General features: G+C 45.9%; 1 protein-coding gene, 2 long non-coding RNA genes and 1 pseudogene across 12 annotated transcripts; 2 read left to right on the forward strand and 2 right to left on the reverse strand.

The window, feature by feature from the left end:
- Positions 1 to 19,645: 19,645 nt before the first annotated feature.
- LOC140609676 (uncharacterized) lies at positions 19,646 to 28,113 on the forward strand. The gene is made up of 5 exons (XR_012011416.1): positions 19,646 to 19,953; positions 21,157 to 21,329; positions 25,143 to 25,196; positions 26,940 to 27,081; positions 27,279 to 28,113. It is a non-coding gene; the product is annotated as an uncharacterized lncRNA (long non-coding RNA).
- LOC140609670 (E3 ubiquitin-protein ligase RNF152-like) lies at positions 22,151 to 23,046 on the reverse strand (annotated as a pseudogene).
- Positions 28,114 to 28,333: 220 nt separating the features above from the next.
- Positions 28,334 to 119,043, reverse strand: SLC41A3 (solute carrier family 41 member 3). Of its 10 annotated transcripts, none has more exons than XM_072784825.1 (11): positions 118,951 to 119,043; positions 94,345 to 94,631; positions 73,412 to 73,519; positions 58,091 to 58,162; positions 49,449 to 49,593; positions 46,384 to 46,530; positions 44,809 to 44,953; positions 43,587 to 43,666; positions 41,437 to 41,571; positions 30,447 to 30,595; positions 28,334 to 29,228 (listed from the first exon to the last, which is right to left on the reverse strand). In XM_072784825.1, the coding sequence occupies exons 2-11, from the start codon at positions 94,597 to 94,599 to the stop codon at positions 29,019 to 29,021; spliced, it is 1,446 nt and encodes a 481-aa protein (XP_072640926.1). In that variant the 5' UTR covers positions 94,600 to 94,631; positions 118,951 to 119,043; the 3' UTR covers positions 28,334 to 29,018. The 10 variants fall into 10 exon arrangements, with proteins under 10 accessions (XP_072640926.1, XP_072640927.1, XP_072640928.1 ...); XM_072784826.1 differs by having other exon boundaries at positions 118,897 to 119,022; XM_072784827.1 differs by lacking the exon at positions 118,951 to 119,043 and adding an exon at positions 118,560 to 118,711.
- LOC140609678 (uncharacterized) lies at positions 101,855 to 120,188 on the forward strand. Its single transcript, XR_012011417.1, has 3 exons — positions 101,855 to 102,294; positions 108,887 to 109,100; positions 119,539 to 120,188. It is a non-coding gene; the product is annotated as an uncharacterized lncRNA (long non-coding RNA).
- The last annotated feature ends 15,120 nt before the right edge of the window (positions 120,189 to 135,308 follow it).

Here is a 135,308-nt window from a genome sequence, read left to right on the forward strand (position 1 = left end):
AAACTCATGCTTTGTGAGTTGACATTCTAAGAGCTTTGACAATTGCATCATGTCAAGTGTCCCCCCTCTGGCAACGCACAGAATCTTTACACCTACGTCCACAGTAGCATGACGCACAATAGCTACAGGCGGACACTCCTGGAAAGGCCATCAACTGAAGAATTGATAAATAAAATGGCATATACGTGAGTGCGTGTGTCTGTGTGTTGCACACACAGTGTGAGATAGTAATCAAACATTCATACAATTGAATTCACAACATGCTACAACATGAATCGACCTTGAGAAATAAGATATTTTGGAGCTGCCAGCTGAGAAAATCCTATATTTTATGATTCCCCTGAAAGAACTCCACACAGCAGGCAATTTCTAGAGAAAGAAAGGGGAGGTTACAAGGGTTAAAGGCAGCGGGGTGGGGGCGAGAGGGCGGAGTTAGTTCTTCAAGGGTACAGAGGTATTTTTCGACTTGGTGAGAGTTTTGTGTGTAAATGGTAGTAATGGACACAAAGAACTCTGAATGTCATTATTACCACCGAGCGTGTACTTACACACGATGAGAAGCATAGACATTAGGTCAGTTACATCCCCCAAAACACAAGGAGTAATCCTATAGACTAGATGATGAATAGAGAAGCTGCCTTTGTGAACGCATAGAAGCCAGAGTAGTCCTATATTATGTGGAGAAGTGGAAATTTACCCTGGGCAGGGTGCTTCCCATGACCCTGTCACTGCAACAAGGTATGCACTTAGTGTTTGCCCTTCTTCACGTTGACTATTTCACACTGATTATGTCTCCTTAGCTAAAAAAGACATAGATTCTGTTTCCCACTTCTTTGCTGCTCCTCTCCTTTGCCTTCCGTCATCCACTAAGTAGGTGGGCCCAGGAGCAGCTCAGTCCTTCCTTGTTCACCAGTGAGTAACAAGCGCTGTAGCCCTGTGTCCACCTCAAGCAAAGCTCCTTGAGTAATTCCTGAGCAACACCAGCAATGCGCTGACAGGTATCTGTGCCTTCCCTGTCTTGCAGAGGGCCCACTGGAGGTTTCTCCTGATGGCGGGGCAGAGGAAGGGGCCCCATATCTCCCCAAGGTAAGATCAGCTTTCTTTTCCTGATGTAGAAATCTCTCTGTCTCTCTCTCTGTCCCTGTCTCTGTCTCTATCTATCTCTCTCCTCTCTCTTCTCGGGTAGTTTTCAAATCAATGCAGATTGTAGGACATCACAATGTACACAAGCAATGCTATGTGCAATTCCCTGTTTGGGGCCATGTCGAGTGAAAGTCTATAATCACCTGACAGCTGAAACAAGAGGCAAGAGAAATGACAGCATCAGTTACAACATGTAGAGTAGAGAGCATTCTCATCCACAGAACCTTTTCTTCCTTGAAAAGGAATTTTGTACTTGCTGATCAGAATGGACTGGACAGGTCTGCCAGGCAATGGTCAAGCCTCTTCCCTTGGGTGTCCTCTTTAAATTGGGGGAGCCATCGACTCAAACACTATATATGATCTGGTTTCCTGGACTCATCTTCAAAGCAGTGTATAGAAGGATATGACCCTCCTAATGTCTTCTTTTCTCTCAATCACAGGTGGATGCAGGAGGAAAGGAGAGCTGTACGTATCCTAGACTCAGGGCATTTTCACACAGAATCTAGGTGATGAAGAAGGTGGGGCTGCCCTGGCTGCTTTGGAGAACCACCAGTTTCCGGGTTTCCACTGGGAGGGGGATAGGAGAATCACGAGAGCAACGGCCTCTCCTGGGAAGAACTAGAACCATGTTCTATAGACTCCAGAGGAAGTAGTTTTTTCAATGAGGTTTATGTGTATGAGGTTTGGAGGGAGTTATGCATGAGTCTCTGTAACATGACTGTGAGAGGTGTCTGTGTGTGCGTGTGGTTGTGTGTGTGCATATTCCTTCTGGAGCTCTTTCTCACTTAAACAACAAACTGCAAGTGTTGAAGTTGTAAAGAAGGAAAAAAAAAACCCTCCAAGGCACACTTTGCCTACATTGGCCCATTCCTCCTTCACAGCATTTGTGTCTGGAGGATTCTTCAAAATTACTTCACCTCACTAGATATAGAGCAGAGATGAATGGCCCAAGCCATTCCCTTCCTATGTGGAAAGGTCACCATGTGAACCAACGCCTATGTCCCAATGTTGGTGCCCTGGGCTACTGACCTGCCCTTATCTCTCAGCCCCTGGGTCATCAGAGAGCAAGGGAGTTCCAGCATCAGAGTCCATGACTGACAGTACCGGAGGCTACAGAGGTCCCACAGAGTGCCCAAAAGTCAAACGAGGCCTCAGTGGCCCCAGAAAGCAGGGGAGTTAGAGGGTACTTCACAGCTGCTTGGGCATAACATTGGTGTGTACTGCACCTAGAAGGCCCGCAGACTTCTGGTCAGCCCACAGATTCTCAGAGGGGAGAGGTCCCATGCAAGACAGTGCAGGAAACAGCAATCATTGCTGGAGTCCTTGATCAGACACGGCTGAAGCAGAGAAGCAGCAGACAGATATTTCAGTGTGTTTGATGACATTTTCATTAGGCATACAAGCGCTCAACTCCTGCAATCACACACCCAGGGGACAGTGGAAAAGAGGAACTCAACGGAAAACTTGGTCCTTAGCTTGGTGCTTAACACCCTTGTTTCAGTCTCCTGCACAGTCAGGCCAGAGACTGCAAGCACTCGCTGTGTGGTTCTTCTCGGCAATGACCCTCCCACTGGCTCCATGGCCCATGCCAGTATAATTACACCCAGACTCCATGGACCCCCACAGACACACACACACACACAGACACAGACACACACACACACACACACACACACACACACACACACACTGCATAGGAAAGGAAGACTGGAGGGAAAATTCCACTTGACAGATAATTACTACATTCTATTCCTGATACCAAAACTACATGTTACGGTAACTAACTTGAATATAAAGAAAAGGAAAATGGCTATTTTTAAATGTTAGGATGTCCATATTTCAAATCTTCTGTATGTGATTTTCTTTAGGATGATTGATCAGTGAACAACTACAATGGGATATTGGCCCAGGGTTGCTTTCAGCCTCCGAAAATGTTACAGAAGACATAATCAGTACAGTAGCAGACTGTGGGCATCCTGGGGGAAGAACTGGTTTGCAAAGAAGAGAGTGGCAATTTAGCTGAACCTCAAAGATACAGGAGGCATCAGGGACTCTGTCGTTACAACATAGCATATATGTTAGGGTATATGCTCTTTTAGACTGACTTCTTCCCACCGAATAGGATTCCTCTCACAAGGAAGTGAAAGGTCCCATTTCTCCTTTCTTTGCTCCTGCCCTCTCTGCCTCCCTTTGTCCACCAAGGAGGAGGGCCCCGCAGCAGCTCAATGCGTACTGATCACCACCCATGTGCGCACTCCCACAATGTAACCACATCCAGCAAAGCTCCCAGACTACTTTCTGAGCACCATCTCTGCGGCCCTAACAGTGCCTATGTATCCCCCTAGTTCCCACTGAGGACCTGATAGCCGATCTTCCTCCTGCCACCGAAGAGGAAGAAGCCCCAAAAGTCTCTGAGGTAAACTCTTTTGTCTAAGACAGACATTTTTTACTTTTTCAATAGAATGAAGCTGTGATTCTGAGCCAGGACATCTCAGATGATGTATCTAATTCTCTCAGTGTGGAGAGTTTCAAGGGAGAGTGTGTTACCAACTGATACCTGGTACAATAGGGTATTTGATGGATGACAAGATCACGGACAAACGGTATGGTAGGGAGCATTTTCCTCAGCAGAAATGTCCGTCCTTGAAAGTGAGTTATTGGTTTCCTGATCAAAATGGACCCACCAGATCTTGTATGAAATGCCTAAGCTTCTTCAATGTCCTCTGTGTGTTACTCTGGGGTCAAAGACTCCGCCACTGTTTCATTTACTTTCCAAAAGAGAGCAAAAGACCTGCGTAAATGCTGTATAGAGCGCTCCTACATTTTCTCTCTAATTGCAGGTGAATGCAGGCAGGAAGGAAAATGATCCTTTCTTTATCAAGATCCATTTTCCGTGTCAGAATATAAGGATGGAAGAAGGTGAGGACTTCTTGTATGCACAGCCACCTTAACACTAGGCTCAAGCTGAGTATGCATTTTGTGATGTATTGAGAGAAACAGTCCCCTAAGGAACATGTCCATGTTCTACACTTTCTGAGGTACTAGGTCTTTTAGGTGGTGTGGGTTGTGTGTGTGAGGGTTGGGGGTGGCTGTGTTTATCTCTGTGCTTTAACTTCCAATGCATGTGTGTGTGTGTGCATGTGTCTTTGTGGGTCTGTTTCCTCAGGACATATTTTCCAATAGCACAAGTCAAACTTCCCCCCCAAAAATGTCACCTTCACCACATTTACACTTCATATACCAGTGTTGCGTGCAATACCACATGCCTCCCTCTACACAGCGGTACCTTCAGTTTTGCTTAAAATTCTCTTTCCTCAGAAGGAGATCCTGCTGAGAGAATACCTCCAGCTCTTGCCTTCTATATGGAAACATAAAAGTAGCATTCCATACCCGCATCCCACTCCTGTGACTCTGGGCCTGGATCTGCAGTTGTCCCTCAGTTATGGGAGCATCAGTCATGTAACAAGTCCCTCATCCATTACATACCTGGAAATGCTTATCTATAAGGCCACACCGTGCCCCATATTTTAAGTGGCTTCAGTGGAAAAATAACCCAGGATACATAATATGCATTTAAGAACTCATTTTGGCATAGTCATTTGTGTGGAACACACACAGGAAGCACACATGCTCGTGGTCAGCCCACAGATCGTGAAAGGTATGGATGTAGGTTCCACCCTCCACCATGCAGGTCGACATCTGTCAGAGTTGGGGCAAATTCTCATGCATGATTGAAGCCTATGACAGCACCTCCCATTCCCTTCTCCCGACAGTGCTTGGCTATTAATCCTCTACTCTCTACTTCCATGACTGGACTACTAACATACTTTGTCGTCACCAAACACATGGTATTTGTGTTTCTGTGATTGGCTTATTACACTTACAATAATGCTCTCTAGCTTCGAGTCAGTAAGGATCTGAGAATCCACTAGAAAGATCCAGGAGATAGTTGATGACTGACCACACCCTCAATGAAAGTAGGAGGAGTGGCTGGTCCCCTACTAACAACAATATTGCTAACGCTGTTTTTCCCTAGATTTGTGTGTGGAGAACCTTGAGGATTGAAGGAATGAGATGGGAAAATCTCCAGGTAGGAAACAATGCTGAGTAAACCAAATGGGAGAGATTCCCTGGGAGGAGTTGTGTTGGAACTGCTCATTTGGAGACTGAACAAGTTGCATATGAATCAGGAAAGAAAATGAGTTATGTGTAGGAATCAGATTCGTCTACTTTATAACATAAATAGTAGTGACATAATAGTGACATAATAGTAGAAAACATGAGTTCAGTGTGCGGGGTTTGTGAACATCTGTTCTCACTTTCTAAAAAGTACCTTTCCCTACACTTTCCCCTCTTTGCCAAAATCAAATGTCCAATCTCGGTTCTGTCTCGTTGAGATCACTTTGGAATCATGCATGAAAGAGTTAGGATCTTTCTTCTCATTGACCTATGGGGCACATAATCTGCAGGGACACAGGAACTCGCTCCCAGATACATGAGCCTGGAGACCTGTAGGCTGTGCCAGGTGATGGGTAAGAAGTAAACTCTATTAACTGACAGGACATGTCACATCACCTTCATGTCTCTGTCCTCACCCTGGCTCCTCCATCAAGAGCACTCACACAGCTGGATTCGTTAAAGACTGTTTGCTGTGGGGCTCTGCACGTGCTCCATTCTACTTTGGGCCTTGCCACCCTCAACACATGCTGTCATTTCCTCAAGCTTCTCCAGAACATCCATCCTCATCCTCTCTTTCCAATGTCCAGGGTAAACACTGGCACATAGTAGCATGTGTTCATGTGGCCATACTCTTCACATCTCCAAGGACCTCACTTAAAGACTAAGGTGTATTGGACAAGTTACTGTCCCGTAGTTTTCTCTCATTCTCTCTAAATCTTCACAAGATAATGGGATGGAAGTGTAGGTTGGAGGACAGAGGTCAAGTTCCTCAATACATAGGAGAAAGACCCAGGATGGGAAGGACTTGAGGAAGGGATAGATCATCTGGAATTCAGGGCACCTTAACTCTGGAGAAGTGGGGTCTAGGATATCACTGCCTATTGCTTTGCACTTTCCTTTCCCCCATTCACCCTGAAATCATTGCTGTGCTGTCCACCTGAACAAGTCTGTGCATTCAAAGGTTCCAAGGAATGAAGAAGTATGGTGCCTCTAATGTATTTGCTCCTTCATCCTTTTTCACTTCCTCTCTTTGTCCCCATAGATCCTCTGTATACCGCTTATCCATTTTCTCTTTCTAGGACTCTGGCCCTGTAGATCCTGGTATCATCCAGGCACTGGAAGCCTTGCCTCATCAGGGTCTAGGAAATCTCTGCAGCCACTCTCATCCCCTTCCTTAGCACTGCCCAGCACCTGACCCTGGGCCTGCACCACTGATTCATGGTGAGTGATCTGTCCTGAATGGCCCAGCAGGGAGCCAGGCTGTGAGTCAAAAAGCCAGCCTTTGGCTTTTTGTCTGGCTCTGCCCTAGACTCCCTGCACACGGTCTAGTTCTACCCTAGGTGACTCTGGTCATACTTGAAATCTTCCCTTCCTTTCAGCTGTCAAACCTTCTCCATTACAGGACCCAGGAGAAAGAGCAGAGGATGCAGTTTCTCAGCAGGAACACAAAGCCGTGTAAATGCGCAGTGCCTGCCACGAAAAGGGTAAGGGAAAGAAGTACACGTGTTGCTCATCACTCCCTCAACTTTCTTGGTGGGTCTGCAGCTTGATCAGCCAAAATGCCTAGGTAGCTGCTCTTGCCTAGGTTCAAAAAATAAGAGGATGGCCGACATCTATGCAGGCCACTGGAGGATGCCCTGAGCACATCCCCCAGGGACCCAGTAGCTACTCCCAGCATGCAGCAGAGCATGAAGTGAAATGTCCGCCAGCAGGCAGGGCTCTGGGTGCCTGAAGGTCACCATGGGCAGGCCTGGAGGAGGTGCTGTGCATTCTTTGCTCTCTGAAGAGCGCCCTTGATTCTGTTCTTCATCTCCCTCTGCAGGACACAACCCTGCCTTTGTAACAGGCTCCAAGTCAGCAGAGAGCTTGCTCTGTTAATCACTAGTTGTGAAGAGGCATTTGGGGGTGGCACTGTGCTCCCCCTATTCGGGCATCTATTAAATGAGAGAAGGCACAGGGCATTCCAGTGCTCATGCAAGCACGACTGCTCACCTCTCGCAGATGTGCATCCCTCTGGCACATGGTAGGCCCTGGTATCAAGGTGGGGTAACGATGCAATCCCCATCTGGCTGGCAGCTTCCCATTTCCTTGGGTTTCTTGACCCTAATGGACCCTTCTGGGACATAGGGGCAAGCTTCATGGCAATAGTTTTCCACGTGACCTTGGAGCTTCCATAGATTCTGTCCCAGTTGGCAGACAAAGCCATCAGGGAAAGCAGAGCCCTGTGCTCCCACTCAGACATGTCTTGCAGCTCAGTGTGTATATTCTGCAAACTCATTCCCTATGTGCTACAGCAGCCTGGCGTACTGCTATGCCATGCACCACAGGCAGATGTGCCCAAGGTTCATCCAGAAAGAAACTCACTTGAGTGAGTTTGAGTGAGTTCACTTGAGTGCTCTCAGAGAGATTGGGCAAGTGACTGGCAAGCAACAGAAGCACCCTGCACCGACAGGGAGGCGGGCTCTTAGGGAAGGGCCCCGATGGCATCGCTAATATAGCCTTCATTCAGGCCCCAGGGGATGGATGCAGTTTCTCTTCCTTCGTGTCAGGCTTGGGTTCTGCAAAGAAACTTCCATCCCAAGAGTTCAGAAAACCAACCTAAGAGAAATCCTAGAACTCCTATAAAAGCTGTAGCAAACAAAGTGCCATAATCTTGTACAACAGCATGTCCTGTTTCTCACAGGTGCAGAGGAGGAACTTCTTGCCATCTCCCAGACCTCAGGGCTCCAGAGGCCCTCATCGTAATGGACTGATGGGCCTTTGGTCTCCCGCTGCAGCACTGCTGGTTTCCCGTTTCCCAGGGGTCTTCCCATGAGGCAGAAACACACCTGCAGGTACTGCTCAGGTGCACTTGACACTTGCAGGCCTCAGGAACTGAAGACTTTTGCACTTCCAACCAGCAGACAAGACTCAGGAGCCCTGGAGACAAGACAGAGGGATCCTCTGAGATTGCCACACCCTTTGAGTTGGGTTAAGAGTCAGTACTAATGAACTAGCAACTGAGGAGGAAGCAGAACCCCAGGTCTCACCCAGTGCATTTCGGGGAGTCTGGAGGCCGGTGAGTGTCACATCTCTAACTACAGCACTATACAGCCTTCCAGTTCTTTCCCCCTGCCTACTGCAAGGTCTGCTCCTCCTCCAGCTATCTCTCCAATCCCAGAAGGAATGCACAGTGTGAGAGGTGCAAGAAGATGCAGGACTACCACGGCTCCATGACCACCCTAGAGTCCAATTGAGGGGCAGCATCTGTGCATCCTCTGTTTCAGAGGGCACACAGCTCACCTGGCCTCCTCTCCTCTCTGTCAGAACCCCTTTCAGTCACCTGTTCACCATCACTGTCCCCAGCCCTGTCCATCTGGCTGACTGAGCCCTGCTCACTGCCACATGTCACTTTGGTCAGCCTGACCTACTGGGTCCTCAAAGCACTGCCCCTGGCCCCTCCACCTCACCAGGCAGGGAGTCTGCATGAGACTCCCAACTCCTGACCGGCCAGCTCCAGAAGCAGCTGCAGTCCCTGTCCCCCTCCATATAGGACTCCGGCCCATCCTGGATTACCCTCTACTGGGTTTAGTGGGCAGGCCCTCTGTAACACAAGGCCTCAGTTATAGCTGAAGCAGATGCCAGTTGTACCTCCCTGCTGCTCCCAGCACCTCTGAAATAGAGCCCCCACCTGGGATGTATAGATTTTCCTGTCTTCACTTGTCAGGGCTCCCTTCCCACTGGGGTCCTAGTGACCCTCCCCACCACAGCCTCCCCATCACTGCTGCTGCCATGTCCAGCCCCTCCTTGAGCATACCTGAAGGACTGTCGGTCCCCAGCCAGCCCCTCACCCTGAGGTTAACGCCATAGACACCACTCTGTGGAGATGCACTACTGCCCTTCAACTCACATCTCCTGGGCCCTGCCCTCTCAGAGCTCCTGACTTATAGCAGAGGGCCCAGGACAACTGTCTGCCAGTATGCCTTTACTGGTGGGTGTTACCAGGTGTCTACTCCTAGAGCCCTATCTCTGTGATGAACACAGCAAGAGCATCCTTGTAAAGAGGATGGCAATCTCAACTCAAGGATACATATGCTTGTGTAGAGGAAACAAGGTCAGAGGAATTTTAAAAATTTTAAATTTGATGTAGTTAACATATAATGTATTATTAGTTTCAGGGGCAGAATTCAGTGATCAATAGGTTGAATGGAAAGGCCAGTGCTCATCAAGTCACAATCCCTCTTTAATGCCCATCCCTCAATTACCCCATTCCCCACCTACTTCCTGTCCATCAACTTGTTTCCTAGAATTAAAAGTCTCCTATATTTGCTTTTGTCTCTGTTCTTTTTCATTCTGTCTTCCCTTCCCCTGTGTTCATATGGTTTTCTTCTTAAATGTCACATATAACACAGACCATATGGTAGTTGAGTTTTGCTAAGGGTATATTCTATGAGTTTAGTAGACTTCCAATGTGTCATCTGATATGTGTGGAGTGTAGACATCATTAATCCTGTCATTGCAACAAAAGAAATGCCGAAGAAGCTGAAAATCAACAAATCCTCCCAAAATCCATCAGAGAACTGAGATCTCAGGCCAAACTGTCCCCAGAAAAACTGGAGAGACAAGTGAACACAGAAAAATATCCACACATAGAGCCCTCCAGGCTTCTCTGTGGACCAGGGGACCCAACTCCAGCTCCCTCTGCTATTCTCTTACCTAATGGGAACAAAGTCTTGGAAGCACTTAAAGCCACTTCCCAGGGACACATGTTCGCTAAACCATGAGAGCTACTCATACCACTACACAAGGCTTCCCGTTCCAAACACATTTCTGCTGCATGAAAGGGCACCTGATAACTGGGTGATGGTCACTACAGAGGGTGCTTGATGGAAAGAACACTGGGTGTGATAATGTATTTTGGCAAATGGAATTTAAATAAAACATTCTCTTTTTTTCGTTCTATGAACTGGAATCATAGCAATTTGTTTTAACAGATGTCATAAAATCAGCATTACCATATATACAAAGGACAAGCCACCAGTTTGGCATACAAAAATGCCATATATTGAAATCGGGTTCATTGGAAAAATTCGGGACTTGCTAAGACACCATGTACAACAGAGAGAGCAAGCAAGAATGCTTTTTAGACATCCAGCTTTATAAACAGCAGCTTAATACCCCCCTTACAAAGTCAATTATTTGGCAACATTTGAACAATATTTTCTACACAGCCCAGCAGGTCATTTATCTGTAGGGCTATGTGGCCCTTTCAAAGAAAGGCTCCTAAAATAAAGCATCCACATAATTGTAAATGAAGCATGTTGAGGACTTGAGTTAGCCTGTAGAGCAGCATTAATCTAGCCATCGGACTGTAGTATTAGCTATCCAGAGGGCCGGGGAACCCACCAGTGGGGCTGGAAGAAATGGCAGGAACCCTGTTCAGCAGCTGCATGGCTTGTGTTGGGGAGGTTGCACCCACCCCAAGCTGAAACCAGCCTCCCCACCTGCAACTGTCAAGTGAGGCAAACAGGAATAAAGAGAATAGAAGAAATGACAACAACCAGGATGGAAAAACGAAATGTTCTGGAATGAGTCTTCCAATAGTATCGACCTACTCAGTCAGGAAACATCCACAGGCAGGGGCACTGCTCTCACCGCTAAGAGGGTGGTATTAGTTTGTAACCACTCAGCAACCAACTCTAGAGCGTCTAGTGTGCAGACAACGCCGGGGGCCCTCTTTGCATCCTCTCATCAGCTGAGCCCATTCCCTATGTCTTCAACGGAAACATCTGGAATGGAATTTTCCCCTTTGTAACTAGAAGACCACCCTTTCTCTATTTTGTCTACCTCCATCCTCGTCTCCTCTGGCAGTCACCAGATTGTTCTCTGTATCTATGAATCTGCTTCTGTTTTGTTTTTTAAATCCTACATGTACTGAAATCAATCATATGGTATTTATCTTTCTCTCAAGTATTACACTTAGCCTAATACCCTCTAGATACACCTATTTGTCACAACTGGCAAGGTTTCATTCTTTATAAATGTAATTTTCAAATGAATATATACAATATATATTTTACATCTTTTTATCCATTCAGCTATGATGGAAAACTGGATTGCCTCCATAATTGGCTGCTGTATTTATAGCTCCAATAATATTGAGTCTGCATATATCTTTTTGAATTAGTGCTTCTGTTTTTTTTTTATTTAAACTCAATTTGAGGGGATCCCTAGGTGGCTCAGAGGTTTAGCGCCTGCCTTTGGGCACAGGGTGCGATCCTGGAGTCCCGGGATCGAGTCCCGCGTTGGGCTCCCAGCATGGAGCCTGCTTCTCCCTCTGCCTATGTCTCTGCCTCTTTCTCTCTCTCTCTGTGTCTATCATGAATTAATAAATAAACAAAAATAAATAAAAATAAATTCCATTTGATTAATATATAATGTATTATTACTTTCAGAGGCAGGATTTAGTGATTCACCAGATGCACATAACACCCAGTGCTCATGACATCAAGTGCCCTCCTTAACGCCCATCACCCAGTTACCTCATCCACCCACCCATCTCCCCTCCAGTAATCCTCAGTTTGTTTCCTATAGAGTCTCTTACTGTTTGTCTCCCTCTCCATTTTCATCTGATTTTTTCTTCCCTTCCCCAATGTTCATGTGTTTTGTTTCTTAAATTCCACATATAAGTGGAAGAAAATAATTTGTCTTTCTCTGACTGACTTATTTCACTCATAATAATACCCTCCACTTTGATGCATGTAGTTACAAATGCCAAAATTTCATTTTCTGATGACTAATATTTATATATCTATAAATATAAATAATAATTTGTATATAATATGTATATCACATCTTTATCCTTTCATCTGTTGATGGACATCTAGGCTCTTTCCATATTTTTCCTGTTGTTGATAATGCTGCTATAACCCTTGGTGTGCATGTGCCCCTTCAAATTACTATGTTTATCCTTTGGATAAATACCTAGTACTGCGACCCATCAATTGCCCTGCTGGGGATTTACCCCAATGATACAGATGCAGTGAAACGCCAGGACACCTGCACCCCGATGTTTCTAGCAGCAATGTCCACAATAGCCAAACTGTGGAAGGAGCCTCGGTGTCCATCGAAAGATGAATGGATAAAGAAGATGTGGTTTATGTATACAATGGAATATTCCTCAGCCATTAGAGACGACAATTACCCACCATTTGCTTCAACATGGATGGAACTGGAGGGTATTATGCTGAGTGAAGTAAGTCAATCGGAGAAGGACAAACATATGTTCTCATTCATTTGGGGAATATAAATAATAATGAAAGGGAATAGAAGGGAAGGGAGAAGAAATAGGTAGGAAATATCTGAAAGGGAGACAGAACATAAAGACTCCTGACTCTGGCAAACGAACTAGGGGTGGCAAGTGATGCAGAGCATTTTCTCATGTGCATGTTGGCCATGTCTATGTCTTCCTCTGTGAGATTTCTCTTCATGTCTTTTGCCCATTTCATGATTGGATTGCTTGTTTCTCGGTGTTGAGTTTAATAAGTTCTTTATAGATCTTGGAAACTACCCCTTTATCTGATACGTCATTTGCAAATATCTTCTCCCATTCTGCAGGTTGTCTTTGAGTTTTGTTGACTGTATCCTTTGCTGTGCAAAAGCTTCTTATCTTGAAGAAGTCCTAATAGTTCATTTTTGCTTTTGTTTCTTTTGCCTTCATGTATGTATCTTGCAAGAAGTTGCTGTGGCCAAGTTCAAAATGGGTGTTGCCTGTGTTCTCCTCTAGGATTTTGATGGAATCTTGTCTCACATTTAGATCTTTCATCCAGTTTGAGTTTATCTTTGTGTATGGTGCAAGAGAGTGGTCTAGTTTCATTCTTCTGCATGTGGATGTCCAATTTTCCCAGCACCATTTACTGAAGAGACTGTCTTTCTTCCAGTGGATAGTCTTTCCTCCTTTGTCGAATATTAGTTGACCATAAAGTTGAGGGTCCACTTCTGGATTCTCTATTCTGTTCCATTGATCTATGTGTCTGTTTTTGTGCCAGTACCACACTGTCTTGATGACCACAGCTTTGTAGTACAACCTGAAATCTGGCATTGTGATGCCCCCAGCTATGGTTTTCTTTTTTAAAATTTCCCTGGGAATTCGGGGTCTTTTCTGATTCCACACAAATCTTAAAATAATTTGTTCTAACTCTCTGAAGAAAGTCCATGGTATTTTGATAGGGATTGCATTAAGCGTGTAAATTGCCCTGGGTAACATCGACATTTTCACAATATTAATTCTGCCAATCCATGAGCATGGAATATTTTTCCATCTCTTTGTGTCTTCCTCAATTTCTTTAAGAAGTGTCTATAGTTTTTAGGGTATAGATCCTTTACCTCTTTCGTTAGGTTCATTCCTAGGTATCTTATGCTTTTGGGTGCAATTGTAAATGGGATTGACTCCTTAATTTCTCTCTCTTCACATAGAAAAAAAATTTCTCTTTCTTCAGTCTCATTGTTAGTGTATAGAAATGCCACTGATTTCTGGGCATTGATTTTGTATCCTGCCACACTACCAAATTGCTGTATGAGTTCTAGCAATCTTGGGGTGGAGGCTTTTGGGTTTTCTAGGTACAGTATCATGTCATTGACGAAGAGAGAGTGTTTGACTTCTTCTTTGCCAATTTGAATGCCTTTAATGTCTTTTTGTTGTCTGATTGCTGAGGCTAGGACTTCCAGTACTATGTTGAATAGCAGTGGTGAGAGTGGACATCCCTGTCTTGTTCCTGATCTTAGGGGAAAGGCTCCCAGTGCTTCCCCATTGAGAATATTTGCTGTGGGCTTTTCGTAGATGGCTTTTAAGATGTAGAGGAATGTTTCCTCTATCCCTACACTCTGAAGAGTCTTGATCAGGAATGGATGCTGTATTTTGTCAAATGCTTTCTCTGCATCTAATGAGAGGATCCTATGGTTCTTGGTTTTTCTCTTGCTGATATGATGAATCACATTGATTGTTTTACAAGTGTTGAACCAGCCTTGTGTCCCGGGGATGAATCCTACTTGGTCATGGTGAGTAATTTTCTTAATGTACTGTTGGATCCTATTGGCTAGTATCTTGTTGAGAATTTTTGCATCCATGTTCATCAGGGATATTAGTCTGTAATTCTCCTTTTTGCTGGGGTCTTTGTCTGGTTTTGGAATTAAGGTGATGCTGGCCTCATAGAACGAATTTGGAAGTACTCCATCTCTTTCTGTTTTTCCAAACAGCTTTAGTAGAATAGGTATGGTTTCTTCTCTAAACGTTTGATAGAATTCCCCAGGGAAGCCATATGGCCCTGGACTTTTGTGTCTTGGGAGGTTTTTGATGACTGCTTCAATCTCCTCCCTGGTTTTTGGCCTGTTCAGGTTTTCTATGTCTTCCTGTTCCAGTTTTGGTAGTTTGTGGCTTTCCAGGAATGCGTCCATTTCTTCTAGATTGCCTAATTTATTGGCGTATAGGTGTTGATAATATGTTTTTAAAATCGTTTGTATTTCCTTGGTGTTGGTAGTGATCTCTCCTTTCTCATTCATGATTTTATTAATTTGAGTCTTCTCTCTCTTCTTTTTAATAAGGCTGGCTAATGGCTTATCTATCTTATTGACTCTTTCAAAGAACGAACTCCTGGTTTTGTTGATCTGTTCCATAGTTCTTCTGGTCTCAATGTCGTTGAGTTCTGCTCGAATCTTTATGAACTCTCTTCTTCTGCTGAATGTAGGATCTATTTGCTGTTTTTTCTCTAGCTCCTTTAGGTGTAAGGTTACCCTTTGTATTTGAGTTCTTTCCAGTTTTAGAATGGATGCTTGTATTGTGATGCATTTCTCCCTCAGGACTGCTTTTGCGGCAACGGTTATATCTTCATTCTCATTAGTTTCCATGAATCTTTTTAATTCTTCCTTAATTTCCTGGTTGACCCTTTCATCTTTTAGCAGTTTGGTCCTTAACCTCCACGTGTTTGAAGTCCTTCCAAACATCTTGTTGTGATTTAGTTCTAATTTCAAGGCATTATGGTCTGAGAATATGCAGGGGACGATCCCAATCTTTTGGTATCGGTTCAGACCCGATTTGTGACCCAGTATGTGGTCTATTCTGGAGAAAGTTCCATGTGCACTTGAGAAGAATGTGTATTCAGTTGAGTTTGGATGTAAAGTTCTGTAGATATCTGTGAAATCCATCTGGTCCACTGTATCATTTAAAGCTCTCCTTTCTTTGGAGATGTTGTGTTTAGAAGACCTATCGAGTATAGAAAGCGCTAGATTGAAGTCACCAAGTATAAGTGTATTATTATCTAAGTATGTCTTAATTTTGGTTATTAATTGATTGATATATTTGGCAGCTCCCACATTCGGGGCATATATACTGAGGATTGTTAAGTCCACTTGTTGGATAGATCCTTTATCCAGTCTGACACCCTGTGCCTTTTGATGGGGTCATTAAGCCCGTTCACCTTCAGAGTTACTATCAAAAGATATGAGTATAGTTTCATCATGATACCTATTCAGTCCTTGTTTTTGTGGATTGTTCCACTGAACTTCTTCTTAAAGGGGAATTTTAAGAGTCCCCCTTACTGTTTCTTGCAGAGCTGGTTTAGAGGTCACATATTCTTTCAGTTCCTGCCTGTCTTGGAAGCTCTGTATCTCTCCTTCCATTCTGAATGAGAGCCTTGCTGGATAAAGTATTCTTGGTTGCATGTTCTTCTCATTGAGGACCCCGAATATATCTTGCCAGCCCTTTCTGGCCTGCCAGGTCTCTGTGGGAGGTCTGCTCTTACCCCAATACTCCTCCCCACAAAAGTCAGGGATTTCTTGTCTCTTGCTGCTTTAAGGATCTTCTCTTTATGTTTGGAATTTGCAAGCTTAACTATTAAATGTCAAGTAGTTGAACGGTTTTTATTGATTTTAGGGGGGTATCTCTCTATTTCCTGGATCTGAATGCCTGTTTCCCTTCCCAGATTAGGAAAGTTTTCAGCTATGATTTGTTCAAATACATATTCTGGCCCTCTGTCCCTTTCGGCGTCCTTGGGAACCCCAATTAAATGTAGGTTTTTCTTCCTCAGGCTGTCGTTTATTTCCCTTAATTTATCCCCATAGTCTTTTAATTGTTTGTCTCTTTTTTCATCAGTTTCCCTCTTTGCCATCACCTTGTCTTCTATGTCACTCCCTCGTTCTTATACCTCGTTAACCCTCGTCATTAGGACTTCTAGTTTGGATTGCATCTCATTCAATTGATTTTTAATTTCTGCCTGATTGGATCTAAGTTCTGCAGTCATGAAGTCTCTTGAGTCCTTTATGCTTTTTTCTAGAGCCACCAGTAGCTATGTAAATAGTGCTTCTGAATTGGCTTTCTGACATTGAATTGTAATCCAGATGTAACTGTGTGGGAGAGAGGACTGTTCCTAATTCTTTTGAGGTGAGGTTTTCCTTCTAGTCATTTTGCTCAGTGCAGAGTGGCCCAAAACAAGTTGCATTGGGAAAAGGAGAAAAAGAGAGGAGAGAAAGAAGGAAAGAAAAGAAAAAAAGAAAAAAGAAAAAAGGAAGAAAATGAGAAAAAAAGAGAAGAAAAAAGAGTGGGGGAAGTGAACAGAAATAAAAAACAAAAAAACAAAAAACCCACGGGGAACAGAATTTTCTGATTCTGTATACTTTAAGTCCCTTGACTTCCCCTGGAACTTGTCCGTCTAGCTGGTCTTCTGGGGTGGTGCCTGTTGTGCTGATTTTCAGGTGTTAGCACTTGGGGGAGCTTCCCAGCCCCCTGCCTGGTGCAGGGCTCAGGGGGGGTTGTTTGCCCCGTGAGGCCCCAGGAGGAACAACCCCAGCGGCGGGGCCAGCTCTGGAGCCCTGGATCAGCTCCCTCAGTAACTCCCAAACTCTCTGTCTGCAGGGCCTGGAGGCTCCGGGGCGGGGCCACTGATCTGCTCAGCTTGGGCAGGAGCTTCCTCGCTGTCCTGGGCCCTCCCGGCCTCTGCCTGTCCCGGGGTGAGGCCGGATCCTGGGCTGTGTCCCCGCGCCCTGTGCTCCGGGGCCTGCGCTGTTGGATTCGCACTCCCTGCAGCGCAGCCCCCTCTGCGGAGCCGCCCCCGAGCCCCCCCGAGCTGCTCCCGCCCCGCAGCCCCCTCCACGGAGCCGCCCCCGAGCCCCCCGAGCTGCTCCCGCCCTGCAGCCCCCTCCGCGGAGCCGCCCCCGAGTCCCCCCGAGTCCCCCCGAGCTGCTCCCGCCCCGCAGCCCCCTCCGCGGAGCCGCCCCCGAGCCTCCCGAGCTGCTCCCGGGGCCACGCAGCCCCCTCCGCGGAGCCGCCGCCCGAGCCCCTCCGAGCTGCTCCGGGTCCCGCCGTGCGCGCTGCAGCCCTTAGGGAGCTCGGCGCACTGTCCCGGGGCGCAGGTGTCTGTTAGTGTCCCCGGAGCCCGAGGGCATCCCCGCCCTCCTGGGTCCTGCTCCACCTCCCTGCAGCCCCTTTCCGCCCGGGAAGGTTGGTGCAGCTCCTGCTTCTCCGGGACGGGGCTCTCCTGTCCTGGGGACACTCGCCCCAGCCTCAGCCCGGCTCCTCGTGGGGCCCCTCCCCCTTGGAGGCCTTTTGTTTCTTTATTTCTTTTTCCCCGTCTTCCTACCTTGATAGAAGCGCGAACTCTTCTCACCGTAGCATTCCAGCTGTTCTTCTCTTTAAATCTCAGGCAGAATTCGTAGATTTTCAGGATGGTTTGAAGGTTATCTAGGTAATTTGGTGGGGACAGGTGACTTGGGGACCCTACTCTTCCGCCATCTTGCCCCTCCTCCCCCAGGAATATATATATATGTATATATATATATTTTTTTAAAGACACATTTATTCAGCGTCATGATCAGACTATTACATTTAGCAATCAACAGCATGGGTGCAAAAAAAATCTACATTAAAACCCTTTGTTGGAATGCTTTGCACTTTCCACAGAACAGAACTAAAATTAGAACAGAAATTTAGAACAGAAACTAAAATAACCTGTTATACAATTAGTCACAAATATAGTCCTGGAGTTTTTTGCCAATACATGAGTATTGTCTAAAACATGTCTTCTTTGTAGCAGCTAGGCCCCGCCACCACTGTGCTTGGCTGAGTTCACAAATCTGTTGTAACCTGTAGCTTCCCTGTCACTTCTGCTAAGCTTTGTTTCCTGGCATTAATTAAAACCTTCTGCCACTGCCATAGGTGCTGCTGCTGCTGCTGCTGCTGCTGGAACCGCCATAGCCACCTTGGTTTCATGGTTTGGCAAAGTATTGGCCTCCACCATCATAGGGGCCAGAGCTTCTGCCTCCAAAACTTCCTCCTTTCATGGGTCCAAAATTTGAGGATTGATTGTTGTAATTGCCAAAATCGTTATAGCTTCCGCCACCTCCAAAGTTGCTTCCATCATTACCAAATCCATTATAGCCATCCCCACTGCCACCGTATCCACCACCATCTCGACCACTGAAGTTTCCTCCACAACCAAAGTTGTCATTCCCACCAAAACCACCTCCACGACCACCACCAACGTTTCCAGAACCACTTCGGCCTCTTTGGCTGGACGAAGCACTAGCCATCTCTTGCTTCGATAGGGCTTTCCTTACTTCACAGTTGTGGCCATTCACAGTATGGGATTTTTGAATGACAATCTTGTCTACAGAGTCGTGGTCGTCAAAGGTCACAAAAGCAAAACCTCTCTTTTTGCCACTGCCTTGGTCAGTCACTCAATCTCAATCACTTCAATTTTCCCATACTGTTCAAAATAATCTCTTAGATGATGTTCTTCAGTGTCTTATTTAATGCCACCAACAAAAATCCTTTTCACAGTTAAGTGGGCACCGGGTCTTTGAGAATCTTCTCGGGAGACAGCCCTCTTTGGTTCCACGACTCTTCCGGCCACCTCGAGCGGCCGGGCCTTCATGGCCCGTCCGCCTCCTCCACGGTGGCGTAGGTGAGAACCCAAAGCCTCTGGAGCACTTGGTGTTGGGCTCTCTCATTACCACACAGTCCATAAGCGTCCCCCATTGCTCAAAATGGGTCCTCAGACTCTCATCGGTTGTTTCGAAGCTCAGACCGCCGATGAAGAGCTTCCACAGCTGCTCGGGCTCTTTGGGAGACTCTGACTTAGACGTGACCACGGTGGGAGGGGAGACTTTAACGATGCTTACTCAGCGGCGTCCAGGGGCAGAAAGGAGTAATCTAACGGATGTATCTAGGAATATATATATATTTAAAGAAACAACCTACAGCAATAGCTGAGTCTGTAAAGAGTATTCATCACCCTCCAAAGGCTCACGGCCCGACAGAGATGTCAACAGGCATAAGAAGGAGCAAGAGAAACTATAATGCGGTTCTCATCTCCCTTTTGCTGCAGAATGTCAAGGGCCCACCTACCTCTGTGGGCCTCCACGGGCTCATGTACAGAATGAAGCCACCAGGGATTGCCTTCGGCTCTGACTCTCGGTGCTTTCAGTTGTGAATGTTTCACTCATGTGCAACTGTGAATTCCGGCGGAGTGTGTCACTGGACTTTTGTCGCAAAGGACAGATGAGTTGTTCGTGTTGTGAGGGAATGCCAGAAGTGGCCAGAGCAATGGGATGCCAGCTAACAGTGAAACAGCCAGTCTACAAAAATTCTATCTGCAGGCTCAGGTGTGACACGCACACACAAACACACGCGCACTTACACGTGTGCACAACAGCGCACCATAAGAGGCAATGTACAAGTAACTGGAGACAGAATCCATTTAAACAATATTTCTTATGTCAGTAAGACTCACACAGGAAATTCTGATCTTGCTATTACTGTTAGCTTAAATTGTAAAGTCAAGAATATCACAGAGCTGATTAATTTTGCACTGCTCAACTGCAGCTCTAGCATGGGATTGTCCTTCAGTTACGTGGACAATTTTACTCTACAGCTTGGCACTAAGAAACGCAGGGCTCTATGGCCACACACATCTGTCTGTAGCCAACCTATTTAACACACTGGACTCTAGGACATACTGCACTACAGGGCCAGTCATTTCATACTGTACATAAACAGATGCAGATATCATTCACAAAATTATCTCTGATATGGCCTGGCTGAAAATCCCAAGGGTAAAGTCTATTTGAAATGTAACATTCTTAATGCAACGTTTTGGTGGATTTTTTTTTCCTCCAAGAGGAATAGAAATGAGGTCAGACAACGCGTCACGGCAGCCTGGCCGATTTTGTGAAGTGGACGCTGACCCAATGGGATAGTAGGTTACGTAATAGAGGATAGTATTCAGTGAATATGACACCTAATTTATTAATACCAAATAAACCCTAGACTATTTGTTGTAGAATGCCCAATAGCTCACACAATGAAATGGCATTTTAACCTAATTTCTACTTTGAGCTTTCAAATACACTTGCTTCATGAATTCCATAAAAGAAATTAGAACTGTAAAAGTTCCCAGCTATTTCTGAATGCACACACATCCAGGCACAAGAATCTCTACCACTTATGCCAGCAGATCTTTCTTCACAACCATCTGTAGGCCACTACACATTTAAGAATATTTGAGAATTGAGGATGAACTGATCCACTTAAGTTGGGAATGTGAGTTGTTAGTTTACCTTGTCACTTTTCTCAGTAGAAACATTTTGAAGTACAAGAGATCTTCTCACTTATCCCAACAAGAGGAAACTAGAGTCCTAGACGGTTTAAGTCTCACAGCACGACATCTTTCACAAAGTAATCATGGACTGTCTATTAAAATGTCAGTCCGGGTTTGTCATGGGAGAACAACACTCATATCTACTAGGACACCTCCAAACCAGGAGAAAAGACAGAGTCTTCTGTTACTTTCCATTTGTGCCTCACAGATAACGGGACTTGAATACACGGAAGAGGAGCAAATGTTGGACGTGACGAGTGGGTGACACTTAACTGAGCGGGTACCGGTGCCCAAGAGGTGGCCACTGTGTCAGACCCTGGACCCATTTGGGCCCATGACGTCTTACTCCTGGGATTCTTCTGAAAAGATTCAAAACCTGAGGTAAGTCAAAGGACACATGCATGCATGCACACACAAATACACAATATTTACATTTAAAATTCTTATCTCATGAGATGGCTTGAGAACAATTGGCCTATAGGGTTCCTGTGGGATTAGGTATTTCTTGTTATTACTCAGTTTACTGCTCCCTCTTTGGGCTTTCAGTTTCATAAAAGGGTAGGAAGCTCTAATTACAAGGGAAGAAAAATGAAGGTACCTAACAAAACACAACACACCAGGAACACTTGTGCAAATGTTTTCTTCCAAAAAATGACCCTCCACTTCACTTACTTTAATTTGGGTGCCATTCAAAAGGTATAAAAAGCCTTAGCAACTAAAGGAGACTGGATTTCCATTAAAAAGGGGAAAGAAACCAGCACTGCATGTCCCTGCTGAATTTTTACCTGGATTCTCAGGACTAATTCTACTTGTATACAAAGCATCTTTGTTTTAAGCTACCACCTTTAGAGAAAATCACATCGTATGCATTTGCACGGTTTGACGTTTAAGTAGAAAACGTTTCTCTCGTAACATGATTTTGAACAATCAGAAATTACGGTGCATTTCCTAAATGCTTATGAGGATGCATGCAATCATCTTCGAAGCTGTTGCCACCAACACTCAGAATGATTTGCCTGGCACCCTGTGGAGACCTCTCCTCTGCCCTCCGGGATTGTCTTCCCTTAATCAAGGGGCAGCCCTGAGGCCAGCGCTGGCACCAAATGCTCAGCGTCGCCCCCCCACCTTCTCGCTGGGATCCCATTACCAACAGCTGCTCAAGTCCTAGTTGGCACCCACGAGAGACTTTGCCGCAGGCCCGCTCAGCCACAGGATACCACAGTGAAGCGCTTAGCAATGCAAGACGGGTTGTGCAGCGCGACGCCCAGGAGGAAGACCAGGACGCAGGCCACAGGATCACAGTGCACACCCGAGACCAGGTGGAGCTTTGCACCCCGCCGCCGCCGCCTCCTGGGGCGGTCCCCCCGACGCCCTTGCTGGGGCTGCTGTTCCCCAGGGATCGTCACCACCCTCCGTGACGGGCTTCTGCTGGCCCCGGGGCAGCAGGCGGCAGCCCACGTCTCTGGGCAGCAGCGCTCGCTCCTTGGAGATGGGCAAGGGCAGCATGTAGCACCCCTTCGCTGGGAAGTCTGATGAAGCCCGGGGTGTGCTGGGTCGCGTGCCGAATGGTGATGACCGCCAGGACCTCGGGGTCGTTGGGGAGCTGTGACACGGAGAAGCCCGGGGGCAGCTTGGTGATGCCCCAGCTCGTCCTCCTCTGCTGGAGGCCCACGGAGCAGCAGGTGTGTTTGCAGTGCAGCAGCTTGGGCCTTCGACTGGGGCTGGAGTCACTGAAGCAGATCTGACACGGCAGCGGACTCCCGGCGGGGGGTGTCCTTCGTGGCCCGGGGGCGGGGAGGCCCAGGCCCAGGCCCAGGCCCAGGCCCAGGCGGAGGAGCTTGCTGTCAGAGGCCGGCGCCCGCGGCCTCCTCCTTGTGGTCTTTCCTAGTGGCCAGGCGGCCCGGGAGCTCACAGGCCCAGGGCACACGCGGGTATGTTAGTTTGTCTCTCCTCGGCGGGCTCCGGCGCTCCCTGCAGAGGCGGCGGCGGCCTGGCCCGGTGGTCCCTGATGGAGGCTTGGCGGCGGCTCGGGAGGCGCCCCACCTGCCCGCCGCCCTGAGCGCTCCCGGTCGGAGCCCGCCGCCAGGAAATCAAGCATTCTTTTAAGATCTTCATCTGGGGATCCCTGGGTGGCGCAGAGGTGTGGCGCCTGCCTTTGGGCCAGGGCCTGGTCCCGGAGTCCCGGGATCCAGTCCCACGTCGGGCTCCTGGCATGGAGCCTACTTCTCCCTCTGCCTGTGTCTCTGCGTCTCTCTCTCTCTCTCTCTCTCTCTCTCTCTCTCTCCCTCTTTCTCTCATAAATATAGAAGTAAAAAAATCTTTAAGAAAAAAAGATCTTGATCTGTGAACTTGAGAGACCTGTCCCCTTGAGATGCCATCTATTTCCAGGAGTCACCTCCCTCGTCAATTTTAAGTTTAGATTTCTAGCTGAAGTGCAATTCCAAGAGTCTAAAGTCTCTTTTAACTGGGACATGTGGACCTAAAAGTCAAGTTCCTGAAGTTTGACTACTGTATGGGTAGTGAGGAGGACCGGGTATCGTCTCTACCAAGGGGGTTCAAGGCAGTCTTTCTTCTTAGACCTTCCAAATCAGAAGGATGGGAGAAAAGTGACTTTACTATGGAGAGTTGTAGGAATCCACTGAATCCACTTCAGTTTATATGTATATCACAAAACCTCAAAGACAGTACGTAGGACTAAAATCTGAAACAAGAGAAAAAGAAAAAAAGAAAAAAGAAGTGATGGCCACTGTAAGCAGAGAGGTGGACTTTCTGGGGAAGGATCAAATGGCAACTGTAGACATTAAAATCATGCTAACCACACAGGAATTTAGTGAGCTCCTGAGCATGGAGCATTCAGTGAGCTTGCAGGTAGCGCCCCAGGACTTTCACAAACTTAAATATAACCCAAAACAGACCAATGAGAACAGTCAGGAACTGTGGAGAATGAGAAAGGATATAACATCTGTGTAGGGAAATACTACAAGGAGAAGAAAACACGGGACATAGAATTAAAAGAAATAAATACTTGAAGTACTAATGACAGAAAACTTGTCTTTCATGTACCTGAACTACAAACCCATACGTCTCAGAAAAGTCCAAGCAGGATATCTATCATGGGACCAACACTTTGCATGTGATATAACTTTGTGAAACATGAAGATAAGAAGAAAATGTTGACAGAAACTTCCCTGGAGCAAAACGAGAGTCATCAAAATTTCATTGGTTTCTCTTCAGCCAGACAGAGAAGCCAACCCAGAGTTGGAGGGACAGATTTTAAGTATGGAAAGAAAAACGCTGTCCATCTGAAGTTCTGCATTCATCAAATGACCTCTCCAAATTGCCCAGTGTCCAGAACTTCCATGCTTTTTGTCCTTCTTTCTAATTATTGCTGGCACTTGAAGAGTTCTCTTCTCTCTCAGGCACTGGGGAAATTTCATAAAAATGACATTTTTTTCTTTTGGAGTTTGATTTGCCAACATATAGTATAACCCCCAGTACTCATCCCGTCAGGTACCCCCCACAGTGTGTGACACTCAGACACCCCATCCCCCCACCAACCTCCCCTTCCACTACCCCTTGTTCATTTCCCAGAGTTAGGAGTCTCTCGTGTTCTGTCTCCCTCACTGATATTTCCCCCTCATTTGCTCTCCCTTCCCCTTTATTCATTTTCAGTATTTTTATATTCCCCAAATGAATGCGACCATATAATGTTTGTCCTTCTCCCTCTGACTTACTTCACTCAGCATAATACCCTCCAGTTCCATCCACGTCAAAGCAAATGGTGGGGATTCATCACTTCTGATGGCTGAGTAATATTCCACTGTATACATAGACCACATCGTCTGTATCCATTCATTGCCGATGGACACCGAGGTTCCTTCCACTGTTTGGCTATTGTGGACATTGCTGCTATGAACATTGGGGTGCAGGTGTCCTGGCATATCCTCTACTCTCTACTTCCATGACTTGGACTATTTACATACCTTGTGGTCACACAAACACATGGTATTTGTGTTTCTGTGATTGGCTTATTACACTTACAATAATGCTCTCTAGCTTCGAGTCAGTAAGGGTCTGAGAATCCACTAGAAAGATCCAGGAGACAGTTGATGACTGAACACACCCTCAATGACAGTAGGAGGAGTGGTTGGGCCCCTCCCTAACAACAAGATTGCTAATGCCATGTTTCCCTAGATTTGGGTGTGGAGAACCTTGAGGACTGAAGGAATGAGATGGGAAAATCTCCAGGTAGGAAACAATGCTGAGTAAACCCAATGGGAGATTTTTCCTGGGGAAAGTTGGGTTAGAGCTGCACATTTGGAGACTGAGCAAGTTGCATAGGAAATCAGATAAGAAAATGAGGTATGTGTAGGAATCACATTTGTCCACTTTATAATTTCGTGACAAAATAGTAGAAAACAAGCCTTCAGTGTGCGGGGTTTGTGAACATCTGTTCTCACTTTCTAAAAAGTACCTTTCCCTACACTTTCCCCTCTTTGCCAAAATCAAATGTCCAATCTCGGTTCTGTCTGGTTGACATCACTTGGGAATCATGCATGTAAGAGTTAGGATCTTTCTTGTCATTGACCTCCAGGGCACATAATCTGTGGCGACACAAGAACTCGCTCCCAGATACCTGAGCCTGGAGACCTGTAGGCTGTGCCAGGTGGTGGGTGGGAAGTAAAGTCTGTAACTGACAGGACATGTCACATCATGTTCATGTCTCTGTCCTCACTTTGCCTCCTCCTCCAAGACCTCTCGTGCAGCTGGATTCATTAAAGACTATTTGCTGTGAGGCTCTGCACGTGCTCCATTCTAGTTTGGGCCTTGCCACCCTCCACACCTCACCTGAGTGTGATGTAGAAATGTATTTCCTTCTTAGTGCGACCTCTGCACACATGCTCTGGAAGTTCTCAGTGGATGGTAGGATTTCTTTTTGTTTGTTTGTTTGTTTTGTTAGTCTTTCTTTTAGTCTTTTTTTAATAATAAATTTATTTTTTATTGGTGTTCAATTTGCCAACATACAGAATAACACCCAGTGCTCATCCCGTCAAGTGCCCCCCTTAGTGCCCGTCACCCATTCACGCCCACCCCCTGCCCTCCTCCCCTTCCACCACCCCTAGTTCGTTTCCCAGAGTTAGGAGTCTTTATGTTCTGTCTCCCTTTCTGATATTTCCCACACATTTCTTCTCCCTTCCCTTCTATTCCCTTTCACTATTATTTATATTCCCCAAATGAATGAGAACATACACTGTTTGTCCTTCTCTGATTGACTCATTTCACTCAGCATAATACCCTCCAGTTCGGATGGTAGGATTTCTAGAGGGCTGTGTCAAGGGGCTGGTTGTTGGGGCTCCACCACAGACTTATTCTCATGGACCTGCTCACCTGCCACCTGACATTGATCAGGTCCAGGACAGAGACTCTGGGGAGCAATCCAGGGGTCTCTGCTCCCCTCCAATCCAGTAGCACAGCCACACAACCGTGGCCCTGCCTCCTATCAGGCCCCTGGTATCACCACACTCTGACATTTCCTCAAGCTTCTCCAGAACGTACATCCCCATCCTCTCTTTCCAACGTCTTGGGCAAACTCTGGTGCGTAGCATGTGTTCATGTGGCCCTACTGTTATGGATATTGGAATAGAACTGTAGGTACGAAGTCAGAGATCAACCTCCACAATACACAGGGGAAGAGACCCAGGCTGGGGAGGACCTAAGGAAGGGACAGATCATCTGGAATTCAGGATACCTCAACCCTGGAGAAGTGAGGTCTAGGATATCACCGCCAATAGTTCTGTACTTTACTTTCCCCCACCCACCCTGAAATCATTTCTGCGTTGTCGATTGGAAACGAGTCTGTGGATTCAGGGGGTTCCAAGGAATGAAAAAATATGGTGCCTGTAATGTATTTGCTCCTTCATCCTTTTTCACTTCCTCTCTTTGCTCTCCACAGGTTCCTCTTTACACCACTCATCCATTTTCTCTTTCTAGGACTCTGGCCCTGTAGATCCTGGTATCATCCAGGCACTGGAAGCCTTGCCTCATCAGGGTCTAGGAAATCTCTGCAGCCACTCTCACCCCCTTCCTTAGCACTGCCCAGCACCTGACCCTGGGCCTGCACCACTGATTCATGGTGAGTGATCTGTCCTGAATGGCCCAGCAGGGAGCCAGGCCTTAAGTCAAAAGCCAGCCAATCTGGCTCTGCCCTAGACTCCCTGCACACAGTCTAGTTCTACCCTACCCTGCACATGGTCTAGTTCTACCCTAGGTGACTCTGGTCATACTTGAAATCTTCCCTTCCTTTCAGCTGTCAAACCTTCTCCATTACAGGACCCAGGAGAAAGAGCAGAGGATGCAGTTTCTCAGCAGGAACACAAAGCCGTGTAAATGCGCAGTGCCTGCCACGAAAAGGGTAAGGGAAAGAAGTACACGTGTTGCTCATCACTCCCTCAACTTTCTTGGTGGGTCTGCAGCTTGATCAGCCAAAATGCCTAGGTAGCTGCTCTTGCCTAGGTTCAAAAAATAAGAGGATGGCCGACATCTATGCAGGCCACTGGAGGATGCCCTGAGCACATCCCCCAGGGACCCAGTAGCTACTCCCATCATGCAGCAGAGCATGAAGGGCTATGTCCGCCAGCAGCTGCTTCCCTTGGACGCAGGGCTCTGGGTGCCTGAAGGCCATCATGGGCAGGCCTGGACAAGGTGTTGTGCATTCTTTGCTTTCTGAAGGGCACCCTTGATGCTGTTCTTCATCTCCCTCTGCAGGACACAGCCCTGCCTTTGTAACAGGCTCCAAGTCAGCAGAGAGCTTGCTCTGTTAATCACTAGTTGTGAAGAGGCATTTGGGGGTGGTCCTGTGCTCCCCCTACCAGGCATCTGTTAAATGAGTGAAGACACAGGGCACTCCAGTGCTCCCACAAGCACGACTGCTCCCCTCTCCCAGATTTGCATTCCTCTGGCACATGGTAGGCCCTGGTATCAAGGTGGGAACATGATGGGATCCCCATTTTTGAGCAGAGGTTTTTCTTGGTTGAGTGTTCACTTGGTTTTACAGATATGTAACTGGTCAGTGTGTTGTTTACTTGGTGTTTTCATTGGGGGAAGTTGGGCTGGAGCTTCCTAGTCTCCCATTCTGCTGATATCACTCTCTCTCAGTTTTCTTTTAAATTTATTTTTTGTATTACCTTAGTTGTAGTAATCATTTCAGACTATTAACTCTAAGAAATGAACAAGGGGTAGTGGAAAGGGAGGTCGGCGGGGGGATGGGGTGACTGGTGACAGGCACGGAGGGAGGCACTTGACGGGATGAGCACTGGGGGTTATATGTTGGCAAGTCAAACTCCAGTAAAAAATATACAAAAAAAATAAAAGAGACAAAGGCCAAGTATAATATAATCTATGTTTTATTTTATACTTCCCTGATTGTTAAAATCTAAACAGAAGTTTTGCTTAAACATAAAAAGAAAAAGAGAAAACACATTGATAGGATTAAGTACTAGGAGCAGAAGGAGGGTGTGCAAGGAAGGCTGTCCTGGAAAGGGTTGCACATTTGCAGACACACCAGCAGAATGGCCCACAAAGCTTGGACCCAGTGAAGGCTGTGCTTAAGCCATAGGTCAGTCCTGAGGCTTGAGCATAGAAGGTGTCTCCTTCCTGCTCCTCCCCAATCCAAGCTGCATGGACACAGAACAGGGCCAGCATATCCCTTGAGTGCACTGGACAGGTCTCTTCCTTCAGCATCTTCAGGCCAGAGTCCCCTGCTCTCCACACATACATGTGCACTTATGTGCACTCACCAAGCACAGGGGTACACACTTATGTCCAGGAACATGCAGTCACATCGACACACAAACAAAGCTTCTGATTTCAGACCTCCCTCACCCTCACAGGCTCAGGTTCCAACTCCAGAGTCAAGATGTGCGTCAGTGTCATTAGCAGACTGACAAAGGGCCATTGCAGAGGCAGGATGTCAACCATCCTTCCTGAGGACCCAGCCAGGGAGAAACTGTATTCTGTACCCTTCTGGTGTGAAGGAAAATTCTACTGAGCAACTGGGGCTGCCTGAGTTCATTAGGGAGGTCCAGATGCCGCTTCTGAGATGCCATCCAGCTCTGCTTCACTCCTCAATAACCAGTTGATAAGAAAGCACAGAGTCAGGAGCCCAGTTCCTAGGAGGTCCCCCAGCCCTGTGAGATAGGGGATACAGTGGTTGTCTGGATCCAGGGCCTGGTGCCATGTCAGCCGAACCATCACTTCTGCCAGGTACAGCAGAATCGTCACCTGGCAAGCAAGACACACACAAAAAATGACAACTAAGTCAGAAAGCCAAGTGTCACTAAGAAACACTAGCAGATTTCAAAGGCAGAAACCAAGGTGACCATGTCAACTCCAGGGAGTTTCCTTCCTCCCACTTTTCTTGGGGTCAATGCCCAGCTCTGAGCTCATGCAGAGGCAGAAAGGCCACCTTCATCCATACTTGCCTAGCCTCCCTCTCTGTGGTCAGGCCCTGCTCGTGTCATCCTTAGGTGTTAGACCATCTCTGCCACACCAGCTCCTCTCACTGTCCTTGGAAACTCAAGACACAGACCTTACTGGGACTTTAATTTGGGTTTTCTGGAAGCCCTTGGATGAACAGCTTTGGACAGTAAGCCATTCCTGAAAGTGCTACTGGCTAGTCTGCACAGTCCTAGCATTTCATTTCAGGGCTCCTTGGTCCCCTGACCCAGGCTGACTCCAGCCCCTTCCCTGCTCAAGACAGTTTCTCACTGTACCCCAGCCTATCCTTCAGAGTCAGGGACATGCAGCCACTGCAAGTGTCCTAACTCAAGGAGATTTGAAAATGTCAGTCCCTGGTTCTAGCATTGCCCTCCTAGAATTGCCCATCAGTGCCCAGTTATCTCTGCGGACACCTTGGTCCCAGGAGAGACACTGGCCATCTAGTCTGGGCAGACAGCCTGCAGAGTACTACCCAGAGGCAGGCATCAGCTTGACCTCTTTCATCATGTCCTTATAACCATCCAACCCTGACTAAAGTCCACATATACCTTTTAGCAACACCCCAGCAGGGTCTCTGCCCACCCTATCTGTGATGGGTGATGTGCATGGCCCATTTCATCAGCTAGATCTCCTCAAACAACTTGCTTCATGACAACTGGCTGCAACTTCAGGATCATCCTCTGATCCTCTGGTAAGGTGTGTCCAGCATGCTATATGTAGTACTGAGTGTTCCTTGTCGGGAGTGTACCTTATGAAGTGTGCAGTATAGCATGTGTTGTATGTAATGTGCAGTGTGAAGTGTGCAATGCAGAATGTGGAGTGGCCTCTGTGTCTGGATCATGCCCTTGGGCTTGCATAAGTTGACTTCTTAGAAGATGGGGGCTGTACCCTGCCATGTCCAGGAACCCACCACCCGTACCCCTTCAGCATCTTTCCCAGGACAAGGAGATAAATCTAACTAACCACCGAATGCTGTTCTGATATTGCTATAGTTATCCTTACCTGGATTAGGCTTGCTAGCAGATAGAACACCACAAAGATCTTACTGTTTGGGACCAAATGGCCTTCCACCAAGTAGATGATGTAGAAGAAAATCAGATGGCCTGGAACCACCAGAAAGAGCAGGACTCGGGCTGATATGGAATTAATTTCTGGAAAAGACAAAACCAAGGATGTTGTATGACCTTTTGGACAGCAGAGGCCACCTTGGCATGTGACCGTCTCCCGGGAGGCATCCACATTCATTTATCTACTACATGAGTGTTTACTGAGCACCTACTACATGGCAAGCATGTTCTAGCAGATGGGGATACAATCCTGTCCCTTCCCTCATGGAACTGACATCTTAGGGAAGAAAAAACCCCCAAAAGTGAGTAGCAGAAACAAACAAGAAACATCATTTGAAATTGACCAGTTCTAAGGGGAAAATAAACCAGGGTAAGGTAGTAGAGAACAAAGTGTATATTAGTATGATGAATACTAGAGACTAGAAGCCCCCTAGAGAAGATGACATATAAGCTGACATATGAATCTGGAGGAGAGGACTCTGGGCAGAGGAAAGAGAACATGCAAGGGGCTTAAGGTGGAAGGGAGCTCTGGAATGTGGAAGAACAAAGGCTCAGCATGTGGAATTAGTAATCCATGGAAGGGTGGGACATTCATGGGGGGCCTCAGGCAGCCCCTTCCTCATGCTATACCTCTGGGATCTATTTGACACATTCTCTTTTGGCTTCAGCACTCAAAGAATTTGAGACTCTGCAAAAAGTATGACTTCTCTGCCCCAAACACTCACACTTTAAAAACTGTAACATGTGAATGCAACTGACTTCTCAAACAGAAATAGAGTTTCAATAAAAAGTCTCCACTTGTCTCTGAGTTAATATATTTCATCAAGCTAATAAGAAAGAGGAGGAATGATCATAAGGCTTAGAAGCTAAAAACACTACCATAAAATAATATGTAGAGAAAGGTGAGAATACTCAAGAGCTCCAAAACCTATTCATGATGAAAAAGTAGACAAGCTAAGAAGATTCTTTGGAAAAAAAGTAGAAGCAAAATAAATAACTGCTACTGGCAGCTGACACTAAAACTCAAGAAAATCTATAGAAACACTACGTAAATAAAAATTCAGTAAAAAAAAAAAATGCTGCTATTACTGGCTGCCCTCCACGACCCAGATCTATGTGTTGTAAGCTAACCCTCAATGTGATTATATTTGGAAATGATTAGGTTATAAGGGCACAACATTCATGAATGCCATTAGTGCTTATAATCTTTTAAGAGAGACCTCAAAAGGCTTCTTCACTCCTTCCACCATGTTAACAACACAACAAAAAGACAACTGTCTAAGAATCAGAAAGCAGGCCATCACCAGACAGAATTTGTTAGTGCCTTGACCTTGAACTTACACCCACCAAGCTATAAAAAATAAGTTTCTTGTGTTTATGATAGACCCATTCTATACCTCCATTATAGCAGCCTGAACTAAGGTACAGAAATAATAGAGAAAAAGAAATAGATTTTCTATATATAAATGACAAATTAGAAAATGTAATAGGAATTTCCACTTTAAGACAAGATGGCTAGATATATTTCTTCCTATTCCTCTCATTAAATACAATTAAAACTCTTGAACATTATATATAAATCAAACATAAGATTTAAAAAGGGGGAGGGGGATGGGGAAAGATGGCAGAAGAGTAGGGCTCAGAAGTCACCTGTCCCCACCAAATTACCTAGATAACCTTCAAATCATCCTGAAAATCTACGAATTCGGCCTGAGATTTAAAGAGAGACCAGCTGGAATGCTACAGTGAGAAGAGTTCAAAAGAAATAAAAACAAAAGGCCTCCCAGGGGGAGGGGCCCCGCGAGGAGCCGGGCTGAGGCCGGGGCGAGTGTCCCCAGGACAGGAGAGCCCCGTCCCGGAGAAGCAGGAGCTGCACCAACATTCCCGGGTGGAAAGGGGCTCGCAGGGAGTTGGAGCAGGACCCAGGAGGGCGGGGATGCCCTCGGGCTCCCGGGGACACTAACAGACACCTGCGCCCCGGGAGAGCCGCCACGCCCCGAGGCCGAGCTCCTTAAAGGGCTGCAGCGCGCGGCTGGACCCGGAGCATCTCGGAAGCGGCTCAGACAGAGGCAGAGGCTCCGCACAGAGGTGGCTGCGGGGCCAGGAGCGCGAATCCAACAGCGCAGGCCCAGGAGCACAGGGCGCCAGGGACACAGCCCAGGATCTGGTGCTCCCTCTGGGATAGGCAGAAGCCAGGAGGGCACAGGACAGCAGGGACACTACTGCCCCAAGCAGAGCAGATCAGCGGCCCCGCCCCCGGAGCATCCAGGCCCTGCAGAGGGAGAGCTCCATAGTTACTGCAGGAGCTGAATCCAGGGCTCCAGAGCGGCTGCCACCACTGTTGTCGTTCCTCCTGGGGCCTCACAGGAAAAACAACCCCCACTGAGCCTCACAGTGGCCTCACCGGATAAACAGGATAAACATCACTCACTGACGCCTGCACCAGGCAGGGGGATGAACATCTCCCCCAAGTGCTAACACCTGTAAATCTGCACAGCAGGCCCCGCCCCCAGAAGACCAGCTAGATGGACAGGGGAAAAACAATTATTGACCAAGCAATACTGGAAAGTTTCAGGGTAAGTCGAGGGATTTACAGTATACAAAATCAGAGGATACTCCCATTGTTTTTTTGTTTTGTTTTCTTTTTGTTTTATTTTTTAATTTGTTTGCTCCCCCCCCCTTTTTTCTCTTCCTTTTTTTTCTTTCCTTCTTTCTCTTCTCTCCTTTTCTCCTTTCCCCAACACAACTTGTTCATGGCCACTATGCACTGAGCAAAATGACTAGAAGGAAAACCTCACCTCAAAAGAAAGAATCAGAAACAGTCCTCTCTCCCCCAGAGTTACAAAACCTGGATCACAATTCAATGTCAGAAAGCCAATTCAGAAGCACTATTATACAGCTACTGGTGACTCTAGAAAAAAGCATAAAGGACTCAAGATAATTCATGACTGCAGAATTAAGATCTAATCAGGCAGAAATTAAAAATCAATTAAATGAGGTGCAATCCAAACTAGAGGTCCTAAGACGAGGGTTAACGAGGTGGAAGAACAAGTGAGTGACATAGAAGACAAGGTGATGGCAAAGAGGGAAACTGAGGAAAAAAGAGACAATTAAAACATCCTGAGGATAGATTAAGGGAAAAAAGTGACAGCCTAAGGAAGAAAAATCTACATTTAATTGGGGTTCCCGAGGGCGCAGAAAGGGCCAGAGGGCCAGAATATGTATTTGAACAAATCATAGCTGAAAACTTTCCTAATCTGGGAAGGGAAACAGGTATTCGGATCCAGGAAATAGAGAGATTCCCCCCCTAAAATCAATAAAAACTACTCAAAACCTCGACATTTAATAGTGAAGCTTGCAATTCCAAAGATAAAGAGAATATCCTTAAAGCAGCAAGAGACAAGAAATCCCTAACTTATATGGTGAGAAAGATCAGATTAAGAGCAGACCTCTCTACAGAGACCTGGCAGGCCCGAAAGGGAGAAAAACATGCAGCCAAGAATACTTTATCCAGCAAGGCTCTCATTTAGAATAGAAGGAGAGATAAAGAGCTTCCAAGACAGGCAGAAACTGAAAGAATATGTGACCACCAAGCCAGCTCTGCAAGAAATCTTAAGGGGGACTCTTAAAATTCCTCTTTAAGAAGAAGTCCAATGGAACAATCCACAAAAAAAGGGACTGAATAGGTATCATGATGACACTAAATTCATATCTTTCAAAAGTAACTCTGAACGTGAATGGGCTTAATGACCCCATCAAAAGGTGCAAGGTTTCAGACTGGATAAAAAAGCAGGACCCATCTATTTGCTGTCTACAAGAGACTCATTTTAGACATAAGGACACCTACAGCCTGAAAATAAAAGATTGGAGAAACATATACCATTCAAATAGCCCTCAAAAGAAAGCAGGGGTAGCCATCCTTATATCAGATAAATTAAACTTTATCCCGAAGACTGTAGTGAGAGATGAAGACGGACAATATATCATACTTCAAGGATCTATCCAACAAGAAGGCTTAACAATCATGAATATTTATGCCCCAAATGTGGGAGCTGCCAAGAATATCAATCAATTAATAACAAAAGTTAAGACATACTTAGAATATAATACACTTATACTTGGTGACTTTAATGTAGAGCTTTCTACACTCGATAGGTCTTCTAAGCACAACATCTCCAAAGAAACCAGAGCTTTAAATGAAACACTGGACCAGATGGATTTCACAGATATCTACACAACTTTACGTCCAAACGCAACTGAATACACATTCTTCTCAAGTGCACATGGAACTTTCTCCAGAATAGACCACATACAGGGACACAAATCTGGTCTGAACCAATATCAAAAGATTGGGATCGCCCCCTGCGTATTCTCAGACCATAATGCCTTGGAATTAGAACTAAATCACAACAAGATGTGTGGAAGGACTTCAAACACGTGGAGGTTAAGGACCATCCTGCAAAAAGATGAAAGGGCCAACCAGGAAATGAAGGAATTTTAAAGATTCATGGAAATTAATGAGAATGAAGATACAACCATTCAAAATCTTTGGGATACAGCAAAAGCAGTCCTGAGGGGAAAATACATCTCAATACAAGCATCCATCTGAAAACTGGAAAGAACTCAAATACAAAAGCTAAACTTACACCTAAAGGAGCAAGAGAAAAAACAGCAAATCGATCCTACACCCAGCAGAAGAGAGTTACTAAAGATTCAAGCAGAACTCAATGAAATCGAAACCAGAAGAACTGAGGAACAGATGAACAAAACCAGGAGTTGGTTCTTTGAAAGAATTAATAAGAGAGATAAACCATCAGCCAGCCTTATTAAAAAGAGGAGAGAGAAGACTCAAATTAATAAAATCATGAATGAGAAAGGGGAGATCATTACCAACACCAAGGAAATCAAAACGATTTTAAAAACATATTATGAACAGCTATACACCAATAAATTAGGCAATCTAGAAGAAATGGACGCATTCCTGGAAAGCCACAAACTACCAAAACTGGAACAGGAAGAAATAAAAAACCTGAACAGGCCAATAACTAGGGAGGAGATTGAAGCAGTCATCAAAAACGTCCCAAGACACAAAAGTCCAGGGGCAGATGGCTTCCCTGGGAAATTCTATAAAACGTTAAAGAAGAAACCATACCTATTCTACTAAAGCTGTTCAGAAAGATAGAAAGAGATGGAGTACTTCCAAACTGGTTCTATGAGGCCAGCATCACCTTAATTCCAAAACCAGACAAAGACCCCACCAAAAAGGAGAATTATAGACCAATATCCCTGATGAACATGGATGCAAAAATTCTCAACAAGATACTAGCCATTAGGATCCAACAATACATTAAGAAGATTATTCACCATGACCAAGTGGGATTTATCCCCAGGATGCAAGGCTGGTTCAACACTTGTAAAACAATCAATGTGATTCATCATATCAGCAAGAGAAAAACCAAGAACCATATGATCCTCTCATTAGATGCAGAGAAAGCATTTGACAAAATACAGCATCCATTCCTGATCAAGACTCTTCAGAGTGTAGGGATAGAGGGAACATTCCTCAACATCTTAAAAGCCATCTACAAAAAACCCACAGCAAATATCATTCTCAATGGGGAAGCACTGGGAGCCTTTCCCCTAAGATCAGGAACAAGACAGGGATGTCCACTCTCACCACTGCTATTCAACATAGTACTGGAAGTCCTAGCCTCAGCAATCAGACAACAAAAAGACATTAAAGGCATTCAAATTGGCAAGGAAGAAGTCAAACTCTCCCTCTTTGCCGATGACAACAGACAACAAAAATCATAATAGGCATTCAAATTGGCAAAGAAGTCAAACTCTCCCTCTTCCCCTATGACTTGATACACTACATAGAAAACTCAAAAGACTCCACCCCAAGATTGCTAGAACTCATACAGGAATTTGGTAGTGTGGCCGGATACAAAATCAATGCCCAGAAGTCAGTGACATTTCTTGTTTTTTTTTTTTTTTAAGTTTTTATTTTTTTTATCTTCTTTCAAATAATACATTTATTTTTTATTGGTGTTCAATTTGCCAACATACAGAATAACACCCAGTGCTCATCCGGTCAAGTGCCCACCTCAGTGCCCGCCACCCACTCACCACCATCCCCCGCCCTCCTCCCCTTCCACCACCCCTAGTTCGTTTCCCAGAGTTAGGAGTCTCTCATGTTCTGTCTCCCTTTCCGATTTTCCCACACATTTCTTCTCCCTTCTCCTCTTTTCCCTTTCACTATTATTTATATTCCCCAAATGAATGAGACCATATAATGTTTTGCCTTCTCTGATTGACTTACTTCACTCAACATAATACCCTCCAGTTCCACCCACGTCGAAAAAAATGTGGGTATTTGTCATTTCTAATGGCTGAGTAATATTCCATTGTATACATAAACCACATCTTCTTTATCCATTCATCATTCAATGGACACCGAGGCTCCTTCCACCATTTGGCTATTGTGGCCATTGCTGCTAGAAACATCGGGGTGCAGGTGTCCCAGCATTTCATTGCATCTGTATCTTTGGGGTAAATCCCCAGCAGTGTAATTGCTAGGTCGTAGGGCAGGTCTATTTTTAACTCTTTGTAGAACCTCCACACACTTTTCAAAGTGGCTGCACCAGTTCACATTCTCCGTGGCATTTGTATACATTAACAATGAGACTGAAGAAAGAGAAATTAAGGAGTCAATCCCATTTACAATGGCACCCAAAAGCATAAGATACCTAGGAATAAACCTAACCACAGAGGTAAAGGATCTATACCCTAAAAACTATGGAACCTTTTTGAAAGAAACTGAGGAAGACACAAAGAGATGGAAAAATATTCCATGCTCATGGATTGGAAGAATTAATATTGTGAAAATGTCAATGTTACCCAGGGCAATTTCCTGGTTAATGCAATACCTATCAAAATACTATGGACTGTTAGAGAATTAGAACAAATTATTTTAAGATTTGTGTGGAATCAGTAAAGACCCCGAAGAGCCAGGGGAATTTAAAAAAAAAAAAAACATAGCTGGGGGCATCACAATGCCAGATTTCAGGTTGTACTACAAAGCTGTGATCATCAAGACAGTGTGGTACTGGCACAAAAACAGACACACAGAACAATGGAACAGAATAGAGAATCCAGAAGTGGACCCTCAACTTTATGGTCAACTAATATTTGATAAAGGAGGAAAGACTATCCACTGGAAGAAAGACAGTCTCTTCAATAGATGGTGCTGGGAAAATTGGACATCCACATGCAGAAGAATGAATCTAGACTACTCTCTTTCACCATACACAAAGATAAACTCAAAATGGATGAAAGATCTAAATGTGAGACAAGATGCCACCAAAATGCTAGAGAGAACACAGGCAACACCCTATTTGAACTTGGCCACAGTAACTTCTTACAAGATACATCCATGAAGGCAAAAGAAACAAAAGCAAAAATGAACTATTGGGACTTCATCAAGATAAGAAGCTTTTGCACAGCAAAGGATACAGTCAACAAAACTCAAAGACAACCTACAGAATGGGAGAAGATATTTGCAAATGACGTATCAGATAAAGGGCTAGTTTCCAAGATCTATAAAGAACTTATTAAACTCAACACCAAAGAAACAAACAATCCAATCATGAAATGGGCAAAACACATGAAGAGAAATCTCACAGTGGAAGACATAGACATGGCCTACATGCACATGAGAAAATGCTCTGCACCACTTGACATCAGGGAAATACAAATCAAAACCACAATGAGATACCACCTCACACCAGTGAGAATGGGGAAAATTAACAAGGCAGGAAACCACAAATGTTGGAGAGGATGCGGAGAAAAGGGAACCCTCTTGCTCTGTTGGTGGGAATGTGAAATGGTGCAGCCACTCTGGAAAACTGTGTGGAGGTTCCTCAAAGAGTTAAAAATAGACCTGCCCTATGACCCAGCACTTGCACTGTTGGGAATTTACCCAAAAGATACAGATGCAGTGAAACGCCGGGATACCTGCACCCGATGTTTCTAGCAGCAATGTCCACAATAGCCAAACTGTGGAAGGAGCCTTGGTCCCTATCGAAAGATGAATGGATAAAGACGATGTGGTTTATGTATACAATGGAATATCATTCAGCCATTAGAAACGACAAATACCCACCATTTGCTTCGAGATGGATGGAACTGGAGGGTATTATGCTATGTGGAGTAAGTCAATCGGAGAAGGACAAACATTATATGGTCTCATTCATTTGGGAACTATAAATAGTAGTGAAAGGCAATTAAGGGGAAAGGAGAAAAAATAAGTGGGAAATATCAGTAAGGGAGAGAGAACATGGAAGACTCCTAACTCTGGGAAACAAACTACGGGTTGTTGAAGGCGAGGAGGGCAGGAGGTGGGGGTGACTGCGTGGCGGGCACTGAGGTGGGCACTTGACAGGATGAGCACTGGGTGTTATTCTGTATGTTGGCAAATTGAACACCAGTATAATATAAATTTATTATTAAAAAATAAAATAAAAAGTGGAGAGGAAAGATGATCTGACCAGAGGCCTAGGGACATGACCAACAACACAGAGAGGAGTTCTCTGAGTTGTTTTGGTGTTTGGAGGAAGTTTTGCTTCATATATCCCAGACCAGATGCTGGAGAAGTCAGCAACCCAGAAATTTCAATGGCCACAGACCAAAAAAAAAAAAAAAAAAAAAATCAATAAAAGCCTGCTTCGTCTAACCAAAGAGCCAAAAGAGGGACAGCCAAGCACAACACAAAACTTAGACAACAACTGCTCAATCCAGTCAAACATCACAGGAAAAATGACAGCCCCACTTCCATCAGCAAAGATCCAAGAGGGAGCCTTGACTTCTAGGTGGAATACGGCACTCATCATTTCCAGTTGAGGTGTGATAGAGAAGGCTTAGTGGAAAGTAAGTGGTACTCTGCTTGGTGGTAATGAGACCCCCACCCCATCTTGTATGTGAAGGCCATGTGGGCAGCAATAACAAGGCATCTCTCTCCTTTTCCGTCAGGGTGGTGTCAGACCACCAGCAATGAGGTGCTTCTCTTCCCTCAGTGTGTGAATGGAGATGGTATGGATGGTGGGGGTGGTAGAAATCTGGGATTCTACCCAAACCACTCCCCAGCAGTAAGGAAGCAATGGATTCCATTTCCTTCAGTGGTGCAGTGTCAGGAGAGGGAACTGAAAAAGACTTCGATGAGACCCAGAGTTTTGTAACCTATACCTTGAATGCCTGGGATTCACTCTGAAATCCCTTTTTATAAAAGAAATAAAATTTCAATGTGATGAGAAAGACAACCAACAGACACTAAGAATGAGATGGTGCAGATGGAATTATCTAAAAGCATTTTTAATGGATCCATTATAAAAGTGCTTCAACCAGCATTACAAATATACTTGAAACAAATGATGAAAATAGAAAGTTTTGGTAAAAAACAAAACAAAACAAAGTCTCCAGAAAGAAACAAGATTCAAGGAAGACCCATGTGGAAACTTTATAACTGAAAAAGTACAATAGCCAAAAAACCCAAAACAAATCAATGAAAGGATGAATAGCAGAGTTAGAGAGGGAAGAGGAAAGAATCTGTGAACTTCAAGAAAAAACATGGAAATTAGCCAGTCTGAACAAGAGAGAGTAAATTCGTTGGGGTAAAATCGAACAGAGCTTCAGGGGCTTGTGGGACTGTAACAAAAGATCCCCCATTCATGTCATCAGGATATCAGAGGAAAAGAAGAGAGTGGGGCTGAAAGCATATTTGAAAAAAAAAATCATGGCTCTAAATTTCCCAAATTTGCCAAAAGATAAATCCATGTATTCAAGGAGCTGAGTGAACTCCAAATATAGTAAACCCTAAGAAATCCACACCAATGTGCATCATAACTCAAAGAAGCAAGGAAAAGCCTTGAAATAAACAAAAGATAAATGTCACCCTGTGTATACAATAAAAACAATTTGAATGACAGCAATTTCTCATCAGAACCAGAGAAGTCAGAAGAAAGTGGTACATTTTTCAAGTGCTGAAAAGAACCATCAACCCTGAATTTTACATCCAGCAAAAATATCCTTCTAGGATGTGCCAGCAAACTTATCCTAAAAGAATGGCTAGTATTTGAAACAGAAAGGAAATGATAAAAGAAAATGCAATGGGAGAAAAGATCCAATTTTTAAAAGTAATCAAAAGAAAAAAGACCTGTGATGGTTTCCAGTGGTTCTCAGAATAGAATCCAGTCTCCCTTCCTCAAGCTTCACGGCCCTAAAATAATTAACTCCTCTTTCCCTCTCTGGTCTCAGCTTCCTCCATCCTCTCCCCTGCTCATTATGCTCAGGCCTCACTGGCCTTTCACTTCTTCAGACTTACCAAGCTCCTTCCTGCTTCTTCCTGCTTCCTTTGCTCATGCCGTTCCCCTGCCCCCACCCCCACCTCAAGCACTCCTGCATGCATCCCCCCCACCCTCCCCTCGCACCATCCCCTGCCCCCTATGGTCTTCAGAGAGGAACTTTCTAAACCCAAATCTCAGTATCTCCTGAAATTCCTTTCAATGCACCCTGTGCTTCTGTATTTTAAAAGATACCACAATTTGTAGTTAAAGGTCCCTTTTGTTGGTGTGTTTATCTGCTCTTCTGGACTATGCATATCCCTGTGGGCAAGAATCATGTTTCTCTGACTCATCACTGCACCTAGGACCTGCCAGACCTTCAGTAAATACTTGAATGAATCAGTAAGTCAACTACAGGCAGGGTGGAGAGTCAAGTCTCTGGGAGGAAGAGCTGCGTCCTTGAAGATGATCTGCGCTGAGGTCGGTACTGGTCTTAGGCATCTGTTATTACAGACCAGAGTCCAGTGACAGCAAATTTTACTTGTTTAAAGAAGTGGCTGTGTGGCCTCTGGAACACACCAGACCCACCTGAGGTACAGAACGTGGAGCATGGGTTAGGCCAAAACTGTTTCATCCAGAGGGGTAGGACACCAGGCGTGCTCCACATGTGCAGGTATGTGGAGATCCGGCTGGTCTGGATGGCCACCAGATTGCCACCAACACCTGGGAGGAGGAAAAGAATGTTGTTTCTCTTCCCTTATTTTAAGTCTATGTCCTCCAGAAAGCCTTCCTTGACTGATTCAGCACTGTATCTCTTCTTCATCCCTACCACTTGGTCACAGATCTTGTTTGGCCCCAAGCAAGGGTAAACTGGACTTTGTGAGTGAGGTATCAAGGTGATAACTGCATCTCCTTGACAGCTACCTCTTATGGTGAAGGAAGTATGACCAGCAAAGTAGGTTTTTAACATGTATATGTTGGGCAAAGGGATGAGTGTGAAGGGGGAGGGAGGATGGAGGACAGTGACGGGAAGGTCTATGGAAGGTATCTTGATATGCCACTCAAGGAACCAGATTACAGACTGGAACATCTGAGATCATGAAGGGATATTTTTTACCCTAAGGTGGGAAGGAGACAGAAAAGAAAGTGGGGGACAGCAGCAAGGAAGAGGAGAAAACGGATGCAACAGGTCTGGGGCTTATTGCTGAGGCCCCTGCTTCCACAGTGAGCAGACTGTGCCCACTCTGACAGGACCACGGGGCCCAGGTGACAGAAGCCATGCCAAGGAACCTCTTTAGGGCCAGGATTTGGGGCTGGCCGAGAATGGGTCCAACCCATAGCTATCTCTTTTAGAGGGTGGGCGGACTGCCCCCATTCTATTTCTTCAGCCCCCTGGGGAACAACCCCTCACTGGGCTAGATATGCCCCAGTGGGCTCCAGAGGGAGAAACCAACTGCCCTGGGTACAAAAAATGGTCTACAGGCAGAGCACAGTTGCAGATCTATCTGCTAGACCCTCATGATTTTTAAAAAAATAAAAAAACTTTTAAGAAGTAACTCACATTAATTGCTAGCTTCTCCTAACAAGTCAGGTCAGGCCACTCCAGACCTCCATTCTTGCCAAGCAGCTACTGGCTGGAGCTGAGCAGGCCCCACTCTGTCCACACCAGGAACACGTGCCGCAGTGTGACCTGTTCCCTGCTACTCCTTACCACCCGGTTACTGTCACACCTGCTGAGCGCATTCAAACTACTCATGTGACCCCAGAGGCATCTCACTTGGTGACATCCATGGAAGTCTTTCCAGGTTTTAAACACTGGGGCCTTATCTAGCTACTGCTGCCCTGTAGGTGGCCAGCCCCTTGTGCTGGGAGAAAACCTGCTGGGTGGCCCACTGACACGCAAGGAATAATCACCAGGGCTCCCACAGAAGTAAAGAGGAGGAGTGCTCAAGGGTCTTTGAAGCCTGTTTCTGCAGTCCCAGAGCACCAGGGCCCGGGACCAAGCAAAGTGTGCAGTAAGTCATCATGTTTGGTTCCTCTCCCAACCAGCTGGTCCCATTTACAGATCCTTATCAGAAGCTGGACATGAACCAAGCTTTGGTTAAAAGAGAGGTCCTCACCACAAATGCCCACAGAGTCTAAGCCTAGAACGTGAATCAGTGAAGGGTCAGGTGAAAGACTATGGGAAATGGAGGTGATTCAGGCAAAGCCATCAGCACAAGTCGTCTCTCAGGGGGAGCGGATTCTCACCTCACCCAGAGCATAAATTCATTATTGTCATAGCCTTACTTTTTAAGGAGAAGACTGAAGTCCACATTTTTATGTACAACTGTCTGAGTTTTGAATATCATCAATGAATCTAAGTTTAAAAACATATAAAGCCAAACCATGTCACCCCAGTTCTGAAGGCACCTGCAGTCCGCAGGAGCCAGTAAACCCTGACTAAGACACTGTGTGCTTTCAAGGTGGGGGATTTAGCTCCATGGGAAGCTCAAGTCTCTGCGGTGACTATGAAGAAAAGGGTGTGGGCTGGCGGACAGTAGGCAGGGCTTTCTCCTCGGGGGTCTCCTTCCACCTGAGACAAGCCAACCCAGCAGCCACTGCCCAGCAGAAGCATGGCCATGGCTGTTTCCAGACTCGGCCTCTGAGGGTGTGGGGCCAGATCTCTGAAGGGGCTGCTGTGCAGGTCCCACCACCCCGGCCCAGGGGCCCCAGGTGATGCTGCTGCCAGGACCTACCACAGATGATGGGAGTAAATATGGCCATGCCCTGGTACTGCTGTTTAGAAATAGTCTTGTTCAAGATGAGACCTCCAAAACTGGGGAGAAGGTAGAGGACAAATGGTTAGTTTACCCTTGTAGGTGACCCGCTTCACCCCTATACAGGATGTTTCATCAGCATTGCCCTCTCAGCTTAGTGAATACTTTCCTGACTCCTCCACAAAATCTGTTATAGTTAAGCTAGTTTCCCCAGGGTCCCCTGCACTATGCACACTTGCTGGTCCACCTCTGTTCTGAGCCTCTGCTGTTCCAGAAGGCCCATCAGATAATGTCAGCCCATTAAAAAAGTATGACAAACTCTGTTCCAAGGCCACCTAGCTGGCTGGGCTCTCCCACGTGACAGCGCCTGAACCGCCACTGAAATGCTTGTTTCCTGAGCAGAAAATGGAATCTGCAGGAGCATCCTCATGCTCCTTGTTCTCAAGGATGCCACAAGACCTCACTCCCACCAGCCCCTGTAGCTTAGCAAAGGCTGCCCTGCCCCTCCAGCCCTGGACTGGTTAAATTGGTCCATAAAAGGATCCCAGGAGCTTTCTGGAAGCAACAACATCTAGACCATAACAGTGTCTCCCTGAGATTTACAGTTAGAGAGCACCTCAGAAAAGACTGGGGTGACCCCCATCCAGGTCTACTAACAGAAAGGGCTCTGGAGGATGGAGTTTGAGGGTGGAAGACCTGAACTCAGCTGAAGGGCTCAGGACCACTCATCCCTCAGCCCCCCAGGTCCCGCCAGCTCTGCTGTACAAATGGTGTCCACAGAGCTGTTGCCTTGGAGCCTGCAGCCTTGCAGGGGTGAGGGACTCCCTGCAACCTAGCAGGGATTGAGGCCAGTGAGAGCTCTGGCATCCCATGAGGGGAGACCCAGGGTTCTGTGGCACCATGAGGGGACCATGGCGGCAGTGCACTCAGCTGATATTCCCAGGTTCAGCTCTTCCTGGCTCTCCGGTGCTCCTGAAATTGTAAATAAGACTGCCTCTCAGAATAAGGAAGGCTTAAGGTTCTTGGTGAGAGGGAAAGAGGTGAAGAACAAAGAGGTATGACTCAACTGGCACCATGATCATGGAGGAAGTGAGTGCCACCCTGGCTCCAGCTCTGCAGCTCTTAGGCTACTCTCCTTGTCCACAGGGCTGGGGGTGGCACGGGAAGGGAGAAGGTGGTGGCAGCCCTCACTCACACTCACCTGCTGATGACCATCGCTAAGATGATTGGGAACCACCCGAACTTCAGGATCTTCATGATGGGTGGGTTCTGCTTGGCAATGAGGACCCACATGGGGATCAGGGCCATGAAGCCAATACAGACCAGCGGTGTTAGATATCGATTTTCTGTGGGGAGAGAGGGGATGTGTGCCAGGGCACATGAGCATGGCCTGCTGGGCCATAGCCTAGGCTGCAAAGATGAGGGGTAGGCTGAGAGCTAAGGGTGCTAGAGGTCTGAGGAGACACTTTTGTCCCTGGCAGCTTAAGGTAGACCACCTAACATCTCTCAAAGAATTTTTTACCATCTTATTAAAGCAACTTGGAGAAGCTCCTCTTTGTCCTCACTTCTCTTTTTTGCTATTTTCTTGACATAAGTACCCTCTTCCATCTCCTCCCACCCCAACCTTATTATTATTATTAATGGTGCATTGGTGGAATTGTGACATGGGTGAGTTGTGTGCTCAGCACTTCCCAAGCACAAACTCATTTCATGTTCTCAGCTACTCCTCAGATGGGCATATGTGAGACTACAGTGCAAAGAGGTGGCCCACCGGGATTCAAGCCAACACACAGAAATCAGGACTGAAGCCAGAGTTAATTAATGATGCCAGTCCTGCTGCTGGCTGAGGCCAGCCCAAGGTGACCTTCTTGGCAACCAAGAGTCTCCTAGGGCCCAGAACATGGCCAGCTTTGCAGCTACTCATGCCCTCTGTCCTTTTTCTCAAGCTGGAGTGAGCCATGAAAATGGACTGATGCCACCTGCCCCCTGGCACTCAGGGTTGTGACCATGTTCAGAATCCACACTTAACTAGATCCAAACAATTATGGGTGGCCAGCTTAGGGGGCAAGTGACCACTGTGATGCTCAGAGGGGAGTAGTCATCAGCTGTGCAAACCTAGCCGGTGAGAACCATCTGGCAAGAGGCATGCTGCCTATCTACACGGCCCAGGGTGTGAGCAAAGCTCGGTGCTCCCAGGGCAGACCTGGGGAGACCCGTGGCAGAATCAGGCCCTTGGCCTCGAGGGCTTGTCATATAAGATGTGTCAGTGCCTCCCTCGGCTGCTGACCAGGACACTGGGCTACCTTTGGAGGAGCCGTGGGCCTCTCCTGCCTCACATGGGTACAGAGAGCACAGGCTGCTGCCGCTGCCCATGGCTGTGACATTCGTCCTTGGGAGTCCCTTCCTGGGCTTTGTATGGGTCCAGTGTGAATTGCCTTCCCATGGAACTCTGTTAACCTATGAGGATGCGCTGAAATGGCCAGGCCAGCCTCCAGCCCTCCCTGGCCTCCTCTGGCACCCTTGACCTAAGGCGGAGACTGATAACCTATGTGCCAACCTGAATGGTTGGGAGAGCTTCAGGTACCTGCTGGAGAACACCTCAAACTTGTTGAATGACCTCAGGCTTTGCCTCTGGAAAAGTAGGATTTCTGATCCTACGGCAGACCCCAGAGTTTCCTTTCTGTGTGACGGCTTCCTGATTTGAATGCTGCAAGCTGGGTGCGGACGTTGGACCCAGCTTTGCCTATGGGCCCCTCCTCTCTGGGGCACTCCTTACCTCTGTGTTTATAGAAGAAGCTGCTAACAAAAGCCAGAATGGACAATGTGATGAGGTCCCCCAGGCTGGCAGCAATAGGTGTGGCAATGTTGTCTGGGTTGACTCCGAACTTCCGAGCGCCAATCACTATACAGACCATCAGCATTCCTGCAGAGAAGAAACACAGGAAACTCAAAGCACAGGATGAGAAGGTGGTCAGGGGGCTGCTCGGTAACTCACGTCTAACCACGCAGATCTGGCCTGGAGCCATGCTGCCCTGACACTCCGCTTGACCGCTACACTGGAGCCTGAGAAGGCTGTGCGGGGGCGGGAAGGGGGGGCGGGTAAGACCCCGTGACTTGTGGCTGTAATGTCAAGGAGCAGCCTGAGAGCTTTGATGATACACTCAAACCCATGGGGGAGATAGCAGGAAGGTGATTCCTGGGCTCCCAAAAAACCTAGAATTAGAGACATGAAGTTCACAGCCCTTCACTACAGGAAAAATGACTTTGAAACTGCTCTGAGCAGTGGAGCCCCGGGGGCAGAGCATCGCCTCCTGTGTCCCTTGGCATCCCTGGAGAAACAGGTGCCTCAGTGGGATTGGCCACAGGAGACGTTTGTTAGGAGCAAAGTCTGTGAGAGGGAGTACTGGCAGGGGCAGAGAGTGCTGAGAGAGCCATGGGGTGGCATGTAGGTGGCCCAGGGTAGGAAGAGAGGGAAGGATGTAGAAGCACATGCAGACTGCAGTGCAGTGCCCACAGTGGGGCCGCATCTCTGGGGAACAGGAACCCGGCAAGGTGCAGGCAACAGGTGGCCTCTGCCGGGGAAGGTGGCTGGATTTTCAGGTTTCGTGCTGGAGACCCCCAGGGTCTTACTTCCCATCCCAACCCTGTGTCCTGAGGTGAGTGTCATGTACCATCTTCTAGCCCTCAGCCACTGCCTAGGACTTAATCCACTGGGTCTTTAAGAAGGTACTTTGTATCTTGGCTATTGTTGCTTTAACACTTTACCCGGGATTCTGTAACTCTAAATATAATTATCACCTCAATGCCATACTAACGCTGCCACCACTGGCTTCAGTCTGTGCCTTATTTTGTGACCAGGTCATAGCTACTTTATCTCTTTTGAAATGTCAGTTCTAAGTGAAGTTGAGTCTGTGCAGCTGATGGTCTGGTGACAGTCCCATGGGACTACATAGACACCACGAGATTGAGAGCACTTCCCACCACCTGGCTTTACAGCACAGTCATGCTAAGGTCCCACTATGAGCCACCAGCAATGTTTTGGAATGTCTACACATCTCTGGATCATGAGGCTGAGCTGCACTTCGGTTTCCTCATCTATAAAATGGGAGCTAGAAATGTCATTCTCACAGGGTCCCACAGGAACAGGAGTGCCCTCCTGAATCATCTGATTGTGTTGTTTTCAGAGGAGACTTCCTGTCAAAGATCTCCTGGGCTCTAATTCTCCAGAAGGTATGGCGCACTCATCCTGTTCTTTCCTTGGCCAGACTGGTACACGAACCTGACCAGGAGCACACATCCTACCCAGGGAAGCAGAGTTTGTGGATCTCTTCCTGGGTTTCTGCCCTCCTACCCTCCCTCCTGATTATATATATACATTAACAGAGGAAGGAAGAGAGGCCGCCAAATAACCTGCCACATTATCTTACAGAACACTGAGCTCAAAGGTGTTTTGTGAGCAGTCAGCTGGGGGACAGAAGAGCAAATGCAAATCCAATTTACATTTTCACTTATTCTTTCCTGCACTTGCACACGGTTTGCAAGAGATGGTCAGACATGCAGTCCAGAAGAGAACCAGAATTAAGTCTATTCACTCAGCAAACATTTAAGAGCTGGTAATATGCCTATTTTAGGTACTGAAAATAACCATCAGGCTCTGTACTCATACAGTAAATGTTTGTCGGGTGGAAGAACAGACAGTGCCCAATAAATGAATAAGCATTTGAAGTACACAAACAGGACATGAAAAGAAAGCATAACTGTCAATGGGGACAGGGGAGGGAGGCTTCCCTAGATTTCTGATCAGCGAGGGCTCAGAAAGGAGATACTTGGCACTTTGCTGAAATTATCTATGTGCTCATGTACAGATGTCTCACTCTGCATCAGAATATAAACATCGCAACATGGTGCAGTCACTCAACAGAGCATCCCTAGCACTGCAGCGGTGCCTGGCATGCAGTAGACACTCAGTAAGTGCTGAGTAATGAGTGACTAGGTGACATTCTATGGTAACTGCCCAGTCACTGTGGTTGCCACTGACATGCATGAGCTCCCTGAAGACAGGGTTTTATCTGTCAATGCTTGTGTCTTCCTGCCTTCTGCAAACATGTAGGAAGATCTGATGTGTGGCAGGCAGTGTGATCAGGGCAGAATAGGAGAAGCAGGGCCCCTCTCTGAGGAGCTGACATTTTAGCTAGCAGGTGAGACAGCAAATGAATGGAAAAAGTGGATAATTACAGATTTTCACAAGTGCTATAAAGGTAAATAGGTACATGGTGCAGAAGAGCATGGTGGCAACTGGGGGAAGGGTAGAGGGCAGAATTTGTTCAAAGGTAGTCAGAAAAGACATCTCTGCAGAGATGACATTGAAGTTAAAATCTGAGCCTTGCTCCTCACCCTGACTACAGCCTCCAGAGCCTGCCACAGGCCCATATGCAAAGCCATGCTCAAGAAAAGTTTACAGACTGACTGAATGAATGAATAAGTGAATGGATGGAAGGATGGGTGGATGGATGAATGAGGAGATGAATGTGTCTAATGAGTGAAGTCCAGTTTTTTAAACAAGCAGAGGGAAGAGAAGTGGAGTCAGCAGCTCACTCGGCACACACACCCTGCCTAGGAGCGGACTCATCATCCTCCCTGCCCACCTTTAATTTAACAGGGGTCTTAGAAACCCAACAGGCTCTCCTCCTTACCCTGGCAGGACAGGTGAGGCTTCATCATCGGCACTCCCATCTTTCACATCTCAAGGAATTGAAACAAAGAGCTGAGAGCAGAACACTGAGGAATGGGGCAGGGAGAGATCCAGGAGAGGGTGGTCACTGGGGCGGGGGCACAGCTCACCAAGGGCGAACGCGGCGAGGAAGGCAGTGATGACGCTGCTGGCACACAACAACTCCACCTTTGCAAAGTCTAACTCCTCCCTAGACACAGCACCCAGCAGCAGGGCAGCCACAGCAGCCAGGAGCCCCACAACTGTGGCCTGCACCTGTCAGGGCAGAAATCAGAAACATGAAGGAAGGTGCCTCTGACCACCATTGCTTCTCTCTGCCTTTCACTCCGCCTCCTCTCTGACCTGGAGATGTCAGTATGCCACTCATCACTACCTCCCTTCCCTTGCCCTAAAATCTGCCAGTGGCCCCTCCAACCTGGGAAAGACAAAGACTGACACCTTGCTTCAATCCAACTCCCTTGAAAACTACTGTTTTCCTATTCTGCAGCTAGTTCAGTGCTATCTTCCATCAGGAAATCTTAATCCTTTCCTCAGCCCTTGGCCAAGGGCCCCAAGTCTCTTGCTCATGGCTCCTCTCACTGCTCTGGGCAAAAAGTGCTCTGTAATCTCCAGCTACCCAGACAACCAACCTCCCCTACAAGGTGAAAACATTCCACGACCCACAGTTACACCTTGGGAGTCTCTGTGCACACTTTCCATCTCTCTCCCTGACTTTCCTTCCTAGGCACCTGCCCTGTGTGCTAGTATTCCCCTTTCTCTACATTCTCCTCAATCCTAGCTGCAGTTCCCATCTCATCTCATCTCAGTGGAGACACAGCACTGCCACTTACTCAAGCCAGTACTGTGAGGTGCAGGTCGGAATATCAGATACTGGCATCTGTTATCAGTACAGCTGACCCTTGAACAACATAGGCATTAGGGGCACTGACATGCTGTGCAGTTGAAACCTGTGTATAACTTGTGACTCCCCCAAAACTTAACTACTCATAGCCTACTATTGACCAGAAGCCTTACCATAACATAAAGTCAATTAACACATATTTTGTGTGTTATGTGTTTTACATACTGTATTCTTACACTAAAGTAAGCTAGAGAAGAGAAAATTAAGAAAATCATAAGGAATCATACATCTATGGTACTATATTTATTGAAACAAATCTGTACAGAAACAGACCTGCACGGTTCAAACCTGTGTCAACCAAGGGTCAACTGTAATTCAAATGTCTCAATGGAAACATGCTGTGTTATTAAAGAAGGTTGAATAAACAGGGAACTCTACCATATATGTGGATGAAAAATGTTCCCCAAGTTAGCCTATGTAATTCCCATCAAAGTCCCAACAAGACTTTTCATGGCACTTAACAACTCATCTTAAAATTCACAAAGATGAGTAGATGTACAAGAACAGCCAAGACAATTTGAAAAAAAGAAAAATATAAAGAGGAAGTTAGGGCATATTCATTATCAAGACATAGTTTTGGGAGGCGGGGCAAGATGGCGGAAGAGTAGGGTCCCCAAGTCACCTGTCCCCTAGCTAACTTTCAAATGATCCTGAAAACCTATGAATTCAGCCTGAGATTTAAAGAGAGAACAGCTGGAATGTTACAGTGAGAAGAGTTCACGCTTCTATCAAGGTAGGAAGACAGAAAAAACTAAATAAATAAAAAAGCATCCAAGGGGGAGGGGCCCCACGAGGACCCGGGCTAAGGCTGCCCGGCCAGTGCCCCCAGGACAGGAAAGCCCAGGCCCGGAGAAGCAGGAGCTTTACGAACCTTACCGGACAGAAAGGTGCTCACAGGGAGCTGGGGCAGGACCCCAGGAGGGGCAGGGTTGCCCGCAGGCTCCCAGGGGCACGAACAGAGGATCTGCGCCCCGGGGAGAGCGCACAGACCCCACCCCTGAGCTCCCTTACGGGCTGCAGCGCACGCCGCCCCGGGGGTCCCAGCAGCAGCTGGGGGTGGGGCGACTACGGTGGCGGCTCCACGCGGGGGAGCTGCGCGGCCCTGGGAGCGTGATTCTAGCAGCGCAAGCCCCGGAGCCCAGGGCGCCGGGGACACAGCCCAAGATCTGGCGCTCCCCCCGGGATGGGCAGAGGCTGGGAGGGCCCAGGACAGCGAGGACGCTCCTGCCCCCGAGCTGTGCAGATCGGCGCCCCCCTCTCCCCCGAGAGCATCCAGGTCCCTGCGGAGTGAGAGCTCTGGTAGTTACTGCGGGAGCTGACTCCAGGGCAGGAGAGCTGGCCGCCAGCACTGTTGTTGCTCCTCCTGGTGTCACCATTTATACCTGGGACTGAGCAGGGGCCTCACAGGATAAACAACTCCCACTGAGCTGTGCACCTGGCACGGGGCTGGGCAGCTCCCCCAGGTGCCCACACCTGAGAATCAGCAACAGGCCCCTCCCCAGAAGACCAGCTGGAAGGACTGGGGAAAAGCAAGTTATTGACCAAGCAGCACTGGAAAGTTCCAGGGGAAGTTGAGGGATTTACAGTATATAGAATCAGAGGATACTCCCCCTCGTTTTTTGTTTTCTGTTTGCTTCCCCACCCCTTTTTTATTTTTTTTTCTTCTTCTTTTTCTTTTCTTCTTCTTCTTCTCTCTTTTTCTCCTTTTTCCAGTACAACTTGTTTTTGGCTACTCTGCACTGAGCAAAATTACTAGAAGGAAAACCTCACCTCAAAAGAAAGAACCAGAAACAGTCCTCTCTCCCCCAGTGTTACAAAATCTGGATTACAATTCAATATCAGAAAGCCAATTCAGAAGCACAATTATAGAGCTACTGGTGGCTCTAGAAAAAAGCATAAAGGATTCAAGAGACTTCATGATGGCAGAATTTAGATCTAATCAGGCAGAAATTAAAAATCAATTAAATGAGATACAATCCAAACTAGAGGTCCTAAGACGAGGGTTAATGAGTTAGAAGAACGAGTCAGTGACATAGAAGACAATTTGATGGCAAGGAGGGAAACTGAGGGAAAAAGAGAAAAACAATTAAAAGATCATGAGGATAGGTTAAGGGAAATATATGACAGCCTCAGAAAGAAAAATCTACATTTAATTGGGGTTCCCGAGGACACCGAAAGGGACAGAGGTCCAGAATATGTATTTGTATGTATTTCATAGCTGAAAACTTTCCTAATCTGGGAATGGAAACAGGCATTCAGATCCAGGAAATAGAGAGATTCCCCCCTAAAATAAATAAACACCGCTCAACACCTCAACATTTAATAGTGAAGCTTGCAAATTCCAAAGATAAAGAGAAGATCCTTAAAGCAGCAAGAGACAAGAAATCTCTAATATTTATGGGGACAAATATTAGATTAACAGCAGATGTCTCCACAGAGACCTGGCAGGCCAGAAAGGGCTGGCAGGATATATTCAGGGTCCTAAATGAGAAGAACATGCAGCCAAGAATACTTTATCCAGCAAGGCTCTCATTCAGAATAGAAGGAGAGATACGGAGCTTCCAAGATATGCAAAAACTGAAAGAATATGTGACCACCAAGCCAGCTCTGCAAGAAATACTAAGGGGGATGCTGTATTAGAATGAGGAAGTCAAAGGGAACAATCCATAAAAACAGGGACTGAATAGATATCATGATGACCGTAAATTCATATCTTTCAATAGTAACTCTGAACGTGAATGGGCTTAATGACCCCATCAAAAGGTGCAGGGTTTCAGACTGGATAAAAAAGCAGGACCCATCTATTTGCTGTCTACAAGAGTTTAATTTTAGACATAAGGACACCTACAGCCTGAAAATAAAGGGTTGGAGAACCATTTACCATTCAAATGGTCCTCAAAAGAAAGCAGGGGTAGCCATCCTTATATCAGATGAATTAAAGTTTATCCCGAAGATGGTAGTAAGAGATGAAGAAGGACACTATATCATACTTCAAGAATCTATCCAAAAGAGGACCTGAAAATCATGAATATTTATGCCCCGAATGTGGGAGCTGCCAAGTATATCAATTAATAACCAAACTTAAGACACACTTAAGATAATAATACACTTATAGTTGGTGACTTGAATGTAGTGCTTTCTACAATCGACAGATCTTCTACACACAACATCTCCAAAGAAACAAGTTTTTTTTAATAATAAATTTATTTTTTATTGGTGTTCAATTTACCAACATACAGAATAACACCCAGTGCTCATCCCATCAAGTGCCCCCCGCAGTGCCCGTCACCCATTCACAAACCCCCCCCCCCTGCCCTCTTCCCCTTCCATCAACCCCTAGTTCGTTTTCCAGAGTTAGGAGTCTTTATGTTCTGTCTTAAATGATACACTGGAATAGATGGATTTCAAGATATTTACAGAACTTTACATCTAAATGCAACTGAATACACATTCTTCTCAAGTGCACATGGAACTTGCTCCAGAATAGACCACATACTGGGTCACAAATCAGGTCTTAACCAGTACCAAAAGATTGGGATCATCCACTGAATATTTTTAGATCATAATGCTTTGAAATTAGAACTAAATCACAAGAAGAAGTTTGGAAGGATTTCAAACATGTGGAGGTTAAGGACCATCCTGCTATAAGATGAAAGGGTCAACCAGGAAATCAGGGAAAAATTAAAAGGATTCATGGAAACTAAAGAGAATGAAGATACAACCGTTCAAAATATTTGGGATACAGCAAAAGAGGTCCTGAGGGGGAAATACATCGCAATACAAACATCCGTCCAAAAACTGGAAAGAATTCAAATACAAAAGCTAAACTTGCACCTAAAGGAGCTAGGGAAAAAACAGCAAATAGATCCTACACCTAGCAGAAGAAGAGAGTTCATAAAGATTCGAGCAGAACTCAACGAAATCAAGACCAGAAGAACTGTGGAACAGACCAACAGAACCAGGAGTTGGTTCTTTGAAAGAATTAATAAGATACATAAACCATCAGCCAGCCTTATTAAAAAGAGGAGAGAGAAGACTCAAATTAATAAAATCATGAATGAGAAAGGAGAGATCACCACCAACACTAACGAAATACAAACGATTTTAAAAACATATTATGAACAGCTATACACCAATAAATTAGGCAATCTAGAAGAAATGGACACATTCCTGGAAAGCCACAAACTACCAAAACTGGAACAGGAAGAAATAGAAAACCTGAACAGGCCAATAACCAGGGAGGAGATTGAAGCAGTCATCAAAAACCTCCCAAGACACAAAAGTCCAGGGCCAGATGGCTTCCCTGGGGAATTCTATCAAACGTTTAGAGAAGAAACCATACCTATTCTCCTAAAGCTGTTTGGAAAGATAGAAAGAGATGGAGTACTTCCAAACTGGTTCTATGAGGCCAGCATCACCTTCATTCCAAAACCAGACAAAGACCCCACCAAAAAGGAGAATTCTAGACCAATATCCCTGATGAAAATGGATGCAAAAATTCTCAACAAAATACTAGCGAATAAGATCCAACAATACATTAAGAAGATTATTCACCATGACCAAGTGGGATTTATCCCCGGGATGCAATAAAAAATAAATTTATTATTAAAAAAATTTTTTTAAATGAACATCAATCAAAAATAAATTATTAAAAAATGGAAAAAATACACATTAAGAAATATATGGGAAAATGGTTCTCCTATACATAGATGGTAAAACTGATATAGGAATTTGTGGGGGGGTGGTAAGTCTGGCTACAATTTATCCATATACTTTATGTTCTAGCACCTTCCCAGGAAAACATTCACATATGTGAATAAAGAACCAGGTAATAGTGATAATGATGACTGGAGCTGATATTTACTAAGTGCTTACTATCTGCTAGTCTAAGTGATTTTCCATTCATTAAGTCACTTTAAAAGCACAAGTTATGGAATTATATGTACAGTGCAATACATTATATGTACAGTGCAATACATTTTATGCTTAAAAACACAGAAAGTTGTATCATGTATTGTCTATGGGCACATACTTATATCAGCAAATGCAGAAAGCCGTTCAGAAGAATACTTTTAATGCTGGTGAGGTTATGGAGAAACTAATAATTGAAATATTAATACTGTTGCTATTACTTGCTATTAAGAATTCAAATATTTCATAATCCTTTTTTGAAAAATCCAGAACTTTAAATTGTTCAAACCTTGTGAACTTGTGGGAAGAGCTCTTAAGAAGTACATGCAAAAAGAGAACAATTTCATTGCAGTATAATTTGTCGAGTAGAAGCCTACAAACATTTGCAGGTGCATCCTCATGGTGACAATCAAATGAAGTGGAACAGGGCTGAGTTTGGACAGTTTGCATTGGCCCTTCCAGACCAGCTCTGCGTGGGCCCTACAAGTTGTTAAATATTGTGGGTATATTTGTTTTTTTTAAGAGTTTTTTTAAAATTTATTTATTCATGAGAGACAGAGAGAGAGGCAGGCAGAGACATAGGCAGAGGGAGAAGCAGGCTCCATGCAGGGAGCCAGATGTGAGACTCGATCCTGGTTCTCCAGGATCACATGCTGGGCCGAAGGCAGATGCTCAACTGCTGAGCCACCCAGGAGTCCCTGTGGGTATATTTGTGATAGAATACAGTTATTAAAAGCTCAATTATGAAACTTATTGTACCACTTATGATTCAGTGTTAAGCTTTTCTAAAAATGGAAGAGAAAAAATTATATCCATGCATGATCAGGACAATATCCAAGCCAGTGCCTGGCCCAGAGTGGGACTTAATGAATGCTAAGAATCAATCAGGGGATCCCTGGGTGGCTCAGTGGTTTGGTACCTGCCTTTGGCCCGGGGCGTGATCCTGGGGTCCTGGGATTGAGTCCCGCATTGAGCTCCCAGCATGGAGTCTGTTTCTCCCTCTGCCTGTGTCTCTGCCTCTCTCTCTCCCTCTCTATCATAAATAGATAAATAAATCTTTTTTTTTAAAAAAAGCATCAATCATGCAGAAATGTGCACACCTATGGACCAGGATTCGATGACTGAGGGGTTTGTTACCTGCCCCTTTCCAGACCCTCTGTTAAGGGTATCAGGAGCATCTCATTTAGTCTCCAAAGTTCTTTAGCCACAGGCCATGGGCCTGGCCCACATGACTCAGCTCAAGTGGAGAAGGCAGACATCTAAACACAGAATTGCAACCAGGGCCACCCCAGCAGCATGTGCAAGGCCCCAAAGAGTACCCAGTGTCGAGCTGGACCTGAGACCCAACTGGAGCTTCACTGCCGGGAGAACAGAAGAGAAAGGACAGTCCAAGGAGAGACAACCACATATGCAAAGGAACATGAGGCTGTAGGACAGGACCAGACCAGGAGCATCTCTGAAAACAACCAGCAACAGAACTTTAGGAGAAGGATTCTTGATGAGGTTTAGGATTTAGAAAAGGTCACTCAGGTGGCCATCCAGAGGAGGACTGGAGAGGAAGAAGCCTGGGACAGAACAGTGAAGAGGTTTTCAGTCAGTGAGGCCAGAGACCAAGAGGCCAAGGTGAGGAGGAAAAGCAAGGCTGATTCAAGCACAACTCAGAGGCAGACTCCTCAGCAAGTGGACATAAGGATGAAGAGCAGAGAGATTCTGAGGGCAACTTGGTCTCTAGCCTGGTTAATGGGCCCAGCAACCATGATTGTGAGACTACCACAAGCTGGCCAGGTGCGACAGCCCTCCACAATTAACATTTCACAATGGCCCATCTTATACATAAGATGAGGTGACTTGCCCAAGGGCCACCAGCTGGTCAACCTCCAAAATGAGCTTTCAACCAACAAACTCTTTAGGGTTGGGAACTTCACTAGAGAGGAGTGTGAGAAGATGAGGTGATGAGGCCAGATCTGGCTAAGCTGTTTCGGGGATGCTTCTGGGACAGGTAGATGGAGATGCCCAGTGGGCAGCTAGAAATAGGGACTCTGGAACTCAGGTGAACTAATTCGATAGAGACATACAGCTAAGCAAATCTTGTGTGTCCTGCACAAGGCCACCCAGTTGATAAATGACAGCCTTAACTCCAGGCCCATCTGATCTGAGTCTGGGTTGTTTTAGTGGCCAAATAATCCCATAGGATCTGGATGAAGCCACTTATTCTCCTGCCTTGAACCAACCTCTTCTCAGTTTCCCCATGCCCCAGACTTCCTGACTCTGTAATACTCTGAGATTCCGAGGATGAGAATTTAGCCCAATGAGGGTCTGCTAGAAGGAGGTACAAGTCTGACTGAGCATGAAACATTTAAGGGACAAAGGCATAGAGGAAGGGGGGTAAAGTATCCTGCAAAGGCTAAAAGGAACAGGCTGAGAGGCAGGATGGTGACCTAGGAGGACCCTCCAGGCAGGAAGAATCACAGATGCTCTAGAAAAAGTAAGTAGGATCATGTGTATGAGGTGAGCAGAAGGTATGCCAATTAGGATGTCAGTGACCTTGGCAAGCACAACTTGAGTCAAAATAGGGGGAAGAGAGAGCTGTTAGCTCCATCCAGGCTATGAGAAAGAGGAGTGAGCAAGTACAGGTAAATCTTTCAATAAGCCAGTCTTAAAAGACAGGTGGGGGTGGTCGCTAGAGAGACCTTAGGTTCCTAGAAGCAGCATCTACTTTCAGGTAGACATGCTGGTGCCCTGTAGTTGAGCTGAGCCTCCAGGTGCTGTATGAGTGTGGTCTGGTAGGTGCAGGGTGGACAGGTAGCCCATTCCCGAAGTTCAGTCCAGAATGCAGGGATAAGCACTTACTTAGTTGTCACCTTTCCTATCTGGAGCAGGCCTGGCAGATTCAAAAGCAGGGAGGAGGAGATTCATCAATTGGACAAAGGAGAGAGTCACCTGAATAAGGGCGAGGTTACTGCTGATCACTCTGTGCTGCTCCTGGGGATCATCAATTTGTCCAGTGTTGGCCTAAGATGGAGAGAAAATGACAAAGGGTAAGACTGGCCAGGCACAAAGCCAGGCCAAGCCTTCCTGGAAAAGGCAGTCTCTCAGGAGAGAAATCAGCAAATATCATTTCATTGACATTAGAACAAGTTATTCTGGCCAGCTTTCAAAACTGGGGGTGGGAAACATAAGGACAGAAGTCCTTTTAAGAATAAGATGGTGTCACAGACCATCTCTCCCATGCTCAAGTACACATGACATTCCAGGGCCACCTGACTCTCAAGCTCATCCACAGACAGCAAGGAGAAGACTCCTGCTAGGAAGCCAGCTTGTGCCGTCAGCCAGGTCTTTGGCCACGTTCTCCCCAACACCCACAATTCCCTTCTTCCCCCCCTCCAGCAAGTCACATCTCAGATGACCACTAATCACCCCAACATGACCCCTGCAAATCATCCCATTTAAGAAATGCTTAAATATTTCTTCTCTCAGGATAAAAAAACAAGATCAGAAATATGATTTCTTCCTTTGAAAATGGTAGTCAGCTCCTAACTTCATAGCACTTGCCAGCAAAATTTGGGACATAGATAAATATATTTTCCTAGCTCCTTTGTACTGAGTTCATGAAGTTCCTGAACTCCAAGGGAAAAATGGAATTACTTTTCATGAACAAATAAGGGGATACTTTTGTTTTTGGCATGATGGACTCCTCAGATGCACCAAGGAACACCTATGGAGTCCCAGGCGACTCTTCCTTCACAAATAGACAGGTACCCACCTCAGGGGTGCTCACAGGGACAAGGGACCAAGGTGGAGCAGAACACAGCCACAGAGCTGCCCTGTGCCAAACAGCAGGCTTGTTTCCATTCTCTGCTCCCCACTGTACTAGGTGCTTACTGGACTCCGTATGCCTGTTTGTTGTTTCCTATCAGTCAGCCAACTCCAACTCTAGTTCTCTTCAGTTAAGGGGTGCTACTGGCCCATGACCCCTGAGTATGAATCAGAAAGGCATTCCTTCTCAAGATGTGATATTTCCAAGTCGAGGCTAAACAGGAAAGAGAGTGTTACTAAGAGGTGCAGGAGGAGGAGGGGAGGGCTGGGGAGCTAGCAGACCTCATAGAGATGAGGAAGGAAGAGCAGTAGAGGGAAGGAAGCCGTGAGAAGAGGTAGAATGTTAAGTAATAGGATTTTGGAGCATGTGTAAGTATTTCAAGACCAGGCACGGGGCCTGGGCAGCTGAAGTGGAATGGAGGTGAACATCACTGGAGAGGAAGCTGTCCAAAAATTGGGAGGCTTGGGTTTGGGGTGAGTTATCTATGTGGATGCTGAGATAGTCCAGGATGCTGGTGGGATTTGGTGTGAACATCGTTATATGGTCCATTTTCTAGGACTGTGGAGGAACTTATTAAGCCAGTAAGAGGCAGAGAAGGAAGCAGGGCAAGATAGTGAAGACCAGGCCAGTAGGATAAACCACAGGGAGGAGACCCAGGGGCCAGGTCTCAATCAAGGAGATGGACACAGCTCTACCCTGGAATGGCAGTCCCAGAGATGTTAGGGTAAGAGTTGGAGCAACAAAGCCAGTCTAGGGGCACCTGGGTGGCTCAGCAGTTGAGCATCTGCCTTTGACTCAAGTCATAATCCGGGGGTCCTAGGATTGAGTCCTGCATCAGGCTCCCTGCGGGGAGCCTGCTTCTCCCTCTGCCTGTGTCTGCCTCTGTCTCTCATGAATAAAAAAATAAAATCTTTAAAACAAACAAACAAACAAAAACAAACAAACAAAGCCAGCCTAAGCACAGGCTTGGTAACATTTGCTAAGAATGCAAAGAGAAAATCAGTGAAAGTTGGGGCATCTATTAGAGTGACCAACTTAGATTCACCTCAGCAGAAGAGGTTGGGGAGGCCCTTCCCAAATGTGCATTTAGATCACATACACTTGAACATTTTAAAACGCCTTTTAATGTCTAACAGGCATAGGTTTCTATGTGAAATCCTATGGGATCCTATCAAAGTTTTAGGTTTTCTAAAGTTTTCCTTACTGGCTGCATCAAACAGGCTGTTTTCATAGATTCAGACTGTGATGATGAAAGGTACCCTCCAGGTACTTCCCTGGGTCTGGATTGTGCCTGGAAGGCTGACACATAGAGCTGCATATACAAGCTCCCTTGCCTTGCTGTTTCTGGTTGGTTCTGACCAATGGGAGTCATGGAAAGGCCCCAGCAGGACAGCAAAGGTGAGAATGGGGTAGGTGTATCTCTGTGTACTTCCCGCTGCCCCGTGGCTGTGTTCCTTCACACAGACCTTCAGCTCCAGCCAAATGGCCCTCTCCTACAACTGACAGGTTGTAGGTTCAGCTCTCCAGGGTTCTGAGAACCATCCCCACTCCCACCTATCCTCTTGCCCCTTTAGGCCTAGACTAATCATCACTTCCTGTTGTTGCCAGTCCTGGGTGCTTTACTGCACCTTGATGGCTTCCCATAACCCTGTCCAGAACTTGGTCAATAAACTGTTCATTGAACTCTGCCTCAAATCCCATCAGTATGTTCCACCTCTAGTGGTCCTTTTGTTTTATTTTGCTCTATTCTTCTTTTTTCCTTTATTTTCTGGCCTCTGAACTCTTCGGAGTTCTCTAGGGTGTATTTTACATAGGACGTGGTTAATATTTTTGACTCAGCCCGCTCATACAGTCACTCTACACTGGACAAAATGACTAGAAGGAAGAATTCACCACAAAAGAGCAAACCAGAAGCAATACTCTCTGTCACAGAGTTACTGAATGGGGATTCAAATACAATGTCAGAAATTCAATTCAGAAGTACGACTATAAAGTTACTGGTGGCATAAAGGACTCTAGAGACTCTGTTACTGCAGAACTGAAACCTAATCAGGCTTAAAGATAGTTTAACTGAGATTCAATCCAAACTGGATGCTTTAACTGCTAGGGTTAATTAGGTGGAAGAGTGAGTGACATAGAAGACAATTTGATGGCAAGTAAGGAAGCTGAGGAAAAAGATAAAAACAATTAAGAGCCCATGAGGAAAGCCTTAGGGAAATAAATGATAGCTTGAGAAGGAAAACTATACATCTAATTTGGATTCCAGAAGAGGCTGAGAGAGAGAGAGAGAGAGAGAGAGAGAGAGAACCACAAAGTATATTTGAATAAGTCATAGCTGAGAACCTCCCTAATATGGGGAAGGAAACAGATATTCAGACCCAACAGATAGAGGACCCCCCAAAAAATCAATTAAAAATGTTCAACACCTCACCTCGACACTTAATAGTGAAACTTGCAAATTTCAAAGATAAAGAGAAAATTCTTAAACTCAACAGCAAAGAAAAAAACAGTCCAATCATGAAATGGGCAAAAGACATGAACAGAAATTTCACCAAAGAAGACATACACGTGGCCAACAAACACATGAGAAAACGCTCTGCATCACTGGCCATCAGGAAATACAAATCAAAACCACAATGAGATACCACCTCACACCAGTGAGAATGGGGAAAATTAACAAGACAGGAAACAACAAATGTTGGAGAGGATGTGGAGAAAGGGGAACCCTCTTGCACTGTTGGTGGGAATGTGAACTGGTGCAGCCACCCTGGAAAACTGTGTGGAGGTTCTTCAAAGAGGTAAAACTAGAACTGCCCTATGACCCAGCAATTGCACTGCTGGGGATTTTCCTGTCCCCTTTTTTGGAGTATCTTTACTCCAAAGATACAGATGCAGTGAAATGCCAGTTCACCTGCTCTCCAATATTCATAGCAGCAATGTCCACAATAGCCAAACTGTGGAAGGAGCCTCGGTGTCCATCGACAGATGAATGGATAAGGAAGATGTGGTCTATATATACAATGGAATATTACTCAGCCATTAGAAATGACAAATACCCACCATTTGCTTCAATGTGGATGGAACTGGAGGGTATTATGCTTGGTGAAGTAAGTGAATCGGAGAAGGACAATCATCATATGGTTTCACTCATACAGGGAATATAAAAAAGTAGTGAAAGGGATTATAGGGGAAAGGAAAGAAAATGAGTGAGAAAAAGCAGAGAGGGTGAAAAAACATGAGAGACTCCTAACTCTGGGAAACGACAAGGGGTAGTGGAAAGGGAGGTGTGTGGCGGTTGGGGTGACTGGTGACGGGCACTGAGGGGGGCACTTGATGGGATGAGCACTGGATGTTATACTATATGTTGGCAAATCGAACTCCAATAAAAAATATAGATAGATAGATAGATAGATAGATAGAAAGAAAGAAAGAGAAAGACACACACAAAAAGAAAGAAAAATACACAAAAAGAAAGAAAGAAAAATATACACAGAAAGAAAAAGAAAGAAAGAGAGAAAGAAAGAAAGAGAAAGAAAGAAAGAAAGAAAGAAAAAAGAAGAAAGAAAGAAAGAAAGAAAGAAAAAAGAAAGAAAGAAAGAAAGAAAGAAAGAAAGAAAGAAAGAAAGAAAGGGAATAGAAAAAGGAGAAAATGAAATCAGGATTTGGTTCTTTGGAAAGATCTACAAAATTCACAAATCTTTAACTACACTGACTAGGAAAAAGAAAAGACTCAAAACTAGAAATGAAAGATGGACATTATTATCAATCTCTATCAAAATCACAATGGTATTTTTTTGCAAAAGAGAATAATCCATTTAAAAATGCATATAAGGAGCAGCCCCAGTGGCTTAGTGGTTTAGCGCTGCCTTCAGCCCAGGGTGTGATCCTGGAGACCCAGGATCAAGTCCCACATCGGGCTCGCTGCATGGAGCCTGCTTCTCCCTCTGCCTCTGTCTCTGCCCCCCCTCTTCGTGTGTGTGTGTGTCTCTCATGAATAAATAAATAAAATCTTTTTAAAAAATGCATATGAGGGGCACCTGGGTGGCTCAGTGGTTGAGCATTTCCCTTTGGCTCAGGTCATGATCCGGGGGTACTGGGATCGAGTCCCACATCAGGTTCCCCGCAGGGAGCCTGCTTCTCCCTCTGCCTATGTCTCTGCCTCTTTCTCTGTGTCTCTCATGAATAAAGAAATAAAATCATAAGAAAAAATTCATATGAAATTTCAAGGAACCCCAAATAACCAAAATAATCACAAAAAAAGGAAAGAAAAAGTGGGAGGTTTTACATGCCATGATTTTAAAACGTATTACAAAGTTACAGTAATCAAAACAGTGTGGCACTAACATAAAAACAGACATGTAGATCAATGGAATAGACTAGAGAGCCTAGTAATAAACCTTCACATATATGGTTGAAAGATATTCAACAAGGATGCCACAAGTATTCCATGGGGAAAAGACAAACTTTTCACCAAATCATGCTGGAGAAAATTGCATATCCACATGGAAAAGAATCAAGTGGGACCCCAATATCACACCTAGAAATGAACTCAAAATGGATCAAAGGCCTACACATAAGAGTTGAAACTACAAAAGCCTTCTATGAAAACATAGGAGAAAAGCTTTATGACATTAGATCTGGCAATGACTTCTTGGATATGATAACAAAAGCACAGAAAATAAAAGTAAAAATAAACAAACTGGACTACATCAAAATTAAAAACTTCTCTGCATCAAAGGATACCATCAACAGGGTACAAGGGCAACCTACAGAATGCATGAAAATATCTGCAAATCACAGATCTGATAAGGGATTAATATCCAGAATATATAAAGAACAAACTACAACAACAACCCAATTAAAAATATGCAAAGGACTTGAATAGACATTACTCCAACACAGAATGGCTAAAAAGCACATGAAAAGATGCTCAACATAACTAATTTACCAGGGAAATGTATATCAGAAATACAATAGGTACCACCTCACACCCATTAGGATGATCACTATCAAAGAAACAGAAAGTAACAAGTGCTGGAAATAATGTGGGGAATTTGGAACTCCTGTGCACCATTGTTGGTAGTCTAAAATTGTGCAACCCCTACATAAATTAGTATTGTGGTTCCTCAAAAAATTAAAAATAGAATTACCACATGATCTAGAAATTGTACCTCGAAGGAATTGAATGCAAGGATGTTAAGATATAGCTACATACGCATTTTCATAGCAATATTATTTGCAATACCCAAATGGTGGAAACAACTCTAGTGTGTACTAAAGAATGAATGGATAAACAAACAGTGCTCTATACACACAACGGAATATGAGAGTTAATAAGAAAGTAAATTCTGACATGCTAAAATATCAGTAAACTTGATCACACTCTGCTAAGTGAAATAATACAGTCACAAAAGTACAAAGACTGGAGAGGAGGGGCAAGATGGCTGAAGAGTAGGGTCCCCGAGTCACCTGTCCCCACCAAATTACCTAGATAACCTTCACATCATCCTGAAAATCTACGAATTCGGCCTGAGATTTAAAGAGAGAAGAGCTGAAATGCTACAGTGAGAAGAGTTCGCGCTTCTATCAAGGTAGGAAGACGGGGAAAAAGAAATAAAGAAACAAAAGGCCTCCAAGGGGGAGGGGCCCCGCGAGGAGCTGGGCTGAGGCCGGGGCGAGTGTCCGCAGGACAGGAGAGCCCCGTCCCGGAGGAGCAGGAGCTGCACCGACCTTCCCGGGGGAAAGGGGCTGCAGGGAGGTGGAGCAGGACCCAGGAGGGCGGGGATGCCCTCGGGCTCCGGGGACACTAACAGGCACCTGCGCCCCGGGGGAGTGCGCCACACCCCGCAGCCGAGCTCCCTAAAGGGCTGCAGCGCGTGCACCGGGGAACCCGGGAGAAGCTCGGAGGGGCGGGCTGAGGCTCCCCGCATAGGGGGCTGCGCGGCCCCGGGGAGCAGCTCGGGGCGGCTCCGGCAGAGGCTATACTCGGAGAGGGCTGCACCGCCGGGAGCGCGATTCCAACAGCGCAGGCCCCGGAGCACAGGGCGCCGGACACAGCCCAGGATCCGGCCTCCACCAGGGACAGGCAGAGGCCGGGAGGGCCCAGGACTGCAAGGACCCTTCAACCTCCGAGCGGCCCCGAGCTGAGGAGATCAGCAGCTCCGCCCCGGAGCATCCAGGCCCCTGTAGACTGAGAGCTCCATAGTTACTGAGGGAGCTGATCCAGGGCTCCAGAGCTGGCCGCCGCCACTGTTCTTGTTCCTCCTGGGGCCTCACAGGATAAACCCCCACTGAGCCTCACAGTGGCCTCACCAGATACATACCTTAAACATCTTTCACTGAGCCCTGCACCAGGCAGGGGGCTGAGCACCTTCCCCAAGTGCTAACACCTGAAAATCAGCACAGCAGGCCCCTCCCCCAGAAGGGGAAAAACAAATTATTGACCAAGCAACACTGGAAAGTTCCAGGGGAAGTCAGAGATTGACAGTATACAGAATCAGAGGATACGCCCCCTTGTCTTTTGTTTTTTTGATTTGTTTGCTTCCCCCCGCCCTTTTTTTTCTTTTTTCTTCTCTTCTCTTTTTTTACTCCTTTTTTTCTTTCTTTTTTTTCTTTTTTCTTTTCTTCTTTCTCTTCTCTCTTTTTCTCCTTTTCCCAATACAACGTGTTTTTGGCCATTCTGCACTGAGCAAAATGACTAGAAGGAAAACCTCACCTCAAAAGAAAGAATCAGCAACAGTCCTCTCTCCCCCAGAGTTAAAAAATTTGGATTACAATTCAATGTCAGAAAGCCATTTCAGAAGCACAATTATAAAGCTACTGGTGGCTCTAGAAAAAAGCATAAAGGACTCAAGAGACTTCATGATGGCATAATTTAGATCTAATCAGGCAGAAATTAAAAATCGATTGAATGAGATGCAATCCAAACTAGAGGTCCTAAGACAAGGGTTAACGAGGTAGAAGAACGAATGAGTGACATAGAAGACAAGTTCATAGCAAAGAGGGAAACTGAGGAAAAAAGAGACAAACAAAAGATCATGAGGATAGATTAATGGGAAAAAAATGTCAGCCTGGGGAAGAAAAATCTACGTTTAATTGGGGTTCCTGAGGGCACCGAAAGGGACAGTGGTCCAGAATATGTATTGGAACAAATCATAGCTGAAAACATTCCTAATCTAGGAATGGAAACAGGCATTAAGATCCAGGAAATAGAGATTCCCCCCCTAAAATAAATAAAAACTGCTCAACACCTCGACATTTAATAGTTAAGCTTGCAAATTCCAAAGATAAAGAGAAGATCCTTAAAGCAGCAAGAGATAAGAAATCTCCACTTTTATGGGGACAAATATTGGATTAACAGCAGACCTCTCCACAGAGACCTGGCAGGCCAGAAAGGGCTGGCAGGATATATTCAGGGTCCTAAATGAGAAGAACATGCAACCAAGAATACTTTATCCAGCAAGGCTCTCATTCAAAATGGAAGGAGAAATAAAGAGCTTCCAAGACAGGCAGGAACTGAAAGAAAGAATATGTGACCTCCAAACCAGCTTTGCAAGAAATTTTAAGGGGGACTCTTAAAATTTCTCTTTAAGAAGAAGTCCAATGGAACAATCCACAAAAACAAGGACTGAATAGATATCATGATGACACTAAACTCATATCTTTCAATAGTAACTCTGAACGTGAATGGACTTAATGACCCCATCAAAAGTCGCAGGGTTTCAGACTGGATAAAAAAGCAGGACCCATCTATGTGCTGTCTACAAGAGACTCATTTTAGACAGAAGGACACCTACAGCCTGAAAATAAAAGGTTGGAGAACCATTTACAATTCAAACGGTCCTCAAAAGAAAGCAGGGGTAGCCATCCTTATATCAGATAAACTAAAATTTACCCCGAAGACTGTAGTGAGAGATGAAGAGGGACACTATATCATACTTAAAGGATCTATTCAACAAGAGGACTTAAAATCCTCAGTATATATGCCCCGAATGTGGGAGCTGCCAAATATGTCAATCAATTAATAACCAAAGTTAAGACATACTTAGATAATAAGACACTTATACTTGGTGACTTCAATCTAGCACTTTCTACACTCGATAGGTCTTCTAAACACAACATCTCCAAAGAAACGAGAGCTTTAAATGATACACTGGACCAGATGGACTTCACAGATATCTACAGAACTTTACATCCAAATTCAACTGAATACACATTCTTCTCAAGTGCACATGGAACTTTCTCCAGAATAGACCACATACTGGGTCACAAATCGGGTCTGAACCGATACCAAAAGATTGGGATCGTCCTCTGCATATTCTCAGACCATAATGCCTTGAAATTAGAACTAAATCACAAGAAGTTTGGAAGGACTTCAAACACATGGAGGTTAAGGACCATCTTGCTAAAAGATGAAAGGGTCAACCAGGAAATTAAGGAAGAATTAAAAGATTCATGGAAACTAATGAGAATGAAGATACAACCGTTCAAAATCTTTGGGATGCAGCAAAAGCAGGTCTAAGGGGGAAATACATCACAATACAAGCATCCATTCAAAAACTGTAAAGAACTCAAATACAAAAGTTAATCTTACACATAAAGGAGCTAGAGAAAAAACAGCAGATGGACCCCACGCCCAGCAGAATAAGAGAGTTAATTAAAATTCAAGCAGAATTCAATGAAATCGAGACCAGAAGAAGTGTGGAACAGATCAACAAAACCAGGAGTTGGTTCTTTGATAGAATTAATAAGATAGATAACCCATTAGCCAGCCTTATTAAAAAGAAGAGAGAGAAGACTCAAATTAATAAAATCATGAATGACAAAGGAGAGATCACTACCAACACCAAGGAAATACAAACGATTTTAAAAACATACTATGAACAGCTATGCGCCAATAAATTAGGCAATCTAGAAAAAATGGACACATTCCTGGAAAGCCACAAACTACCAAAACTGGAACAGGAAGAAATAGAAAACCTGAACAGGCCAATAACCAGGGAGGAGATTGAAGCAGTCATCAAAAACCTCCCAAGACACAAGAGTCCAGAGCCAGATGGCTTCCCAGGGGAATTCTATCAAACGTTTAAAGAAGAAATCATACCTATTCTACTAAAGCTATTCAGAAAGATAGAAAGAGATGGAGTACTTCCAAATTCATCCTATGAGGCCAGCATCACCTTCATTCCAAAACCAGACAAAGACCCCACCAAAAAGGAGAATTACAGACCAATATCCCTGATGAACATGGATGCAAAAATTCTCAACAAGATACTAGCCAATAGGATCCAACAGTAACATTAAGAAAATTATTCACCATGACCAAGTAGGATTTATTCCCGGGACACAAGGCTGGTTCAACACTAGTAAAACAATCAATGTGATTCATCATATCAGCAAGAGAAAAACCAAGAACCATATGATCCTCTCATTAGATGCAGAGAAAGCATTTGACAAAATACAGCATCCATTCCTGATCAAAACTCTTCAGTGTAGGGATAGAGGGAACTTTCCTTGACATCTTAAAAGCCATCTACAAAAAGCCCACAGCAAATATCATTCTCAACGGGGAAGCACTGGGAGCCTTTCCCCTAAGATCAGGAACAAGACAGGGATGTCCACTCTCACCACTGCTATTCAACATGGTATTGGAAGTCCTAGCCTCAGCAATCAGACAACAAAAAGACATTAAAGGCATTCAAATTGGCAAAGAACAAGTCAAACTCTCCCTCTTCACCAATGACATGATACTGTACCTAGAAAACCCAAAAGCCTCCACCCCAAGATTGCTAGAACTCATACAACAATTTGGTAGCGTGGCAGGATACAAAATCAATGCCCAGAAGTCAGTGGCATTTCTATACACTAACAATGAGACTGAAGAAAGAGAAATTAAGGAGTCAATCCCATTTACAATTGCACCCAAAAGCATAAGATACCTAGGAATAAACCTTACCAAAGAGGTAAAGGATCTATACCCTAAAAACTACAGAACACTTCTGAAAGAAATTGAGAAAGACACAAAGAGATGGAAAAATATTCCATGCTCATGGATTGGCAGAATTAATATTGTGAAAATGTCAATGTTACCCAGGGCAATGTACACGTTTAATGCAATCCCTATCAAAATACCATGGACTTTCTTCAGAGAGTTAGAACAAATTATTTTAAGATTTGTGTGGAATCAGAAAAGACCCCGAATAGCCAAGGGAATTTTAAAAAAGAAAACCATATCTGGGGGCATCACACTGCCAGATTTCAGATTGTACTACAATGCTGTGGTCATCTAGACAGTGTGGTACTGGCACAAAAACAGACACATAGATCAATGGAACAGAATAGAGAACCCAGAAATGGACCCTGAACTTTATGGTCAACTAATATTCGACAAAGGAGGAAGGACTCTCCACTGGAAAAAAGGCAGTCTCTTCAATAAATGGTGCTGGGAAAATTGGACATCCACATGCAGAAGAATGAAACTAGACCACTCTCCTTCACCATACACAAAGATAAACTCAAAATGGATGAAAGATCTAAATGTGAGACAAGATTGCATCAAAATCCTAGAGGAGAACACAGGCAACACCCTTTTTGAACTTGGCCACAGTAACTTCTTGCAAGATACACCGATGAAGGCAAGAGAAACAAAAGCAAAAATGAACTATTGTGATTTCATCAAGATAGGAAGCTTTTGCACAGCAAAGGATACAGTCAACAAATCTAAAAGACAACCTGCAGAATGGGAGAAGATATTTGCAAATGACGTATCAGATAAAGGGCTAGTTTCCAAGATCTATAAAGAACTTCTTAAACTCAACACCAAAGAAAGAAACAATCCAATCATGAAATGGGCAAAAGACATGAACAGAAATCTCACAGAGGAAGACATAGACATGGCCAACACGCACATGAGAAAATGCTCTGCATGACTTGACATCAGGGAAATACAAATCAAAACCACAATGAGGTACCACCTCACACCAGTGAGAATGGGGAAAATTAACAAGGCAGGAAACCACAAATGTTGGAGAGGATGTGGAGAAAAGGGAACCCTCTTGCACTGTTGGTGGGAATGTGAAATGGTGCAGCCACTCTGGAAACTGTGTGGAGGTTCCTCAAAGAGTTAAAAATAGATCCGCCCTACGACCCTGCTGGGGATTTACCCCAAAGATTCAGATGCAATGAAACGCCAGGACACCTGCACCCCGATGTTTCTAGTAGCAATGTCCACAATAGCCAAACTGTGGAAGGAGCCTCGGTGTCCATCGAAAGATGAATGGATAAAGAAGATGTGGTCTATGTATACAATGGAATATTCCTCAGCCATTAGAAACGACAAACACCCACCATTTGCTTCAATGTGGATGGAACTGGAGGGTATTATGCTGAGTGAAATAAGTCAATCAGAGAAGGACAAACATTATATGTTCTCATTCATTTGGGGAATATAAAAAATAGTGAAAGGGACTAGAAGGGAAGGGAGAAGAAATGTGTGGGAAATATCAGAAAGGGAGACAGAATATAAAGACTCCTAACTCTGGGAAACGAACTAGGGGTGGTGGAAGGGGAGGAGGGCGGGGGGTGGGGGTGAATGGGTAATGGGCACTGAGGGGGGCACTTGCCGGATGAGCACTGGGTGTTATTCTGTATGTTGGCAAATTGAACACCAATAAAAAATATATTTATTATTTAAAAAAAAGAAAAAAGGGGAAAGGAGAAAAAAATGAGTGAGAAATATCAGAAAGGGAGACAGAACATGAAAGACTCCTAACTCTGGGAACCTAGGGGTAGTGGAAGGGGAGGTGGGCCCGGGGTGGGGGTGACTGGGTGATGGGCACTGAGGTGGGCACTTGGCGGGATGAGCACTGGGTGTTATTCTATATGTTGGCAAATTGAACACCAATAAAAAATAAATTTATTTAAAAAATCGGAAAAAAATAAAACTAAATAAAATGCGGAAATCAGTATTCTTTCTCTTTTCCTTTTAATATTTCCTTGGCTATTCTCACTCACATATGTATCTAGATCATCTTTAAAATAATATTGTCAATTTTAAAATAATATTGTTCTCCTAATTCCCTCTGGCATACTGATAGCAACAGCAGTAATTTTATAAACTAAAACAAGGAAAATTGGTAACTTTACAGCATTGACTTTTCCCATTCAGGAACTTGATCTCTCTCTCTCTCCAAATTTATATTTCCCTTGTAAAGTATTGCTGTTTTATTTGTATAAGTCCTGAACATTTCTGAGGCTTCAGTCTGAAGATGTTTTAAAATTAGTTAATGGCTTGAAAGATACCTCTTTTCTAACTGTATTTTATAAATGATTATTTCTAGTGTATACAGGAATACACAGATACACATTTATGTATGTCAATACATATATTTTTAAACTTTCATTCAGATATTTTGAAACCAGATCACTTTATTGAGCTTATTAGTTTAATAGTTTTGTAGTTGATTTGCTTAGATTTTTCCAAAATGGCAAAATCTATAGAAAATAATGAGTTTTTTTCCTCCTTGTCAATATTGGAGGCTCTTACTTCTTTATTTATTACATTACCTAAAACATCCAGAACAATATAGGTTCTGGAACAGAAATATGAAACAATGTAAATAAAACAAAGTAAATATAAAACAATATAAAAAATTCCTGTACTTCAAGTTGCACTAAGAATATTTTTTTAAAATCATGAATGCTCATGGAAAACAAAACTTATCTAAGGAGACTGGAGCTGGATCACAGTTGCCAGGACAGAGTGGCAGGAGAGGCTGGACAGAGTATGTCAGGAGACATCTCCTGAGGAGAAGGAAATGTTCTAGATCTCGACTGGGGTGGTACTTACACAGGGACACAGATCTGTCAAAAGCCAATGACCTGTACACTTAATATTTGTGAGTTTCTATTTTATTAATTTATACCTAATATAGCAAATTAAACAAAAATAAAGAATGGGTGTGGAGTACCTTCAAAGGTTCTACTGCGATGATAATGGTATTCTCCTTGGACAGACGCCTGTAATGAATTATACTACCAGTTGTCTTTGCCCTCCCTGTTTGATGTATTTTAAACAAATTACAACTATGATTTGATCATTGTAGAGAATGTTTAACATGTAGGGAAGCATCATGAAATAAAAATGTTATACTTTAACTGAAGAGATGGCAATCAATACTTCTTCCCTCTCAAACACTTCCCAACGTAATCACACATGTATGTGTCTGCATCATGTTATCTGCTACTTAAAACATTTCAATGTCCTATGAGGCTAGAAATGATCCAGCCCTATGCATTAATTCCCTATTACTATTGTAACAAATTATCACAAATTTCATGGTTTGAAACAACAAATGCATTCTCCTATAGTTCTGGAGGCACAGAGTCTGAAATGAGCCTTCTGGGGCAAACATCAAGGTGTCAACAGGGCCTCACTCCCCTGGAAGCTCTAGGGAGGAATCTGTTTCTTTCCCTCCCTAGCAGGTAGCACTACATTTCCTGGCTCTTCCTCTGTCTTCAAATCCAGTGGCCTAGCATATTCTCTGACTTGGCATCCCTCACATGACTTTTTCTTCTGAAACTCCCCTGTCTTCCTCTCCCTTGTGATGACACTGGAGCCCACCTGGATAACCCGGGGTCATCTCCCAGGCCAAGGTCCTTCACTTAACCACACCTGCAAAGACCCTGTCCACATGAGAATGGACACATGGCACAGGCCCCATGGATGAGGGTGTGGTTCCTCAGGGGCCACTGTCCAGCTGACTGCCCCTCACCCACCTCTCAGGCAGCCTCTGCCCCTTGCCTGCACTATTCCAGCTCTATCGCTCATCTTTCCTTCTCTTGTGTATACCACACCTCCTCTTGCCACAGGTACCATGCACATACTGGATGTGAGATGGGCTTCATAGAAGGGGAGAGACCATTCTACATAATGGAAGAAGACTTTCAGTTCCCAGGGTAGCCACAAGAGGTGAAGGAGTGACCACGAGAGGAAGAGTGTGAAACACAGACCCCTCTGCTGATGAAACATTAAAGAAGCCATTCTAGAGAAAAAAAATCCTCTAACCGAGGTGGGCAGTGTGGTGATCCAAATCCTCCATCTCCTCTCCCAAACCCTCCAGTAAGCCTGTGCTGCTCATTACAGCTTGTATGTGTGTGTGTGGAGCTGGGCTCAGGGACACAGAGCAGCCCCTGAAACCAGGTTAAATCAGTGGCACACAGGGCTGGGTCCAGCCCTTGTCAGCAGTTTAGCTGGGCCATGGAAAAACAGGATGGCAGGCCAGGAGGAGTGACCAGATGGAGCATCATGATAGAACAAACCTTCATGATACTGGTGTTTCCAGAAAGTACAGCCCACCTGCTAACGAGCTACAAGGCAAGACTGGGAGGTGCCCAGTGGCCAACCCCAGGGGACAGGTGGCCTAGACGCTCAGGTGTCTACTTACAGCTGTGGAGAGTCGCGATGCCAGTGTCATTTCCAGGTTCCCCTTCAGGCCCACCAGAGGTGGCACCAACGTCAACAGGTCTTTAACCTCCACAAACACGGGCCAGTGCTGGTGAGCAAAGAAATAAGATCAATCCGAATACACATGTTGGCACATCTTCCAAATTTCTTCAAAGAAGTTGTGGCAAGTTCCTTTGCATTTGTCAGACCAAATAGTTTCTTAAATGGGTTTAAATTAAACACAGAATAAAAAAGCCATGTAATTTTCTTAATACTATTCAGTGAAGAGCACCAGTGGGCCTCAGGAGAGCCCCTTTCTTTCTCTGGCCTTCAGCAGCTGGGAAAACCGGAGGCCAAGCTGGGTCCAAGGCTGCCTTGCAAACATGTGTGTCTGGTGTGGCCCATGTGTTTGCAGCAACAGAAATGAGTCATAGGCAAGGAGGTGCTCCTACTGTCTGTTGGAAGCCTCCCGGTCTCCCAGAAGCATCCGGCCCCAGTGCCCTGTGCAACTGTCCTATCAGTGCACCATATCCTATCCAGACAGGTCAGTTTGCCATCCAGTTCCTGGTGCAGGCCTCCCTGCCTGGGCCCTGGCCTCCCCTGAGGCTGGCATCCTCTACCCCAAGCCTCCTCCCACCTCTAGCAAGCTGGCCTGCTCTGAAGCACTCTCTGTTGGGCCAACACACAAGACCAACTCAGGAGTAAAAATAACCCCCCTCTCTCAGCATCCCCTGCCACAGAAGCCTCACCAATAACCAAAAGACTGTCTGTACTACGCGTACAGCCTGAGCAGAGCAGACAGGTCCCCTCCCCACCTGTCCAGCGCCCTGTCCCCATGACCATGGCCACTTGATCTTCCTCACTCCTTGCAAATGCCCCCTCATTCATCTGTATCTCTGCACACAGAGTTCCCTTTGCTTGGAACGTTTGCTACCTCTCACATCATCCTAGAAACTGTTATATTGTCCTTTAAGGTCCAACTCCATTGTCTTGTTGAACACAGATTCTCTGAACCCTCTGGGAAGAATGAATTGTTTCCTCTTTCTTGGCTCACTGCTTCTGCTCCCTTATACTCCTTTGTGGGATGATCCAATGAGCACCTGCCTCACCCGCGAGGCTACAAATGCCAGGAAGGCAGGGACAGGTTTGTTTCTACTCACTGAGACACCCCCAAGGCCCAAGAGCAGCTGGCACAGAATTCAACACAATATGCTGAGTGAGTAAATGAGGAACCAGATGAATGAATGAATTCACCTAACCTACTCTGCGCTGCAAAGCAGGCATCCTGTCTGAATCCTCTCTGACTCTAACAGTTAAAACCACAGTCATTGCCTCTGGGTGCATGCTCACTCACATAACCCCGATAAAGTCTGAAGGACACACATGACCTGATAACAGAGGCTTCCTCCAGGAAAAAATGGAGACTGAGGGCTTAACTTCAACTGCAATATTTATTTTATAAAAAAGAGAAACATTTGTACTTTCCTTGTGTAACAGAAAAATAATTTTTTGAAAAATAAAAATGAACTGCTACTCTGGCCACTTACTGGGTCTCAATCCCTGGGCCCCACTAGAGACTGAACCCAGACCCTATAAACAGAGACCCCTGGCCCCAAGTCTAGAGGTCAAGCCAGCACCTGCACCGTGGCCTTGGGGCCAGCCCACTGTGCCAGGGGCGGCCATACAGCGCATTTGCCAGGCGGTCGTGCTTGATGCAGACTCACACACCCCAAGGCCCCAGCATGCAGAGCCTGGGTGCAGCTGGGGCAGGTCACCCTCCTGTGCTGTGGCCTCCTCTGGGGAGCGGCACTGGCAAGGCCGCCTCCTGCACCACTGAGCGGCTGCGAGCAGGGTGGTTGTGGTGCACAGGCAGGAGCCACACAAACTTGAGTGCCCTTGAATTTCACCGCCCGGAAGTCACTGCATGTTTGCAAAGTGGGGAGAAGGAATGAGCAGTGTCTTCCGGGGCTGTTTTCTGTTTCTCTCAGCTGCTGGGCCTCCTGATGCTGGATGGCTCAAGGCCTGAAATTGCAATCTTCCGCCAGTCTGCTCTGGGCCCGAGCCTAAGACACCCCTTCTTGTGCACGCTCGACACACAGGCCCAGAGAGGTGTTCCGCCCTCCAGCTGGACTTCTTCCTAGACTGGCCTTCTGTGCCACCTTTACTGTTGGCCACGCATCATCCCAAGCCCATCTTCCCCTCACATGCCACCACATCTTCTAGACTCTACCAAGATCCTTCAACTGATTGATCAATAGTTTCCCAGGCCATAGCAAGTAAGGGAAATGCAAGGTGGTTGGAGGGGGTCGAACCCATGCTCCACAAGGAGGTCATGGAAGGTCAAAAAAGAAGAGACCCAGAGCAGAGCCTTTCTCCCCAGGATCCACAGAAGGGTCTTAGGGAAGGGGTGAGACTACTGGAGCAGCTCAAGGGATGAAGCTCTGAGGTGGGAGAGATGGGTATCTAGGCTGCAAGCCCAAATGAATGCTGACAGCAAGCTGCCCCAGCCCCAGGACGGAGGAGCACCATCTGCTGAGCTGTGCAAGCAGAGGCCACCCAGGAGGCATCATGAGCCTAATCCAGAGGCCAAGGGACAGGTGGGTGTTGAGTATCCCTTTCCACCTCAGAGACAGGTGCACAGGGAATGCTGAGTGGTCATCGGGAAGGAGATACGGGTTTAACTGAGGAAGGCACACACTAGCTGGGATGTCCCCAGGGCCTCCAAAATGAAATTTAAATTTAATTCCACTGACTAAAAAGCATATCATATAGTATGATGCCATACTTTCTTAACAGATACACACCACAATGTTGATAGAGATCATGGGCACCCTCACTTCTTCACTTACATTTATTGCCTAGTTTTTCTGGAATCACAAACTAATTCTATAAAGATGTTTAGGCAAACAGAGCCAACCCTCGATGATTCAGACAGCATCACCTGAGCCAATCCCAGGGCATAAGCAGACCAGAAGAAGTGAAGTATATGCTCACTTGGAGGCCTCCCCACAAATGCCTCCACGCAACAGAGATCACCACATCCCCATGCTTGCCTGGACCCCAGCCCAGGCTCCAGACCTTGTCCCCCTCCCATGAAGAGCCCCATAGAGATGGGGGTAGCTGGAGGGAACAGTGCCCACCCTCACAACCCTATGATGCAGGTGCATTCGTTAACCCCATCTATAGCTGGGGAAGCTGATGAGGGGGAGGCTAACGAATTTTCTCAGGGAGTGAGCAAATGGCAGAGGATCTGAACCTCCCCAAGGCTATTGGAGGAACCTGCAGCAGGCACCATTGCGGGACTCCTGGACATCAGGCCAGGCTCAGGGCTGCAGCCCCACTCAGGGCCTCTGCTGTCCCCTGGCCAGTCCTATCCGTGATGCCCAGGGAGCCTGGTTCTCCTCACCCTCCACCCAGGGCCCTGAGCTGGCCCTCATATACCCAGTACGCACTTGGATGGTGTTCATCACCAGGCCGGCTGTCAACATGCCCAAGCCGGAGAGTAGAATGGGCACCACAATCTGGCAAATGATAGTGAAGATGGTCTCAGGGAAGACTCCATGGGGGGACCGGGTGAGTTCACAGCTGAAGCCTCGCAGCTTCTGGCCCTGGAAGCGAAACTCCAGATTCAGCTGGGTGACCACCATGGTCAGGCTGCGACCACATCTGCAGGAGCAAGATGTCCAAGTCTATCCTCTGTCCTCTTTGCCCACACCAGGGTACGTTTCCTAAGAGGTCCACACAGGTAACATTGCCAGTGCTCTGAGCTGGCAGAAGGCTCCCCGACTGCCCCTCAGCCAAGGGCGAGAGCAAGCAAGGAACAAAGGCCAGTGTGACTCAGAGCTTCAGTCGGGGCCTTGGCGAGCTCCTGCTTTCTGTCCACTCCCTCAGATCAGGTTCCGCTCAGAGTGGTTGCCATGTCAGCCGGGACCTCCCTCAGCTGGATGGTTGTGAGGAGGCTCAAAGTCTCTCTCAGTGACCTTGATAGCATCCAGCCATCCAGCCCACACTGACTTGGGCTGGACCCAGGGAGATAGAGCTGCAGGAGGCCTGGCCTTGGTGAGGGCCACAAAGAATCCTGCCCGCCTCTGTACATGCAACCCAGGCTGCTTCTACGCTTGGCAGAGAAGGGCCTGGAGAAATCTCCATAAAGGACACACTCCTACCGCCCCCTGAGGAGTTTCATTCTTTAAGGTCGAGAGGGCTGGAGGCACCCAAGAAAGAAGCCATGTCCTACAATCCCCATGACTTCAGAGTCCAAAGGCTCATGACCATAGGAAGATATATTCACAGAGTAAATGCAGCCCTGTTCTTTACCAAGGGCCCAGAAGGCTTATAAACATGCTTCAAAAGGGACCCCACCATTCTCATCCACTACAAAGGTCAGACCAGCCCTAATTCTCCGCTGGCTCCCCAACCCAGAGAACTAGCTGGGATGTCACCTCTGCTGCCAGGGATTCGACTGTTGAGTGTGCCCTGTGCATTCATTCCACAGGTACCAGGGACGAATTGTCAGGCCTGAGGGCTGGCTGGAACAAGGATCATGGCCACAGCCAAACGAGGACTGAGGTCAGAAACACACTCACCTACTGACCCCAGGGGACTTCACCTGGACCAGGCCCTGATCTAGGGCTCAACTTCTGCTCCTGTTCCTCTTGGGCAACTCAGGTGGCTACCCTCTGTTGAACAGTCTAACCCACACTCAGGTCCCATCCCCTTAGCCTGGAGTTCATGGTCCTCACCAATCTAGATCCTCCTGACTTCCCCAACCCTACCCACCTCCTCACCAACTACAGCCAAACTTGTCCAACAATTATCTCCCTCAAATGCCAGATACTGCTCCTCTCTGCACCTGTCCTTACACAATTCATCTACTCATTCATTCAACAGATACTTTTAAGCCCTTTCTTGGAGCCAGATAATGAGCTCTAACCATCTTGGACTTTCCTCCCATCAAGAGTTGGAGTTTCTGTCTCCTCCCCTTTGATTTGTGACTGCAAATAGACCAAATAGACCAGTAGAACACAGCAGAAGAGACACCATGCCAGTCCGATTCTTGAGAAACTGAGTCTCTACTTCCCATCTCCTGAGATGCTCATGCTTGAAACCTAAACACCATGCTGTGAGGAACCCAAGTGGTCACACAGAGAGGCCACCTACAACTGAGATTCCAAGTGACAGCCAGCAGCAACTTTCACGTCCTGTGACTGAACTAGACTGCAATGTGCACAATGCGTAGCAAGTCAACCAAGCAGATTCTGTGACTGAGAAGACATCCATTCTCACAGAGCCCTATCCAAACTGTAGATTCATGATCCAACTGGCTTTTAAAAAGCCACTAAATTTGAGTGTGGGTATACTGTGTAGCAATAGGTCACGGGGACATCTCGGGAGCCTCATCCCCACTCTTTACTTTTCTCATCTCAGATAAACTAACAACTTCCAAGCCTCCCCTGAACTTTCAGGCTCCATGTAACCCCCATGTAACTCGATCAATCTTCCATGATCATTCTTTCCAACCCCTCTCCCAAGCCTCCTGCCTCAATGAATGGTTCTGCCAGAAACCCAAACCCCACTCCAATCACACATGCCCCAACCATCTCAACCCCACATCTAATCTGCCTGTCCCCTTGTCTCTCCCATGTGTATCCCCTCCTCTCCAGCACATGAACACCACCTTCACCAGGGTCCTTTCTACTTCCTAACCCATCTTCCATCAGAAGTAATACATGTTCTTCACATTAACATTTTATATTACATCTCCAAGTCACCTGCTTTCCCAAATATTCTTAAGAGCTATCAATTCATTACCTGAGAAGCTGATATTCTTTGGTCAGACATTCAAGGTTCTTCACAATTGGGGAGGAGGGAAGCATCCATTTAAGCCCTCTCTTTATAGAACATGGTCACAAACCACACTCCCTAGAAGGAACTTCCTGTGGACATTCATGTGGGCTGTGCCTATGTTCACACTGCTCCTTCTATAGGTTCCACACACTGCTCAGGCCAAACTCCCTCCAAACCTTATGGCCAAGTGAGATGCCTTACCATATTTGAGGCCATCCCAGTTTCCTGGCCAGAGCCCAACATCTCCACCAGAATTCCCAAAGCTCTTTTTCTGAAGACCTCTGAGGACAAGTCTACATTTCCCGGATGCAGCATGAAATGCACACACATTGACTCTCCCTTCCTGGAGTGCGCTCCTCTTGCTATAGAGTCTGGCTGACACACAGCCACAAACTTCAGAGCAACGGAAAGTATTCATAATTTATTCCACAATGAGTACTGGGGGCCTTATGTTTGCCAGACTCTTGGTCTAAGTGTCATGGTACATCTGTTAGCTGAAAGACACATGCTTAGAGCCTTTTAGTGTGGCAGCTAATCATAAAAATAAAAATGTAATTATGACCTGCAGTAAATGCTCTGAAGGAAACCCAAGGAATAGGAGCAGAGGTGAGGACAGCCAACCACACACGGCACCAAGATCTGCAAATGAATGAATGAACGAATGAAAGATCTTCATTCTCTTATATAGCCATCTGTGCTTCCCAATGTCCATTCATGTTAAAGCATTTCATGTTCAGTCTATCACCAGAATTGCAAAATATCTCTAGGATGTTCACCAGGAAGAACAACCTTCTGTTTTTGCAAATGAGAAGTCAAACGCCCTGAGAGGGTTTGCCCAAGATCACACTCCATCAGGATCAGAGGCAAGACTAAGCTCTGACATGGGGTGCAGACTGCTTCCACCTCTCCCTGTGGTTGGCTCCTTGCTCTTCTCTCATCTGCTGCTCCCCACCATCTGTGGTATGGGTCGATGTGTTCAAACAAGAGTCTGAACCAGTAGAAGACAGAGAGAAATGGTGTATTTCTTTTCTTTAAAATTCAGTTAATTAACATACACTATATTATTGGTTTCAAAGGTAGAAGTCAGTGATTCATCAGTCTCATACAACACCCAGTGCTCATTCCATCACTGCCCTCCTTAATGCCTATCACCTAGTTACCCCATCCTCCACATACCACCCCTCCAGCTACCCTCAGTTTGTTTCCTATGGTTAAGAGTCTCTTATGATTTGTCTCCTTCTCTGAGTTTGTCTCATTTTATTTTTCCCTGTCTTCCTCTATGTTCATCTGTTTTATTTATTAAATTCTACATATGAAGGAGGGGCAAGATGGCGGAAGAGTAGGGTCGCCAAGTCACCTGTCCCCACCAAATTACCTAGATAACTTTCACATCATCCTGAAAACCTATGAATTCGGCCTGAGAATTAAAGAGAGAACAAAAATGCCACAGTGAGAAGAGTTCACGCTTTTATCAAAGTAGGAAGACGGGGGGTGGGGTGGGGGGGTAGATAAAGAAATAAAAAGCATCCAAGGGGGAGGGGCCCCGTGAGGAGCCGGGCTAAGGCCCCCCCGGCAACTGCCCGCAGGACAGGAAAGCCCAGTCCCAGAGAAGCAGGACCTTCACCCATCTTCCCAGACCGAAAGGCGCTCCCAGGGAGTTGGAGCAGGACCCCAGGAGGGGCAGGGATGCCCTCAGGATCCCAGAGGCACTAACAGAGGACCTGCGCCCCAGGCGGAGAGCGCGCCACACCCCACAGCCGAGCTCCCTAAAGGGCTGCAGCAAGTGTCCAGCAAGGCGGGGAGCAGCTCAGGTGGCAGCTCCGGCGGCGGCTCTGTGCAGAGGGGGCTGCAGCCGAGAGCGCGATTCCAGTGGTGCAGGCCGCAGAGCCCAGGGCGCCGGGGGACACAGCCAGGGATCCAGCTCTCCCCTCGGGATGGGCAGAGGCTGGGAGGGCCCAGGACAGCGAGGACGCTCCTGCCCCCGCGCTGTGCAGATCGGCGCCCTCCCCCCTGGAACATCCAGGTCCCTACAGACTGAGAGCTCCGGTAGTTACTGCAGGAGCTGAATCCAGGGCTGGAGAGCTGACTGCCGCCACTGTTGTTCTTCCCGGGGCTTCACAGGATAAACAACCCCCACTGAGCCTCACAGTGGCCTCACAGGATAAACAGGATAAACATTACTCACTGAGCACTGCACCAGGCAGGGGGCTGAGCAGCTCTCCCAAGTGCTCACACCTGAGAATCAGCACAGTAGGCCCCTCCCCCAGAAGACCAGCTAAACGGACAGGGGAAAAGCAAGTTATTGACCAAGCAGAACTGGAAAGTTCCAGGGGACGTCGAGAGATTTACAGTATAGAGAATCAGAGGATACTCCCCCTTGTTTTTTGATTTCTGTTTGCTTCCCTCCCGTTTTTTCTTTTTCTTATCTTCTTCTTCTATTTTTTTCTTTTTCTTTTCTTTTTTCTCTTCTTTTTCTCCTTTTCCCAGTACAACTTATTTTGGCCACTCTGCACTGGGCAAAATGACTAGAAGGAAAAACTCACCTCAAAGGAAAGAATCAGAAACAGTCCTCTCTCCCACAGAGTTACAAAATTTGGATTACAATTCAATGTCAGAAAGCCAATTCAGAAGCACTATTACACAGCTACTAGTGGCTCTAGAAAAAAAGCATAAAGGACTCAAGAGACTTCATTACTGCAGAATTTAGATATAATGAGGCAGAAATTAAAAATCAATTAAATGAGATGCAATCCAAACTCGAGGTCCTAACTATGAGGGTTAATGAGGTAGAACGAGTGAGTAACCTAGAAGGCAAGTTGATGGCAAAAGGGAAACTGAGGGAAAAAAGAAAAAACAATTAAAAGATCATGATAAGTTAAGGGAAATAAGTGGCAGCCTCAAAAGGAAAAATCCATGTTTAATTGGGATTCCCGAGGGTGCCAAAAGAGACAGAGGTCCAGAATATGTATTTGTATGTATTTCATAGCTGAAAAATTTCCTAATCTGGGAAGGGAAACAGGCATTCAGATCCAGGAAATAGAGATTCCCCACCCCAAAATCAATAAAAACTGCTCAACACCTCAAAATTTAATAGTGAAGCTTACAAATTCCAAAGACAAAGAGAAGGTACCTAAAGTACCTGGAGACAAGAAATCTCTAAATTTATGGGGGAAAATATTGGATTAACAGCAAACCTCTCCACAGAGACCTGGCAGGCCAGAAAGGGCTGGCAAGATATATTCAGGGTCCTACATGAGAAGAACCTGAAGCCAAGAATCCTTTATCCAGCAAGGATCTCATTCAGAATAGGAGAGATAAAGAGCTTCCAAGATAGGCAGAAACTGAAAGAATATGTGACCACCAAACCAGTTCTCCAAGAAATACTAAGGGGGATTCTGTAATAGAGGAAGTCCAAGGGAACAATCCACAAAAACAGGGACTGAATAGGTATCATGATGACACTAAATTCATATCTTTTAATAGCAACTCTGAACGTGAATGGGCTTAATGGCCCCATCAAAAGGCGCAGGGTGTCAGACTGGATAAAAAAGCAGGACCCATTTATTTTCTGTCTACAAGAGACTCATTTTAGACAGAAGGACACCTACACCCTGAAAATAAAATAAAAGGTTGGAGAAACATATACCATTCAAATAGCCCTCAAAAGAAAGCAGGGGTAGCCATCCTTATATCATATAACCTAAACTTTATCCCGAAGATGGTAGTAAGAGATGAAGAGGGGCACTATATCATACTTCAAGAATCTAGCCAACAAGTGGACTTAACAATCATGAATATTTATGCCCCGAATGTGGGAGCTTCAAGTATATCAATCAGTTAATAACCAAAGTTAAGACATACTTAAGATAATAAGACATTTATACTTGGTGACTTCAATGTAGCGCTTTCTACAATCGACAGATCTTCTAAGCACAACATCTCCAAAGAACAAGAGTTTTTTTTTAATTTTTTTTTATTTATGATAGTCACACGGAGAGAAGGGTGGGGGGAGAGAAATAGGCAGAGGGAGAAGCAGGCTCCATGCACCGGGAGCCCGATGTGAGATTCGATCCCAGGTCTCAAGGATCGCGCCCTGGGCCAAAGGCAGGTGCTAAACCGCTGCACCACCCAGGGATCCCAGAACAAGAGTTTTAAATGATACACTGGACCAGATGGATTTCACAAATATCTACAGAAATTTAATCCAAACGCAACTGAATACACATTCTTCTCAACTGCACATGGAACTTGCTCCATGATAGACCACATACTGGGTCACAAATGAGGGCTTAACTGATACAAAAAGACTGGGATCATACACTGCATATTTTTAGACCATAATGCTTTGAAATTAGAACTAAATCACAAGAAGAAGTTTGGAAGGATTTCAAACACGTGGATGTTAAGGACCATCCTGCTAAAAGATGAAAGGGTCAACCAGGAAATCAGGTAAAAATTAAAAAGATTCATGGAAACTAAAGAGAATGAAGATACAACCATTCAAAATCATTGGGATACAGCAAAAGCAGTCCTAGGGGGAAATACATCGCAATAAAAACATCCATCCAAAAACTGGAAAGAACTCAAATACAAAAGCTAACCTTGCACCTAAAGGAGCTAGAGAAAAAACAGCAAATCGATCCTACACCCAGCAGAAGAAAAGAGTTCATAAAGATTCGAGCAGAACTCAACGAAATCGAGACCAGAAGAACTGTGGAACAGATCAACAAAACCAGGAGTTGGTTCTTTGAAAGATTAATGAGAGATAAACCATTAGCCAGCCTTATTAAAAAGAAGAGAGAAAAGACTCAACTTAATAAAATCATGAATGAGAAAGGAGAGATCACCACCAATACCAAGGAAATACAAATGATCTTAAAAACTTATTATGAGCAGCTTTATGCCAATAAATTAGGCAATCTAGAAGAAATGGATGCATTTCTGGAAAACCACAAAATACGAAAACTGGAACAGGAAGAAATAGAAAACCTAAACAGGCCAATAACCAGGGAGGAGATTGAAGCAGTCATCAAAAACCTCCCAAGACACAAAAGTCCAGGGCCAGATGGCTTCCCAGGGGAATTCTATCAAACATTTAAAGAAGAAACCATACCAATTCTACTAAAGCTATTCAGAAAGGTAGAAAGAGATGAAATACTTCCAAACTCATTCTATGAGGCCAGCACCACCTTAATTCCAAAACCAGACAAAGACCCCACCAAAAAGGAGAATTACAGACCAATATCCCTGATGAACATGGATGCAAAAATTCTCAACAAGGTACTAGCCAATAGGATCCAAAAATACATTAAGAAGATTATTCACCATGACCAAGTGGGATTTATCCCCGGGATGCAAGGCTGGTTCAACATTTGTAAAGCAATCAATGTGATTCATCATATCAGCAAGAGAAAAAACAAGAACCATATGATCCTCTCAATAGATGCAAAGAAAGCATTTGACAAAATACAGCATCCATTCCTGATCAAAACTCTTCAGAGTGTAGGGAGGGAGGGAACATTCCTCAGCATCCTAAAAGCCATCTAAGAAAAGCCCACAGCAAATATCATTCTCAATGGGGAAGCACTGGGAGCCTTTCCCCTAAGATCAGGAACAAGACAGGGATGTCCACTCTCACCACTGCTATTCAACATAGTACTGGAAGTCCTAGCCTCAGCAATCAGACAACAAAAAGACATTAAAGGCATTCAAATTGGCAAGGAAGAAGTCAAACTCTCCCTCTTTGCCGATGACATGATAATCTACATAGAAAACTCAAAAGACTCCACCCCAATATTGCTAGAACTCATACAGCATATTGGCAGTGTGGCAGGATACAAAATCAATGCCCAGAAGTCAGTGGCATTTCTATACACTAACAATGAGACTGAAGAAAGAGAAATTAAGGAGTCAATCCCATTTACAATAGCACCCAAAAGCTTAAGATACCTAGGAATAAACCTAAGCACAGAGGTAAAGGATCTATACCCTAAACACTACACAACACTTCTGAAAGAAATTGAGGAAGACACAAAGAGATGGGATAATATTCCATGCTCATGGACTGGCAGAATTAATATTGTGAAAATGTCAATGTTACCCAGGGCAACTTACATGTTTAATGCAATCCCTATCAAAATACCATGGACTTTCTTCAGAGAGTTGGAACAAATTATCTTAAGATTTGTGTAGAATCAGAAAAGACCCTGAATAGCCAGGGGAATTTTAAAAAAGAAAACCATAGCTGGGGGCATCACAATGCCAGATTTCAGGTTGTACTACAAAGCTGTGGTCATCAAGACAGTGTGGTACTGGCACAAAAACAGACACATAGATCAATGGAACAGAATAGAGAACCCAGAAATGGACCTTGAACTTTATGGTCAACTAATATTCGATAAAGGAGGAAAGACTATCCATTGGAAGAAAGACAGTCTCTTCAATAGATGGTGCTGGGAAAATTGGACATCCACATGCAGAAGAATGAAACTAGACCACTCTCTTTCACCATACACAAAGATAAACTCAAACTGGACGAAAGATCTAAATGCGAGACAAGATGCCATCAAAATCCTAGAGGAGAACACAGGCAACACCCTTTTTGAACTTGGCCACAGCAACTTCTTGCAAGATTCATCCATGAAGGCAAGGGAAACAAAAGCAAAAATGAACTATTGGGACTTCATCAAGATAAGAAGCTTTTTCACAGCAAAGGATACAGTCAACAAAACTCAAAGACAACCTGCAGAATGGGAGAAGATATTTGCAAATGACGTATCAGATAAAGGGCTAGTTTCCAAGATCTATGAAGAACTTCTTAAACTCAACACCAAAGAAACAAACAATCCAATCATGAAATGGGCAAAACACATGAACAGAAATCTCACAGATGAAGACATAGACATGGCCAACATGCACATGAGAAAATGCTCTGCATCACTTGCCATCAGGGAAATACAAATCAAAACCACAATGAGATACCACCTCACACCAGTGAGAATGGGGAAAATTAACAAGGCAGGAAACCACAAATGTTGGAGAGGATGTGGAGAAAAGGGAACCCTCTTGCACTGTTGGTGGGAATGTGAACTGGTGCAGCCACTGTGGAAAACTGTGTGGAGGTTCCTCAAAGAGTTAAAAATAGACCTGCCCTACGACCCAGCAATTGCACTGCTGTGGATTTACCCCAAAGATCCAGAGGCAATGAAACGCCGGGACACCTGCACCCCAATGTTTCTAGCAGCAATGTCCACAATAGCCAAACTGTGGAAGGAGCCTCGGTGTCCATCGAAAGTTGAATGGATAAAGAAGCTGTGGTCTATGTATACAATGGAATATCACTCAGCCATTAGAAATGACAAATACCCAGCATTTGTTTTGACATGGATGGAACTGGAGGGTATTATGCTGAGTGAAGTAAGTCAATCAGGAGGATAAGCATTATATGGTCTCATTCATTTGGGGAATATAAATAATAGTGAAAGGGGAAAGGAGGAAAAATAAGTGGGAAATATCAGAAAGGGAGACAGAACATGGAAGACTCCCAACTCTGGGAAACGAACTAGGGGTGGTGGAAGGGGAGGTGGGCAGGGGATGGGGGTGACTGGGTGGCGGGCACTGAGGGGGCACTTGTCGGGATGAGCACTGGGTGTTATTCTGCATGTTGGCAAATTGAACACCAATAAATAATAAATTTATTATGAAAAAAATAAAGACTCCTAACTCTGGGAAACAAACTAAGGGTGGTGGAAGGGGAGGTGGGCGGGGGGTGGGGGAGACTGGGTGATGGGCACTGAGGTGAGCACTTGATGGGATGAGCACTGGGTGTTATTCTATATGTTGACAAATTGAACACCAATAAAAAATAAATTTATAAAAAAATCCTCCTTATCAAGGAGATCAGGCATAGTCCCCACTTATCTCCCAGTAGGGTGTATTAGTTCCTGCCAGCCCACAGAATTAGTCAAACAAGCCAACCACACCTTCCCATGGGAACCAAGGGCACTTCATCCTATTGTTACTACAAAGCCTGCCTCCTCAATCTCCTGGCAGTTCACTCTGTTCCCCGGTGCTACCTTGTGTGTCCCTGGGTGGTAGGCAGTGTCCTCCTCCCCCAGGCTGTGAATGCATGTGACTGATAAACTCTGTGATTTCCTCTGTTCAGTGCTGGCTTGTCATGTGTTTGGCCATCTCCATAATGCTAGGGTGGGAACCAATACCTGGCATCGTGAATAGGACAGCCCAAGTCTGGTCAGCTTTTTCCAGCTGCTCTCTGCTGACCAACCAGCTCCTGTCATGGCCAGCGCTGCCTGGGCTGGGGCTGCTAACTGCCAGCCAGCTTGTGTATTAGCCTGCTCCATGTTCCACTGCCATCTCCTTTCATTCCCAAGAACTATTGTCAACTGGCCATATCCTCAGCAGGAGGTGCGGTCAGGGGCAGTCTGTGTTTGGCAAATGCTCTATGATACTCGGGGCACCTAGTCTGACTTATAAATTAAATTGCCAAAATGGGATCCCATGAAACAACCCCTTCTGCTGAACTCAAATAGTTAACATAGTCCAACATAAACTAACATAGGGTCTTTAAGGATTGAAATTAATCATATAAGACCTACTTGGTAAAGGGTTGATGATTGCTACTGTTTCTCCTTTTTAAAAATCCAATTTGGCCTGTTCTTTAACGTGGAAAGAATATACAGTGCTTTCAAGCGAACCACAGACTCAGTGCTCTGGTTCCATTCCTTGAGGCCCCATCCAATATTACTGAGATTACTGACTCCACCCAATCAGCAACCAGTATTTTGCTACTAGAGATCTGGCTAATATGTTCTACTCAGTGTCTATTTCAACAACCTCTTAGGTGCAGTTGACCTTCAACTCCAAATGGGCACCGTAGACTTTTCCAGGCTACTCACTACCTCACCAAGAGTGTGCACACTCTCAACTATTCGCACCTTTATCTAAGAGCACAGATCTGACATTACATTCTGATGTCCTCCTCCAAAGAGACTCACATGACACATTCATTAAGGACATCCAGATACTCAGAAAGGAGCTCACAAAAAGAGGATGGGCCATTACTCTACATGTAGGGCAAAGCTGGCCATCTTGGCAAATTCATGAAAATTATTTTGGTCAACCAAGGGCAACTCCATTCATGATACTATCAGAAAACAGCTACTGAACTCTCAGCACATACACAGTTAATACAAGACCAACATCTTTTAGTGCTTTTTGGATTCCAGAGGCAACAGTCCTCATCTACACATTTTCCTTATGCCCGATTATGCTGTCACTTGCAAAGAAGCCTGCCTTGAATGGACATCTCCAACAAAAAGCTCTAGAATCTGTCCCAATTAAAATCAACAGGCATTCCCATGTGCCCTCAAATACTCCTTCACTGATAGAGCGTTAGCAACCTCCTCGTATGCTTCCTGGAGTCTCTGGACCACATATCCATAATGGACATACAGTGCCCAAGGCCCTCAGATGCAAGAAAATATCCTCTTTGTCTACACTATATACCAACAAAGTAACAACTGCTGCCCACATCCTGGGCTCTCCTGGAAAGAGAGGTTCCTATAGATACTGGCGTGTGACCCTCCACATCCAGCTGTCCATTGAGCCTTGGGAGGCATAGCTACTGAGGTCTCCTCAATGTAGGAGAGAGTCAAGCTTGAGGCCGCTGGCTTATCCCATCTGCAGGGGAAGGTCTCCTGTTCTTCCTCAGTCCCTTGCTGGATGCCACCATACCAGAAGAGGTCACCCCTCCCCAGTCCCCTTGGCTATGTAGGGAGCCCCCATGACATCAACTGAGTGAACTGCAATGGAGTTTGTCTACTTTATGGATGGTATGAGCACCATGCTACAGGGTGGAGCTCATGTGGAATATTTATGTCCCTAATAAAGGACACAACCCACCCAACAGTCAGCAAAAGAAGCCAAGCTTTAGGCTGCCATTTAGCACTGGATGCCCTGGCCAGCAAATGGCTCCATCAGCACCTCTTACAAACTCTTGGGCCACTGTCTTAGAGTTGTTCCTTTTAGGATAAGGAACTCAGGGCACTCTTGCCTCAGAGACACCCCAAATATAAATCAAAATCACAGATGTCCCCACATGCAGTAAGGCCACAATGCAAGGCCTCCCTGGGACACCACTTGTCCTCCTTGGTGTTCCAACATTACAGATCATGGCCAGACCCTCATTTTGCTTCTCAGGATACATAATGCTGGCCCTACAGGAAGGACTCAATAAATAAAATCCCACCTCCCCTGGAGACCACAAGCAGCCAGTGGAACTGAAAGGCACACACTGGTCTCCTCAAACAACTCCTATTTAAGCTACAAGGTGTCAAATGAGCCTCCAGTGGGGCCAGGGAGCTGATTAATCTGGCTTTGGTTTAAATCTGGATTCACGCTCCTGGGGACACACACTCCATGCACCCCCAACACAGGCCCCTCCACTGCATTTATTAGCTGCAATGGGGAAGCCCTATAAGTTCACCATGGGGCCCTCAGCCCTCAGGTCAAGAGACTTCTTCACTTGGGCGGGAGGCAGTGTGCCTGTTCCCTAGAAGTCCCAGTCACCACCAAGGCTTAAGTTAGTGTGAAGGCATCACTGGCTCAATGTGGTGTGAGGCCTCAAACTAGCAGTATTAGGTGCTGCTGTGAATGGGGGCAAAGCAGGAGGGCTCTAAGTAGCCTAAACCCCAAGTTCCACCCTGATGTGCCCACAGCCCTTCTTACCACAGCACCTTCTTATCCCTGACTAGTGGGCTCCATCTATTTCCCTGCCAGCCCGTGAATAAGCCAGTCACACCCTCCTGCAGAAACAGGGGCTCCTCCACCTTCTTGAGATCACAGAGTGCCTCCCACAGCCCCTGCAGGCTCATGCTGCTCCCAAGGAGTCCCTTGTGCGGGCCCTACACAGCATCTGCTATCCCCTCTCAGGCTAGGGGGACATGTGATGAAAAACCTGCTGTATTTCTCAACAGTCCAGGGCTGGGCACCCTGGGTTCAGTCATCCCCATAACCCTAGGATGGGAATACTCCCTCACCAAGGGAAGGCAACAGGCTGGCCTCATCCCCTGTGGCACTCAATCCAGGCTTCAATCCCTTACCTCACAGAACTCTCCACATCCTCGCTTCTCCCTCCTGCCAGCCCCCTGCCCTCCTCCCTGTCTAGGCTGCTCCATATCTCTGCTAAGGCATGATCCGTCTCAGACCCTCCCTCCTCTCTACCCTGACCCTACTTCCATGGGGCCCAAGGTTCCTGACCACTCTACAGACCAGCACTATGTCTGTGGACCACCAGTTTGAACTTCTGCTATGTGTAGTGCAGACTCATCACAAAGAATGGGGTTCTTTCTTCTTCATGTGAACACATTCCCAAACCTTGTAATATATGGGCACCTAGGGGCTGGAGGGCTGGATGAGAGGCAGCTTGTTTCTACAAAAGACACGGGCTCAGAGCCTTAAAAGAAAGAGTATTAATCTCACTACATTAAAGCAATATGCAGGGCGAAAAAACCACCAAAAGCAAAGTCAAAAGACAGATAGAAAAATGAGAAACATATTTATAATCCATATCGCAATTAAAGGGCCAATTGCCCTATATATAAAGAGCCCTTAGGTATCAATAAGAAAAAGGACAACCACTCCATAAAAATATGGGCAAAGAATAGAAGCAAATGCCCAGAGATATTCAACTTTACTCATTAATCTAAGAAATGCAAATTACACTGCAAGGGGCCTCGAGAATGGCCCAGTGCCTACACGCCATGTAATCTCCTCTTGAACACAGGCTGAGTTCAGTGACTTGCTTGTAGCCAAAAGAAGAAAGATGTGCTTCTGTGGGGAGGTTACAAAAGGCAGGCTTTTGTGTCTTGCTAGCAGACGCTGCTTCCTTCTCAGACTGCACGCTTTGATGAAGTAGCCATGCTGGACACGTCCAGTGGGGAAAGTACTGAAGGTGGCCTCTGGGCAACAGCCAGTGAGGAACTCAGTCCAACAACTCACCAGGAGCTGAATCCCTCCCACAGCCATGTGAGCACTCCAGGAAGATGCCTCCGCCGTGGCCCAACACCTGGACTATGGCCTCCTGAGAGGCCTGGCAGCAGAAAACCCAGCTAACCAGGGTTCGTGGCCCACAGCACCCACGAGATGATAAGTGAATGCCATTTCAAGCTGCTAACTTTGGTGATAACATGTTACATCCAGATGGAAACTAATAGAGTGTACAATGAAATGCAATTTTCCATCTACCTGATTATTCAAGATCAATGGATCTGATAATAAAAACTGTGTTGCCAAGTGCTGGGAATCAGGCATTTTCCTTTGGTGCTGGAGGGAGTAGAACTGTCCCCACCCCCAGGGCAAGTGATTTGAAGATATCTGTCAAAGTGCAGGCACTTTGTAGCCACAAGCACTTCTACTGGCAATAATTCATCCAACTCACTTACTCAGGAGCCTGTTAAATGTCAAGAAGATTTATTGTAGCTTTTGTGAGAGGAATATTATTTGAAGTTGTCAGGAGCTGCATCGTGCCCCCTCCCCTAAACTGAAGTTCTAACCACCCCCATACTTCACAATATGACTGTATGTGGTGCCAACAAATTGAGCTTTTTAAAAAAAAATTTTTACTTATTTATTCATTCATGAGAGAGAGAGAGAGGCAGAGACACAGGCAGAGGGAGAAGCAGGCTCCATGTAGGGAGCCCGACGTGGGACTCGATCCTGGGTTAGCTGGATCACACACTCTGGGCTGAAGGTGGTGCTAAACCACTGAGCCACCCGGGCTGCCCCAAATTGGGCTTTAAAGAGGTATTAAATTGTAATGAGGTCATAAGCAGAGGCCTCAATCCAATCTGACCAATATCCTCACAAGAAAAGGACATTTGAACACAGACAGCACAGAGGGAAGGCCACACGAGGGCACAGGGAGAAGATGGCCAGCAGCAGCCAAGGGCAGGGGCCTCAGGAGAAACCAACCCAAGGACAGACACCTGGATTTGGCATTTCCAGCTCCAGAACCATGAGAAAATAAGTCTCTCTCATTTAAGCCATTTTTAATGGTTGTTCAGTGTTCCATTATAAAAATACACCAGAATTTATTTAGCCATTTCTGTCCAGATGTGCTTTTAAATTTAATATAATAGTGTGCTAAGGCTGCCGTCACAAAGTGGCTTAAATGTTCTGCTCATGGCTATGCGACCTCTCCCAATGTAATTTATAAACTTGTGTGTGGCGCACATTTCCTAAACCACTGTGGGAGACCATATACACATGTATGTATACATACACACGTGTGAGGTGTGTGTGTGTGTGTGTGTGTGTGTGTGTGTGAGGGACATGTGCTCAGTGATGTCATACTGACAGGAACATGTAATAAAAGAGGCTTTTTGAGAATTTCAGGTGTAGAGCACAGACTGCATGGAGCAGGACCTGAAGGAAGGAGGGTGGTGAGGAGGCAGGGGAGGAGATGGGAGTGGGGTGGGGAGGAATCAACCGGTTATGGGCACCAGGTCACCAGGAGAGGGGGCTGAGGGATCTGGAGGTCACAGGGACACCAAACATGGGGAATGGGGCTGAATCAGACTGGGATGGGGACTCCAGTTTAGGAGAGCCATCCTGGGGCCTGACAAGGTCCAGGTGGATCCTGGAAATGGAGCTGGTGGTCACAGGTGTGATGTCATGAGGAACTGGACAGCTGGGTGCTGGAAGGGTCTCTGAGAACCTCAGACTAGGGTGCGGCCAGGCAGGTGATGGAGTGGAGTGGGATGATGTGATAAGAGGGAGTGTGGGGATAGTGGCATCTAAAGGAGGCAGCAACCACTGCCTATGGCCATGAGACAATGTGGGTTCAACATAGTTACCAAATTTTCAAGAGGAAACAGAAATTCAGACTTATATATGAAATCTGATATTAGCATTGCTTAAAAAAAAAAAAAAAAGGTAAACCACCAGCCTTGGGGCGCCCAGGTGGCTCAGTCAGTGGGTGTCTGTCTTCAGCTCAGACCAGGATCCCAGAGTCCTGGATCAAGTCCCGCATTGGGCTCCTCGATCAGCAGGGAGCCTGCTTTTCCCTCTGCCTGCCGCTCCCCTTTGCTTGTGTGCTCACTCTCTGACAAATAAATAAAATCTTAAAAAAAATAAGAAATAAACCACCAGCCTTACAGCTAAGTGGCAGAACTGGGACTCAAATCAGTGAGGGGCAGGGCCTAAGTTGACACCCTCCCCACCCCCGCACAGAGTCCCTAGAGCCTTGAGTGAAGCATGGCTGGGAGCTGTCACGTGTGTCAGTCCTGCTTCCTCCAGCCTGCCCCACTCTATGATCTTTGTTCTCTGTTGCTTGCTGAGTGATAGGACAGATCTGGCCAGTCATGACTTAGAATATTCTTAGGTATTATGTTTTCCAGGGAGGGGTTCTGAAGATCTCCCTGATGGAAGGCTGAGGCTTTAATGGTAGAACAGGAAAGGCATGGTACTTTGGTAACTTTTTTGTCTGATGGGTTCTCATTAGGTGGCATTCTGGTAGGGCTGCAAATCAAGGGGCCCTGCCTCCCCTCAATAAATGATGACACTGTGAGTCCAGCTAGCCAAGCAGAGAATGTCCTCCCTCAGGGAATAGTGACTGGAACAGGAGTAGACATCAGGATCAATTTTTAGAGATTGACAAAGTGGTCTCTCTTTATTCTAAGAACACATGTACTAAGGATTAACTGCCAAGGGCCATCCTCCCCTCTAGGTAAGGAATCTCACCTGAAAATAAAACACAGCTAAATGACAGAAAAAAGGCCAGCATCCTGATATCATCTAAGCACCTGGATCATGCAATGCCTGAAATCCAACCCCTTGGCTATTTCGACTATATGAGCTTATAAATTGTCTTTTTAAAGCTTAACCTGGGTTAAATTTAGTCTCTGTCACCAGGAACTACAAGAATCTTGCCCAATTTGTAACAAAATGGTATTTGCGAAGAGAAGGCCCTGCCCCTTGTCTCTCAAGCTAGACTCAACATGCTTACTCTTCAGGTATGAAGTTCAACAATGCCCCAAACAGCACCATTACCATTTAGTTCCCTCTTACCTGGAAATAGTTCAGAAGTACGCCAGCCCCAGAGAGTCCCAGTCCTGCAAACAGGAAAGGCACTATCACCTGAAGGCCAATGGACAAGGCAGTCTCCCTGCTAAGCTCAGACCCCGGTGGTTTCAGGACTACCACATGGCTCTCTGATACACTCAGAGGTCCATCTTCTGAGGCTGCAGAGAGTCTTCCAGGACTGAGGGTATGTGGCAGAACCAGCTCCTCTGGCCTCCGCTGTCGAGTCTCTGTCCCATCCATGTGAGCAGAGCTGAGTCCCGGGCAGCCTTAACCTGGGAGACACAAGGTAACAGAGGCTGTCAGTAGAGCGCCTGACCATAGGGCTGATGTCCTTGGGCCCTCCTGCCCAGCAGACGGCTCACCCAGGGACTGCTCCAATGGTCTCCTGCAACCCCTATTTAAACAGCTTTTTATTTAATTGGCACATGTTTGAGGAAAAAAACACTTTCTAGAAGAGAGCACTAAATATTTACAAATTACACTTAGCAAAACTGGTGGCATAGGGAGCTCTGAGAATTCTCTTCTCCATAAAAGAACAAGAAAGCCAGTAAAAACTATCAGGATCCACTTGTTCAGAACTCTGGAAATTAATCAAAGGCTTGCAGCAGTGCAAGGAAGAAAGAAATGCTGAGTCCTCAGCAGGAACAGCAACATGGGTGCCTGTGATAAGGTAACTGTGCCTCAGTCCCACCCCTGCTCTCTGGCTCTGCAGCAGTCTTGAGAACCAACAGCCCAGGGAGAACAGAATGAGCTCCAGCTCTTTCAAAGCCTCATTCTCAAAAAAAAAAAAAAAAAAAAAAAAAAAAAAAAAAGGTCATTATTTGACCTAGCAGGTGGAATTGCCATGTACAGACTGGAGGTATCTCACCCAACTTACAATTCATTCAGGAGAAAATGCCTTCTGCCTGGGGAACATTGGTTGAAGCAATCAGAGGTACTACACAGCTGGCTGAGGCAATGGGTGGCAGCTGGGGCCCATAATAGCTAACCAAAAAGCCTAAAAGGAAAAGCTGGGGAACGAGCTGTCTTTGTAAATTCTAAACAGTTGCTAAATATTGCAGGGAATCTAGCTGGTCACTCACATTCAGCTGGGCATCTGCTCAGGAAATAGCTGAGGAGGCCCGAAGCTCTGACCTCCAGCTCATCTGGAGGCTCTGCAGGAGCAGGAGGGGGGCGGCATTGCCGGCGCCTGACGTGTGCCGAGCCCCCCAGGCAAAGACGGTGAGATTCCTGGGGTCCACACACATCATTCCAGGAGATCTCCTGTCACGCCTTACCTGACCACCAGCAGAGGTACAACACAGAATGCAAAGCAAGAATGCAATGCTGAAGAATTCAGCAAAGTCACTAAAGACAACAACCCCAGCAAGCAGCAATAACAAGAAACCCTGAGAAGAGGGGAGCATCTGATTTCCAGAGTTGTCACATTCCAGAATTTTAAATGTCCAGTTTTCAACAAAAAATATGGGACCTCCTAACTCTGGGAAACGAACCAGGGGTGGTGGAAGGGGAGGTGGGCGGGGGGTGGGGGTCACTGGGTGGCGGGCACTGAAAGGGCACTTGACGGGATGAGTACTGGGTGTTATTCTGTATGTTGACAAATTGAACACCAATAAAAAATAAATTTAAAAAAATATGAGACCTGCAAGGAATCATGACACGGTGAGCTATGCACAGGGATAAAAAGCAATTAATAAAATATATCATGAGGAAGCCCAGACATTGGACTAACTAGGCAAGAACTTTAAATAGCTATTTTTTAAAAAATAAAAAATAAATCAACTTTTTATTTTATTTTTTTAAATGTATTTATTTATTTTATGATAGTCACACACAGAGAGAGAGAGAGGCAGAGACACAGGCAGAGGGAGAAGCAGGCTCCATGCACCGGGAGCCCGACGTGGGATTCGATCCCGGGTCTCCAGGATCGCGCCCTGGGCCAAAGGCAGGCGCCAAACCGCTGCGCCACCCAGGGATCCCTAAATCAACTTTTTAAATATGTTCAAAGAACTTAGGTAACTATGCATGAAGAACTAGAAAAGTATGAAAATGAAGTCTAACCAAATAAGGACTATCAATAAAGAGATAAAAACTACTTTTAAAAGAACCAAATAGAAATTCTGGAGTCGTAAAATAAAATAACCAAAATGTAAAATTCCCTTGAGGAGTGCGCCAGTTGACCTGGGCGGGAGAGTAAGGAACCACTGAACTGAAAGATAAATCAGCAGATATTATCCAACCCGAAGAACAGAAAGAAAACGAGATGAAGAAAAATGAACCAGTCCTCAGTGGGCTACGGGACACCATCAAAGCATCCAGCGTAACAGGAGGCTCAGAAAGGGATGAGAGATCAGAATATCTGAAGACATAACAGGCAAAACCTTTCCAGATATGGTCAGAAAGATTTCCATATTCAAGAAGCTCAACAAATTCCAAGTAAAGTAAATTTAGAGATCCACACAAAGACACACTATCCTCAAACAATGACAAAGAATCTTAAAGGCAGGGAGAAGCCCCCCTTCATGCACCAGAGCTCCTCAAGAAGATTAACAGCTTAATTCTCATCAGAAACCACCAAGGAAGAAATGGGTAGGAAATATCAGAAAGGGAGACAGAACATAAAGACTCCTAACTCTCGGGAATCCTGGGTGGCGCAGCGGCTTGGCGCCTGCCTTTGGCCCAGGGCGCGATCCTGGAGACCCAGGATCGAATCCCACGTCGGGCTCCCGGTGCATGGAGCCTGCTTCTCCCTCTGCCTGTGTCTCTGCCTCTCTCTCTCTCTCTGTGTAACTATCATAAATAAATAAAAATTAAAAAAAAAGACTCCTAACTCTGGCAAACGAACTAGGGGTGGTGGAAGGGGAGGAGGACAGGGGGGTGGGGGTGAATGGGTGTCAGGCACTGAGGGGGGCACTTGATGGGATGAGCACTGGGTGATATTCTGTATGTTGGCAAATTGAACACCAATAAAAAATTTATTAAAAAAAAAAAGAAACCACCAAGGCCAGAGGCAACAGGATGACATATTCCAAGTGCTTAAAGAATGAGACCACCAATCGAGAGCTCTGTAAGGAGCAAACAAAGGTAGCCTTCAAAAATGAAGGACAAATTGAGAGATTCCCAGAGGAACAAAGACCAAGAGAATTTGACACTAGCACACCTGTCTACGGGGAACACCAAAGAAAGTCCTTCAGGCTTCAACTGACAGGACCCAGATAGCAGTTCTTATCCACAAAAAGAAATCCAGAGTGTGAGCAAAGGTAACTACATAGAGAAATAAAACAAACAAAAAAACAGTATAAATGTATTTTTGTTCGTAGCTCTTTTTTCTCTTATCCAATCCAAAGACAGCTGCGTAATTCAGCGATTATATTGGTGTAAACATGTATTTTCTGTTCTCTTGAATCATACATTTTGAAGGGGCAAATTTTATGGTATGTGATTTGTAGCTCAATAAAAAATATTCGTGAATTATTTATGGAAAATAAGGTCAAGAAGCAGAAGGCCACCAGCTTCCCGAAGTGTCTGAGCCCCTGTCCAATAACAGCCCCTGCTCTTTATCACAGAGGCCCAGTGTCCAAGCTCCTCGGTTTTTGTTTCATTCCTTCCTTAGTGTTACCAACTGCGAGTGCAGTCCTCAACATAGTGTTCTGCTCACTTTACGATTTAGATTAGCAAAGTCACACTCCATCCATCCGTGTCTGATTTGTTTAGCCCGACGTTAAGTTTCTCACGTTCATCTTTGTGTATGGTGTAAGAAAATGGTCTAGTTTCATTCTTCTGCATGTGGATGTCCAATTTTCCCAGCACCATTTATTGAAGAGACTGTCCTTTTTCCAGTGGATAGTCTTTCCTGCTTTGTCGAATATTAGTTGACCATAGAGTTCAGGGTCCACTTCTGGGTTCTCTATTCTGTTCCATTGATCTATGAGTCTGTTTTTGTGCCAGTACCACACTGTCTTGATGACCACAGCTTTGTAGTACAACCTGAAATCTGGCATTGTGATGCCCCCAGCTCTGGTTTTCTTTTTTAATATTCCCCTGGCTATTCGGGGTCTTTTCTGATTCTATACAAATCTTAAGATGATCAGCCAGACTGTAGGACCATCTCTTTTCACTGCTACATAGAATGTGACATGCCATGATCCCCCCTGTTCTACTCTTGAAGGACATCCTTTCCAAAATAAAAATCACTTGATTTTTTTTTAAGATTTTATTTATTCAGAGAGACAGAGAGAGAGAGAGAGAGAGAGAGGCAGAGACACAGGCAGAAGGAGAAGCAGGCTCCATGCAGGGAGCCGGACGTGGGACTTGATCCCGGGACTCCAGGATCACGCCCTGGGCCGAAGGCAGGCGCTCAACCGCTGAGCCACCCAGGCAACCCACTTGATTGATTTTTAATACACAAGTAATGTGTTCAAAAGAAATACAATTTAGAAAACACAAAAAGGTATAAATATGGAAGTTTAAATCATCAACATTTTTTAAAAGATTTTATTTATTTGGTAGGAAGTATGGGGGGGTGCGGGGGGAGAAACAGCACCCCCCCCCACCGCAGGCTGAACAGAGTGCCGGTTGCAGGGCTCCATCTCAGGACCCTGAGATCATGACCTGAGCTCACAGCAGATGCCTCACTGCCTGAGCCACTGTGGTGCCCCAAGTCATCAACAATTTTACTGCCCCCAAATAAGTAATGCTAAATCTAGTATATACCCTTCCAGTGTACACAAACACACACACACTATTTTTTTTAATGTTCTAGATCCCAGGCTGTTTTATTTAATAAAATGTATATACCTGTCCACCTCTAGTTTTAGCATAATTTTTATGGCTTCTTATGTCATCCTTGACAGTGCACCCAGGTGTTGGTAAAACTTTCTTTTCCACAGGATTTATAGACTGAAGAAGAGCAGAGAGAAGAACCCAGCACAGACAAGTTGCTACATGTTTTAACTTGTATCCACAAGCTGCCCAAGGCCACCAGCCCCATTTCCTCATTGGCAGGGGGGCCACGGGTGCACTGTGCACAGCAGGTTTATTGAGTCAGCAGAGACGCTGGGCCTGTGAGCACAGACTGAATGAGCAATGGGTAAGCAGGGCACAGGGGAAGCCTCACACCTTTTAGGGACACCTCTGAAGGTAGGAACAATCCCCACACACAAGCCTATAGAACTTGGGCCAAGGCAGGCTTTGCTCGGCTCAAAAAGGCAATAAACCACACACACACAGAAAAGAAAAAAAAAGGTAATGGGAATTACTTATTCCTGCATGACTCCACTGTCCTAAAGGCTTTGTAGCAGCGCCAGCAGTAGGATAGGAAATGTCTGCTCCTCTTGCCACACCAGGGCAGTGCCACCCTAGCCTCCACCCTGGTCCTGCCCCCACAGGAGCCACCCTTACCTGGCTGGTCCAGGCGCAGGTCATTCGTTAGAACTGAGACCCACACCCCACCTTCCCAGTGGCTTTCCTGTCCTAGACCCTCTAAGCCTGAACCTTAGACCCTTGAGACAAACCAACCACTCTCTTTAAATGCATCACATGCTGTGCAGAAATGCTGGTAAACTGAGTCAGGCCCACTAGGGAGGCCTGGCCATTGCGGCAAAGTGGGTCATGGTAGAGAGATGAGTCCCAGACCCACCATCACTGGGAGCACATGCAGAGCTGTCAGCTTGGGCTCAGGTCCCCATTCTGCTGTTCTATGCAGCTCCCCTGGAACCCACAGGGTTGAAGGACAATCAGAACAGGGCTGGGGGGCTCTGGGTCCCTGAAGTGCCAGATCCACAATCTCTTCAAACAAATAATAGACACAGCTACCCATGACCCATGCGGTGGGCCTCCATACCCGGTACCCCCACCAGGAAGGTCTATTACTGCCTGCATCACATGGCAGAGGAAACAGGATAAAGGGGGCGAGGAGTCCCAAAGCCCACCTCAGCCTCTCAAGGACTTGCACTCACCAGGGTCTCCTCTCTCCTGCCTTTTCAGTTTCTCCCCCTCTACCTCTGTGGGATCATCTGATGAAAATAGGTCCTTGTTCTAGAATCTTCTCGAACATGCTCTCTTGACCTCATGCCCACCCTCTAGCTTGCACACTATTTCTCTCCTCCCTCCCAGGACACAACGAAACAGACACATCCTCACTGTCTCTGTGTCCTTGTCTCTGTGCTCAATACCCATCTGGCTCCTTCCTGCACACGTGGCCCTTGCCAAGGCCAGCGGTCACCTACATGATGCCAAACAGTTTCCCCAGACCTTAGTGTGGCATGAGACACTCTCAGGGACTTGAGACCTGCCACCCAGGCCTCCCCACATCCTGGCCCCAGCAGTGTGCCCTCCACCCCCTCCTGCCTGTGACTTTAACTCCTGCTCCTTTCATCCCTCCTGATAAAGTCTGCTGACCCTCAAGAACAATGCCCTGCTCTCAGTTCTGAAACTGGCTGGACTGGGACTGCCCCCTTTCTGCTCGGTCTAGGGAAATTTGGACCAATACCTTCCTGCTAAAGTCCGTAGAGCATTCCACCCTCCTTCTCCAAACTAGAATGCTCTTTTGGAGAATAAATACAGTGTTACTGGTGCTGGGGCTGTGTTTCTCCTGAGGATCCCTGAGGCTCCTTTGTTGTGTGTGCCTCACATGAAGAGTTCGATGGCCAAGGTGTCCATGTCAAAGACATCCACGAACCCAGCTGTATGACACAACTCCTAATAAACCAACCGAACAGCCAGGCCCCCGCACCCACGGAGCCCCATGTCAGCAAGTCCTGGCTAACCTGATCGCTGACTGCCTGAGGGATCCCACTTCTCCCTTCCCTCATTCTAATTCTTGCTCTTAGGTTTTAAGTCAACCAATCAACAGTGAACCCATGAAACCCTAGTCATCCCACCCTAGCAAAGCAGAGCCCTGTGTCCTCACACCCTCCCTCTCTCCCTAAAAGCATACTGTGTGGCACACAAACATGCCGTGTCCCTTCCAGGACCTGCGAGCAATAAAGCTCGTTCTTCCAAGTTCCCTGATGTTTTTTGCTAAGATGCTCCCTGTGATGACAAAACCACAAGGGCCAGTCCAGCCTCAACAATGGGGAACTGGCTGGGGGTTCATCACAAGTGGTACAGGCCCACAGGTCTCTCTGGCCTGTACAGCATCACCGTGGGAAGGCTGAGATGGACATCACACCCTTCTCCTTCTAGCTTTGGGCTGCCAGATTTAGCAGATGAAATGGGACACATTTATGCTGAAGAGTGATTCATTGTTTACCTGAAATTCTGGGTCTTTCCTGGTGGCCCTTCCCAGGTTTCCATGCATGCCTCATTTTGTCCTATCCACTGTTGTCCTACTGTCTCTTTTCCTGGTGTGGCTTCTGCCCCCATTCCAGCGCTGACACTCCAGATGCTCCTCACTTCTGTGCACAGGCCGGGTCTGGACCTCCTCCAGAACCAGGCCTACAGTAACAATGATGTGCTGCCGCTACCTCCTGAACACACGACTCTAGCTCAGGCGGGATCCAGACGCGGAAAGCCAACTCCCCACTCGGTGATTGGAGAGGCGTCTCAGGCACCTGAGGCCTAACACAGATCTCTCAATTTCCCCATCCTGCTTCTCAATCTCCTCCTTCCCTTGAAAGGCACCACAGCCCCCCAGCCAGCCAAGACAGGGCTGTGGATATAAACAGGGATGGCTTGAGGGACACGAGGCATAGATATAATCCTTTGGATTTTGTACAAATCTAGATTTTCCCCAATGGATGCATGCTATTTAAAAAAAAAATTGAGTGGAGAGGAGGGGAAAGATGGCGAAAGAGTAGGGTCCCCAAATCACCTGTCCCCACCAAATTACCTAGATAATCTTCACATCATCCTGAAAATCTACGAATTCGGCCTGAGATTTAAAGAGAGAACAGCCGGAATGCTACAGTGAGAAGAGTTCGCGCTTCTATCAAGGTAGGAAGACGGGGAAAAAGAAATAAAGAAACGAAAGGCCTCCAAGGGGGAGGGGCCCCACGAGGAGCTGGGCTGAGGCCGGGGCGAGTGTCCCCAGGACAGGAGAGCCCCGTCCCGGAGGAGCAGGAGCTGCACCAACCTTCCCGGGCGGAAAGGGGCTGCAGGGAGGTGGAGCAGGACCCAGGAGGGCGGGGATGCCCTCGGGCTCCCCGGGACAGTAACAGACACCTGCGCCCCGGGAGATGCGCCGAGCTCCCTAAGGGCTGCAGCGCGCACGGCGGGACCCGGAGCAGCTGGGGGGGGGCTTGGGGGCGGCTCCGCGGAGGGGGCTGCGGGGCGGGAGCAGCTCGGGGGGACTCGGGGGGACTCGGGGGCGGCTCCGCGGAGGGAGCTGCGGGGCGGGAGCAGCTGGGGGGGCTCGGGGGCGGCTCCGCGGAGGGGGCTGCGGGGCGGGAGCAGCTCGGGGGGCTCGGGGGCGGCTCCGCGGAGGGGGCTGCGGGGCGGGAGCAGCTCGGGGGGCTCGGGGGCGGCTCCGCGGAGGGGGCTGCGGGGCGGGAGCAGCTCGGGGGGCTCGGGGGCGGCTCCGTGGAGGGGGCTGCGGGGCGGGAGCAGCTCGGGGGGCTCGGGGGCGGCTCCGCGGAGGGGGCTGCGGGGCGGGAGCGCGAATCACAACGGCACAGGCCCGGGAGCCCAGGGCGCCAGGACACACCCCAGGATCCGGCCTCCCCCGGGATAGGCAGAGGCCGGGAGGGCTCAGGACAGCAAGGACAATCCTGCCCCGAGCTGAGCAGATCAGCGGCCCCGCCCGGAGCCTCCAGGCCCTGCAGACAGAGAGCTCCGTGGTTCCTGCGGGAGCTGACTCCAGGGCTCCAGAGCTGGCCCCGCCACTGCGGTTGTTCCTCCTGGGGCCTCACGGGGTAAACAACCTCCCCTGAGCCCTGCACCAGGCAGGGGCACAGCAGCTCCCCCAACTAACACCTGAAAATCAACACAACAGGTCCCTCCCCCAGAAGACCAGCTAGACGGACAAGTTCCAGGGGAAGTCAAGGGACTTAAAGTACACAGAATCAGAAGATACTCCCCCGTGTTTTTGTTTTTGCATTTTGATTTCTGTTTGCTTCCCCCCCCCTTTTTTCCCCTTTCTTTCTTTTTCTTCTTTTTTTTTCTTCCTTTTTTTTCTTTATCTCTTTTCTTTCCTTCTTTCTCTCTCTTTTTCTCCTTTTCCCAATACTACTTGTTTTTGGCCACTCTTCACTGAGCAAAATGACTAGAAGGAAAGCCTCACCTCAAAAGAAAGAATCAGAAACAGTCCTCTCTCCCACAGAGTTACAAAATCTGGATTACAATTCAATGTCAGAAAGCCAATTCTGAAGCACTATTATAAAGCTACTGGTGGCTCTAGAAAAAAGCACAAAGGACTCAAGAGACTTCATGACTGCAGAATTAAGATCTAATCAGGCAGAAATTAAAAATCAATTAAATGAGGTGCAATCTAAACTACAGGTCCTTAGACGAGGGTTAACGAGGTGGAAGAACGAGTGAATGACATAGAAGACAAGTTGATGGCAAAGAGGGAAGTTGAGGAAAAAAGAGACAAACAATTAAAAGACCATGAAGATAGATTAAGGGAAATAAACGACAGCCTGAGGAAGAAAAACCTACGTTTAATTGGGGTTCCAGAGGGCGCCGAAAGGGACAGAGGGCCAGAATATGTATTTGAACAAATCAAAGTTGAAAACTTTCCTAATCTGGGAAGGGAAACAGGCATTCAGATCCAGGAAATAGAGAGATTCCCCCCCCCCCTAAAATCAATAAAAACCGTTCAACACCTCAACGTTTGATAGTTAACCTTGCAAATTCCAAAGATAAAGAGAAGATCCTTAAAGCACCAAGAGACAAGAAATCCCTTACTTTTATGGGGAGGAGTATTAGGGTAACAGCAGACCTCCCCACAGAGACCTGGCAGGCCAGAAAGGGCTGGCAAGATATATTCAGGGTCCTAAATGAGAAGAACATGCAACCAAGAATACTTTATCCAGCAAGGCTCTCATTCAAAATGGAAGGAGAGATAAAGAGCTTCCAAGACAGGCAGGAACTGAAAGAATATGTGACCACCAAACCAGCTCTGCAAGAAATTTTAAGGGGGACTCTTAAAATTCCCCTTTAAGAAGAAGTCCAGTGGAACAATCCACAAACAAGGACTGAATAGATATCATGATGACACTAAACTCATATCTTTCAATAGTAACTCTGAACGTGAATGGGCTTAATGACCCCATCAAAAGGCGCAGGGTTTCAGACTGGATAAAAAAGCAGGACCCATCTATTTGCTGTCTACAAGAGACTCGTTTTAGACAGAAGGACACCTACAGCCTGAAAATAAAAGGTTGGAGAACCATTTACAATTCAAACAGTCCTCAAAAGAAAGCAGGGGTAGCCATCCTTATATCAGATAAACTAAACTTTATCCTGAAGACTGTAGTGAGAGATGAAGAGGGACACTATATCATACTTAAAGGATCTATCCAACAAGAGGACTTAACAATCCTCAATATTTATGCCCCGAATGTGGGACCTCCCAAATATTTAAATCAATTAATAACTAAAGTGAAGAAATACTTAGGTAATAAAACACTTATACTTGGTGACTTCAATCTAGCGCTTTCTACACTTGATAGGTCTTCTAAACACAACATCTCCAAAGAAACGAGAGCTTTAAATGACACACTGGACCAGATGGATTTCACAGATATCTACAGAACTTTACATCCAAACTCAACTGAATACACATTCTTCTCAAGTGCACATGGAACTTTCTCCAGAATAGACACATACTGGGTCACAAATCGAGTCTGAATCGATACCAAAAGATTGGGAACATCCCCTGCATATTCGCAGACCATAATGCCTTGAAATTAGAACTAAATCACAACAAGATGTTTGGAAGGACGACAAACACGTGGAGGTTAAGGACCATCCTGCTAAAAGATGAAAGGGTCAACCAGGAAATTAAGGAAGAATTAAAAAGATTCATGGAAACTAATAAGAATGAAGATACAACCATTCAAAATCTTTGGGATGTAGCAAAAGCAGTCCTGAGGGGGAAATACATCGCAATACAAGCATCCGTTCAAAAACTGTAAAGAACTCAAATACAAAAGCTAACCTTACACATAAAGGAGCTAGAGAAAAAACAGCAAATAGATCCTACACCCAGTAGAAGAAGAGAGTTAACAAAGATTCGAGCAGAACTCAACTAAATCGAGACCAGAAGAACTGTGGAACAGATCAACAAAACCGGGAGTTGGTTCTTTGATAGAATTAATAAGATAGGTAAACCATTAGCCAGCCTTATTAAAAAGAAGAGAGAGAAGACTCAAATTAATAAAATCATGAATGAGAAAGGAGAGATCACTACCAACACCAAGGAAATACAATGATTTTAAAAACATATTATGAACAGCTATATGCCAATAAATTAGGCAATCTAGAAGAAATGGACGCATTCCTGGAAAGCCACAAACTACCAAAACTGAAACTGGAAGAAATAGAAAACCTGAGCCAGCCAATAACCAGGGAGGAAATTGAAGCAGTCATCCAAAACCTCCCAAGACACAAAAGTCCAGCGCCAGATGGCTTCCCAGGGGAATTCGATCAAATGTTTAAAGAAGAAACCATACCTATCCTACTAAAGCTGTTTGGAAAGATAGAAAGAGATGGAGTACTTCCAAATTCATTCTATGAGGCCAGCATCACCTTAATTCCAAAACCAGACAACGACCCCACCAAAAAGGAGAATTACAGACCAATATCCCTGATGAACGTGGATGCAAAAATTCTCAACAAGATACTAGCCAATAGGTTCCAACAATACATTAAGAAAATTATTCACCATGACCAAGTAGGATTTATCCCCGGGACACAAGGCTAGTTCAACACTCGTAAAACAATCAATGTGATTCATCATATCAGCAAGAGAAAAACCAAGAACCATATGATCCTCTCATTAGATGCAGAGAAAGCTTTTGACAAAATACAGCATCCATTCCTGATCAAAACTCTTCAGAGCTTAGGGATAGAGGGAACATCCCTCAACATCCTAAAAGCCATCTACGAAAAGCCCACAGCAAATATCATTCTCAATGGGGAAGCACTGAGAACCTTTCCTCTAAGAACAGGAACAAGACAGGGATGTCCACTCTCACCACTGCTATTCAACATAGTACTGGAAGTCCTAGCCTCAGCAATCAGACAACAAAAAGACATTAAAGGCATTCAAATTGGCAAAGAACAAGTCAAACTCTCCCTCTTCACTGATGACAGGATACTCTACATAGAAAACCCAAAAGCCTCTACCCCAAGATTGCTAGAACTCATACAGCAATTTGGCAGTGTGGCAGGATACAAAACCAATGCCCAGAAATCAGTGACATTTCTATACACTAACAATGAGACTGAAGAAAGAGAAATTAAGGAGTCAATCCCATTTACAATTGCACCCAAAAGCATAAGATACCTAGGAATAAACCTAACCACAGAGGTAAAGGATCTATACCCTAAAAACTATAGAACACTTCTGAAAGAAATTGAGGAAGACACAAAGAGATGGGATAATATTCCATGCTCACGGATTGGCAGAATTAATATTGTGAAAATGTCAATGTTACCCAGGGCAATTTACACACTTAATGCAATCCCTATCAAAATACCATGGACTTTCTTCAGAGAATTAGAACAAATTATCTTAAGATTTGTGTGGAATCAGAAAAGACCCCGAATAGCCAGGGGAATTTTAAAAAAGAAAACTATAGCTGGGGGCATCACAATGCCAGATTTCAGGTTGTACTACGAAGCTGTGGTCATCAAGACACTGTGGTACTGGCACAAAAACAGACACATAGATCAATGGAACAGAATAGAGAATCCAGAAGTGGACCCTGAACTTTATGGTCAACTAATATTCGATAAAGGAGGAAAGACTATCCATTGGAAGAAAGACAGTCTCTTCAATAGATGGTGCTGGGAAAATTGGACATCCACATGTGAAGAATGAAACTAGACCACTCTCCTTCACCATACACAAAGATAAACTCAAAATGGATGAAAGATCTAAATGTGAGACAAGATTCCATCAAAATCCTAGAGGAGAACACAGGCAACACCCTTTTTGAACTCGGCCACAGTAACTTCTTGCAAGATACATCCATGAAGGCAAAAGAAACAAAAGCAAAAATGAACTATTGGGACTTCATCAAGATAAGAAGCTTTTGCACAGCAAAGGATACAGTCAACAAAACTCAAAGACAACCTACAGAATGGGAGAGGATATTTGCAAATGACATATCAGATAAAGGGCTAGTTTCCAAAATCTATAAAGAACTTCTTAAACTCAACACCAAAGAAACAAACAATCCAATCATGAAATGGGCAAAAGACATGAAGAGAAATCTCACAGAGGAAGACATAGACATGGCCAACATGCACATGAGAAAATGCTCTGCATCACTTGCCATCAGGGAAATACAAATCAAAACCACAATGAGATACCACCTCACACCAGTGAGAATGGGGAAAATTAACAAGGCAGGAAACCACAAATGTTGGAGAGGATGCGGAGAAAAGGGAACCCTTCTTACACTGTTGGTGGGAATGTGAACTGGTGCAGCCACTCTGGAAACTGTGTGGAGGTTCCTCAAAGAGTTAAAAATAGACCTGCCCTACGACCCAGCAATTGCACTGTTGGGGATTTACCCCAAAGATACAGATGCAATGAAACGCCGGGACACCTGCACCCCGATGTTTGTAGCAGCAATGTCCACAATAGCCAAATTGTGGAAGGAGCCTCAGTGTCCATCGAAAGATGAATGGATAAAGAAGATGTGGTTTATGTATACAATGGAATATTCCTCAGCCATTAGAAACGACAAATACTCACCATTTGCTTCGACATGGATGGAACTGGAGGGTATTATGCTGAGTGAAGTAAGTCAATCGGAGAAGGACAAACATTATATGTTCTCATTCCTTTGGGGAATATAAAAAATAGTGAAAGGGAATAGAAGGGAAGGGAGAAGAAATGTGCGGGAATATCAGAAAGGGAGTCAGAAGATAAAGACTCCTTACTCTGGGAAATGAACTAGGGGTGGTGGAAGGGTGGGGGGGAGGGGATTTTTGGGTGACGGGCACTGAGGGGGGCACTTGACGGGATGAGCACTGGGTGTTATTCTGTATGTTGGCAAATTGAACACCAATAAAAAAGAAATTTAGTATATAAAAATTGAGTGAAAGATACAGAGTTCCATATACCTCCACCCCAACATCCCACAGGAGAGAGGAGCATGTTTTACTGAACTTACACCAACACATTATAATCACCCTGAGTCGAGTTCACTCTTGTGCTGTACACTCAATAGGTTTGGACAAATGTATAATGACATGTATCCATCATAATAACATACAGAGTAGTTTCACTGCCCCAAAAACTCTCTGTGCTCCACCTATTCATCCTTCTCTCCCCCTCAGTACATGAATGATTCATCATCCTTCAACAAATAACGTTTTGTTCTTTCCTTCTATGCTGGGCATTTTCCAGGTACTGAGAATACACTGAAAAGCAAGACAGATAAAGGTCCTACTCTCAGTTGGGAGGAGCAAGATGGCGGAGGAGTAGGGTCCCCAAATCACCTGTCTCCACCAAACTACCTAGAAAACCTTCAAATTATCCTGAAAATCTATGAATTCGGCCTGAGATTTAAAGAGAGACCAGCTGGAATGCTACAGTGAGAAGAGTTCGCGCATCTATCAAGGTAGGAAGACGGGGAAAAAGAAATAAAGGAACAAAGGCCTCCAAGGGGGAGGGGCCCAGGAGGAGCCAGGCTGAGGCCGGGGCGAGTGTCCCCAGGACAGGAGAGCCCCGTCCCGGAGGAGCAGGAGCTGCACCGACCTTCCCAGGCGGAAAGAGGCTCCAGGGAGGTGGAGCAGGACCCGGGAGGGCGAGGATGCCCTCGGGCTCCCGGGGACAGTAACAGCAACTGCGCGCCCAGGAGAGTGCGCCGAGCTCCCTAAGGGCTGCAGCGCGGGCGGCGGGACCCGGCGGGACCCGGAGCAGCTGAAGGGGCTCGGGCGGCGGCTCCGCGGAGGGGGCTGCGCGGCCCCGGGAGCAGCTCGGAGGGGCTCGGGCAGAGGAAGAGGCTCCGTGCAGAGGGGCCTGCGCGGTTCCAGGAGCAGCTCGGAGGGGCTCGGGCGGCGGCTCCGCGGAGGGGGTTGCGCGGCCCGGGAGCGCGAATCCACCAGCGCAGGCGCCGGGACACAGGGCGCCGGGACACAGCCCAGGATCCGGCCTCCCCCGGGACAGGCAGAGGCCGGGAGGGCCCAGGACAGCGAGGACGCTCCTGCCCGGAGCTGAGCAGATCAGCGGCCCCGCCCCGGAGCCTCCAGGCCCTGCAGACGGAGTTCCTGCCGGAGCTGAATCCAGGGCTCCAGAGCTGCCCCGCCACTGGGGCTGTTCCTCCTGCGGCCTCACGGGGTAAACAACCCCCACCGAGCCCTGCACCAGGCAGGGGCACAGCAGCTCCCCCAACTGCTAACACCTGAGAATCAGCACAACAGGCCCCTCCCCCAGAACACCAGCTAGACTGACAAGTTCCAGGAGAAGCCAAGGGACTTAACACAGAATCAGAAGATACTCCCCGGTGGTTCTTTTTTTGTTTGTTTTTGTTTTTGTTTTTGTTTTGTTTTGCTTTTTGATTTGTTTCCTTCCCCCACCCCCTTTTTTCTCCTTTCTTTTTCTTTCTCTTTTTCTTCTTTTTTTTTTCGTTTTTTTTCTTTTTCTTCCCTTTTTTTTTCTCTTTCTCTTTTCTTTCCTTCTTTCTCTCCTCTCTTTTTCTCTTTTTCCCAATACTACTTGCTTTTGGCCACTCTGCACTGAGCAAAATGACTAGAAGGAAAACCTCACCTCAAAAGAAAGAATCAGAAACAGTCCTCTCTCCCACAGAGTTACAAAATCTGGATTACAATTCAATGTCAGAAAGCCAATTCAGAAGCACTATTATACAGCTACTGGTGGCTCTAGAAAAAAGTATAAAGGACTCAAGAGACTTCATGACTGCAGAATTTAGAGCTAATCAGGCAGAAATTAAAAATCAATTGAATGAGATGCAATCCAAACTAGAAGTCCTAACGACGAGGGTTAACGAGGTGGAAGAACGAGTGAGTGACCTAGAAGACAAGTTGATAGCAAAGAGGGAAACTGAGGAAAAAAGAGACAAACAATTAAAAGACCATGAAGATAGATTAAGGGAAATAAACGACAGCCTGAGGAAGAAAAACCTACGTTTAATTGGGGTTCCCAAGGGCGCCGAAAGGGACAGAGGGCCAGAATATGTATTTGAACAAATTCTAGCTGAAAACTTTCCTTTTTTTTTTTTTTTTTTTTTTTTTTTTTTTTTTTTTTTTTTAGCTGAAAACTTTCCTAATCTGGGAAGGGAAACAGGCATTCAGATCCAGGAAATAGAGAGATCCCCCCCTAAAATCAATAAAAACCGTTCAACACCTCGACATTTAATTGTGAAGCTTGCAAATTCCAAAGATAAAGAGAAGATCCTTAAAGCAGCAAGAGACAAGAAATCCCTGACTTTTATGGGGAGGAGTATTAGGGTAACAGCAGACCTCTCCACAGAGACCTGGCAGGCCAGAAAGGGCTGGCAGGATATATTCAGGGTCCTAAATGAGAAGAACATGCAACCAAGAATACTTTATCCAGCAAGGCTCTCATTCAAAATGGAAGGAGAGATAAAGAGCTTCCAAGACAGGCAGCAACTAAAAGAATATGTGACCTCCAAACCAGCTCTGCAAGAAATTTTAAGGGGGCCTCTTAAAATTCCCCTTTAAGAAGAAGTTCAGTGGAACAGTCCACAAAAACAAAGACTGAATAGATATCATGATGACACTAAACTCATATCTCTCAATAGTAACTCTGAATGTGAACGGGCTTAATGACCCCATCAAAAGGCGCAGGGTTTCAGACTGGATAAAAAAGCAGGACCCATCTATTTGCTGTCTACAAGAGACTCATTTTAGACAGAAGGACACCTACAGCCTGAAAATAAAAGGTTGGAGAACCATTTACCATTCGAATGGTCCTCAAAAGAAAGCAGGGGTAGCCATCCTTATATCAGATAAACTAAAATTTACCCCAAAGACTGTAGTGAGAGATGAAGAGGGACACTATATCATACTTAAAGGATCTATCCAACAAGAGGACTTAACAATCCTCAATATATATGCTCCGAATGTGGGAGCTGCCAAATATATAAATCAATTATTAACCAAAGTGAAGAAATACTTAGATAATAATACACTTATACTTGGTGACTTCAATCTAGCTCTTTCTATACTCGATAGGTCTTCTAAGCACAACATCTCCAAAGAAACGAGAGCTTTAAATGATACACTGGACCAGATGGATTTCACAGATATCTACAGAACTTTACATCCAAACTCAACTGAATACACATTCTTCTCAAGCGCACATGGAACTTTCTCCAGAATAGACCACATATTGGGTCACAAATCGGGTCTGAACCGATACCAAAAGATTGGGATTGTCCCCTGCATATTCTCGGACCATAATGCCTTGAAATTAGAACTAAATCACAACAAGAAGTTTGGAAGGACCTCAAACACATGGAGGTTAAGGACCATCCTGCTAAAAGATAAAAGGGTCAACCAGGAAATTAAGGAAGAATTAAAAAGATTCATGGAAACTAATGAGAATGAAGATACAACCGTTCAAAATCTTTGGGATGCAGCAAAAGCAGTCCTAAGGGGGAAATACATCGCAATACAAGCATCCATTCAAAAACTGGAAAGAACTCAAATACAAAAGCTAACCTTACACATAAAGGAGCTAGAGAAAAAACAGCAAATAGATCCTACACCCAAGAGAAGAAGGGAGTTAATAAAGATTCGAGCAGAACTCAACGAAATCGAGACCAGAAGAACTGTGGAACAGATCAACAGAACCAGGAGTTGGTTCTTTGAAAGAATTAATAAGATAGATAAACCATTAGCCAACCTTATTAAAAAGAAGAGAGAGAAGACTCAAATTAATAAAATCATGAATGAGAAAGGAGAGATCACTACCAACACCAAGGAAATACAAACGATTTTAAAAACATATTATGAACAGCTATACGCCAATAAATTAGGCAATCTAGAAGAAATGGACGCATTCCTGGAAAGCCACAAACTACCAAAACTGGAACAGGAAGAAATAGAAAACCTGAACAGGCCAATAACCAGGGAGGAAATTGAAGCAGTCATCAAAAACCTCCCAAGACACAAGAGTCCAGGGCCAGATGGCTTCCCAGGAGAATTTTATCAAACGTTTAAAGAAGAAATCATACCTATTCTCCTAAAGCTGTTTGGAAAGATAGAAAGAGATGGAGTGCTTCCAAATTCGTTCTATGAAGCCAGCATCACCTTAATTCCAAAGCCAGACAAAGACCCCGCCAAAAAGGAGAATTACAGACCAATATCCCTGATGAACATGGATGCAAAAATTCTCAACAAGATACTGGCCAATAGGATCCAACAGTACATTAAGAAAATTATTCACCATGACCAAGTAGGATTTATCCCTGGGACACAAGGCTGGTTCAACACCCGTAAAACAATCAATGTGATTCATCATATCAGCAAGAGAAAAACCAAGAACCATATGATCCTCTCATTGGATGCAGAGAAAGCATTTGACAAAATACAGCATCCATTCCTGATCAAAACTCTTCAGAGTGTAGGGATAGAGGGAACATTCCTCGACATCTTAAAAGCCATCTATGAAAAGCCCACAGCAAATATCATTCTCAATGGGGAAGCACTGGGAGCCTTTCCCCTAAGATCAGGAACAAGACAGGGATGTCCACTCTCACCACTGCTGTTCAACATAGTACTGGAAGTCCTAGCCTCAGCAATCAGACAACAAAAAGACATTAAAGGCATTCAAATTGGCAAAGAAGAAGTCAAACTCTCCCTCTTCGCCGATGACATGATACTCTACATAGAAAACCCAAAAGTCTCCACCCCAAGATTGCTAGAACTCATACAGCAATTCGGTAGCGTGGCAGGATACAAAATCAATGCCCAGAAGTCAGTGGCATTTCTATACACTAACAATGAGACTGAAGAAAGAGAAATTAAGGAGTCAATCCCATTTACAATTGCACCCAAAAGCATAAGATACCTAGGAATAAACCTCACCAAAGAAGTAAAGGATCTATACCCTCAAAACTATAGAACACTTCTGAAAGAAATTGAGGAAGACACAAAGAGATGGAAAAATATTCCATGCTCATGGATTGGCAGAATTAATATTGTGAAAATGTCAATGTTACCCAGGGCAATATACACGTTTAATGCAATCCCTATCAAAATACCATGGACTTTCTTCAGAGAGTTAGAACAAATTATTTTAAGATTTGTGTGGAATCAGAAAAGACCCCGAATAGCCAGGGGAATTTTAAAAAAGAAAACCATATCTGGGGGCATCACAATGCCAGATTTCAGGTTGTACTACAAAGCTGTGGTCATCAAGACAGTGTGGTACTGGCACAAAAACAGACACATAGATCAGTGGAACAGAATAGAGAATCCAGAAGTGGACCCTGAACTTTATGGGCAACTAATATTCGATAAAGGAGGAAAGACTATCCATTGGAAGAAAGACAGTCTCTTCAATAAATGGTGCTGGGAAAATTGGACATCCACATGCAGAAGAATGAAACTAGACCACTCTCTTTCACCATACACAAAGATAAACTCAAAATGGATGAAAGATCTAAATGTGAGACAAGATTCCATCAAAATCCTAGAGAAGAACACAGACAACACCCTTTTTGAACTCGGCCATAGTAACTTCTTGCAAGATACATCCACGAAGGCAAAAGAAACAAAAGCAAAAATGAACTATTGGGACTTCATCAAGATAAGAAGCTTTTTCACAGCAAAGGATACAGTCAACAAAACTCAAAGACAACCTACAGAATGGGAGAAGATATTTGCAAATGACATATCAGACAAAGGGCTAGTTTCCAAGATCTATAAAGAACTTATTAAACTCAACACCAAAGAAACAAACAATCCAATCATGAAATGGGCAAAAGACATGAACAGAAATCTCACAGAGGAAGACATAGACATGGCCAACATGCATATGAGAAAATGCTCTGCATCACTTGCCATCAGGGAAATACAAATCAAAACCACAATGAGATACCACCTCACACCAGTGAGAATGGGGAAAATTAACAAGGCAGGAAACAACAAATGTTGGAGAGGATGCGGAGAAAAGGGAACCCTCATACACTGTTGGTGGGAATGTGAACTGGTGCAGCCACTCTGGAAAACTGTGTGGAGGTTCCTCAAAGAGTTAAAAATAGACCTGCCCTACGACCCAGCAATTGCACTGTTGGGGATTTACCCCAAAGATACAAATGCAATGAAACGCCGGGACACCTGCACCCCGATGTTTATAGCAGCAATGGCCACGATAGCCAAACTGTGGAAGGAGCCTCGGTGTCCAACGAAAGATGAATGGATAAAGAAGATGTGGTTTATGTATACAATGGAATATTACTCAGCTATTAGAAATGACAAATACCCACCATTTGCTTCAACGTGGATGGAACTGGAGGGTATTATGCTGAGTGAAGTAAGTCAGTCGGAGAAGGACAAACATCATATGTTCTCATTCATTTGGGGAATATAAATAATAGTGAAAGGGAAAATAAGGGAAGGGAGAAGAAATGTGTGGGAAATATCAGAAAGGGAGACAGAACGTAAAGACTGCTAACTCTGGGAAACGAACTAGGGGTGGTAGAAGGGGAGGAGGGCGGGGGGTGGGAGTGAATGGGTGACGGGCACTGGGTGTTATTCTGTATGTTAGTAAATTGAACACCAATAAAAAAAAATAAAATAAAATAAATAAAATAAAAAATAAATAAATAAATAAATGCTAATTAAAAAAAAAAAAAAAAAAGGTCCTACTCTCAGGAAATTTGTATTCTAGAGGCCGAGATAGAAATAAACAGGAGAACAAATAAATAAATGAGGCAAATTAAATACAGTGAACTGTCAGGGACTATTCCAGGAAAGTGTAGGGTTGGGAACAGATGGAGGATCAAGGAAGGCCCTAGAAGAAGGTGTGACATTTTACTAAACCTCCACTGATAAATAAATACATGCATACATATATATAACAATGCCAACTGCACAGGGGCTCCTGGTTGGCTCAGCTGGAAAAGCATGCAACTCTTGATCTTGGGGTTGTGAGTTCGAGCCCCATGTTGGGTATAGCGATTACTGAAAAATAAATAAAACTTAAAAGAAATGCCAACTGTGCAAAGGTCTAGGGAAAGAGCCCTGCAAGCAGAGACAGAAGCAAGTATAAAGGCACTAAAGTAGGGCAAATGTGGCACTTCCAAGGAAGGAACAGCAGAGAGGCCAACAAGTGTGGGGTACCTGGATGAAATAGGATGGCAGGATTTGAGCCCAGGGCTGCCAGTCCTGTAGGGTCTTACGGGCAAAGCAAGTTCATGTTTCTTCCTCAGAGTGATTTTTTTATGTTGAAAACATAAAAACCAATGGCAACCCTATTGGTTGCCCCACTAAAAGGAATCAGGGCCCATGAGTGACCCAAAATGACCCCCATAAAGGATAACTGACAATGGACCAGCTCTGTGACTTCAGCTACATTCCATCTGCCCTCTGGGGGCAAGAGAGTTGAGGATTGCCAATGTGGGAGAAAATCTTAGCTGCCCATGACCCTATGTCCTTCAAGAATAGCTGGGTACTTAGCATCAAAACTCTAAAAGTCAACGTGAGCTCCAGCCTTAAAAAAGGATCTACCTTCTGGCTCTGACACTTCTAAAAGCAGTCCAAAGCAACAATTCCCCTTAGTCTGGGGATACCTCCATGCACCTCTGACACTCAGATTTTCATCTCCCGTACTCAGAGACAGAGCCCTTGGAGGACAATAAATCCCCTAACTTGAGGCAGAAGAAAAATCAAGATGGCTCCGGAACATTCTGTGGTTGCCAGAAAATAAGAGATTTTCAAAGGCGTCAGACGAAGGACTATTAAATGACAAAGGAACGAAATGTAAACAGACCACCACAGTCAATCAGCAACAACTTCAGCATTTAATAATAATAAATATAGTACAACTGCCACTTCACAAGTTGAATCTGCAAAGGGCCACAAGTTCATGATATCAAAACACAAAAGGTAAATTAATACAAAACATATAAAACCAATAAAGAATAAAATGAAACAGCAGACAAAACCAGTCACGAATTAGAGTCAACAAAGGATGAAATATAGCCTACTAGAGAATCCTTCCTTCATTAACTTTAATGAACTGGGCCCTGTGTCGGCTTGATCACGACTGAATCACTTCACCAAGAGGAGACACATCCTTGACCCCTCGCGTGTAAACAGGAAGGAGTGGCCAAGGCAGACAGTGCTGGAAAGAGCAGAAATCCCCCAGCACCCTTGCTCACAGGATAACCAGGCAGCAGGAAAGCTCACCCGCTAGAGGGCACAGATGACCAGACAAGATAACTAATTAAAAAGAGGGCCAAAAGTATTTACAAAAACTAGGTAATTAGAGAAACGTGTAACCCGAAGATTCTTTCTCTCCTCCCAAAGGGAGAAAAACCCTCTGGATGACCCACTCACCATGTTCAGATTCAAGTGGAACACAAATGGATTTCTAAATATGCCAAGAAACCAGGCTGGCACAGGAGGCACTGCCGGGAGCTGTGCTAAACTGAAGGCTATCCCGACTGCTGAGAAAGAGGCTATGTCTCAAGGCGCGAGGCAGAGCTACGCGGACCGCACAGAGCAGCTCCAAGAGAAACTCGCGTGAGGCAAACACGCTGAGGAAGGCCCTCTAAAATCATCTAACGTGCATCCGAGGCCCAGTGTGGTGGGCACCCAGCAGGCATTCCCACCTGCTCTGTGCCCCTTACATGTGGGGACACCGTGACCCACCCACAGCGACCTCACGTTCCCATGGATGGTGGTCAAAGGCACTCAGCTGCCTCGAGAACTGGGAGCATTGCAGAAGCAGGATGTGTTCAAATGTGGATCAACAGCAACGAGTACAGTGGGACACACCAGGTCCTGGAGCACAGGCCTGCTGCTGAGGGAGGCTCCCGTCGGGAGTGTGGGCTGTGGACACAGGCAAAGCCTCTCCTGCAGCCCACGGAGAAGGGTGAGGCTGCGGGGAGATGGCACTGGCTCCAGGGCAGGGGTTCCCACCCAGCCTGTCCCACAGAGGATGCGATATGGACGCAGTGCTCCAGGACAGCCCCCACCACAGGCAACTACCCGGCCAAGGTGTCAGAGTGTGGAGCGAGAGCCCTGCAGGGCCCGAGTGCTTGGGGCCCCTTCCTCGGGCACAGGCCATGAGAGTGGCTGGGCAGGGGGACCGAGCCCACCTGGCTGCCAGTCACATGAGTCTATAAAGGTCACTGACCTTCCAGATGCCTCTCAGGGGTCCGTCCCATCGGTTGTATGCATCCCAGTGAGTCAAGGAGAAGCTGACCTTGAATCCAAGGCCTTCTGGGCACTCCAGAGCACGTCAGGTCTGAGACCTGGTCACCAGTACCTCATACACGCTAGTGCTCACTGCAAGCCAGGAGGCAGGGCCACTCCTAACTACTCACTGAACAATCATTTCCACTCAGCAGCCCGCTCCCTGGCTGTGAGGTCGAAGTGCCTCTGGGCTTCACGGGGGACGGGCTTCAGTGGAAGCACCCTGGGGCCTACCTGAGGGTCTGAAATCCAGCTCTTTCCTTTCCTAGATGCGGGTCCTTGGAAAAGTTCGATTTCTGTTAAATGGGGACCACAGCGCCGACTTCAGAGTTGTGAAGATTAAGCGTAATAATGCCTTTGTATCACAAGACACCTGGCCCGTCCCACCCTCAGTCCAAACCCCTCAAAGTCCGAAAGTTTCAGACCAGTGTTTCTCAGACTACAGCTGCATCAAAAGCACTTGTAGTACCGCCCCTCCCCTCGGTAGTTTCTGGGGGAGAGGGAGCAGCGGGCGTACCTGAACAAGACCTGCGCACTCCTCACGGCCTGGACGCCCCCCTGCCACCCGCAAGGGCGTGGCACCCCTCCCCCCCCACCCCCCCGGCCCTGGGTTTGCCTCTGTGGGTCTCAGGTGCCTCGTCCAGCGCTGCCCCTGCCTTGGTCCTTACCTGGCTACCTCCTCAGGCGCCGCCTCCGCCCTGGGTCCCCCGGGACCACTTTTTCTTCCCCTTCCCGGTTTTACCTTACATCACCGTACCTCCCGGCCCCGGGCCTCCCCTCTAAAACCCCGGCTCTCGGTTTCCCAGGTCCTCCGCGTTCCCCAAGCCCCGAGCCTCCCCGGGGTGCCCAGCCGGGCCCCGCGATCCCCCGGAGCGGTCCTTCCTCTCCGGCGCCTCCCCCACCCCGGGCTCCACCCGGCGCTTCGCGTGGACCTCTCCTGAGTGCCACCCCCGCCACCCCGCCCGCCCTCGGAACTCCCCCCCTTGGACCCCACCCCCGGTTTACCCCGGACTTCGCGCGCCTCTGTCCCCGCCCGCATCGGGCGCAGGGCCGGCTTACCGGATCCCTCCCGGCGGGGCGCGGGGCGCGGGGGAAAGGGGGAAAGGGGGAGGCAGGGCTTGTGTAGCCTCCCCTCCGGGCGGGGCGGCGCGGGGGGCGGGGCGGGCGCGCGGGGGGAAAGGGGGAGGCGGGGCTTGTGTAGCCTCCCCTCCGGGCGGGGCGGGGCGGGGCGGGCGCGCGGGGGAAAGGGGGAAGCAGGGCTTGTGTAGCCTCCCCTCCGGGCGGGGCGGCGCGGGGCGGGGCGGGGCGGGAGCGCGGTGGGGGGGAAGCAGGGCTTGTGTAGCCTCCCCTCCCGGCGGGGCGGTGCGGGGGGCGGTGCGGGGGGCGGTGCGGGGGGCGGGGCGGGGCGGGGCGGGCGCGCGGGGGAAAGGGGGAGGCAGGGCTTGTGTAGCCTCCCCTCCCGGCGGGGCGGGGCGGGGCGGGGCGGGGCGGGCCCCCAGTGGGACAGTCGCGCCGGCCCGTCCAGAGCGCGGAGGGCAGGGCGGTGCAGAGCCCCGCCCCGGGCCGCAGAGCGCGGAAGCAGGAGTCACCCGCAGGTCGGGCTCCCCCAGGCTGAGCGCGCTGAGCTCCCCTCGTCGTGTGTTGCAGGGAATCATCCGAGGCTTGGTTTCCAAAGAAGAAAACCGACTCTCGGGCTGTGAAACATCCCGGAGGAAAGGGGGCTGGAGGATCCCGCCTTTAGAGGAAGTGTGCAGACTGTGCACACTGGCCATTCCCAAGGAATGGATGCTTCGCCGGCAGCCCCTGCCCCACTAAGTCTCCAGGAACAGCGTTTTCTTCTTGCGGTGACCTCTTTATTGTAGAAATGTTCACACATGCAAAAGTATGGCAGTAAACTGATCCCACACACCCGTGGTCAGCTTCCATCATGGTCTGCCTCCTGCCTTTTTGTTCCCGTCTATATCCCTCCCCACACACATCTTCCCTGCCCCCCCACCAGAGTAACTTTAAGACATTCCAGCAAACATATTTCACCTTTAAACACTTGAGTATGTTTATCTAATCTATCAATGTTTGTTTTTTCAAACATCCCCATAATATCGCACCTAACAAAAAAAAAAAAAAAGCAATACCCAGTCTGGTTCTACTTTCCCAGATGACTCAAAGATGTCTTGACTGCCGGCCTCTTCTAACCAAGATCTAAAGAGGGATGAGAGATTGTGGAGGGAGAAAGCCCCAGGTAAAGTTCACCCTCATGGTTTGAGCCAGAACATGAGTCCAACCACAGGATAGTCCAAAACAGGGGTGGAAATGCATTGACAAGTGAAAAGCTAAATATTTAACAAGATTTAGTACTACATTATATTACTTCAGCAAAGACAACTCTGTGTATAAGGAGGGCCTCTGGATATAGGCCATCTTGCCCAATCCCTGGTTTGTATGGCCTACACACCTCTGTACACAGCTAGGCTTCAGGGCCCAGCCATCCCCTGACACCTCCTGCCCTCCCCACCGAAAGAGGGATCAAGTCCACCAGCAGCCAGGCCAGTAACCCTACCCTAACCTTTCCAGATCAAGCTCCCAACTCCCCAGGATCTGGGAATTCTGAGTGACTCTAAGCCCACTTCCAGAATGTATACCCACCCAGATCAGTGCCTAGAGAAGGAACAGGCTGGGGGCACACCTGTATCTTTACATAGGAGTCCGAGGATTCTACACTTGAACCCAGCCTCCCGAATTGCTATGGAGCTACATTTGTCAAGGCCAGACAAGAAAAACAATTCAACTCTACAGCCATGTTTTATATGCCTATGTCGTTAAACATATGGTTTGTGTGCCCCCATCGGTAATCTTGCTCTGGGCTCTGTAACTTTTGAGATGGGCTTATCTTGTTTCAGTATAGCTATGGGTACAGGAAACATTTTATTTCCTACTTAACTCTAATGCGAGAAAAATAAAACAACAAAAGTGTCTTGATGAATGGCAACTAACAGTTGAACTCAGTTGTAAAGAAACCACAGGGAGAATGTAGCATTCTTGCAAAGGGCGCAGCCTCAGCTAAGCTCCAAAGGACAATTGCCATGCTAGGACCCAAGGACCCATTCCTTACGGCCTTGGTACATGGCAGGTGGTGTGCACCAGGTCCTAGCTCGTGCCTCATTCTCTTCTCATTTACAGCATTTATAAGTGCCCAGAGTACTGCCTCAGGAGTCTGCAGGCCTATCTGAATTTTAAGCAGAGAGTAGCTTTTGCACAGAGCTACTATGCCAAAACGTAGTCCTGGGATGGAAATTTAAGATATATAGACCTCACTACTTACAAAATGACATTTGTAAATAATAAAGTTTTATACAATGTTAGAGGATATTGTGGACTGAATTATGTTGGTTCCCTCCACCCCCAAATTTGTATAGTAAAGCCCTAATCCTCAATGTGACTTCTTGGATATAGGGCCTCTAGGAATACAATAAAGGTTAAATGAGGTCTTATGGGCAGCACTTTGACCAGATAGGACTGGTATCCCAACAACTAGGGGAAGAAACTCAAGAACTGGCTCGCTCTCTCTCTCACTCCCTCCCTCTCTGTGCCCACAGAGAAGAGGCCATGTGAAGACCCAGCAATATGGTGGCCATCTACAAGCCAGGAAGAGGATCTCACCAGAAACCAATCCTGTTGGCATCTTTAGCTTGGACTTCAAGCTCCAGACCTCTGAGAAATCAATTTCTATGGGTTAGGCCACTGGGTCTGTAACACTTTGTTGTGCGGCCTGAGCTGGATAATTGCAAGGGATCAATGACTTCACAAGCTGTGCTTAGGAACAGGATGAACCTCAGTTTTCTCATCTGTGAAGTGGTGTTAATATTAGTGCCTACCTCGGAGAGTTGAGGACGGAAGGAAGCTGTCAACATAAGGCCCTCAGCACAGTGCCTCGCCTGTGGTGAGGGCTTCACATGTTTCCTGCTACCGTGTTTTTACTATTGAAGCTCTGACAGGACACACCACAAGCAGGGGCTGATTCCAGGCATATGGCTGGACCATTGCAGGAGGCTTGGGGCACAAGTTGGGCCTTACCCTGCCCACAGCTTTTCTTATGTCTGTCCCAGCTTCCTGCTGTACCTCTGCCACCACAGCACCCATCCTTCATTCCCAGCCAGGCCTTGTCTTCCCCAGATGGCCTTCAGCTTGGTGGCAGCAGCCCCAGTTCAAGGCCTGCCCTGGCCCCCACCCTGCCCCTCCAGGGTCCATGTGATGGGCTAGCCAAGCCCTGACCCTGACTACCCCTCCGCCCAGAGCAGAGGGGTGTGCCCCGCCCCACAGGTTGACCCCATAAAATGAATTTGAAGTTTAAGGCCCTGACTGCCATCCCACAACAAGCCTGCCTGCCCCTGGGCCATCCCTGCAGAGACCACACCTTGCAGCCGGGTCAGCCTCCTGTCCAGTCCTGTCCTTGTAAAGTTGCCCCTGCGATGGCTCCCTGAGCCTCTGCTCGGTTTGTCCTCCCCTGAGAAAGTCAAGCGCATGCCCCTTAGCCTCCTTCCTCCCAACCCCGCAATGCCTCTTAACTATGTAATTGTGCTATATTATCTCTTAGACTATGTATTACTTCTTAGACTATAAGGAGAATCTGTCCATCTCTGAACATATCCACTAGTATATATTAGACACTTGCTTTAAGTTACCTCCCTCCCAGCCCCCAGAAGTGACCTTGCAATGAGAACCCAAGTGCAAGTAGTTTATCTGGGAGGTGATCCCAGGGAGGTGGGGAGGTGAGGCAGGGAAAGGAGGGCAGTCAATAAAGTTTCATTACCAAGCAAGTTACCACTGAGGGCAACTCAGTCCTGTCTGGACCTCTGGGAACCTCAGACATACCCCTCCTGCAGGGGATCCAAATCCTAGCTTCTGCCAAGTTTTATGGGTTTAGAGGCTACTTCCAGGGCACAATAGAGTGCTGGCCCCTCAGGCCTGATGAACTGTCAGACAAGGTGGGCCAGGTGGCTCCCACAGGCAGGGAAAGCCCTCTTAGGCATCACTGCTGGCCCACATGAGGAAGTCAGGCAGGTGTGCCCAGGGATGGAGGGGAACCTAAGTGGGACATCTGCAGCACTGGAAAGACATTTACTGGTTGAGGAAAATGAAAAGGTGCAATGATGGAGAACAGAAGTCTGATTCCCAGCCACTCACTCTGAATGCAGATGGCTGTCTGCCCATCAGTGCTAACCCTTGGAGCAAGCCCATGAGGGGAATGTCACCTGCCTTTTTATGGATGAGGAAACTGAGGTCCCAAAGAGCTATTCCACTTGCTCAAGGTCACAGCCTTGAGAGACAGAGCCAGGATTCACACTCTGTTCTGACTGAATCTGAAGATGACTAGACTACCGCTCTCAAACAAAAAAACAAGTGAATGAATGCATGAACAAATGCGTGCTTATAAGGGAGATGCTCTGGTTCATCTAATGTCCCAGTTCAAAGATGACTGCTCAGTGGATTAGCTGCTTTTTGATATTAAATTTATAATATCAGATTTGCACAGGAAACAGTAAAGTTCCAAGGAATGAAATTTGGTCTGTGATGATGATGAAGATATTTCCAGATCACTTGGGGCCTTCCCCTCACGGTTCCCTGCTTGGCATGCTGAGTAACCCAGGGCTGGCTTAGTGTGCACCACCCCTGCCTGTCCACCCACACCCAAGGGCCATTCTGTGCTTCACTCACATGTGGAGAAGTGGGCCATTGTTCTTGTTTGTCCTGCCAAATCAGTGACCCCATTCCAGAGCTCTGCAGGGAACTAATGGAGATTTAGTGACAGCAGGAAGAACCACACAGGTCTCGAAGTGGCTCGGGAATGCAGTAGTTCTCTCTGCCCTGGGCCCAGACCACCGCCGTTGCACCGACAGCGACCAGGAAGGAAGACAGCGCCACTGCACGGAACCCTCTTGCAATTTGCAAAAGCACAAACATGAACAAGTGTTCATGCTGTAATGGAAATAGTACCTTGCACTTTACTAGGACATTCCAACACATGCTCACATGCACGATGTCATAGAATCATTGTGACAGACTGGAGGCAGGAGGCTTGCCCACCAGGGAGTGTCCGGCAGCACTGCATTTACAATGCAAGGGGTGCTCATGTCTCTGTTAGAAAACATCCTTACAGCAGACCTGCGGCTTCTCCACCCCCCAAATTACTTAACAGCCAGGGATGGACTTGTTGCCTTTGCTGAGAATCATGCAAGGGGACTTACAGTACTGGGTAGGGGCATGGACTCGGGGTTGGCCTCCGTGAAGCTGCCGGTTCTCCCTCCAGGTGGAAGTGTCGGGAGCAACTAGGCCAACATTCTGGATCCTGCAGGCCAGGAGATGCGAGAGGGAACAGCCCCCCAGAGGAGGATAGCACACGCAGCTGCTGCCACGTCAGGGCTCATAAGACCGTGAGACACAACATCCAGGCTGCTGGGAAGATGCCTCAAGGCCCCAGGTCTTAGAAGGAAGGCCTAAGGTCACTGAGCCCGCCACTAAAAATAGTCCCACAAGTTCTGCTGACTTCACTATAAAAAGGAACTGGCAAAGGGTCATCCACTCACCAAATATGAGAGCCTGAGGAAAGCCTACCTCCTCCTCACCTGGGAGATGCAGACCATTTGCTCTCTAAGGCCCAAGAAGCCTGGGCCCCCTCCATGCCTGGAGGCTAGCAGTGTATCAAAAAGATGAAGGAATGTCAAAACCAGGATTACAAAATTTGTGGTGTGTTTTAAATATTAATATGGAACACGTTAATGCTGAAAAATATAATGTAACATAATTGAGCTAGGATTAAGGCATGGTAGGATTTATCAAAATTCTAAATTGTAGAGTATGTAGTACAAGGACACAGATATACTTGTATAATGTGCATCTTCTTCTGGCTGCCAAGTGACATATCAGCCCTGAGCCCCCTTATGTGCCATCGTTATTAAAAAGTCTATGTTGGGGTGCCTGGGTGGCTCAGTCAGTTAAGCACCTGCCTTTGCCTTTGGTCATGATCCCAGGATCTTGGGGTGGAGCCCTGCATTGGTCTCCCTGCTCAGCAGGGAGCCTGCCTCTCACTCCCCTCAACCCCTACTCATGCACTCTCACTCTCTATCTCAAATAAGTAAACTCTTTAAAAAAAATAAAAAGTTTATGGGAGAGTTAGTTTGGGGAGATGAGTAGGTTCTGGAGATGGATAGTGCTGACGGTCATACAACAATGTAAATATGCTTGATGCCACTGAACTGCATGCTTCAAAGTGGTTAATATGCCGGGGCCCTAGGTGGTACAGTCTGTTAAGCATTGGATTCTTGCTCTCAGCTCAGATCCTGATCTCAGGCTCATGAGGTCGAGCCCCATTGGGCTCCATGCTCAATGCAGAATCTGCTTCCATCCCTCTCCCTCCCTGCTGCCCCTGTGTACTCTGTCTCTCTCAAATGAATAAATAAATCTTTACAAAAGAAGTATTGAGATGGTAAATTTTATGTTATGTGTATTTTGCCACAACTTTTTATTTTAATTAATTAATTTATTTATTTATTTATTTACTTGAATTCAATTTGCCTACATATAGCATAACACCCAGTGTACATCTACCCAAGTGCCCCCATCATGGCCCATCACCCAGTCACCCCAACGCCCCACCCACTTCCCCTTCCACTACCCCTTGTTTATTTCCCACAGTTAGGTGTCTCTCATGTTTTGTCACCCTCACTGATACTTTCATTCATTTTCTCTCCTTTCCACTTATTCCCTTTCACTAATGTTTATATTGCCCAAATGAACGAGACCATAGAATGTTTGTCCTTTTCTGATCGACATACTTCACTCACCATAATACCCTCCAGATCCATCCACGTTGAAGCAAATAGTCAATATTTGTCATTTCTAATGGCTGAGTAATATTCCACTGTATACATAGACCACATCTTTTTTTTTAATAATAAATTTATTTTTTATTGGTATTCAATTTGCCAACATACAGAATAACACCCAGTGCTCATCCCGTCAAGTGCCCCCCTCAGTGCCCATCAACCATTCACCCCCACCCCCACCCTCCGCCCTTCCACCACCCCTAGTTCGTTTCCCAGAGTTAGGAGTCTTTATGTTCTGTCTCCCTTTCTGATATTTCCTACCCACTTCTTCTCCCTTCCCTTCTATTCCCTTTCACTATTATTTATATTCCCCAAAGGAATGAGACCATATAATGTTTGTCCTTCTCCGATTGACTTACTTCACTCAGCATAATACCCTCCAGTTCCATCCATCTCGAAGCAAATGGTGGGTAATTGTCATTTCTAATGGCTGAGGAATATTCCATTGTATACATAGACCACATCTTCTTTATCCATTCATCTTTCGATGGACACCGAGGCTCCTTCCACAGTTTGGCTATTGTGGACATTGCTGCTAGAAACATCCTGGTGCAGGTGTCCCGGCGTTTCACTGCATCTGAATCATTGGGGTAAATCCCCGACAGTGCAAGTGCTGGGTCTTAGGGCAGGTCTATTTTTAACTCTTTGAGGAACCTCCACACAGTTTTCCAGAGTGGCTGCACCAGTTCACATTCCCACCAACAGTGTAAGAGGGTTCCCTTTTCTCTGCATCCTCTCCAACATTTGTGGTTTCCTGCCTTGTTAATTTGCCCCATTCTCACTGGTGTGAGGTGGTATCTCATTGTGGTTTTGATTTGTATTTCCCTGATGGCCAAGGTGGGGAGCATTTTCTCATGTGCTTGTTGGCCATGTCTATGTCTTCCTCTGTGAGATTTCTGTTCATGTCTTTTGCCCATTTCATGATTGGATTGTTTGTTTCTTTGCTGTTGACTTTAATAAGTTCTTTATAGATTTTGGAAACTAGCCCTTTATCTGATACGTCATTTGCAAATATCTTCTCCCATTCTGCAGGTTGTCTTTGAGTTTTGTTGACTGTATCCTTTGCTGTGCAAAAGCTTCTTATCTTGATGAAGTCCCAATAGTTCATTTTTGCTTTTGTTTCTTTTGCCTTCGTGGATGAATCTTGTAAGAAGTTACTGTGGCCGAGTTCAAAAAGGGTGTTGCCTGTGTTCTCCTCTAGGATTTTGATGCAATCTTGTCTCACATTTAGATCTTTCATCCATTTTGAGTTTATCTTTGTGTATGGTGAAGGAGAGTGGTCTAGTTTCATTCTTCTGCATGTGGATGTCCAATTTTCCCAGCACCATTTATTGAAGAGATCTCTTTCTTCCAGTGGATCGTCTTTCCTCCTTTATCGAATATTAGTTGACCATAAAGTTGAGGGTCCACTTCTGGATTCTCTATTCTGTTCCATTGATCTATGTGTCTGTTTTTGTGCCAGTACCACACTGTCTTGATGACCACAGCTTTGTAGTACAACCTGAAATCTGGCATTGTGATGCCCCCAGCTATGGTTTTCTTTTTTAAAATTCCCCTGGCTATTTGAGGTCTTTTCTGATTCCACACAAATCTTAAAATAATTTGTTCTAAGTCTCTGAAGAGAGTCCATGGTATTTTGATAGGGATGGCATTAAACGTGTACATTGCCCTGGGTAACATTGACATTTTCACAATATTAATTCTGCCAATCCATGAGCATGGAATATTTTTCTATCTCTTTGTGTCTTCCTCAATTTCTTTCAGAAGCGTTCTATAGTTTTTAGGGTATATATCCTCTGACTCTTTGGTTAGGTTTATTCCTAGGTATCTTATGCTTTTGGATGCAATTGTAAATGGGATTGACACCTTAATTTGTCTTTCTTCAGTCTCATTGTTAGTGTATAGAAATGCCACTGACTTCTGGGCATTGATTTGTATCCTGCCACACTGCCAAATTGCTGTTTGAGTTCTAGCAATCTTGGGGTGGAGGCTTTTGGGTTTTCTAGGTACAGTATCATGTCATCTGTGAAGAGGGAGAGTTTGACTTGTTCTTTGCCAATTTGAATGCCTTTAATGTCTTTTTGTTGTCTGATTCCTGAGGCTAGGACTTCCAGTACTATGTTGAATAGCAGTGGTGAGAGTGGACATCCCTGTCTTGATCCTGATCTTAGAGGAAAGGCTCCCAATGTTTCCCCTTTGGGAATGATATATGCTGTGGGCTTTTCGTAGATGGCTTTTAGGATGTTGAGGAATGTTCCCTCTATCCCTCCACTCTGAAGAGTTTTGATCAGGAATGGATGCTGTATTTTGTCAAATGCTTTCTCTGCCTCTATTGAGAGGATCATACGGTTCTTGGTTTTTCTCTTGCTGATATAATGAATCACATTGTTTGCTTTACGAGTGTTGAACCAGCCTTGCATCCAGGGGATAAATCCCACTTGATCATGGTGAATAATCTTCTTAATGTATTGTTGGATCCTATTGGCTAGTATCTTGTTGAGAATTTTTGCATCCATGTTTATCAGGGATATTGGTCTAGAATTCTCCTTTTTGCTGGGGTCTTTGTCCGGTTTTGGAATTAAGGTGATGCTGGCCTCATAGAACCAGTTTGGAAGTACTCCATCTCTTTCTATCTTTCTGAATAGCTTTAGTAGAATAGGTATGGTTTCTTCTTTAAACGTTTGATAGAATTCCCCTGGGAAGCCATCTGGCCCTGGACTTTTGTGTCTTGGGAGGTTTTTGATGACTGCTTCAATCTCCTCCCTGGTTTTTGGCCGGCTCAGGTTTTCTATTTCTTCCTGTTCCAGCTTTGGTAGTTTGTGGTTTTCCAGAAATGCGTCCATTTCTTCTAGATCGCCTAATTTATTGGCGTATAGCTGTTCATAATATGTTTTTAAAATCGTTTGTATTTCCTTGGTGTTGGTAGTGATCTCTCCTTTCTCATTCACGATTTTATTAATTTAAGTCTTTTCTCTCTTTTTTTTTTTAAATAAGGCTGGCTAATGGGTTATCTATTTTATTAATTCTTTCAAAGAACCAACTCCTGGTTTTGTTGATCTGTTCCACAATTCTTCTGGTCTCGATTTCATTGAGTTCTGCTTGAATCTTTATTAACTCTCTTCTTCTGCTGGGTGTAGGATCTATTTGCTCTTTTTTCTCCAGCTCCTTTAGGTGCAAGGTTAGCTTTTGTATTTGACTGGGTGATGGGCACTGAGGGGGGCACTTGATGGGATGAGCACTGGGTGTTTCTATATGTTGGCAAATTGAACACCAATAAAAAATAAATTTACACATTTAAAAAAAGGAAAGTTCTCAGCTATGATTTGTTCAAAAAGATATTCTGGACCTCTGTCCCTTTTGGCGCCCTCGGGAACCCCAATTAAATGTAGTTTTTTCCTTCTGAAGCTGTCATTTATTTCCCTTAACCTATCCTCATGATCTTTTAATTGTTTTTCTCTTTTTTTCCTCAGTTTCCCTCCTTGCCATCAAGTTGTTTTCTATGTAACTCACTCATTTCTACCTCATTAACCCTCGTCGTTAGGACCTCTAGTTTGGATTGCATCTCATTTAATTGATTTTTAATTTTGCCTGATTAGATCTAAATTTTGCAGTCATGAAGTCTCTTGGATCCTTTATGCTTTCTTTGTGCTTCTGAATTGGCTTTCTGACATTGAATTGTAATCCAAATTTTGTAACTCTGTGGGAGAGAGGACTGTTTCTGATTCTTTCTTTTTAGGTGAGTTTTTCCTTGTAGTCATTTTGCTCAGTGCAGAGTAGCCAAAACAAGTTGTACTGGAAAAAGGAGAGAAAGAGAGAAGAGAAAAAAAGAAAAAGAAAGAAAAAAAGAAGAAAAAAAGAAAAGTTGGTGGGAAGCAAACAGAAAACAAAAAACAAGGGGGAGTATCCTCTGATTCTATATGCTGTAAATCCCTCAACTTCCCCTGGAATTTTCCAGTGCTGCTTGGTCAATAACCCTGTCCTTCCAGCTGGTCTTCTAGGGGAGGGGCCTGCTGTGCTGATTCTCAGGTGTGTGCACCTGGGGGAGCTGCCCAGCCCCCTGTCAAGTGCAGGGCTCAGTGGGAGTTGTTTATCCTGTGAAGCCCCTGCTCAGTCCCAGGCACAAGGTGACACCAGTAGGAACAACAACAGTGGCGGCTGCCAGCTCTTCAGCCCTGGAGTCAGCTCCCGCAGTAACTACCGGAGCTCTCAGTCTGCAGGTGCCTGGATGCTCCAGGGGCGGGGGGCGCCGATCTGCACAGCTCGGGGGCAGGAGCGTCCTCGCTGTCCTGGGCCCTCCCAGCCTCTGCCCATCCCGGGGGGAGAGCTGGATCTTGGGCTGTGTCCCCGGCGCCCTGGGCTCCGGGGCCTGCGCTGCTGGAATCGCGCTCCCGGGGCTGCGCAGCCGCCTCCGCGTGGAGCCGCCACCTGAGCCGCACCCCCAGCTGCTCCCGGGTCCCCACCAGGCGCGGGCTGCAGCCCTTTAGTGAGCTCGGCTGCGGAGTGTGGCAAGCTCTCCCCCGGGGCGCAGATCCTCTGTTCGTGCCCCTGGGAGCCTGCGGGCAACCCTGCCCCTCCTGGGGTCCTGCCCCAGCTCCCTGTGAGCACCTTTCTGTCCGGTAAGGTTCGTAAAGCTCCTGCTTCTCCGGGCCTGGGCTTTCCTGTCCTGGGGGCACTGGCCGGGCAGCCTTAGCCCGGGTCCTCGTGGGGCCCCTCCCCCTTGGATGCTTTTTTATTTATTTGGTTTTTTCTGTCTTCCTACCTTGATAGAAGCGTGAACTCTTCTCACTGTAACATTCCAGCTGTTCTCTCTTTAAATCTCAGGCCGAATTCGTAGGTTTTCAGGATGATTTGAAAGTTATCTAGGCAATTTGGTGGGGCAGGTGACTTGGGGACCCTACTCTTCCAACATCTTGCCCTGCCTTCCCCGCAACTTTTTAAAAAGTCAGTGCTTGGAGACTTCCACAAATGGTCAAAGACAAAGGCACAGGGGTCTCCTTGGTCAGATCCTGATCTGCAATCCCTGTGAGTAAAATACGCATTAAGGTTGTTGCCGAGAGCCTGGGTGGAACCCCAGCTCTCCCAACACCAATACAGGGAAGCATTTATGATTTACTTTAAAATGCCTTTCCTTTATTTCTCAGTTATAGTAAAGTGAGGGCAAAATAATAATTTTATTGAGGTCACATGTATAGATTGGAAATACGATCTGTCCATCTTGGGGGATATGAAAAGGTGATAGAAAATATTTGTCATAGAAATAAAGATAGTGGAACAAGCAGGATTGAGAATCATTAATTCAAGTCTTCCCCCACCATTTGATATTTTGGTTGCTCTAAAATATATGTAATAGAGTTTTATTATGTATTAGGGCCAGGGGAACACCCATGTATTGCTGTAGCCCTCAGAATAAACTATGTCAACAAGCAACCCCACCGTTTATGACAACAAAGGTCGCTTTCTTGCTTCTGCCATAAATCCACTGAAGTCCCTTGGAGCTCCAAGAAGACAGACCAGCACCCTCTCCTATGTTGCTGGTCACCATCTCAGCTTGGAGAAGGGTCTCAGTCCAGACACTAATTGATCTGGCCCAGAGTGACAGTATACTTCCCCTCACACTTCATTGGCCAGAATTAGTCTCGTGGTTCCATCTCCTCAGAAGAGGACCAGGAAGTGCAGTTCTCCCTGTGTCTGGAAGGCAAGGAAAACTTGATATGGGCAAAGAGTGCTGATGCCTCCCTCCAGCCACTCTTATTAATTAGTTCCTTATGATTCCTTTTCAGAAATGTGATTGCTGATTCGAACAAAAGTCTCCTTGCCTTTGCAATATTTGTATTTATTCCCTGCTATACTGCATTGCCCAAAACTCGTTATGCAAGTAAGAGGCAGTGATGCTATCAAGCAATGATGTTCTTCATCTGAATGAAAATATATCTACTGATTCAGCCTTAACAATGAGCAGGGGAAGGGCTCCTCTTTCGAGCTGAGTTTCATCCTCTCTTAGGCATCGATGTGATGATCGCCCCTTCTTTCTCAGGCATGATAACATTTTTCTGTCTCCAGTGGAACGTTCCCATGGTTGCACAGCATGTTACACCCCACTTTTCCCACCCCTTTCATATAAACACTCTGAAAGAGCTATATGTACCTGCTTTCCCAGCACCTCCTCTCATTCTCCCTGGGCTTTTGCCCTGAGTCCTCATCCAAAACAGTGTACCCCAAGGTTAACAATAACCTCCTTGTTGACAGAACCAGGGGTCAGTCTTCAGTTCTCATCCTACACAGCATTTGACACCATCAATTAATGGCTCCTCCTCCTTAAAGACCCTTTCCAAGCTTGGTGTCCAGAATATCACCTACTCGATTCTCGTCCTACATTACTGGCCACTACTCATTCACCTTTACTGGCTCCTCCCCATCTCCTCAGACTCAAAACACTGGCAATGCCCCCAGGACATGTCCTTAGTCTGCACTTCTCTATTTATACATATGCCCCAGCTGAGCTAATCCAGGGTCATGTCCTATTTAAGGACCTTCAATGGCAATGATGCCCTAATCCACATCTTCAACCAGGACCACTCCCCTTAATTTCACTTGTGTAATCTGTCTCCTTGGCATCTCTAGTGCAGATGCTTAATAGGCATTTCAAATTTCACACATCCAAAACCAGCTCACTAAACCTTCCTTCCCAACTTGCTTCTATGTCCTTTGCATCTCACTAAATGGCACTTACAGGCTTCAGTAGTGCAAACCAAACATCTTGACATTATTCTCAACTCTTCATTCACACTCCCCTACTCAATCTATCAGCAAATATTATTAGTTCTACTTTCAAAAATTGTCCAAAAAAAGTCAATCCCCCTTACTTCCACCACTACCTTCTCTTGTCATTTAAACTAGAGGAGTAGCCTTCTAATGGTGTTCTTGCTTCTACATATGTCCCTTAGAGTCTGATTGCCACACTTAAACATTGATTCAGATACTACATTTCTTAAAATCATCTCTATCAGTTAGCTTTGGCTGCATAAAAAACCACCCCAAAACTGCATGACTAGAAACAACATTCATTTATTTATCTCATGATTCTGTGGGCCAATAATTTGGATTGAGCCCAGTTGAGTGGCCTATCTGCTGGTCTCCTCTGGGGCTTATGCACATGCCTGTAGTCAGCTGCTGACCATCTAGGTAGCTATGCCTCTGGGGCCCATCAGTGCTGAGCCACATGTCTCTTAACCTCCACCAGGCTGGCTCAAGCTTGTTTACAGGGTAGGAGGTGCTTCCAAGCAGAGGGAGTGACATCTTCATGTCTTCTTGAGGCCAAGCCTTGGATCTGGTGCAACGTCACATCTGTTACATCTTACTGGTCAAAGAAAGTCACAAGGCCAACCAAATTCAAGAGATGGAGAAATAAACTCCATTTCTTGATGGAAATAGCGTCACATATTGAACAATGTCCTATGTCTTTCCATTCCCTTCAGATCTCTACTCAAATCCCACCTAATCAGAAGGATCTTTCCCGAATATCTATATAAATAGTACCTCTCCCATTCCACTCTCGCCCAAAGATAGCATTCCCAATTCCCTCACTGCTGTATTTTTATCCAAATACTTACCACTACAGGATATATACTAGACTTATTTACTGTTGGTTTCCTGTTTTTCATCTACCAGAATTTGCTAGGGCAGAAACTTCCTCTTGGAAAGTATCTGGCACATAGTAGGTACTCAATATCTAATTGTGGAATAAAGAAATGGATAGATATCTGAATCAGGTATTGATTCAATCTGATGATAATAATAGTAACAGAATCTGCTGACACTGAGCACTGACATCACAGATAAACATGCTGAACACATCAGGTTCATTGTCTTTTTTAAATTATTATTCATTGTCTTCTAACTCTTGCAATTACCCTGGGAAGTAAGGACTACGAAGATTGCACTCTATAGATGTGAAAAACCAAGGATCAGGGAGGAAGTTATATACTTATCCAATGTCACAGAGTTATTAAGTGACAGAGTGAATATTTGAATGCAGGTACATGGAAATGCCCTTTCATGGTCAGTGGAGGTGATTCTGTTTTTCTTTAAATCATCCTTGTGTTCCAAGGATGCACACAATTTGGCCATAATGAATTATTCTCCACATATAGACTGATTCAATTTATGAGCATGTCACCACAGATTTTAACTATCTTGACACTTGTGTGTTTGTTCCATTTCATTTAGTTTTATGCTGTCTTTGTCAAGTTTGGACACTAGATATGTGATAGCTCTGTATAAAGAATTAGAAAACGTTTATCTTTTTCTATGCACTGAACATAGGTATGAAAATTATCTATTGTGTGGGAAATATCAGAAAGGGAGACAGAACATAAAGACTCCTAACTCTGGGAAACGAACTAGGGGTGGTGGAAGGGGAGGAGGGCGGGGGGTGGGGGTGACCGGGTGACGGGCACTGAGGGGGGCACCTGATGGGATGAGCACTGGGTGTTATTCTGTATGTTGGTAAATTGAACACCAATAAAAAAAATAATTTATTAAAAAAAAAGAAAATTATCTATTTCTTAACAGTTAAAGAAAAACTTTCCTGGTCTGAGCTGAGAGCCTAATGCTGCCTCCTGGTCTTCAGTTCCCCCATTTCTAGGCACATGGGAGACTGAACCTCCTGCACCCTTGGTTGAGTGGATCTCTGGTGGCTAGCCTGGGGTACTTGGTTAGGAGCAGAAGTGACATGTCATTTCCAGTGAAGAGCATCTAAGTACTCACACAGACTCTCCAAGGTGTCTTTCCCTCTGCCATGGCAGAGGTCATTATCTTGGAACAAGAAGCCCTGGAACACAGCCCCTGACAATCTGTGATGGACATATAACTTAAGTGAGAAGCAAACTCATTGAGTTGTTAAGCTAGCCAGTCCTGAATGATACAGAAATAACTCCTTGGTGGCTCTTCCATGTTTTTTCAAAAGTAAACAAATCTTGTCAGGTTCTTTACTACTTCTTGAAAGAATTGTAGTAATTTTTTTTTTCCTATAAGATAACCCATTGCAGTGAGAATTTAGAATGATCAGCATACAACTTTATCCATTTGGGCAATACATATTTATTGAGCCCCTGTTATACATGAAGCCTGTCCTAAGCACTGGGAATTGTGAAGTAAAAAAGCTGTGCATCCTGCCCTCATTTTTTTTCAGTAGGCACTCAGCATTTGTTCGATGAACAAATATGACTTTAATATAAACCAGACCTTGAAATTAATCTAACCCACTCAATGAATCATATGGAAGCTAACATTTGTCTTGTCCTCACTGTTAGGCAATTTTCAAAACCTTTTATGGATTGAAGCATGGAGAAAGTTCAGTAACTCACCTAAGGCCAGGATGAGACACATTTATCATGTCATTCATTCCTAGGTCTTTATCAAATCTCTGCTATGTACCAAGATTGTATTTCTAAGTGAATTGGTCTCATGCATGTGTTCTGGGTAGGACTGCTTACTGTACGGAAGGATTTCAATTTGATGCTCTTTGTAGAGTGATGT

The sequence above is a fragment of the Canis lupus genome, chromosome 19 (genome assembly GCF_048164855.1).
Source record: "Canis lupus baileyi chromosome 19, mCanLup2.hap1, whole genome shotgun sequence".
NCBI lineage: Eukaryota > Metazoa > Chordata > Mammalia > Carnivora > Canidae > Canis > Canis lupus.

What these genes read in the sequence shown, in the direction of transcription:
- SLC41A3 (XM_072784825.1), bottom strand. Translation starts at nt 94,599, where the DNA reads ATGGATGGGACAGAGACTCGACAGCGGAGGCCAGAGGAGCTGGTTCTG. An exon ending in CCTCGCCGCGTTCGCCCTTG is followed by an intron (nt 46,531 to 49,448) that starts GTGAGCTGTGCC and finishes TCTTCTCTGCAG; the next exon opens with GAATGCTGATGGTCTGTATA. An exon ending in ATTTACTCCCATCATCTGTG is followed by an intron (nt 41,572 to 43,586) that starts GTAGGTCCTGGC and finishes TCCTCCTCCCAG; the next exon opens with GTGTTGGTGGCAATCTGGTG.